The 134,966-nt window shown below is 39.3% G+C and overlaps 2 protein-coding genes across 3 annotated transcripts; one reads left to right on the forward strand and one right to left on the reverse strand.

Moving 5' to 3' along the window:
- Window positions 1-9,081: 9,081 nt before the first annotated feature.
- Window positions 9,082-93,810, forward strand: SPATS2L (spermatogenesis associated serine rich 2 like; the record flags this gene model as incomplete). Of its 2 annotated transcripts, XM_084255333.1 has the most annotated exons (11): window positions 9,082-9,135; window positions 30,508-30,620; window positions 33,819-33,864; window positions 36,834-37,080; window positions 53,992-54,198; window positions 55,518-55,653; window positions 77,292-77,350; window positions 84,481-84,590; window positions 87,687-87,789; window positions 90,483-90,703; window positions 93,415-93,810. In XM_084255333.1, 11 exons carry the CDS (start codon window positions 9,097-9,099, stop codon window positions 93,808-93,810), a joined length of 1,677 nt encoding a protein of 558 aa, XP_084111459.1. The 2 variants fall into 2 exon arrangements, with proteins under 2 accessions (XP_084111459.1, XP_084111458.1); XM_084255332.1 differs by lacking the exon at window positions 53,992-54,198 and having other exon boundaries at window positions 9,097-9,135.
- An 11,215-nt stretch (window positions 93,811-105,025) lies between these two features.
- On the reverse strand, window positions 105,026-117,878 carry KCTD18 (potassium channel tetramerization domain containing 18; the record flags this gene model as incomplete). The annotated part of the gene is made up of 6 exons (XM_084259422.1): window positions 105,026-105,491; window positions 107,125-107,227; window positions 112,613-112,707; window positions 114,177-114,370; window positions 116,073-116,284; window positions 117,719-117,878. 6 exons carry the CDS (start codon window positions 117,876-117,878, stop codon window positions 105,026-105,028), a joined length of 1,230 nt encoding a protein of 409 aa, XP_084115548.1.
- Window positions 117,879-134,966: the final 17,088 nt, after the last annotated feature.

Consider the following 134,966-nt stretch of genomic DNA (forward strand, 5'->3'; position numbering starts at 1 on the left):
TAAGGAGTAGAAGAGTTAATACAAAGCAAGTGCTTGGAGCTGTGCCTGGTATACAGTAAGACTTTATTCAAAGAGTGTTATTTTGTAACCAGTGCTAGCATTCCCCACAGAACTGGGCATATTATAGGTGTTTAATAAATGTTTTCGAATAATAAGAAAAAACATTGCCCTTTCAGTAGAAAATTGCCCATAGCTAGTTGAGGAGCTGAGGAAATGAGAGAGAGAAGGAATGCAGGTTATTTCTTTTTCCACACTGGGGAAGTTTGTGGTAAGGTGTCTGGTGTTCAGGAGAACTGGTGCTTAGTCTTTTGTGTCGACACCTTGGGATTTGGATTTGCTCGCTGGGAGGATGGAGCACCCAGTGTGAGCCATAGGGAGTGGGTCTTTGATGATGTGCTTGGAAAGGGTGGGATTTATTCTTCTGAACCTCCTAATGCAGGCCACTTCACCTTTCCTGAGGCCTTGTTGAGGATGGGTGTGTTTTAAAGGCTCGAGCTGACATCATCGCATCTTAATAGAACTGAGCATAATTGAATTGCTGATACAAGTGGGTACTTGCACCAGGCCTGGGTCACCCCCATCTCTATGGAAACACATGTTTGCTTTAAAGCCCAGCAATCAGAAGCACAACCTTACAGGAGCCAGCATCGGGTCACTTTTGGAAAAAGGCATTTATTTATATCCTCAAGCCGTCAGAGACCTATGAAATGAAATAATTTCAAATTAAATAGAAAAGCATGCCATAGATGAATGCTAATACTGCCTGCCATGTGCCCTCCCCCTGCGCGCACAGTGCCTGAGATCTGCTGCATTTATTTTAGCTGTCCTTTGCTCTTTTGCTTCCATTTGCATTCTGCTGCCATGGGGAGGTGGTTTGGCACTTTATGCAAAAATGGTTAATCTTCATTCATACGCATTTCCCAGTACTAAAATGGAAAATTCAAAGCTGGGCCTGCCATCAAGTGTGCTTTGTGCTCCGCTGCTGTCTCTGTGTGCAGCACACACAAGGGCATACAATTCGGAGCACTCTACCTCCTACACCAGCACCCAGGCTGCTGAGTGAAGACATTCTCCCACAAAGGTCTGAAACTTGCATCAGCACATCTTGCCCTAGATGTGCTCAAGTGATATTCTGAGTGATTGGAAGCTTTTATCTGCCTCTAGAAGCAGGCCTTTTCAAATAAGTATTGACTGTTAATGACCTGTTTAAATAAAACATTCAATTTTCTTTCTTTCTTCCATAAAGAACTTAGTAGGCAGTGACATTTCGAAACCAAAGGCTAACCCTGCTTTTCAAAAGAGGCAGAGCCAGAGCTTTTAAATGTGAATTTTTTCTCTGACATTTGCCCTTAAAATGCTTTTCAGTGAAATTGTTCTAACAGTGGGCTTAGTACACTGAAGTGTCTTTGAATAAAAATGCAACCTTGAGATTTTTTTTTCCCCTCCAATTAAAAAAAAAAAAAAGTCTAGGTAAGTCTCTTTCTATGAAATTCATATTTCAATCACCATTCCTTGTTTCGCTGTTTATGTGTCCTCATTCCTAATAATTAAAGCCCCTTTCCTCTAAGGAACAAGACACTGCACAAGAACTTTTATTAAACTGTGGGAATTAAACCACGGAAGAATGAAAGCACTTGGAATGTAAGAGACCTCAGTAATTACAAGACCAGATAAAGAACAGCAAAAGAATTGAGGGAGAAGGAGGAAGCCATAAACAGAAGGGAGAGCAGTTAGGCAATAGAAAAATTAAACAACAGAAAACCTACAGAATGTTACATTCTGTAGACAAATTTCCAGTTTTATAGAGAGAACACTATTTCCCGCTTCAGCTGCCATGCAAGAGGCACTCCTGGTCTTGCCTCTGAAACTGGACACTTAGTCCTTGACCAGTTTAAAGGTGATCTTTACTGACAAATAGCCTGCTGCATCAGAGCTGGCGCCCCCACCATTTTTTTCTTTTAAGGTGAATTTTCAATTTTCTGCTACTCTGTCACTCCCAGGGCTCTTACAGACTTGAAATACCTGAGAGCCGAAATGACCCACAGAGGTCATGTTCTCTGAAGGGTAGAGACTGTGCATCTAGAAATTTGACTAAGAGTTCAGGTCATCACACCCCCAAAATGCCACTTTGGAATATTGATTTCTGTGAACTGTAAGCACTTGAAAAACAGCAAAAGCAGGAAGAGGCTTTCTCTAAACTTCCCTGTATGTCTAAAGACAGAGGCTCCTAACAGGGCTCAGCTGTCATACATCCCCTCCCCGGAGCTTCATCCACCAGTGAAGACTGGCTCTCCTCACTGAGAGCAGTGGAGAAGGCACCCTACCTGGACACCTTGTCACACACGTCACACCTTCCCTCAGTCATCAGGGATATTCATGTTTTCTAACAATCACTCTCCCCGTATACCCCACCCCAGACCCCTTCCCATTAAAATGGTGTTTAATCCTAAATCTAAGTCACCTGGGAAAGTTCCTCCTTTTCCCTGGCATCACCCATATATACACAAGTGTGCATGCTAATAAGTTACCATTTGCTTTTCTCTTGTGAATCTTTTATTATAGGAGTCTCAAATAAGAACTGGGAAAGGTAGAAGGAAAAGTACATTTCCTCCTCCACAATTCCAGCCTTATATTTGCACATCAAAGGCCTGAGGTCTTCATGCTACACCATGACCATCGAGACCCTTATCCAGTCTCAGAATTACTGCTGCCAGTGTAGATAGCGCATGCCTTTCCAAGCTCTCAAAGTGCCTCTGCCCCCTTCTCATTCTTAGAGCCCTGCTCTCTCCTATGGGCCAGTTGAGGGCAGTAGAGAATGAAATAAATTAATCTGTGATAATTATACCTTATCCAGCTATAAGAGCATACTATAAATTAAGCAAAATGCAGATATCTCTTAAGAAGTTTATCCGGGTTAGATACTGGCATTCTGGGAGACTGTTGGACACGATTCTGACCGAGAGGCGTCTTTGCTGCTTCTCAGCCACATCACATAATTGACTTCCTACCCACAATATCAGTCCTGACTCTTCCTGTTTGTGGCAACCATGAGAAAATGTCTCAGGATCTACGTGATCGCAGGGCTGTCTGGACTATACCAATGTTAGACGCATGCCTCTTTAATTGCTTTGATTTAGAAAGAAGCAGTTAAACATTAGACCTGGAATGTTTTGGACCCTCTAGCTGCTTCTGAGAACCAAAGAAGCAATTTGTTGGCTGAGAGCCCACTAAATGCAGCTTTTACTCTCTCACCTGAGGGAGGAAGCTGCAGAAAAGCAGCCATCTCTTCATAACAAGTACATTCCTGTGTGAGTTAGGTGGTTTGGCTCTGCAGTCTTTGTGTCCTGCATTTGGGGAAGGCACGCATCACATGCCTACCCCTCCTGATGGGGCAGGAGTTCTTGTTGAATTCTTAGTGCAGTTCATATACAGTGAACCCCAAGACATGTTTGTGATACTTTTGAGGTGCTGTAGACATGATGGCTGTGGGCTCCAGTGTCAGACAATTAGGGTGTGAGTCCTGGCCTTGTCACTTACTGTGGGGCCCCAGGTTAGTAACTGAATCTCTGTGTGCTTCCACTTTCATACAAATAAAGTAAGAATAATCAGGATTTCTACTTTATTAGGGGTGTGTGAGGATTAATTCAAAAATTGTGTGTCAAACGCTTAGCAGAATGCCTAGCACATTATAAGCGCTCCATAAGTGTACTAATTATCATTACATAAAATTAATATCAATACTATTAATCATTAGCTAATATTATTGATATTAATAACATGTTGGTGAAAGGACCGTCCCTTAAAAACATAATTATAGAAACTGGCCCCCATTTATATATTTAGGTTTCTATGAGAATCTAGAGAATCTATCTGTTGTGTGTAGTGATGGGGTCAGAGAAAAGGCCCTTTCAATATCCCCAGCTTGAGGCTTTAGATTTAGAACTAAATCTTGGTTCTCAAGATTTAGTTGGTGTATATCTGAATGCCCTGGAGGCACCTGCACACCACTCCCAGAGCTTCTGTTTAGTGAGGGGCAGAGAATTTGCACTAGTGAGGGGCAGGGAATTTGCAATCTGGACGTCAGGTAATGCTAAAACCTCTGGGAGGCACGCTTTGAGAACCCTGCCTCTGGTATAAAATTAATATACCAATCACTACCAATCACTTCATGTGCAAAGTTATATCACGTGCCTCAACCTGGGGATATTATGAAAGGGCCTCTTCTCTGACCCCAATCACTACACACAGCAAATAGATTCTCTAGATTCTCAGAAGCCAAGATAGATAAGTGGGGGCGTGTTTCTACAATTATGTTTTTAAGGAATGGTCTTTTCACCGACATATTATTAAATTTAAATTAAAATTAATTTTACTCTAGTCAAAGCCTAATGTGAATCACATATCAATTTTAAACTTTCTAGTCATCACATTAAAAAAATACAGAGAAAAGTGGGAGCCAGTTTTTAACCATATGTTATTTAAACCAATATGTCAACTATTTCAATGCATACAACACATAATCTATATTAAAAATATTAGGACAGTTCCTTTTTTGTACTAAGGCAGGGTGTATTTTACATTCTCAGTACATTCCAGTTCTTTCTACCCATGTTCACATCTCGCTTTGTATGCAATGACCCGGGAAGTTGCTTTTTTCAGGCCTCCATCCCATATACTATTGGCATGGGGATCCAGAAATCTCTATTTATAAAAGCTCCCAGTTTATTCGGATCATTAACCAGAAAGTCAAGTTGATCCTCAGCCTCTACAGCTTACTTATTTTCCTTCTCTATGACTAATTTCAGGACTTGCCGTTTATTGATCCCTTTCAGAAACATTAAGATAATTTATTAAATACTCTATTAACAACCCCAATTATGCAGTGTGACTTTCACATTTTTTTATAAATCATGGGAGAGTTGCATTAATTACCTTAAAATTGTCAAAAATCTTTATACTAAAATTTTTCTTATTTATTTTCTCTGGCTCTTTAAATCCAATTCAGGAAGAGTGATGTAATACCTGAGAACAGGAAAGTGAATCTGAAATCAGTAATAGGTTTCAGAGAAACAAAAGTGAAATTTTATTACTGCCTTCACAATAAAGCATGAGGGAAACAGGAGATTAAGTCAGAAAGCAATTTGGCATTTCAATACATTGTTTTAACTTTTTATGTTTTATATGATTGCATGAGAAATATATATATATTAAACTTGGAGTTTGGTACTTGATTAGATTGTCATATATATTAAACTTTACTGACTTGTAATAATTGTAAGTGCGTGAAACAAACATATTTGCCAAAATTTTACTATTCATGTTTATTTTTCATAAAATAATTTATGTTTGTTTTCAACTAATAGATTTTCTGACTGGCATAAATGCATATTAAGTAAGATCTTTGCATAATGAGTAGTTCAGTTTGAGCTAACTTTGCACATGAAGTGATTGGTAGTAACTGTGTTTGTGGTTTATTAATTTTGCACTGGAGAAGTGTACAGGTGATATATTGGTGATCTAAATGGTGAAATTCTTTTCTTAGTGTTATCTTTTCCTAATAAATTTTTAATGATGGAAAATAAATACACATCTACAATGAAGTAAGAGATTAATCTGTTATTTCATAAGTAAAATTTCAGTCAACAATTTCCTTGATTTTTATTTTTCTCTAGGTTATATATAAAGCTTAGATGATATCTGTGCATGTTTGAAGTAATATTGCAGAAAGCTAAAGCATAACTTTAAGGAAAAAACGTTCAGGCAATACCTAAGCTATTGAAACATGTCAATCTCAGGACTTGTTTTTCTGGTTATTTTAATTTGTTTTGACTAGTTGTATGTATGGACTATGCATTGGTGGATTTGAAGAGTTCGTTCTCGGTGATTGTTTGGTTCTAAGAACAATCTTAAGTGACACCAGGAATTAGAAACCAGGTTCTTTGCCAAGAATTCAGAGCTCCCTGAACCTTTCTAGTGGACTTAAAACCCTAAGATTCATCTCTGTTGGGATTTATATGGGTATTCACCAGAGGCAGTGGTGATATACTGTCAACTGTGGTGACCACCTGTGACTGTGAGCCAAGTAGGTTACCCCTAGGGTAACCTAGGGATCTACAGCTGTGATGACTGGGGTTTCAGGCTGTCCAGAACACTGGGCAGTCATTTGGGAGGAGATGACAATATGTTTCCTGGAGTTAATTTAACTCTTTAAGTTAAGCAATTAAGGTAAAGATTAAGTTGATCTGAGTGTCCAGCTGCAGGTCATAGTCAAAAACAGAATTCCAAAGAATAGGGACATAGCACAGTTTCATTTTCACAGGGGCAAGGAGTCAGCTCAGGCAGAACAATGAATCTGGGCAACACCACATTGTTGTCAATGCTCAGAATCTTCCAGAGGGGCCAGTCCCGGGCCTGGTGGTGCCAGTCTGTGGAAGCGATGTTCCGTAGAGACCTGGATCCCTCTGTGGATCAACCTGGCCTGTTCTAAGTTTACTTCACATTTACTGATCAATAGAATCTGATTTCACTATCTGGACACCCAAACTCTTAATTAGGGCTAACCAAATTTATGTTCTATTTAGATTAAAATCCTTCATCTACTTTCTGTGACCAGAGCTATCTCTGATTTCCCAATCCCTCCCTTATACACCAGCCAGCAAAAAGCCTTGATGTGGGGAAGGCATTGGAATCTACCTGGAAAGCAGAGCCTGTGGGGGCAGCCCTCCTCCTAGGAAAAAAAAAATAAGAGTAAAATGGGCAAAGAACAACTCCCTGTAATTATTTTTATCTTATATTCCCATCTAAGAAACCTGTAATAGCTCCCATTCTACCATTATAACCTACATTTTCCTTCAACAACAAAAAAACAATGTTGTGATCAATCTCACTGGCATCACGACCAAAGAAGAGGTTTCCTTGAGTTAGACTTTGAGGTCAAAGAGGGTGTGTGTGTGTGTGTATATATATATATTTTTTTTTTAAAAAAAACAAGCAAATGTATGTATATATTTATCGGCCTATAAATATTGTTCACCATTCAGTGCTGTCACTTCCTCAGATCTCAGAAATTTTCTATCCTCGTGGAATTACTCCCTGATTCCTCTGTGGATTATAACCATTATAACCTTCCAGCTTCAGAAAATGCTGCACACCCAAATCCTAAACTTCAAAACAAAACAAAAAACTTTTCTATCAGATTTCATACATCTGTAATGGCAAGATTATGTGTGTCCAGAAGATTTAGCTAATCTAGGTTAATGAAAGGAATTGTGACTCACAGATTCATCCTAACAAATAACAGCAAATCCAGCTGTCACCTTTGGTCCTTCATAGTTTCATAGGTAATCCTGTATCTTTTTTCCTCTCTAGCTCCTGCCCCATCCTTGTTCTCTCACACAAAGATACATACACTGTCACAAATACAAAAATCCATGTCTCTACAGATTATGTTTATAAATGCCAGAACTTCATTTGAATAAGAAAATTAACCATCCAAATATCTTCAAATATCACGGTTGTAGACCACCTTGTAGGCACTGTGATGACTGATGAAAGGTTTCCCTTTTCGTCTATGGTTTGTAAACAAGAATGATTATTTGCCCTTGTACCTCACAAACCATCTCAATTGACTCTTATAGATGATCAGAAAATAAACCTGTTGTCTTTTACTAGTACCTCTCAGAAACAGGAAAAAATGAGAATGAAATTTAGGTGTTAGTTGCCAAGTGCCAAGGCAGAGGATACAGAATTTACCATTCAGAGAGTTGTTAAATGGGAGACAACTTCAATAGGATGGGTGCTCTTTGCAACGCCTGTGGGAAGGAGTGCTGTTGCTGGGGATCGAGAATGCAGGGTCTGGCCTGCCAGTGCACCCAAGTGTCTGTGTCAGTGACTCTATCATCTGGAAACATACGAAAGTAAAATTTTACTGTTCCTAATCTTTGATAGTATATAATAATATATCTATGAGGCTTCCTATTTGAGGAATAATAGGTTTAAGATTACATATTGCCATGCTTTCATCATAAAATCAACAAAAGGTAATGGACCTGATCTTATGCTTCGTTTAAGACCTAGCGAATTCTTGCAAGTTATACCTAAAATGTGTCAATTCTAGATACTCTCTTTATTGCAAGAGTCAAAAAAAATATAAGAAGGTGCTTCTGTGCTTCTTGATGCACAGAAAGTGTTAAACATGCAAATAGTAGGATGTTAATATCTTGGCCTGTCTATTTGCTAAATTCTGACCCAAAATGTTTGTTCATTTTAAGTCATGCTCTATTTCAAAACAAAATTGAAGCTCTGAAAGATTTAAGATCTATCTTCCATAGTCACGTGTGAAAGACTTAGGGCAGATGAGACGAAAGCAAACACCACAGCTTGATATTTAGAATACAGATCTTAGACTGCAAAGGTAGAAAACCTAAAGAATTTTGGGAAATAGGATTATGGGAAGTTTTAAGAGTCCATTTGAAACTGACAGTCATGGATTTATGATCATTAAAAATATAGCGAAGGTATGTATTGATCTGGATGGATGTTCACAATATGTTGGTAAGTTAAAAGCAAGTTTAAAAGTTATTATATACAGTTTGGGTTTTTTCAATGTTTAAATCTGAAAACATTTCTCCTCTTTCTTGCTCTAGCACTTGGTATAATTTTACATGCATGCAGGAAATAATAAATGTTCTATTAACTGAGGCTGATAAAAGGCCTGGAATTATGACAGTGCTAGTTAAAACAGATACGCTTTTCCTCCTTTGAACTATTTTTGACCACCTCTCTTTTACATAATGAGTAAAAACACAATTAAGGTGCATACTCATCTGTCTTTGCCATATTTCATGTCAATATGCTATAAATAAAGAATTTTACATTGTCTCTAGTGTTATTGTAACATGCTTTTAGATCATATATAAGTCAAACGCTCAACTTGAAAGAATTTTTACTTTCTAAAATGGCATTTGTAATCATGGATGAATGAAATTGTTTACTATGTTGGCAGGGAGCATAAAAATAACACATTGAGAAATCAATTTTAAAACTTTAATCTTTTTTTCCCCTCTTCTTTATAGGGTTTACCCCACTAGAAGCAAGATGGCTGAACTCAATACACATGTGAATGTCAAAGAAAAGGTAAGATAAAGTGTATATTGTAGAAATTCCAAATTGGATATTCTAGTCTCACACTACTAAAAACTTAATTGCAGTGAAAGAAAGGGAAATGATTTTAGAGATACATAGTAAGTCTGACACACAAGGAAACTAACAGAATATGAGTGATGATTACTTAATGTGTTAAGCATATTATATTCATTTTCTCATTTAATCTTGATGACCATAACCTCATAAATACAATACTATTGTTATTTTTTTAAAGACAAAGGAATTAAGACACACAGAAGTTAAGTAATTTGCCTAAGTCCACATAACTAATAAGTGACAGAGCTGGGATTTGAAACCCGGCAGTGCTATTCTGCAGTGCGTAACTTTTAACCTCCTTATTAGTTGCATCTAAGAACTGTTAATCACTCTCTCCAGAAATGGCCTTAAATGGAGATATCCAAAATCTCACCTAATAGTCATGCTGGGTAGCCTTAAAGTCCCTTTCAACACTGTCATGACTCTGAAAATCCCCCTTCTCATTATTTGTGGGAGGCCCAGTCATATACTGAAGCCCTTCCAAATATTGTCCTCTTCTGTGAAGTTTACTCCACTTGCCATATAAGCTACTTTGCACTTAGTTCTTAGTGATCATATACCTTAGATCACATGAGACCATGGGGATGAATCTGTCTAACCCATTCATCTGGTACCCTGGGAACTGAGTCCCTGGTAGAGATGTGTCCATGTTGTACTGTGGAGTTGGGTCTCTAAGAGATCTGTGGGTAGAATCCAGGGTTCCATAAACTTGTATGGGGAAAAAATACATTTTCATCTTTGCCAACCTCTAAATGAAATTTAGCATTTCCTTCTATCATGAATGTAGGCAAAGGAAGAAAAAAAAAAAGCACCCCACAGTTGTAACAGGAATAGCTGTGACTTTCACAACTAGAAATCACAGATACCTTCCTATCAAATTACATTTGTTGCAGATATGCTAAAATGTTGTTTTTTCATCACTACTTCAAAATTACTATAGTTGCAGAACCCGCTACTGTATTGTGTTATTTGATGTTGATAAAGAAGCATGTCTATTACTATTGCCTAAATTTGTTTTTTATTACTACGTTAACTTTATTTCAATATGAGTGCTTCCTCTGTAATCACATATAATTTATTTCATGAATATTAAAACATTATTCTGAGAAGGACCCCTAGGCTTCACCAGACTATTAAAGGAGGGTCCATGCCCCAACAGGTTTAGAAATTGAGATCCACGCAGGCCTTAGTCAAAGGACAAAAGTAAACTGTGGAAAGGTTTTAAGCAGGAGCATGACTTGGTGTGATATATTTTTTTAAAGCTCCCCATGATTCTGTCAACCACTGTGCTACGTGTTTTAGAAATCTTCCTATTAGGGCCTCCCTGGTGGCGCAAGGGGTTAAGCACCGCACTGTGAAGCAACCTGTAGCCTCTGCAATACAAGTTCGATCCCCGGCCAGCCCGGGAGCAACCCACATGGTGCCGCAGACCTCTCCTGTCTTGCCCGCTGCTCCCCTCAGCAGTTTATTTCAGTCAATCTGCCTGTTCTGTTCCCCACTCTGTCTCTGGTGAGTCCTCTCACCCCCTGCATCTGTGGCCTATACCCCAGCTCTTGTATGCATAAATCAATCTTAAAAAAAATCTTATAATTAAATAACTTTCCTATTTGATGAGGACATTGAGGCTTGAGATAGAATGACTAGTGGAAGTCAGACTCTTAGGAAATGTGTAGGAGCAGTTCAAACCCCTTTGTGATTGGTTCTAAATGTGCACTCTTCCTACTGCATTGTTGTGCTCCAAAACTTTCCACCAAAATACCTTTGTACAAAAGAACAAACTTGCTAACTCAAATATCTGTGGACATGGTCAAAAACAACTTCTACCAACAAACAGTTTCTTTAGAGTCTTATGTGTTCTCTTACAATTTGATACAAATCTTTTATCCATTGTATTCCATAATTTATTCCATTTAGTATTTTAATACAAAACTCTCTTCACTTATTGATCAGTGCTCAGACAATTGCAGCAAAATGTGCCCCTCTTATAGCATGGCTTCATATTCTCCTGACTCATTGTCATACTCAGATGAAACTTTGAGAAGCTGGGTCCAGCACCGCAGTGTTGACCAAAGATTGGCCCCCATTTTTATGTGTCCTAAGGATGGATTGACAAGCACCTCAAGTTGAACTGTGGGAAGGAAAGGCACATGAAGGAATCAGAGTCATGGCAACTGATTACTTCAAAGCACAGCTAGTGGGCAGACCAAATCAGTATTGTAGGCACTGTAGTCAAAGTTGGTGTCTTATTCAAAGCAGGGGTGGCATGTGGCAGGGAAGGGAGAGGAGGCTGATCCGCTGGCACATGGAGCACAGAGATGTAGTGTGAGCACTCCATGCCTTGGCTTTGGCGCCACTTTCTTTCACTCATGATCAATGTCAATTATACATTTGAAGATTCACAAAAGGTGGTGTTTTTGCCACTGCGCTTCAGTAACATCAAAATGCTGGCATTATTTTGAAAGGGGGTGATGTTTAAGCTGTAAATATTATCAATCTGCATGACAATGAAAGCACTAACTCAATTAGTAAATCCCATCTTCCTATGTCAAAGGTTAATAGACTTCTCAATTCAGTAAAATAAATCATAATAAATAACTGAAAACCTGATCATTTATAACTTCACATTGATTTATTTTAGTGCATTTATTTCCTTTAGTTATTAGCTTTTATGGCCTTTTTATGATTAGTTTGTTTCTCAATCTGTCACACAGAAAATGGCATTTTAGTTCCAAAAATTAATAATAACAACTGTTATGTCTTAAATTCTAAATCATAAGCTTTTAGACATCTGAGAACAGATATATGCAGTGTTCTTATATGATACCTAGTCAAGCTCTGTGGGATTTTAAATAGTAAAAGTAAATGTCTCGTAATGAGGTTTCAGGCATCCACCAGAGCATCTTCGAACCCATTCCCCTTTGGGTAATGGGCACCGCTGTACGTGCTTTGGTGAAGAAGTCATTCCTGTGCTCTAGCAGCTTTAGTTCAAAAGAATAATTAATAATTTAGCTAGTACAATTCAAGGCAACTGAAATATACAGTTGAAACTCCTGGTGATTTTTTAAGGAGATCTTCATTTTATTGGATTATAAGTGTAAGGATTTAAATTGGAAATATTGTTCTTCAATCTCCTTAGAGTGACATGCAGCTCAGTGAGCTGACCCATCTGTTTTCACACCTTATCTGGTGTCACTTCAACAAACTCATTGACTCAGCCATCCTGACCTGACCTTGAATATTTCTGCCTCTGTGCTTTTGCAAAGGCAGTCTCCTCCCTGTGGGGTGTCCTCCTCAGGGACCCTGTTTTCATTCAGCTCCCTTTTAGGAGCTTTCAGATACATCCTTGCTCCTTCCTCCTGCCCCACCTGAATTATTTGAGCTGCTTCTGTTCTGTTTTGAGCCTCTCTACATTCTGTGCTACAGCATTATTCCTACTATTGCGATTCTTAGTCTCTTTTTCTCCCCATGTGTGCTGTGTGCTCCTTGGGGGCAAGGAGCTGGTCTTTCTCATCTTCATGTTCTTGGTTTGACATACAGCTGACCCCCAATTAGAGTTAGATAAATGAATGTATAAATGAATGAATGAACCTGTCTACTTGAATAGTTAAGTTCTGTAGAGACTTTATTTCCCATTCATGATATTTTGCAAAATCTCAAACCTTCTTGAAAACTGAAATGTAGGTTAATGGAAATGTCATCTCATTTTAGTGCTCTCTTTGCTATTAAATAAAGCAGGTTTTAAATTGCTTCTAAAATCAGAAACTAAGGTTACTTAGGTTGACTACCTGTGGTTCTACAGGAAAGCAGCGTCTTTCTGAGAAGGTTATCAAATACAGGTGGTTTCATGATAACAAGTGAAGTCCTTAGGTGAGCAAAGAGTCATCACCTACTGTCCAAAAGAAATGGGAGGAGGGTCCCCATATCTCACCTTATTAAGGAAATATACCAGAACAAAATCTTTGAAATAATCAGGGATATTATATTTAGGGCATACTCACTTATTACAGCTTTTTTCTAAATGACATGATTGTAGAATTTAATACTGAAAGCTTATAGATGAGTTAAGAATAGGGCTCAGTAATGACTTTTATACATTATTTCTTGTGTGAAACACTCGGGTACCAAGCTAAATTGATTTATAACTTTTTAGATGTAATTCTTGACTAAGAAGGAGTTGTTAGAACTGACATAGACAAAAATAAAATTTAGCAGATATTTTCATGCATTATTATAAAACAGCTAAATAGACTATCATTCAGCAATAAAATTTGGAGATGGAAAGTTGAGGGGTTCCTTATTTGTGAAATGGAATATGTGTTTTCTAGGTGTCCAGTTATGACTGGTTACTAATTTCAACAAAAAGTGATCCCAAAACCCAACTTAGGGAACCCAGTATAAGTGGGAAGTGACCTTCAGTGAAGTAAAGTCATAATGGAATTTGAAGACATTGAGATGATTGACTCCCCAGTTATTAGTTGAGCAGCCAGGAGTAAGTCCTTTAACTTTTCTGGTCCTCAGTTTCCTAATATGTAGATTAAACATGATAATAAAATCTACCAAAATCATCAAATACAATAATAAATGCAGCATTGCTTTAACAGCTTCAAACCTTATACTCTAGACAGGATCAAGAAGTTCATATCTTAATTTTACAATTAAAAATGGAAAAGGAACTCTAGTTAATATTTTTGTTTGGAAGTCAAAATATAAATTCACATACAACCAAGATTAGAAAAATAAAAAGCCCAAATGAGGAAATAAAAACAAAAAACATGAAATTGGACTTGAATTTTTCAAACTTTTATGGTTATTGTTGAACCTCCAAAAAAATAAGTGAAACTAGAAGATAGGTCAAGAGCTTAGTCTATATACTATCCTTTCTGAGTTGTGCCAATTCTTGTGAATAACTTTTAAAGCTGGTGAAGTTAGAAAGGTAAATTGGATTGTAAACAGCAATCATATACAGTCCTGAAAATGATGGAGGAGGGGTGGAAAGGGGAGAAGAGCCTCTTGTCACAGTGGCAGCAGAACGGCGTTATCTCAGCATTTCTGCAGATGATCACGATAAGACTGTGTCCTAAGTCTGTCCACAACAGGTGGGAAGATGTATACTGTTTTATTGTTCATTTTTCCTAGAACTGTCTTGATCATTGTTTTACAAAGTACTGAAATATATGTTTTAAGGCAACTTAGCCCAATCCTTGGATTTAAATAGCAAGAACATAAACCACAAATACACATCTTTTAGGTTTCACCATGGACAGGTTCTTGCCTTTCTTTTATCATAGGGAAAGGTCATTAAATTTCCTTTCAAAGAACAGAGAAACATTGACAATAGTTATTGCCTCATGCTTATGTACAGAATTGCTGTTATTGTTGCCTGGCAACTAGAAGAGATTTGACAAGGGGTCTAAAAGAACTGAATGAATAAATGGAAATGTCAGCATCACTTTCAGGGGATAAGAAGAAATTTACTATTGCAGGATTAGCATCACATTGCTTTTTCTGAGCTACATGATTGGAATTCACAGTGTTTCTGTTCTGCTTCTACTGCCCTCTCTCCTTCCAGCCTTTCATCATACCCCTTTTGCAGCATGGCTGAGAGGTACATACAAGATAGATGGTTATTGCCAGAGAATACAAGAGCACATCAAAAATTAAAACCTTTGGCGGCAGGGGAAAAAAAGTTACTTCTACTGGCATTCCCTTGGGATTTACAGGTGTTTTACCACTATCTAGTTATTTCCCACGATGATCCTTCATCTTAAATTATCCATTTTTATTGATTAAAAAAAGTGACAAGACTGCAATTTCTTATCATGAGCACAAAAAATATGTCCAGATAGATTAGTTAGGTAGGTCAGTAGGTAGGTATGTAAGGAAAGATAGGTAGGTAGGTAGGTAGGTAGGTAGGTAGACAGACAGAAGGGCAGACACATAGAGTCAGCACTTAAAAGTATGCTGCTTTTATTATTATTTTTACAACCACTTTTTCTCTGTAAATTATTTCTTCATGACTTAATTACAAGCTCTTTATAAGCACAAATGGACTTTTAATTTATTTGTGTGTTCAGTATCTTCTATAATAGTGGTAGCATAGACTTTATGTCCCGCAAATGTTTATTATTCAATATTTAGTTAAAAAATTGAACCAAGGTTGTATAATGGTGCTTCTCCACTATTAGGAAGAAGGGAGAATGAAATGGAGCATGCCTTCCTGGGTTGGGGCAAGCATTAGAATGGCAGTGGGGAAGAGAGAGTAATAATTAAGCAAAAGCATATTTTGTGTTCACGTAAGTTCCCCAAGAAGCAGATGCCAAGTTGGGAGTAGATGGGGAAGAAATTTCTTGAGGGGATGGGAATGCTTGTAAAAGATAAAGGGAAGGAAACATGAACAGACAGGGAGCGTCTACAGACTTTCAATCGGGTCTGATGTCTTTGAAAGAAGGAGAAGAAAGGAAAATTGGGTGGGAGGAGTCTCAACTTGTAGTGCAGTTCTAAGAGTTTCTTCAGGCTGCTGGGGAGTCCTCAGGCCAACACTGCCTGCTGAATAACTTCCAAATCCTCATCAGTGAGCTTTCACTATCCCCCCACGACCTCAGTCATTGACTAGGAGCATCCTGGGGGACTTGGGAGCAAATAATCAGGGAGATCCAGGGGGATGGCAACTTCCTGGGACAGATTTCTACGGCCGCCACAGTATTCAAGAGCATAATATTTCATATTCAAAAAGGCAATGGAAGATGTATTTTGTAATTCAGTCCTGTAGGAGAAAAAGCCTATTGAAAAGAATTGGTGAATAGTTCAAGAAACACTGTTCTATAGTAATTAATAAATCCAAATGTAGATTCTAAAATTTTCCTTTTCTTGGCAAGCTGGGTCATGCTGCCACTAGAATAGGGAGTTTTCTCAGCTTCTAGGGCTGAGAATGACTTAGAAGTCTTTCCTTTTAAAAATATACTCTGTTTCTAACCATGTTTAAGGAAACAAAGGGACATGTTAATCCTACTGAAGAACAGTGCTCTTCAGTATGTTGTAACCTCTCTGGACGTCAGTACCTTTATCTAGCAAATGTAGTTCATATGCAGAGGATCTCCAGAACTCTTCCAGCTCTGATGTTGGATGAATCCATGACCTTTCCCACCTCATGACCTCAATGCAGGACCAAAAAATAGAGCCTGTGCCACAGATCAGAGAACGAGGAGGCAAGCTTAGTCGTGATAGGAATTTAGCTGACTCCTTTAACTGTGGTACATAAACTCTCTATACTCAGTTTCTTGCAAAATAAAGGAATTTGATTAAACCTTCTTTAAGGTCCATTCACTGGGATGACATTTCCAATGCTGTCCTGTCTTCTGGGCCTTCAGAACGCCTGCTTTTCAGTCCTTAAAAGTAACTGTCAATAAAAATGTATTGAAAGGTCTACTCTGTGTTTACAGTACAGCATTGCTCACAATACACAGCAGATCTCTAGAACTTAATCATCTGGCATAATTGAAACTTTATGCCCATTGAATAGCAACTCCCCATTTCCTTTCTCCCCAGACTCTGGCAACCACCATTCTTGCTCTCTGCTTCTGTGAATTTAACTCCTTCGGATACCTCATAGAAGTGGAGTCATGCGATATATCTTTCTGTCACTGGCTCATTTCACTTTATCATAATGTCCTCCAGGTTCATCCATGTAGTCACATGTGACAGGGTGTCCTTTTTTTAAGGCTGAATAATGTTCTAGTACATGTATCTCCCACATTTTCTTTATCCACTCATCCGTCTGTGGACATTTGTTAATGTTTATTCATTTTTATTGACTCAAATTGTAATTTTAGTTATTCTGTCCAGGCTGAGTGCACAAACTAGTTTTAACTCTTTTTTCTGTCTTTAGAGGAAAAGCAAACAAACTCATAAAGTCACTGGGAAAACAAGATCTGGTCAGTCAGGTGATACTTTTCACTGACGTTTAAACCAGCATGCCTTTTCTAAATTGGTCAAACCTGTTAAAAATAAAAAATAATATGTGGGTGAACAAGTGAACACCCCCAGAGAGGGAGCGTGTTCCTGGTTTCCATGGTTTTCGGTCTCCTTCTTCACACCACAGTAAAGAAATAGCCAAAATTGATATAATTTAGAGATTAACTTAACTCTTTTATTCTGCCATTTATGGAAGGGTAAGAGTGACCCATACTTATGGTACTTTTTACTGAAAACTTCTGTGAATGAGCATGGAAAAAACCCACAGGGGAAGTGAATGTCAGTAATTACCTTGCCCACCACTCCCCCTCATGTGGGGATCTTAAATTCCTAAGAAATGAGAGATTTTTACTGAATAGCCCACGTTAAAGAAGAAGATAAAGATAACAGATGATAAAAGAAAATTATATTACTTTTCTATTCTGATTAAAATACCAAAAATAAAATGCCTTGTAAAAATAGAATCATCTCATATCTTCACTAATAATTCAAATATGGAATTTATTAGAGGAAGTTGCTAGACAGAATATTTACCTAATTCTTAATACGATGTGGGTGTGACAGGCTGGCTAAACACAGACTTACAATGGACTCAGAGACTGACCCTACCCTAAATAAGGCTCAATTTTAACTGGAAATTCTGGGAAAATCTGAGAAAGAATCAAGCACAATTATAGAAAACATTAAGGTATGCACTGAATACATGCTAGCACTGCATGCTAAGAATGCAGTGAGGCTGGTTGTTTGTCTCCATGAAGATTAGAGAGGTAACTGATACTAATAACAACCTTTTGCTGTGTACATATATATATTCTTTTTAATTTACAAGTATCACATTAAAGGTCAAAATTCTAGACTAAAAGCTATAAGACATTTTGTTTATTTCATTTTAATTTTACTATTTCTTTAGCTAGGAGAAAAGTTCATTTGGGTATCTCTGCTCTACAAGTCATCAGGCTTATTTCTGGAAATTAAAGGAGTTATATCTAACCAGAACAGTTCCCCCTCAAATGTTCACTGACATGATAAAATATTGTCCCTGAAATTGATAGAAGGAAATCTGGGTGGTGATGGTTTTTACCTTTTGAAGCTCATTTGGGATGAAATGCACCAATGACTGCAGCAGTAGCTCCCCCATTAAGTGGTGGGGTCTGTGACCCTCCCCCAAAACTCAGCGGATTTTTAGAACTGGTGAGCAGGAGAGTAGGAAGGAGGTAATACCCTGTGACTTCTGAATCTAAGTGATTCAGCATCTTCTCACTAGTTGGCAGGCTTGTGCTGGAGCTCTGAGCTGCCATGCAAACAGTCTGGCTATTCTAGGGCTGCCATGCTGTGAGGAAGCTCAGACTAGCCCAAAGGGGGGTCCACATAGAGAAGACCTGAGACACCTAGAATCCAACCCCAGCTGCACCAACTCCTGCATCTGTCTGCTTGAAAGACCAAATCAGCCCAGCTCCACCCACCTCCCTGATCCCCAGAAATGGGGAAAAGAACATATTGCTTGTTATAAGCCACAGAATTTTGGGGTGGCTTGTTAAGCAGCAGTTAGATTACTGGAATACTCTCTCAAGCTTTGAGGGAATATCCTCTCAATAAGTAAAATGTTTCTTGGGGCCTTCATGGTGGTGCGAGGAGTTAAGAAACAGCACTATGAAGCTATCCACAGCCACTCCAGCACAAGTTTGATCCCCTGCCAGGGAGGTGACCCACATGGTGCAGCAGACAGCTTCTGTCTTGCCCACTGCTCCCTTCACCAGTGTATTATAGTCAATCCATCTGTTCTGCTCCCTACTCTGTCTCTGGTGAATCCTCTTACCCCTTGCATCTCTGGCCTGTACCCCAGTTCTTGTATGCATAAATAAATAAATCTTTACAAAAAAGTAAAATGTTTCTAAATTAGAGCTGGTATTTTCAAAATGATGCATAAATAGGGGAAAGATGTATGGAGACAATGCTCTAGGTAAATTAGTTGATAGATTAGCAGTTAACCTATACAGAGGTCTGCCCTATGCCACTTTCTTTTCTTTTCCTTCCATATGATCCTGTGCTGTCTGTGATTTCTGTTATATCTCTCACTCATGGCTTTCAATTCTGGGTGGACTTTAGAAATTTAATCAGTGTTCAGGCCCAGGTTTAATTGTTCCAGGTGCAACCCAAATGAAGATAGCCTGTTAAAACTTAGTTGGTAATTTCTATTTGCAACCAAGGCTTAGAATGAACCACTGTTTGATGCTGACAATGTCCAAATCTGTGTCCAGGGCTTAGTTCTTTTTAGCTACAGACTCACAGATTCAGCTTATTTCTACATATTGGATGTGGATATTTCACAGACCCCTCAAGCATAGCGTTCCTTGTCTACTTTTCTTGGAAATGGCACCACCATCCATGTAAACACTGGCTAGAAACCTGGGCGTCATCTAGATCCCTTGTCTTCCTCATTCCTCACATCTAGGTAAACACCAATCAGCCACTTCCATGTAATCTGTGCTTTTCTCTACACAGCCCTGTCTTGGCCCATTTTCTCTTCCCTGGCAACTGTGTTAGAGTCCTAGGAGCAGCTTCATGATCCCCTCCAACTCATCCACATAGAAACCACAATGACCATAAATACACAAATACCATTCTTCCCCTCCAAATAAAACCTTTCAATCACTTACCCTTAAAATAAGACTCAAGATTTTAAGATGGCTTGTAGGCTCTTGCACACTTTTCTCCATGTCTTTTGATCAAATTTCTCTAAAATCCCCTTCCTTTTAACATTTGGTGCTCCAGCAGTTATGGGGCCCTTTCTCCTGATGGGCTTCTACTCACTTGTCCTGTGCTTTATATGTTGTATCTCTTCCTGGAATACTGCATCTCTTCTCCTTTTCTCCTCTCCTGTCTTGGTCTTATTCACTCTTCACCCCCCTTTTAACTGAGGCTCAGTCCTAAGAGGGGGCTTACCTGACTCACTAGGTTAGGATAGGTCCCCCTGTTACAGGCATCCAAAGTATCTTTACTTCCCCTTTCTGTAATATTCAACAAGTTCCTCCAAAGCCAGTGAGGCAACACACCTATCATTAGCTGCAGTCTATCTTCTAGTACAGTCTCTACTTTGTGAATGACTGAGTAAATGAAGGAATAGGAAAATGGACACAAATGATGAGATCAGTAGCACCACTGCAGTGAGTTCCTGTGTAATACTCTGACCACCATGCTTCACTCTGCTCCATCCAGCATTCAAATCAACAATTTGAGTAAGCTATAGATGCTGGCAACTAATATTTTAAATGATATGAAATTGGAAGGAATAGATAGCTAATGCATTCCCTGATTTTGATGTCAGAAAAGCAAGGTTCGAAAAGATAACAGTTGACTGGGGTGATGGGTCAGAACTTCAGACTGGAATTTCACAAAGATGGATGCAAAACCCTACCCTGGCATGCTAGTCACCGCGCAAGTGAAACATGGGACACTCACCACAGAAACAATCCAGAGTCTGCTCATAGCAAAGTAGCTCTCTATGAGAGCCTGAAAGTGCCAGTGCCATCTTAGACTCCTTTAATGGCTAAATGGGGTCCAGCCATGGAAGTGTGGGTCACACAGTCCTTGGCTGTGATCCAAACACCACTGAAACAAGGTAGTTTATTTAGAGCATCTTGTTTCAGCAGTATACACTCACATGAACTTCACCAGCATGACAAAAACTTAGAAAGCACAACTTAGGGAACACAGCTAGAGAGTATATGTTTACTCCATAAAAGATAGAATTCTGGGAAACTCTTTATTTCCTTGAAAAAGGCAAAGGATGTGGTCTTTTGAAAAGGGCTTACGCTTACACACCAGAAAGCCTAACTAGGCAAGGACTGCCCATATCTGACCTACCCTGTCTGACCACATCCTTCTTATCATAGACCTCCCTCATCTTGCTCTCTTTATCATCTGCTTTGTATTCTCAATAGGATCTCTCCTCCCTTAGCCTCTGCCTAGTCTTCCAACTCATCATCCACTTTCCTACTTCACGGATGCCTTCATCCACTACCATAATAATTCTCATATCCCTCAAGGTCTACCACTGTGTTGCTTAGAGTTTGTAACCTTGGATCATTCCTTGTCTCTGTTCCTGTGTTTGGCTTGTAGAGAATTGCTAGAGGAAGCCATGCCAGTTGGCTCCATGACAAACCCTGAGCTTTCCAGCTCTATAGAACTTCAGTCCCACTTAGTATCCTTTCATTCACGTTGGCCATTTTCTATCACATTCTCAAAAGGCAGTGCTATACCCCTTTTCATTTTTTAGCCCTAAAGCAAACTAAATCTCTCCCTCAGAGGAAATAGTTTCCTTAAATGTTCCTCTTCACAATTTCAATTTTTATTATACCTTCACTTTTCCTTTCTCTCTTTTCCTGCTTTCTCAGAATCCTGAGAAAGAAAGTGAAGACTCTCCCCTCCTTTCCAGAGTTTGCTTTCCACATGGATTTTGATTCCATTTTCTTTCATTTCCTCAGGGACTATACTTCATAATTTATCTCTTGTGTTTCCTCTCTTCAAATTCTTTCTCATTGCCAGCTCCTTCCCTTAGTGAACATGCTCAGCCACTTTGAGGAGATTAATTGTGCAGTGATTGCTTGAAGATGAATTGGAGAGAGGAGAAACCAAACCAGAGACCCAATTAGAAGGATTTTTCCCAAGTCCGGGTGAAAGGTGAAGCGAATCCATCCAGGGTAGTGAAAGAGAATAGAGAATGGGTGAGATTCAGAAAGGATTTTGTTGTCAGCATGGCTCTTGAGTTAGTTATTATTTATGACTTTGACTTATTTTCCCACTGTTCTGTCAGCTTCTTAGCAGTGGAGACAGTATCACATTCATCTCACTTTGCCTCACAAAATCTGGCTGAATGAATGATTAGAATTCCTCAAGCTGTTTGGAAAGGAGAGGTGAGCTGCCCCCTCCATGGTATTTTTCTTAAAAAGAGGACATTTTGAGAGAAGGGGAAAGACTGAGAAAGGAGTAGACTCTTGTTCCTCAGAGTGTGGTCCTTTGTACTAGCTTCCCAGTGCTATAACAGACGGGCTTTGCCGTAACAAATTGCCAGAAACATAGTGGCTAAAAACAGCACAAATTTATTATCTTACAGTTATGGAGATCCGAAATCTGAAGGGGTCTCATTGAGCTAACCTCACGGTGACAGCAGGGCCGCCTACCTTTCTGGAAGCTCTAGGGGAGGATTTGTTTTCTTGTCTTTTCCTACTTCTAGAAGCTGCCTGCATTCCTAGGCTCATGGCCCCTTTGACCTTCAAACTCATCAGTGGCTGTCAAAGCTTTTTTTTTAAGATTTATTTATTTATGCATACAAGAATTGGGGTACAGGCAGGGGCGGGGGTGGTGAAAGGATTCACCAGAGACAGAGTGGGGAGCAGAACAGGCAGACTGACTGAAATATACTGCTGAGGAGAGCATCAGGCGAGACAGGAGAGGTCTGCTGCGCCACGTGGGTAGCTCCCTGGCCAGGGATCGTACTTGTGCTGCAGTGCCTGCGGACAGCTTCATAGGTTGTGTCTTAACCCCTTGCACCACCAGGGAGGCCGCCATGTAGCTGTCAAGTCTTTCTCACCTTGTATCACTCTCACTCTCCTCTTCTACTTGTAAGGACCCTCATGATTTATATTGTACCCTCTGAGATATTCAAGGATACTCTCCCCATCTAAAAGTCAGCTAATTAGCGACCTTAATTCTATCTGAAACATTAATTTTCCATGTAACCTAGTGTGCATGGATGACTTGGGTGTGGTCGTGGGAAGGGGGGATAATTGTGCCCACACCATCTGGTCCAGCAGCATCTATATCACTTAGGAGCTTATTAGAAGTGCAGAATCTTAGACTCTTTCTGCAAGCTCTGAATTATAATCTGCATTTTATTTTATCTATATACCTATCTATATTTATGAATTTGTCAGTTGTTTACATGTCTGTATAACTTTGGGGTTCTATTGTTACTCCTCCATATGTGCACAAGCTTCACTTGCCTTCCACCAACCAACCAGTGCCCCTTTTCTTCCTTCTCCGGCCCTCGCCGCTGTCCCCTCTGGACATAACCTGCATTCTGATCAGATTCCCACATGACTTGAACTTGCTTTAAAGTTTAAGAAGCCACAACTAGACTATCTCTAAGAGTTTCTCCCCTTTCAACGTCCCATGATTTTTATGAAAACTGCAATTTTTCCCACTTTCAAATCGTCATTATTCTTTCTAATCCTGGTTTCCTGCCCAAAACAAAAGTTAATTTTGATTTGCACTCCTGGTGTTAATTCCCCAAAAGTCAGCCAAATAGAACATGACAACACCTCATACATTTTTTTTTTTTTTTGCTGGCAGAAAGTAGATGTTAGAAAAGGCAATTAAATTATAGAATTATCCATGATGCAAAGGTACTGATCTGCAAAAAGTATTTTTCTTCTCCACGAAGATTCTTAGGAGAACTGTCTTCATTAGTGTGTAGATAATATTAGTGGCCTAGCAAGTGAAGCAAAACCTACACAGATGAGCTGTTTTTAAGGCATCTCTGAACGGCTTAGCATTTGAGAAGTGTGACCAAAGCTGATTATAAAATTCCTTTCAAAGTTGCAGGAATGGCAAACCCATAAATAACTCTGGTTCTCACTGGTGTGAAAAGGAGGTTGCTGGTTGTTTGATAGCTGCCCTTACTGTAGACAATAATATTAAACTCACCTCCCAGTTTATAAGCTCCTCTAGGCTAGGACCAGCCACATGCAGTGTTTGGGCCCTAGAAGACCCGTACTTTGGGGGCTTGACTATCTTTTAATACTGTGTAATGCTTTGTGCTGAATTACAGAGATGTACTGAAAAAAAAATGGATAAATAAAACTGGATATGTCCATGACCATCTCACTAGACTTCCCACCTCCTCAGTCCCAATTCACTCAGTCATTTAGTCATCTATTCAGCGAACATTTATGAATCATCTACCTACCCATTGTTCTCAGCCTTTGTCACTACAAAGATGTGGTCCCTGTCATTCAGGAGCTCCCCTCCCCATGGGACCACAAAAGTAAATAAGGGCTACCAACACGAGTGCTAGCCAAGGTATGTGAGCAAGGCTGTAGGTGACAGTCCCATTTTCACTGGACTTATCTTTCATGGCCCCTTTGCCAACTGGATTAATTATGTGACTCCATTATTTTTTTCCACCCTACTTATTAATGTTGCCTGTAGGCACTCACTGCTTATTCTAGAAAGTGAAACCCTCTCCAATGAGTGCAAGGACAATGGAGGTTTTTATAACTCTGGAAAAAATGAAGAAGTAGCAAAGGCAGGAAGTGAAACAGCCCCTCTTCATCTCCATCAGTTGTCTCCCTTCATATTGGGTAGTCTGGGCTCATGTTGGGTAGTCCAGATTTGCATATTTGCTTCTGTTTCTTGCCTTAGAGACCATATCTGCTTTGTTACTGCTGTATCCAGCCATTAGTTCAGTGTCTGATCATAGAAGGCACTTAGGGAATGCATGCAGGAAAGGATGAGAGGAGGAAAAAGACACATGTTGTTAGTGCCCCTAAACATGGGCTTCCTGACAATGCCAGGCAGGCATCAGAAAAGGGGAAGGTGGAGGAGAACCTGACCACTCAGCAAGGGTGTGTAAGGCGGTTCCTAAGAAGGAAGGGAGGCAGTCTCCTCCAAGTAAGTCTCAGCCACATGTTTTTTCCATTTCAAAGATGTGCCAATGTTTATGCCTAGAGACCCTTCTCTTTTGTGACCCTATGTAAATGCTCCTGCCCTTTCGTTTTTTTATTTTTTTAAGGATTTATTTATTTATGCATACAAGAACTTGGGTACAGGCCAGAGGTACAGGAGGTGAGAGGATTCTCCAGAGACAGAGTGGGAAGCAGAACAGGCAGATCTACTGAAATACACTGCTGAGAGGAGAGGTCTGCTGCACCATGTGTGTAGCTCCCTGACTGGCCAGGGACTGAACTCATGCTGCAGAGGCTGCCGATAGCTTCACAGTGCTGTGCTTAACCCCTTGCACCACAAGGGAGGCATTTCTACCCTTTCTTTTGAAAATTTATTGAGCAGCTAATATATGCCAAATTCTATACCAGAAAATTTACATGCATCCTCTTTTTCTATTCTTACAGAGATCCTAGCAAGTAATATCCTCACTTTACAGCTACAGAACCATGTTTCAAGAAGTTCATCCAAGGTCACAGAGCTAGCATGTAGCAGAGCCAAGATTAAAACATAAGTCTGTTTAATTCCAAAGCTCCTTCCATGATATTTGACTGTCTCCTTTGTAAAGTACTATTCCCTTCTCAGGCAAACTCAAGTGTTCCCTTCTCTGTAGTACCAGTCCCTTGTTCATTGAGACAGGAACTCTTCCACACTTCCAGGGGCAGTGGGTCTGGCTCAGGGCTGGCCCTCTCAGGGCAATGACTGTATCTGGTTTCCCTTTGTGCCTCTGTGCCTGTCACATAGTGAGGACTCAGCCAATATTTGTCTTCTGGGCAACAGTAAGATTGCAACTAGAAGGATAGGCAATCTTAAATTCTAAAAAATACCATGAGCACTTTCTTATAAAGAAAGCAAAGCTATTGAAATTATAAGAACTGTTGCCTCATGAATATTCGTCCTACCTCTGTTATTAAAATGTGAAGAACCTATGTGTATTCTCCCTGCCCAGGTCTACATAGCCCTATTTGCTGAGACCCAGCCCTGTTACTGTGGATGGTAAATGCAGAATGGCCAGTCACAATGGTGAAATGTCCCTTTGACTCAAAACAGCAACCTGTTATAACTTTAAGGTGGCGTTTTCTCACTCAACACATCATTATTAGATACCTAACTGTGCACCATATGTAACTCAGAGGTGAACATGGTGATTAAAGTGTCTGAGTGGGTTCTGTGCTGGTGTCACTTACCCATAGATACATGTTCACACACATTCAGGTTATAGAAGTTTGCTAAGTGTTAGAAGACACTCGCAGATAAGAACTTTGGGAACTGAAAGAGGCAGAGGTGACTTCTGGCAGTAGTGGTTGAGAAGGACTTCACAGAACATGTGGCATTTCAGCTGGAATACAAAATTTGGACCAGCAGATACCTCTCAGGCCAAGGGCAAAACTTACACAGAGGTGGGGGGAGGGCAGCGTGGGGCTTGTACTTGTCTATAAAGTATAGAGCCAGAGGGGCATTTGGAAAACAGATTGGGGCCCAATTGTTAGTGGCCTTGAGTGCCATATACAGACTTAACTTGATTCTTGAAAGGGAGTAAATTGGTCAGGCTTATACTGAAGAGCGGTCTGACAGCAGACTCAGCACTAATTTGCAGGGGAGAGGCTAGAAGCAGAGAAGCAGCCATATTATGTTTATTTGATAATACCAGGTCTTTACTGATCACACAGCTACATAGGTGGATTGAAAACTGGTCAGAACTGTTTTTGAAACTCAGACATAGTCTCAGTGACTCATCAGTAAGCTAAGAAGAATTTCTAAGGAGTCATCACAGACAAGCTCAAAAAATATACCGTGTGAATGAGGAAATCTGCTAACAGCTCTTAAACCAGACAACTCAGGTACAAGGGAGGTAGGTTAACATGGGAGGCTGGAATCAAGCAGCATCGCTTCAAGTCTGTGAACGCTCTACTGCCCGGCTGCTTAGTGCAGGTGAGATGCCAGCGGGGCGGGCCTGAGGCCGAATGGACACAGCCTGCGAAGCCCAATAGGAAAGCCCCAGAGAGATGTGAGAAGGGGAAATTCAGACACTGAAGGTAAAATAAAAACAACTTTTGAGGTGCAAAAGGCTGATATCTCAATAGCAAATTGAATTTGCCAAATCAGATTTAAGTTAGTGGAAACAAAACAGGAGAACCGTAGAGCAGTTGCTAGGTGAACCGCTAACTAGCAGTCTCGATTGTCACCCAACAGCCTGGGCTGCCACCTGGCCGGTCCTCTCGGACCGTGCTGTTTATGGTGTGAGGCCCCTCAAGGGATACAGTCACGTACAGCTTGAAACTGGGCTTCAGTGTGAAGCTGCAGTAGCAGCAGGCACACCAGCTTGGGCTGTGGCGATGAAGTAAAGGCTGTGTATCTGAAGCAGCGCCAAAAACAGCCTCTGCAAAACAGCCACCGCAGGCATGAATTTTATGAGTTCCCCATGTGCAAACTACCATTAGTCACGCATTGATTGATCCATTCCTCCAGGAGCTTCATTTCCAAATGCAAAGGCAGCCTTTCAATGCAACCTCACTGTAACACTGCCTTTGTCATCCAGCCCTTGGCTTTAAAGCTCTTTCACCCGAGATCTTTTTTAGATCTAAATGCTCAGACCTCTTACAATTCTGCTGCATTGTGAATGTTACACTGTGAAGTTCCTGAATCTTTGTGCACATGTAGTTCTCCTTTCTCATTCCATTTTCATAGGTAAATAAATGTAGTGACTTTATAAATAAGACGGTAGAGAAACAATACCGCTCTGTTCACAATAGCCAAGCCCAGAAACAGAACTTTGCCCAGAATTTCACCAAAATCAGCATTACTGTGGAATATCTAAAAATAGTGAAAATTTTTTTCCCTTTTTCTCTCATTTCTTTAAAGGTTGAAATTCTTGTCTTAATTATCTTCCTCTGGGAATTATATGTAATATTCATAGTTAGATTTGCAATGCGAACTCAGTTATTGACAATTTTCTAAAGATCTATTCAGAGCTAGGAGATATAAAATGACATGGGTAGATTTTTTTTTTAATCTCTGACTATGGTTTCTTTGTCTTTTAAGAAGAGACAAGATTTTGCCTTAATGTAATAAAGCATATGTTTTGCTGAGGAGAGATTAGAAGTGAGGAGAACAATTATTTTTTGTTTATTCCATAATTCTGGATCTTTACTGATCACATGTCTGTGCAAGTAGATTGAAAACTTTGGTTTAATGTAGCTATACTGTAGTAAATGTAATCAATAACTACACATTGCATTAATAAGAAGGGCATGGCTGCTGTGGTAGTGATGGTAATTATTAAGAAATTGTACATAGTACTCAGTGGTTTGAAATGCTAGAATTTACTTGAAAGAATGGCCTTAGAAGGTAACATGTCATTTCTGAACATAACTCCATTGCACAGGCGTACATCACCCTAGACCAATAGTGTTTATTGTTGGCCACATCTGATAATAAATATTCAGGGGTGCATGCAGGCATTTTTGTTTTTATACCCACTTTGGTTTATCTTTAAAAAGAGAGAAATGGTAATATATTGGTCAAAGGGTACAAACTTCAGTTATAAGATTAACAAGTTCTAGAAACCCAATGTACAGCATGATGATTGTAGATAAAAATAATACTCTAGTATATACTTGAAAGTTGTTGAAGATATATGTTAAATAGTTTCACCACAAAAAAGAGATAACTGTGTGATGGAAGGAGATGCTGACTATGTGAACATTTTGCAATATATAACTGTATCAAATCAACTAGTTGTGTACCGTAACTTAATGTAATACACACAGAGAGAAAGAGAGAGCAAAAAAGAGAGAGAGAGAGAAGGGGGCACAGAGTGCTAGCTGTCTTTCTGATGTGATGCAGGATAACTTCAGAAAAGGATGGGAGAGGGATACTTACAAAACATAAGTTCTCAGACTTACTTGCATGGCCTTGTAAGCCCTACATGATCTTCCTGCCGACCTCTGACCTCATCTTGTACTCTAGAAACCTCACTCACTGCCTACCTTCTAACTCACCTCCAGTCACTCCCACTTCAGCTGAGCCTTGCTCTACTTTCATGCTGTTCCCTCTGCCTGAAATGCCTTTCCACTTCCCTCCAACTCACGTGCTCTCACTTGAGATCTTCATATCTCAGCATGTCTGTATGAAATCAAGTCTCCCCACCATATGATTTTATAACAGTTATCACAGTATAAAAGTATATAATTTTGCATATGCCTTGTCATATAATAATCTAAAATTATTCACCAAATATATATTTTAAAGAGAAAAAGTGAGAAAGAACTTCTATTTGAAGATGTTAATATTTTTTAATTGGAGGCTAGAAAAACTAGAAACAATAAAATGTGAGAATAGAATAATTGAAGGAATGTTGAATCAATAGATACAAATATATATATATATACACAAATATATATATAGCTATAAAATCCTTGATAAAACCCACACATTTAGCATTTATGAACATCAAGATTGAAAACCAGGTTTCTGTAGTGTCAGAAATTTAACAAGTCATCTACCCATAGTTGTGCTATTTTCTCATTGTAACCTCAGTACTCTCATCTACAGATCTATATGGACTAGGTTACCTATTTTCTAACATAATAGGAAATAGGCTGTACTCCTTATGTTCCTGAGAGTAGAATCACTTTATACATATCATACGCATCTAACATATTTCCTGAATCTGATCACAATAAGCTGCTTGTTACTAAAACTCTACTGGTGATAATTTAACCATTGATTAAAACTTGCAGAGGCTGTGCAGTGCTGTCATCATTGTGGTGGTGGTGCCACTTATACCTGAATTGGCAGTACTTTGCTGTTGTTCAGTAGCAGCTACAGTACTCCTCAATAGAAAGCTGGGTGAACCAGGTTTTTTAAAGTAGCTAAGAACATCTTGTAGTGATTGCAAGTTCTGTGAAATAAAGGTCAATTAATTCTAATAAATAATTAGAAGGAATACATGCTGAGTTTAATGAAGAAATACATCCAGGTCATGAAAAATTGAATATCAGCATAAGCTATTTGAAGTTCCTAGCTCTTATGTATGTATTTACTTCTACTAGTTTTAAAATTTTTTCTTCAGAAGTGTGTTTGGGAACATTTTCTATATTAGAGTTAAGATTGCCATTTCAATAAGTACAGTGGCCCACATTTTTATATCTCTATAAACGTTAATGGAGTTTCACCACACACTTCTGTGAACTTTAAGATGGCTGTTTCCACTTTGCTGATAGAGAAACTAAGGCATGAGGCAATTTCTGAAAGTTTTCCAGAGATTCCCTGAGCTAGTGTAGAGGGGAGCCAGAGAGAGAAAACAATCTGTGTCCTCACTGAAAATATTCCTTGTATGCAAGATAGATGGCAAAACCAGAGTTGGACTTTTATACTGGCTACTGCCGTCCTAACAAAGAGATCTTTGTAGAAATCTGCAGACAAATATAGAGGGTGTCAAGGTGATTACCAGGATGAATTTTTATGGCCCGAAATGCCTTGAGCATGCTTGATAGCAAGATAGATTAGTTGGTTTTTCAAGGCCTTTCTAACAGTTGAAATTCCCTGCAGAGAAATTCATGGATGAACAATATTTAAAGAGTTTACTATTCTTTTCCATTTCCTTTACAGATCTATGCAGTTCGATCAGTTGTTCCCAACAAAAGCAATAATGAAATAGTCCTGGTGCTACAGCAGTTTGATTTTAATGTAGATAAAGCCGTGCAAGCCTTTGTGGATGGTAAGTACAGAAGTACCATGAGCTTGAAGATGCTGGAATGAAATAGTCATGTATTCCTTTTTGTTTTCCCCTTAAATGCGTTAAATGCCAATTAGTTACTTAATTATTAAAATACCTTAGTCTCATAAAAATAGGTTTGGCTTTAAAAATGCACATACATACTTAATAAGAGCAGAATTTGTAAATTCTTTTTCCACCATAAAAAAAGACATACTGTAAATAGTTTCCAAAGGATACTTTCTATAATGCTACTAATTCTACTAGTCATTCCATTTCTTATTAAACATGTCTTATTAAACATGTTTGATGGTGTCCTTGCAAATGGAGGATAATATGTTTCATTCCTGACCTGGAAAGCTTCCTCAGCCAGTGTAGTTCTACTTGACTGGAATCCTGGAACTTGATGTTTACATAGTCTGAGAAGACTGGTTTATTTAATACCCTTAGCTTATGATTTTGAGATTGCCTAATTAGTCACAGTATCAATTCATCTTCTCTACCTCTAAAATGTTTTTTCCTTCTTTAAGAAAATTTGTTTTTTAGACCACCCATTGTCAGTGATGTTATAGAAACTAAAGTCTCGGGAATGTGCTTATTTTATAAATTCATAACTTATTGAATTGGATTTCCTGTAAATTATGGCAAAATTCTCCTCTCCTAATCAAATTAGAGTTCCATTTATGAACAAAGATCCCCTACTTGGCCTTAGTCATCATATATCTTCTGTCCTGGTGTCAGCTTCTGTTTTGTAAATATAGACTAAACATAAACTGACAAACGCCACCAGGGAAGACCAGCATATTCTCTGTCTTATCCAATTAACACTTTATTTGTTAAAGATGGCTTGATTTACTCATTTTCCCAGGAGTTGATCTGAGTAGATCTAAATCTTCCTAAGTTTTCAACAAGTATAATTGCATTTCAGGTCAGGTCTTAGAACCAAGCAACGTAATCACATTCTGATATCTACAGTCAAGGTTTAGGGTCCTAACTAAATTAAAAAATAATTGCTGTTCAAAATAAACCTGCAAGCTCACAATGTGTAACTTTCCCTACTGTTTTTTCCCTTCTTTGTGTATTCGCAGATGTAGACTATTTAGTCATAAGAACAAACGGTAGAGAGTGTAATATTAATCTGACTTTGCAGCTTGTCTCAAGAAAAAAAATTGGAAATAAGCACATCCTGGCTCGGATAAACTGTCTTTTCAGGTTTTACTTGCCAATATCACTTGTATGGAAAACAGCTTTGAAAAAGGGAAAAAGTTATTATCCCCAGTCCTCTCCACCCTCACTTGGATTGAGGCCCCCACATTCCCCATCAGGAAAGTTCTTATTACAGAGTGACCCTGATGAGGTGCACAGATGCTCAGGAATTGGTATACTGTCATCAGAGCCTTTGCATGTACATACCAGACTCATTCTTGCAATTTTCACCTTGTCACTGTTGAGATCTCATTTTAAAAAACCCATTGATCGCTAAGGAGTTTCATGTCATTTTAGTTGGGGACCAGTATAAAAACATGTTTAAAAACCACTGAGAATCACAACTATCTGTTAGGAATCACTTAGGAGGTATATTAAAAGCATTGTTTCTGTGTGGCTTAAAAAAATGCCAAGCAATTTCAGTGTAATTAAAATTTAATAATAACTGTTTCAAAAGCCTCTGTAAACATGGGTAGTTCTTCTTCAGAATTACTCTCTAAAAGCTCATTGTCCAAATTGCAAGTAGAACTTATGTCAAACCATGAAAATTAGAAGAATAATTGAATATTGCTATTGAAGCAGTAAGCAACTCATGTCTCCCTCTGACTAAAAATAAGAGTATTTAACATTTTTTTAAAGATCTGTTTTTATTTAGAAAACTGAAACTTAGTGCTAAGAACTAGCTTGAAGATTATTAGCCACTGGAGTAACTTACCCAAAAAACCTAATGAAAATTACTTCCTAAAGTTTTTTAAAAGAAAAATACTGTGAGGCATTTTTCTTAATTCTCTGGGCAAATTAGAGGAAGACCAGCCCAGTTAATTAAAAAAGTCTGAATTATAGCTTACTTTTAAGTGCAGTCTTATTATTTCAAGCACATGCAACTCAAACAAGCCTAAAAGGAGCATTGAATTGGAAACTTTGAATAGATAGGAATAATTAGCCTGTTTCAACATTAGTCTAAGTAATATGGCCTTCTGCTTATCTAACAGTGACAGCAGACTCAATAATTGGGACCCTACTAATTTGAAATTTGTTATAAATAAAGACCAGCCTGAAGTTTATCTTTGTTTAGCCAACGCACTCATTATAGAGAACTATTCATGTAATAAGGTTGTATGAGAATGCTTGAAATTGTTAAAAGAAAACATTTAAGAGCTACTATTTTAGAATTACCTGTATATATGAAAACAATTGATGTACTCATGACTAATAAGATATTGTTGAAATCACCCCTTCCCACCCCAAACAGTTGGAATGAGTAAAGAATTGTGTTAAACTATGTGGGAACAGTTATTGTAGGTGACCATGTCTCTTAAAGTATTTTATTACTTAATCAGGTTGCATTTTTCCTCTGAGTTCACATAGTTTCACATACATACATGAATGACATTGACAGAACCTGGAATTCAACTTGGCATTTGATGAACTTTTTTTTTCATAGTGCACATCTTGCTAAGGCCACATCACATTACTATTCACACCAACAAAGGTAAAAAGTGTCATCAGATAATCTGTCCTTCTTATCACCCTGCAAGAGGTGAACATAATGAGAGGCAGAAAAAGAGCAGGAATAGCCAAACAAAAAACTATGATTCACATGGTTAATAATATTCAAAATCCTATGTTTGGTCCAGAAGATTATAGGTATTTTGATTCATATATCAACTAGAGCAATTTTAATTCTACCTGTGGCAATGAAGCAATCAGAAAATCTCAAGATACATTTCATTTTCTCCAAGACAACATAATGATAAAAGAAAAATAAGCTTCATGGAGTGGGGCTTAATATTTCGATAAAACCAAGATCATGCAGTGAATTAAATGGAAATCTGGAAATAAAAAATGAAAGTGGCATTTTTATTAAGGTAGGATGTATCAAAACAAATGAAAAAGCCCAAGAAAGGATCGCTACCAAGATGGAAAGACACAGATGAATTTTGTGTGGTGTTTTATAATGCGAATATATGTTGAAGATTCTTTGTCTTTGTCTAGGCAGCGCAATTCAAGTTCTAAAAGAATGGAATATGACAGGAAAAAAGAAGGTAAGATTAATATTGATTGAACATTAACAACATCTTCAATCAAAGCCTTTGTGTTTGTTACCATTTTAACAAGGCTGCCAACTTTATGCTGCTTTAAAATATGCTAATATGTACACCAAGAAAACTTCAAATTCATGGCTCTCTTAAATTACCAGTCACCCTGAATGCCTTTGTTTTCTGTTCAGTGTTTTTAACTACCAGGTGTGCTTAAGAAGTCCCCGGTTTTTCTTTAAGGGGAGCCCAGTCAGAGAATTCAAAGGATTCAAGATGTTAACTTGCCTGAGCATATCCTGTAGCACAAAGGAAAAAATGAGGGAGTGTTTCAAAGATACTTGAAAACCTCTAAATAAATTTTCACATGTTTTTTCCAACTGAAAGAATTTGTCCAAGGCTGCCCTGAGATATATATTTTCTTTTTTTTTTTTTTTTGCTGAGTTCTCAACTAGATCTTTAATAAAAGAAAAAAGAAAATGCCTTAAAGACCATAGTAAATAAGGGACCTTTCTTCCCTTCTCGAGAGTCCTAGCAACCTGCTCTTGGAGAAGAGAGGAGGGAGAGTTTGCTCTGCCTCATTCAAATTATTTTACTTTCTTGTCCAGTCACACAGTCTGACTTCTGTGCACACACTGGGCCTCTCATCCCCATCTCCTGCCACCCTGACCTCAGGGGCCTGCGTCCCCACTCCTAGAACTTTCTTGTTCTTGGACTATAACCTGCTTCACGACTGTCAATAAAAAGTCGACTTCATGTTTCTTTCTTATTTATTTATTTATTGAGGTAACATTGTTTTGCATCATTGTTTGTCTTTTAGAAGTAAAGGGCAGCCCCCTTCCAGTGATGCTGCCATAGTGCCACCCAAGCACCCATTATCCACCATCATATTCAATGGTGCTCCCTCCCCACTTGTGTTCCTCCCTGCCCCCTTCTCTTGCCCCTCTGAATGTCTTAGTTCTATAGTCTGCTGTCAAGGGCTAGTTTCTGAGTTTGCCTTTATCTGACCCTCTGTCTGTTTCTCTATATTCCACATGTGAGTGACAGCATCCAGTATTTGTCTTTTCCTTTTGACTTATTTCTCTTAGCATCATCGCTTCCAGCTCCATCTTTGTTACCACAAATGATTACTGAGTCTTCCATTTTCAAAGTAACTGCCTCTCCCATTCCACTGTCTCCAGCAAGGCCTTGTGTTTTGGGTATCCTGAAATATAATACTCTCCCCCATGATGGAAGGTCGCAGGCCTGAAAAAATAAGTTTTCAGCAAACAAACAAAAAAAAAAAAGCAGTATTACTTTCATAAAATCTTGAGATTACTAGAATTATCATTTCCTCTTTTTTTACTCCTAGTTTCCATAGAATAGAAAGAAATATGAGGATTTTTTTCTACCTTTTGCATGTCACCATCTTTGACAGTCTCTGCTTGTCTTTAATCACAATTTCCCAGGCTTCTGTGTGAAATGAAGATGATTTTCAAGTGATTGAAAGGCAGTATTTACACTTACATGGAAAAATTTCACATGTGTGGCTTGGGTATTAAATTTCCCTGATCTGAAACAAAGAGCAGACAGCCTCTGCGGACTCAGCCAATTCCTGCGCCTCTGCTTAGGAGACCCAGCAGGAGCTGGTCTCCCCAGCCCCATAATGTGAGGATGTGGGTTCGTGGAGTCTGGGGGTGAGCATGTACTGCTAAGCAGCCCTTCAGATAGTGAAGTACTCCTCTCACGTGAAGAAGCATTTACTCAGGAACATGATTGTGGTTTCAAAGGGGAAGAAAGGGAGTGGAAAGCAGAATTAAAAGAAAACAGTTGCTTTTTATTTGTTTTCTAAAAGTGCTGAGAATAAAGCCAAGTGCTGGTCTCTGGTGCTCCCTAATGCAGTAAATGGGGCAGGGTCTGTCCTGATGGGTCAGGCGTCCATTCGCATCGACTGAGACCTGTACCATACTGAATGTTAAGTGTATTGAATATCCCCTGGGTTCAAAACCAAAGTCCAGTAAAGCATTCAGCATAATTAGGAATAACATCTTCTTAATGTTCTATATATTATAGAACATAATGTTCTAATCATAATGTTCTGTATCTCACCATTAGGGCATTTTAGGAAACATGCAGTAAAACCCTGCCCTACTGTGATCATTAAGCTTAAAAAAACTTCATTTGTCTATAATGCAGGGTTGTGCACTTGTTTCTAAGTAAATAGTGAAGCCTTATAATTCTGTTCAGCTAGTAGCCAAGTGGTCAAGGGTCCTGCTACATGATCCAAATCAAGGTGGACCCAAATCAGTTAGCAGTAGTCTGCTCCAACCTAAATATTCATAGGATTACGTATGGGCCTGTGGCTGCCTGGGGCCGTAGGGCAGTGGCAGCAATCCCAGCATCTCCTGATAGGGCAAGGCCTGTTTTATCAACCCAACCTGGACTTGGAGGATCTTTCTTCTACTTCCACATTTTGCAAAGTTGTCTGCCTTTTTCACACCAATCCCTCCCTGATTTCCCCACCTCCCCAGAGGGTCAGGACCTTAGTGTCTTCCTTGTGGCCCCACTCACCATCACTTCTTTAGAAAACAAGGGCTATTCTCCAGTGGCACCCTAACTGAATTCAAGTTCTTTGGGGGCAGTTATCAGAAGATTTTACTAAATTAATATTCTTCAATTTGTTCAAATACCATCTCTTATTTAAGACATTCCTTGCTACTTTTTTTCCCTTTGAAGGAACCTTTTCATCAGTATGTTTGTGAGATAATAGTTTATACAACTTATTGTAAAAAATAAACATTTACATTAAGATAATTACATTCATTTATTGTAGAAAAAGGTAATTGCATTATGGGTGGTTATTAAACATCTGGATGTTTTCTGCATTCTATTAGAGCCAGAAAACAACAACGATGACATATCTTCATCTCTCAGGTTCACCTTATATTTCAAGGGTCTGAGATGAATAATACTATCTTTGTGTTTGTTCCTCATTCTAGAACAATAAAAGAAAAAGAAGCAAGTCCAAGCAGCATCCAGGCAACAAAGATGCTAAAGACAAGGCAGAGAGGCCCGAAGCAGGGCCCTTGCAGCCACCACCCCCACAGATACAAAATGGCCATGTCAACGGCTGTGAGAAGGACAGCTCATCCACTGACTCAGCCAGTGAAAAGCCAGTGCTTGTCCCTCGAGAGAAAAAGATCTCAATACTCGAGGAACCTTCAAAGGCACTTCGTGGGGTCACAGGTCAGTAATTCTTAAGTAATTCAACTTTCAAAATCTTCCTTGATGAGGAAGATGTAGGAGTGAAAGATGCAAAGGGAGCCCAAAGGGCAGTTGCTGCTGCTGTTGATATTGTTGGAAGTGAAGGATTTTGATACGTTGTGTATGCATTCTTCCTGCAGGATTAGTGGGGGCAGAGAGGAACAGGGTCAAAGGACAAATACTCAATCTAGCCCTGCACTAAATCAGGACTTTTTTTTAACTAAAAAATCATAATTCTAATCTGTATTAGAATCATCGAAAAAATGGAAATTCCAGTTTGAAGAAATTTTCTTTGTTGACACCTTTGCTGAGATAAGGAAGAAATAGTTGGTGACGAGATTTTATTCAAGAGCAGGCCAAATTGTTTCCATTCCCAGTGTTTTGTGTTATGTGATAGAACATAATCTTTCAGTATATTAGAATCTGGAATGTTAATTATTTGTGCTATAGATTGATTCATCTAAAAAGGCTGCTTCTTAGTCAACCATAACATCTTGGGTGCATTATTTCTGTAAAATAAGGAAACCGTACTAGAATCTATTACATCAGGTTTTCAACACTACCTGACCCAGTGCTCCACTTTTGTAAAAATCCAAAAATAAATTCATAGATAATATAATCTACCTGGAAATAAAGTAAAAATAGAAGAAACTCAGGGAACAGGTAAAAGAGAAGGCCTAATAAAATAGTGAGATGTTCACACCCACTTATCATGAATCACTTTGCACCTACAAGAAGTAAGACAGTAGTCAACTGTATATCAGACACTGTTCCTTTATATGTGACATGTGAGGTAAGAGCTTAATAAGTTCTATTTTTATGTGACTGCTGGTGTGGTTGGCCATGTGTTTTTCCAAATGCTGAAAAAGTCTTTGTAAAATCCTGAGTCCTATAAAGTGCAATCTTTTTCCTAATTCACTCAGTAGTTGAGTCCTAGCATACAACAAATCCAGGAAATCCGTAGGTACACTGAACAAAAAGCATTTTGTGTTTATATGTAAGGTGTCCGAGAGGATGTGAGAGTTCAGGACACAGGCATCCCCTTGCGTGGAATTTCTGTGATTGTCAGTCATTTCGCAGTCACCTCCCCAAAATCATTTTGATACAATTTTTAAACACCTATCATTTTTTTCAAAGTACCTCCCAAGAGGGTAGATCCCTTAGTGAGAAACACTACACTGAATGATTCCCAAAGTCCTCCTTCTAATTAAAAAATCCAGAGTTTATTGAATCAATGACATTTTAAACTCTTTTGACCTGCAAAGCACTCAGGCCACAATGGATTCAGAGAAGGATGTGGTATGGTCCAGAACCAAGGGAACTCATACTTGGAAATTCTTGAAGAGAAGCCTGTGCATACACCAGGGATGTTTGGAGAAGAGAGCTACCTGTCATGGAGGCTAAGAGATGGGGGAGATGAGGGAGCAGTGGGGCCTGACAGACAGAGAGCCTTGAGGTGGTCGAGAGAACTTAGCAGGTAAGAAAGGAGTAGGGAGACTGGACCAGCACCCTCAGACACTCTGTCCTGCTCTGTGTAAGGCAGTGCTCTGGTCTGATAGTCCATCCAAAGATGAATAAGACAGGGGCCCTGCCTAGAAAGAGTTCAATCTAACAGAATAGATAGGTACATATATAGAAAATTTCATGTGACAGGGACCAAATTAGAGATACAGTGAGGAAGCATTAACTAGCACTAGTATAACATTTAGCTAGACACCTGTATAACACACGAGTAAGTTTCTAAGTAGCTCACTAAGCAGTAATTTTCTTCTGAAAACTCATGACCTAACAAATTTCTGTAGTAAATGCTATAATTCAGATAATCCTTAGTACAAGATGATTTCTTAAAACCAACCAGCCAATAACAAAAATAACATATTTCCCATTTAGAATCTAAAATTTCCAGGAATTTTTAAATCAGTGTTTGCTGTGCCTTTAATTTTGAGAACGTTTTGATTTATAACCAGGGCAGGAGAAAGAAATTAAATAATCCAGTGGCAGATTCCCAACTTTACTTGTTATTGCTTTCACATGAATTACTTTCAAATCTAATTACTCAAGTTGCTGTTTTGATATCAATCATAGACTAAAAGCCTAGCACGAATATTTGTTCATTTACCTTTAATTTATACCTTCTTCCTAAAACAATTTTGGTAACTCTATCAAGGATATAACGTGAGAGCAAATGCAATATTGAAGTGCTTTGCTTCAGGGTGGATAGCTGTCTTGAAAGTTAAGTACCCACCAGGCATGTTCTCTGTACAAGGGGGGTTTGTAAACCCTAAGGTAAAACTTTTAGCAAAGAATCCTTATTACATAGAGACATTCCAGGATTCCTTTGGTTTTGTAAATTTAGCATGAAGATATCGAGGAATGTAAGGATTATTTGTTAATGTCACTGGTTCAATACAAATCTCCTCATCATGTAAATTTTTCCATTAAAGAATAAATTATCGTAGTGGAAGATTATTAGATGTTTTTGCATAAGGAAGGGAATCCTGCTGGTTGACCATTAACTTCATTAAAAGCTCACTTATTATGATCATAAATTTTAAAATGAGTTTGTAACTCGTTTTAGGTTTTCCTTCCCAAAGATGGTAAAGATTAATCAGAATGTTGATACCAAATGATGTCAGATGACTTTTGTTCAATCTATCTGAAATCCCGAGACCTCTAATAGCTATTTCACAGATGACTATTAAGGTCTTGGATATTCTGCACCCCATTTTGAGTAAACAGAATTAAAAAGGATGGAAAAGATCCTTTGATCCCTATCCCTCACTTTGTAGAAGTGGAAGCCAAGGCCGCCCACATTGAGAAGCTGAGGGGATAACCCACACCTCTAGGGTAACTCTCTTTGGTTTGGAAAAGACTAGTAATTTGGAAAAATCCATTTAACTTTATGCATGCATGGGAGAGTTATGGCTAAAACCACTGGCTCCCTAACTCCTAAAAGATGTATAATTGAAACATTAGGGAAAATAATCATGACAAATCCAGATAATGGTATTTTTTTCTCATACTTCCTTTCAAAATACGAGCTTAAAAGAAATCTCTGGTCTGTTAGTCATTGCACATTTATCAAGTTTTTCAATAATGAAACTGGCTCAAGAAAGCTTGCCCTAAATGCCCAGCTGGGTAGCAGGCTGTGCACATGTGGAACGCATGTTTTATCTTTTTATAACACCTTGACATTCAAGATCTCTCTTTTTGAAAGTTTTAAACAGAATCATTTTCTGGTAGGGGAGAAGTTAGCTTTTAAGATACATGCAGGTGGCTCAGGGGTGTTAGTGTGACTTCCTACATGAAACCAAAAGCATCATCCTTTGAGACTGTAAATATAGCTCAGCCGAGTAGGACAGTGCTGCATGTCAGCATATAACTTATATAGCTTAGGAGCTTGGGAGTTTGGTTTAATCTTAGTACAAAATTACTTGTTTAAGCCGTGGAGTAGTTTCTCATTTCAGTATTTTTAATAACGACTCAAATTAGAGCTTTTACATAATCCAATCAAGATCATCCTTGGTCCAGAATACAAAGTTAGGCAAGCAATAGATACACCAAGGTTTATTTTTACCAAAAGAAATGCTAGGATCATTTTTATTTCTAAGGCCCCATCTAAATGTCTAAAGCGGTTAATGACCTCAGGGTTCAATTTTCCCAAATGTTCCTCCTGCTCTCTTGTTCTGAGGGCTTAGATTGCTGAGATGTACCATGTAACTTATATAGCTTTGTTTCTCACCATAGAGGACAAAACAGGAATTCAGATTTCTGTGTTGTCTTTCTCCCACTGAACACAATTCCCAGTGAAGGGGCAAGGATCAGGATATGGGGCACTGCTGACTTCACTGAGATAAACTTGGGGGTGGGATCCTTGTCCTGGGCTCTTCCAACCCCAGCAGACTTCCTTTATATCCCCTCATCTTGTAAAGAAACCTGGAAAGTCAGCTTTTCTGTTACCTGTTACTTGTCTCAAATAGCCAGCTCCCTGCTGTGTTCACCTACCTCTACAAACCTGCTGCAAGTCTGACCTGCATCACAGAACAGGAGCAGCCCTGTCATGCCCCTTTACAATGCAGATTCTGTGTCAATTGGCCTGGAACATAACTGGCTTCTCATTCTCATTTGAGGCGAACCAAATGTGTGGAAAAGGATCTTACTATTTTACAACGTTAGCTTCATTTATACTTCTTGTATAAACCAAACAAACAAAAAACACCAGCCCATCAGACTGTTTCACAATATTTTATAAAGTGAGATTTCTTCTAGTATGTCCATGCACAGTTGTTGATACTGCTGTTGGCCCTAGATTATTTCCCTTGCTTCTCTAAATCCTATATTGGACTAGAGGATTAGAAAAGATCAACAAGAAGAAAGCAGCTCACCTAGAACTTCAATAGTAAAGTCAAATGTATATTCTGGGGTTTTAGCAGTGCCGAGTCTCAAAAGGAAGCCATATAATAAATAGCTAGGAACAAGAGCTTTAGCATTGACATCGTTGGGTTCAGATCTTGGCCTCATCACTTAAACAAGGTGTGGGACACCCTGGCCGAGTTAACCACTCCGTGTCTTAACCTCTTCCCCTACAAAATGGAAAATAAACTCCACTTTACAATATGTGGTGAGCATTGAGTGAGATGCACAAAGAGATGATCAGTTTCAGGCACAATGTAAACCCTCAAATCATTTATTTATCTGTCCAGAAATTTTTTCAGCATCTGATAATGTGCTGGAAGTTTTTCTAGGGGAAATAAACAAGATAACAAAGTTTTTGTCTCATGGAGTTTGCATTCTTTTGGGGGATAGGAAGAAGATATGCATAATAAAGCAGAATACCACTAAGGCACAAGGTCAGGATAACTATAGATTATAGCAAAGGTTGTGAAGGCACAAGGACAGAGACGGAGCAGGGGTCCAAGACGACATGCTTGAGCAGAAAGGAGAAATTTAACGTGAGACCCAGAGGCTTCAATTCAGATTCTCTCACACCAGGCTATGATGGTCTGAACAGCCAATGTGTTATTTAAACCTTAAGTCAGGACCTTTAGCTGAAGCCTCCATAAAGTTATAACCATAGGTTTTTACTAGTTTTAATTAAAGATATAACAATTTATTAATTATATACAATTATATGAACATGCACAAAGTACAATTTATCATTGTGCTCATTCCTCTGTAATTATTATTTTAGTATCTGAAATACTTGGTGTTGCTCAGTCTCAACCTCAGCTTCTACAACTCTGTGTCTGAATTGTTCACATAATATTAGGGAAGACCTCAGGTTGCATTTTAGTGACTCAGACTTATGCTTCTTTCTCCGTATATGACAAAGCAGAAAGGGACAGACACAGACACAGGATGTAGTGACATGAAGACGCAGGAAATATAAATGCCCTTGGATTGTTTTTGGCACTTGGGTGGAGTAAAACCCAGAGTCTTCTCTTTCTCATTTGAAAACTAGTTTTGCTGCAACCTTAGAGCAAAAACACAGAACTATTCATCTCTGAATAGCTGATACCTTGCTAATATCTCCCCTACCTTGTTGAGAGGATTTCAGTTACAAATGGAATGCACTCCTGCAAAAGAACAAAAGGCCCCTCCAAAAGCTTGTTAATGATTTTGAACAAATGACTCTATCAAAATGCAGTGAGAATGAAGCTTGTTTTGCAGGTTCAGTGAGTTGACACACCTACTGGTGTCTTTGGTGTCATGACAGCTTAATTCATTGATTTTATTATCTAATAAATAAATAAACCTGTAAGGTATTAATGACACATGAGACCTTGTTAAAAAAAACCAATGTAAATAAAACTCAAAAATATGTTTCCAAGCAGAGAGTTGCTATCTGTATGCTCAATAAACTGATGAGATTTTATAGGACTTGAATGAAATAGTGAAATATTTGATAAAGAAGTTTTGAAAAGACAGCACTGACTGATATTACATCTAAATAAACCCATTTTGGTCTCTGTTCCCAAGTTATTGCTTCCTCTGAATATCTGTTAATTACTCTGTTAGGTAGCTTTAGAAAGATGATGGAACATGCAAATCCAGGTGCACAGTATGCATAGTAGTTGCAGTGTGCAAAGAGTTTTCTTGGGGCATCATCAATAGACCATTATTCTGTAACATCTCAAGTGAGTTATCTTTACTCAGTTTCCATTTCTTCATCTCTCTCTCTCTCTCACTTACCAACCTATTCTTTATAGCTTGCAGCCCTGTCACTCCAAGGAAATTGCCCCCACTAAGTTCACCGATGGGGTCCTCATAGTGAACTTGGCAGACATTCTTTAATCCTTACTTTACCTTTTCATTTCAACATTCAATGCTATTGACCCATTCTATCCTTGACCACTATGTCTTTTCTCTTTGGCTTCTGAGATGACACTCTCCTGTTTCTTCCCCTCTGTCTTCATTGCTTGTCTGTTTCCCTTGAGGGTCATTTCTTCTCCATGTAGCTGTTAATTGTTGAAGCTATTTAAGGCTTAGTTGTTCCAAGTCCTTTATTATATGAAGCTATCCTCTCTTCATGGATCATTTCAACCATACCCTAGCTTTAATTATGTAAGCTGACTCACAAACTCACCATCTCAGTGCAAAGTCCTCTCTGAGGTCCAGACTTGACATTTTCACTTTGACATTTCAAAGCCCTGTGACAACATGCTCAAAACAAACTCGTGACCCAGTGTTAGTTGCCCTTTAGTGTTCCTGACCTTACTATACCATCTATCCACTGTGCAAGCCGGAAAGCTAGGTGTCAGTCATGACATCTTGCTCTCTGTCACTCCCTCCATCCAAGCCATCACCAAGTACCATTGATTTTTATTTCCAAATATTCCCAGAATCCATTCATCTCTCACTGTGTGTACCTCTGCCTTCCCACCCAAACCATCATCCTCTCTTGCCTATGCAGCTATAATCATTCACTCATGAATTGTGTTCCCATCTTATTCATTCTCTATGCTATAATCTTCTCAGAATACAAATCTGAACTCTTTTTCTAAAAGATTTATTTATTTATGCATACAAGAGCTGGGGTACAGGCCAGAGGTGTGGGGGGTCAGTGAGAGGATTCACCAGAGACAGAGTAGGGAGCAGAACAGGTGGACTGACCAAAATACACTGCTGAGGGGAGCAGCGGGCGAGCCAGGAGAGGTCTGCTGCACCATGGGGGTAGCTCGCTGGCAAGGGATTGAACTCGTGCTGCATTGGCTGTGGACAGCTCCGTAAGGTGTGTCTTAGCCCCTTGTGCCACCATGCAGGCCCAAATCTGAACTTTAAGACAACTCTTAAAACAACTATTACCCTGGCCCACAACTAGTGTAGGCTGACCCCTGTGTCCTGCTTCAGCTTCATTGCCTGGCATTCTTATTCTTGTTCTCTCTGTTGTAGCTATCCTGGTCTCCTGTAGTTCCTCATACTGGCCATGTATATGAGTCAGGTTCAAGTCAGGAGACAGAAGCCACACTGTTTTTGAATGGGCAGAATTACTAACTAAATCAAAAAGAGGTAGTCAACTACTAAAAAGGACAATGAGGACTTGTAGGGATCTAGACATGGCAAGAGAGCATTTATTATCTGTAGGAAGATTGGAGAAAGAGGGCCTCCCTGCTGGCGCAGCGGTTGAGCACTGGGTTGCAAAGCTGCCCGCAGCCTCTGCAGTGCCAGTCTGATCCCCAGCCACCGGGTGAGGGTCCCACATGGCACGCAGACCTCTCCTACCACCCGCTGCTCCCCTCAGCAGTATACTTCGTCAGTCTACCTGCTCTGCTCTCCGCTCTGACTCTGGTGAATTCTCTCGCCCTCCTGTGCTTGTGTAAATAAATAAATAATTCTTTAAAAAAAAAAAAAGATTGGAGAAAGAAGGTATTAGGACTGGGAGAGTCTCCTATTCCAAGACTGAGGTTCTGAACTTACCAGAGAAGCATTTTTGGCCATTAATAATAATGCACCCTTTTGGTGGCAAGAAAAAAAAAAAAAAAACTTGTCACATGGAATGGACCTTGATAATCTGCAGAAGAGACCAGCTATTGCCAGAGGTATAGATAGACTGGAACTGCCAGTGGGGCAGGGAAGGGCAGGAGTATGGCAAGAGAGTGAGTGGAGCACCTCTGGGTGGCTGTTGTTTCCCGTGATGAATAATAATTGTGAAGGGCCAAAGTCTCAAAAAGAAATGTATTCCATCCTTTCCACTTTGCAGGGTCATGTAATATTGCCCATTACTGACAAAGCTAGCATTCTGTTCCTGGGGTCCAGCTCCATTATCGCACAGTAGGGTAAATAAGGTTAGATTTGGAGCCATGGACAAATAACTCAATAACTGGATCATAATGCTTGGTCCTGCCTCAAATATAGTCTCTGTCTGGAAAATACTTTTTCGCCTCTCCACCTGTAACTCCACATTTGTTTGTGTGTTTGATTTATACATCTTCCTGTTAGACTTAAAGTTTTATAAAGATAAGAACATCTTTCTTTGATCACCTAGAACAATTACTGGACATAACAGATACTGAAATAAACCTTCCTTGTGGTCTCTATTGAATTATTAGTGATAAATATGTAAAGTGTAGGCTAATTTAAAAAAATTTAGTTGCTATGTCTGAATTCCAAAACAATTTATATTAATTGAAGAAATTTGAGAAAAAAAAAATGCATTAAGGGTTAAGGGAGAAAAAAACCCGACCTCCCAGAAACAATTATTGTTAAATTTCCTTTAAAAATTTTTACCTTCACAGATAATAGGCTTTTAAATGAAACCTATTCACATATTCACCTATAGTATGTGAATTTTTGTATTCTGCTTTGTACTTAACCTGGCATTATTAATACTACCAATATCATTATATAGTCTTTTTTTTTTTAATAGAGGCATGTTTATTTATTTATTTATTTGTTTGTTTGTTTTGTTTATACATGCACTGGGTACAGTCAGAAGCGCGGGAGGGTGAAAGAATTCACCAGAGCCCGAGTAGGGAGCAGAGCAGGCAGAAGGACTGAAGTACACTGCTGAGGGGAGCAGCGGGCGGCAGGAGAGGTCTGCGCGCCATGTGGGACCCTCCTCCGGTGGCCGGGGAGCAGCCGGGGATCGAACCGGCGCCGCAGAGGCCGCGGGCAGCTTCGCAACCCAGCGCTCAACCGCTGCGCCACCGGGGAGGCCCCATTATATAGTCTTTTAAAGCATGCTTTTCATGGCTGCTTTGTATATTTTTAATGTGTTATGTTTCTTTCATTTATTTCTAAGCTGTTGTCCATGTGTTTTGTTTCCATTTCTTTGGTATTATAAACAATGTTACAGTGAACATTTCTTGTCTATAAAGCTTTGTGAACAACCATTTCCTTAGCATATTTTCTTAGAAGTAGAATTAAAAGTGTATAGATATTTCTAAAGTCAATATATTACTTTTGAAAAATATTGTACTAATCTAATTTTTTACTTATAAAACTGATACTAGGGAGATAGAACATTTTTAAGTTGCTTAATTTGCATGTTTATTTCTTCTATGACTATTTAAGAATACTAATATCAGTAACAAACCACTACCAAATTTATTATTATCAGTTACCATGTTTACATTTAAGAGACTGGTAGCATGCTTTAAGTAATAGAGACATTAGGCATTGTAGACATAATTTATAACAAAATTTGTTCCTTTATCAATTTTTCTATACCTAGTTTTTGTTATCAGATGATGTGCTTTATTGAAATTACATGTGTATAGGAAGAGAAAGAGAGTTTTCAGAAAGTTTCAAATCTTAATAGAAAATGACAGTACATATATTATGAAAATATTTGAATACATGTCTGTATACTTTTCCCAAGGGGAGGATTTCTTTTATCTGATACTATTAAAAAAAAAAGTTCATATTTTACTGTATAAGTCAAGGAAAGTCAAATATATAAGTTGATACCATGATTTGATAGACCTCAGTATTGGCAAGAGTTAATTGTTAAAATAATTGCATGACTGTAGCTGAGTATAGATGGGAACAAATAAACTAGAAAATAATTTGGCAATATATACAAAGAACTTTTTAAGAAGAGGAAAGTAATGAATTTATATCTTTCTAATCACAAACTCTGTTGAATTATAGTAAAGAAATTTTTAAATGTAGAAATCCACAATAATGAAGAAACAGGGAGAGAGGAAATCGATTTCTAGAAGAAGGAAAATAAACAGAAAAGGATAAACTGATGATGCAGAGAATGGGAAGCTGTAGTATAAAGAATTTAGAGGGAGGGAACTTTGGTAGGGAGATGGATAATGCCTGGCAGAAAATGAGTAAGTTCCTAATTCAGAATTAGAGAGGGCAGAGGTCAAACTTAAAAAGAAATATAAAAGAGGGAGATTTAATGAAAATATCTTATGGAAATGCTGTAATCCCCCTATCATCTCTTCTACCCCCAGCTTATTCTATAAGATGATTCATGTTTACTTTTAGGACAAAAAAAGGGAGAGTAGGAATGGAGAGTGATATGCTAATATTTTGATAACCTATTAGAACAAAAGTCAAAACTTTTCAGATTAAAAATAAAATCTAACATTTCTCAATGTGTCATCCACAATGTTCACTTCTGAAGAAGTAAGAAAATGTGACCTATGGTGAAGAAAAAGATTAGTCATTAGGAGCAGACAACCCATAGGCAACCCAGATGTTGAAATTAGCTGCTCAGGGTTATAATATTTTACTATTTTACAGGGAAAATGGATATAATTGGTGAAGAGAAAGGAAATTTCGGGGGGATTAGAAAGAATGAAATGAAAATCTTAAAACTAAGAAGTACAATATCTGCCCTTAACAGCAGTTTGGACAATAAAGAAGAATGACTCAGTGAACCTGGAGACAGGTCAAAAGAAATGATCCAAATTGAAGAACAGAGAGAAAAAGATTAAAAGAAAAAATAAAACAGTACCTCAGTGAACTGAGAACAGTTTCAAACAACCTCATATATACGTAATTGGAATCTCAAAGTGAGGGATAAAGGGGAATTCTATGATGAAATAATACCACAGTTTTTCCAAATTCACTAGAAAACAATAACCTATATTTCCAAAAAGCTCACCAAAATCCAATCAGGGTAAATTATAGAAATATTTATTGGTAAGATATATTACCCAAACAGTAAGTATAATAAAGAGAGTATGACTGTATTAGCACCAAAGATTTCAATACAACAAATATTACTAGAGATGATGAGGATCATTTCATAATAATAAATACATCAGTGTATTAGAATATGTAATAACCCTAAATGTTTATGCTCTTAATAATTGAACTTCAAAATCATGAAGCAGTAGTAAGTGTAGAAAGGAAGAGAAAAATTCAAGTCAGCTGTAGATTTTATCACTATTTTCTTAGCAATTACTAGAACAAGTTGATTAAAAATCAGTAAGAATTTTGAAGATTTGAATAATACTATCAACAACTTGAGCTGATTGACATTTATAGGAATCTGTACCTAACAACTTTAAAAGGACATGACTTTTTCACCAAATAGGCCAATTACTGGACCATAAAATATGGTTCAACAAATTTTTAAACATTAAAATTTTTAGGGAACTCTCTAAATAAAATAGAATTAAATGTGACAGTAAGATATCTAGAAAATTTCCCCAAAATTTGCAATTAATCTTCTAAATCTAGTGCTTAAAAAAATTCAAAGAGATATTAGAAAATATTTATAGTTGCATCCTAATAAAAATACAGTAACCCAATTACTAGTATCTGGAATAAAATTATCCCTAACCCTTCACTCATTTAAAAATTAACAAGGTATTATAACCAATGTTTTGCAAAAAAATTAAATAGGTAAATTAGATGAAATAAATTGCTTCCTTGAAAAACACAACTGCTCAAAATGTGTTTCTGAGAAGAAATAGAAAATTGAATAACACTATGCCTATCAAAGAAATTCATAATTAAAATTTCTAGGCTCAAATGGCTTCACTGATAAATGCTAACAAACATTTGAAGGAGAAATAAAATCTTAAACTGAGTCAGAAAATCAAAAGGGAACACATCTTAATTCATTTTATGTGGTTAGCATAAACTTTATCAAAACCTGACAATGTTGTTACAAGAAAAATTACAGAACAATATTGTTCATGAAAACAGATGCAAAATCCTCAACACAGTATTGACAAATTGAAGCAATATGTAAAAAAGTATAGTGCACCATGACCAAGTGTGCTTTATCTCAGGAATGCAACATTGGTTTAACATTTAAAAACCAATCAACAAAATTTACTATATTAACAGAATAAAAGAGAACAATATAATCATTTCAATTATGAAACAAAAAAATCACTTGATAAAATAAACACTCTCACCAAACTAGAAATGTAAGAGAATTCTTGAGTCTGATAAACAAATGAAAAACCAAATAGCTAACATCATAAGAATAAACCTTGAATGCAATTTTCCTAACTTCAAGAACAATGCAGGTGTTAATTCTGCATTGTACTAGGATTCCCAAGCAGTCCAAAAACTCAAGGGAGGATCAGAAAAGAAAAAGTTAAGCTTCATTTACAGGTGTCACTGATGCCTATGTGGAAAATCTTAAGGAATCTACAAACAAACAAACAAAAACCAAAATTAATGAGAAAATTAACAAGGTTTCTGAGTTTGAGTTCAATATATCATTAAAACACCCATTTTACTTCTGTATTCTGGGAACCAACAATTGGGAATTGGAATTTTTTTAAATATTATATACAATAACATAAAAAGTCTATAATGCCTAGGAATAAATTTAAAGATGCACAAACTTTGAAAACTATAAAGTAATGCCAAAACAAATGCAACAAACAAATTAAAGAGAGATAAAATAGAGAGATACATCATGTTCAAGTGTAATAAGATCCTATATTGTTAAGATACCAATTATCGCTAAGTTGATTTATAGATTCAACACAAAGCCAGTCAAAAATCCCATTAGATATTTTTTAGAAATAGAGAAGCTGACTCTTAAATTTGTATTGAAATGCAAATGAATTAAGATATCGAAAAGAATCTTGAAAAAAAAAGAGACAAAGTTTGAAGACATAAATTACCTGATACTAAAACCTGTTCTATAATTACAGTAAGCAAGACAGTGGGGTATTGAGGTGAGGATAGACAGTTAGTTCACTGGAATAGAGTCCAGAAATTGACTCACAGTCAATTGATTTTCAGCAAAGGTGCAAGACAACTCAATGGATAAAGGCCAACTCAGATGTATTGTGTTGTAGTCTTGTTTTTTTTCACTACTTTTCACATTTTACTTACTAGTTGTTAAAGGAAAAGAGACTGTTCCATTTACCTCTATAAATAAGTCAGAGCTAGCACACAATGGGTGCTCCATATGTATCTGTTGTGTCAAAGAGAATCAGAAACCACAAGATATTCAGGAAGTTACATAGATGGATATGTTAGGATTTAATAAATATTTTAATAAAAGTGATGATCAGATAATAGTTAATTAAAACAACACACACTCATAGGAGACCTTTCTAGACACATGGACAAAGATTCCATTTAAAAACAGGGGTGGGAAGAGCACAAGGGACTATGGTGATGGTGCATGGGTGAACTGGTGGTGGGATTTTCACAGAGACTACACCTGAGAGGAGAAAGCATACATTGTACAAAAATGAAGAATGATGTAAAATATATTTGCAATTTTTACTGAAATCTGAACAGATTGGGTATTTCCAGATCTAACTTTTCTTTCCAAGATGTGGCAACTTTGGTTCAAGAATTTGATGAATTTTAGACTAAGACACCCAGACTCAAATTAAACTAGGTTCCCTGTAATTGGAAGGGCCTCGTTCTTCTGTTCAATATTCATCATGTATCTCCTAGGCACCAAGCATATAATAATGAGTGAGAAGGTCATTACTCGGTCACCACTTTCTTCGCATAGAAATTTCAGATAATATTTAAGATTTCACTAAAATCAATATTCTCTTAGTCTAAAATATAAATTAGTGGCAATTACAGATTGTAGACTACCAATCTCACACTCCTTATAGTTTATATTAGGGCTATCCAGTAGAAATACGATATATAATATGTGAAGTAATAAAATATAATGTAAAATATTTAATTCAAAATTTTCTAGTAATAACAGTAAAACAGTATAAGAAAGTAATGAATTAAATTGGGTAATATAACCTATCTAACAGTATATCCAAAATATCATTTTCACATGTGGTCAGTATTTTTTATATTATCAAAGAAATCTTTTTAATTTTTGTGCTAAGTCTTTCAATTTCAGTATATATTTAATACTTATGGCACATCTCAGTTCAGACAAGCTGCATCTCAGGTGTTTAGTAGCCACATGTGGCTAGTGGCTACCTTATTTTTGGACAGTAGATGGATCAGCTGCAAGTGTGTGCCATCTATTGAAGTTCATAAGTGAATTCTAGAAAGAACTGCTGGTGCTTCTGGAGGAAAGTCAGTGTCCAGGAAAGAACTCCCATTATTTTGTTGCTAGAAATATTTGTGTATTTTACTGTGATACCTGTATAATTCCACCAATTTTCATTTTTGACAAAACCCAGTTTTGTTGTATTTGGAAACAGATCTGTTCAGTCAGTGGGCCGCTATACCAATTGTTTTTTGAAAATTTTAGATCTTCCTGGTATCTTCCATTGTTTCCCACCAATATTGAGACAACTTTTCTGGACCACAGAAAATACTACTATACACGTTTCTCAATAAATGTTCACTGGATGAATGATGAAATGAACCAGTAGTCCACATATCAGTTCTCTGATGTACAACAGAATATTTTTAGCTCTAGGTTAATGAGCCCATGCTCATTTGCATGCTTGTCCTCTGTGTAAAATCCTTTTGCACTGATCAGAAAAAAATGTTTTCCTCTATGCCAGGGTAATGACTTCCATTAGGCTAGAATACTGATCCACATATTTTCAAAAATAAGATTAATTTGCTACACTATATACATATGGTCAGTATTTTAGAGTCACAATACATATTTCAGCAAGGCTGAATCACAACTGTGATTTAGAGAGGGAATGAATTGGGACCAGCCTGTATTTAATCACTGTTTTAACAAAACATTTATAGACACATCAAAAAAGTCATTATCCCTCTTTCACAATAGAGTTTCTCAAGGTGGGTGGTGCTACTCATCTCCACTCCAACAAAATCACCTGGGAAATAAAGTCTGGGCCCACTGTTCAGTGAGAATCTCTGAAAGTGGTATCTGAGAATTTGCATTTGTAATAAGTACCAGGGGAGAACTCATGCACACTGAAATCTGACAACCTCACTGCTCTGCAGTGAGGTTCCACTCAGTGTAACTGAAGATGAAATTGCATACCACTATTTAAATCTGTGTTATTACTGGAGGAAATACTGTTTTCAATTCTCATTCACTTTGTTCACTACATTTGATAAACATCTCATTGTGTACTATAATTTCCCTTTAAATTGTAAAAGGTCTCATTACTCAAGCAGTAGAACGTATGTTACGCTTTCTTGATTATATAGATTATGAATGATGGGATTGACTAAAGTCAAGTTTACAGTTATCATAAATGGGCTAATGTCTAAAATTAAATTGACTAGGACTCAGATCATATTCTTTTGCACTTTACAAATGTAATTTCTGAAATGTTTTTGACAATAACAGAAAAGTTATCCTTTGCTTCTTTTTCAAGGAAGTCATTTTAAGTGTACCTTATTTCAATCACAATTCTACAAATTGCTATTGAGGCAAACATAAGTACTAGGGCTTCAAAATTGAGCTGCATTTTAGTATCTGCCTTAAAGAGAATCAGCTTATCCAACACAGGGGTTAGGGGCAGACATGGAAGCCTTGTGTTAAGTCTGATGCACAGAGCTTTTATGAGACATCATAGGAGTGGAGAGAAGTAAGGTAGAGTGACTATTTGAAAAAAGAAGTCTTCGAGTAGACATATAATGTTGTACTCTGTAAGTATGAGGCATAGTTTGCCAGAGAAAGAAATTCCTGCATGGTCACCCATGACGTAGGGAAGATTAGAACATGGGTTTCCCCAATCCAAGCCTGCATTCTTTCTACTATCTCAAACATCTGCAAGCACCTGGCCTTTAGAAGCACTCTGGCTTCCCTTCCTTCACATCCAGAGTACTCTGGTTTTGAGTGAGATGTTAAGGGTAATATATTTCCTTTTCAGGCCACTAAAGTGCCATTTCATTCACTCCAGCAATAACTAAATAGAAACCTGCCTTTAAAAGATGCTGAAAGAAACATGCTACTAATTTATTGCCACATCTATTAAAGCTCCAGAGAGACTCTTGACTACCTGATTTTAAATATAGTTGAGATAGTATAATGATGTTTCCTGATTTAATCCCTCCATAAATTAGACAAAATGATTATAGTACCTGTTGTCACTTCATTCTTGCCCTATCTCCAGTCACTCCTCTGCCTTCATTAATTCAGAATAAAATACCACAAGACAGTAATATAGCACTTGAAGAGAGAAGATCACAGATTTATAGCGTCAACTTAAAGACATATTTAAACACACCTAAGCCTTTACCAAGTAGGAAAAGAGGCCCTGCTCATTTCATGTAAGGCTGCTAATAACCTTCCTCAATAGTTATGGGTAAAAAAAGCTAAGCCTAAGAGAGGTAAAGTGGCTTGCCCAGGTCACTCTGCATGTAATTATCAGAGTCCAAAAACTCGCCCAGGTATTCTGACTCCAAGTACAAGGCTCTTTCTAGTTGATCCTCTAGTCTTCTGGAATTCTATGAAAACAGTTTCTCAACTGTTTGCAATGAAAGGTGTTAGTGCCCACATTGAAACAAAAACAGAAATCTTGGCATCCCCCATCACTTTATCATCAGTGTTTTTAGTTTATCACTTCACAGTCATTATTTGGTGTTTTCTTACAGAAGGCAACAGACTACTGCAACAGAAACTATCCTTAGATGGGAACCCCAAAGCTTTACATGGAACACCAGAGAGGTCAGATGGCCTACAGTGGTCAGCTGAGCAGCCTTGTAACCCAAGCAAGTCTAAGGCAAAAACATCTCCTGTTAAGTCCAATGCCCCTGCAGCTCATCTTGAAATAAAGCCAGATGAGTTGGCAAAGAAAAGAGGTAAAGTGATTTCTTTTGCACAAATGATTCGACATATTTTGCACACAGAGAAGTGCCAGATGACAGAACTTTCCAAAAGATGCTTTTCAGTGAAGAGAGATATCCACGAAATTGCCTTTCTTTCTGAGACCCACATAGGTGGAAGGGCAGGTGTGATTCCTCCCTGGGTGATCCAAGGGCCTGAATGGTTAATGGAATTACACATGCTTTCTCCTCCTCTTGGTTTCATTCCTTTCTCTGTAGGCATGGATAGATTTTTACCACAAATACTTTCTGTCCTAATATCTTATAAAGCAAATGTTAATGCAGGAGCTCTCTTTAAAAATGTGCATGATGAATGTTTGCCTGATACCCAGCTTCATCACTGCATTGAATGAAGAAGAATCTAGAGGCTGCTATGTCTTCTTTAGATATAATCTTCCTCATATAAATTCAGTTCTGTGTTAGAACTGTCAGGCAATTTAACACTGAAATGTTTCCTACTTGACATACTATCATTTTATTAATTTTAGAGCTTTGATGAACTTTATACAAAATTGGTGTTAAAAATGAAAGGGGCTCAATCACTTCCTCTCTGATTCCCAGATTGAAAATACTTTTCTCATTCAGCCTTAGTTGTATCTGATTTCCTTGGTTTTGCTTGGATATGCTTTCTTGCTTTTCTTGAGGGAGATTTCTTTCTTGTAAGAAACATGTCTAGTTGGGATAAGTACAATTTGCCTATTTTCTCAATACTATCTGTAAACCCTGGTGAGGGTTTCAGGAAATCAGGCAATATTGGCACCCACAGAGTGGCCTTAAGTCTGCTGCTGTCATTACAGGTTGGCTCGGGACCGTTGGGGTCAGAGCCAGCATACCTGGCACCGATGGTCTGTCCAAATCTGGCTCATTTGTACCTCTCCCAATCTCTGTCAGTTTCCTCTTCCAAAAACCCTGCTGGGTTTTAACCACTCTGAGTGGTGTTTATAGAGAAAGCCGGGTGCCAAGAGTCTTTAGGCATATCATATTCTAAGAAGCTGCAGTTTGTGCTAGAACATAATAGCTAGAGCCTCCTTCCAAAGAGCAAAGGAGACACGTGTGCCCAAAATGGCCTGGCCATGGAGCCCACTCCTCTTTGGAGTTGTCCAGTCCATCCATTCTAAATTTTAAAACTCTGGCTTATCCTCTTGACACAACCTTTTTTTTTTTCCATTGAAAAACAAAAGATAAATTTGGGGGGGGATGGAGGAGGCAGGGTGAGTGCTTTACTTGTGGTTATTTAACTCATAAATAAAAAGAAAAAGTGCTCCACCTAACATTTTTCTTGACGTTAATTTTAGGCCCCAATATTGAGAAATCGGTGAAAGATTTGCAGCGCTGCACTGTGTCCCTCACAAGGTACCGCATGATGATCAAGGAAGAAGTGGATAGTTCAGTGAAGAAGATCAAAGCTGCCTTTGCTGAATTACACAACTGGTGAGTAATTCAACCTGAAAACTGGAAACGTGTGGCACTTGAGCTGTTCCTGCAGGTAAAAGCTTCAGATGGAAAACATTGTTTATTTAATATGTAAACATCACAGGATGACTCTTCAGTGGATTTTTTTTTTTAAGCTCTGCAGGTATAGGCATGTATCTTGGGAATAAATAGAACCGTCAGCATTTGAATAAAAAGAAATCTGATAGACATAATTCATTGGAGTTTGAAGTTGGCCCAAAGTGTGTGAATGATCCAGAAAACACACTCAATGGAGAACAAAACCTTCAGAAATGGTATTTTTGACAACCCCCTGGAAGATTAAGAAAAAGTATTTTCTGGTCTTATCATTATAAAAGAAGAAAAGAGTCCTTAACAAAGCTCAGAGACATCATATGTTAAGCCTGTTCTTCAGTATCTGAGGCTGGAGTTAAGAAATGATACACTGGTGTAGTTTGGGGTTTACCCTGTCCCATAGCTGATTTTGAGGGAAGACTTATCTTTGAATATGCACGTTTGCTTGTGCCCACAATTAGAAGGTAAATATCTGTAATTATCAGCAGAAAATGTTCTTAGTATATCAGTCGGCACTTTGTTAGTTTCAAGTGACAAAAATGCAAGTTGCACTAGTTAGTGACAAAAGAGAATGTATTGGCTGATACACAGGAACATTCCAGAGATTCCTTTAGGCAAGTTTGATTCTGAGCCCAAATTGTGTTACCAGGGTTCAGTTTGTCTCTCTTTGCCTCTCTCCCTTTTTCCCATACTCCATCTCTCCCACCTTTCCTCTCCTACAGTCTCCTAGTAATTCTTATTCTTGGCTTTATTCTTAGGCACAGTTTCTCCATATAGCTACAAAGATGACTCCCTGGCAGCTCCAAGCTTACGTAATCCTTAGCCCCGTGATCTGAGGCAGGGCTCTGTCTAGCTTATGCCCAACAAAAGTCCATGGGCTAATTCCCATTGGCTGGGTTGGGCCAGCCCTAAAACAGTCACTGTGGCTAGTAGGACAGAGTCTCCCCACAAGCCAAGCCAGAGTCATGTGTCTGCCACCAAGACAGCAGAGGGTGAACATCACTTGACCCCCACAGAACAAGAGTTGAAGAATCAAGGATCCCTAGAGAAAAATCAGGGTATCGAAGAGGAAAAATATAGACAAAATACATACCCACAATGTAGAGGCTCACATAATGTGTTCCATCAGTTTTACCAGCCTCCCATGATTCTAGAATTTGATTACATTTTCTGCATATCTTTCCTATTCCAAGTTCTTTCTTTGCCACTGCTGTCCTTTCTAGCTGATTATAGTCATAAAACTAGGGATTATGTTTACTACCAACCTAATCTAATATTCTTGAATTTTAAACCATCTGCCGCATGCAGGACCCTAAGGGTGCATAAGTCCCCAGAGACTTGAAAGAAAATGTCTTCTTCAGTTGTCATTCAATGAGGTGTCACTTACCTCCGTCCAGTCACAGAATCTCTACTGATCTCTGCTGTTTGATCAGGTCACAACCTAACTCATTAAAGTTAGCTCACTTTAAGGATATATTTGAAAGTACTGAGAGAAGATAAAGCCACTATCCAAGTTGAAGGCATTATTTTTATTAATACTTTTTCAATTTTTATAGCTAAGTGACTTTTCCAATATATCCTCAAGTCACTCTGGCAGGTATATGCACACTTAACTTGCAGGCCTGTTCTCCAGAGCCAGAGTCAGCAAACTTTATCTGCAAAGAGCCAGCTAGTAAATATCCTACATTTTATAGGCTGTGAGTTCTCTACATGTGGTTCCTCTGCTCTCACTACGCGTAGTCAGTTCAGCTCTGTGGTGGGAGCAGCCAGAGATCATGCAAAGCAACAATAGGCCGGACGTGGCTCCTGGGGGTGTAGTTCACCAGCCTGGGTCTGGAGGCGTTTGTTAGCTGCTCAGAAAGACCACTCGTATCCTTTTGTGTGGCCTTTTAGAATAAACTCTTCCTCTGAGGCCTCTGTATGATACCTTCCATCTGAGTGACTCACACACTACACTAATTGACAAAGGGTAGCAGTGACCTCAAATTACCTCTTTCCTGCAGCTGCTTTGAGTACTTTTATATTTTTATGATATTTCCTTAGTAAAATGAACATCACATGGGTTATGAGACATCTGGAAACTTATAACAAAGTCTTCGAGTGTTTTACTCCTCAGTAACTAAAAGCACGGGGCTAGGGAAGTCAGCACCCTGGGAAGCTGTGTATCAGTTCTCTGCTTGGGGTTCAGTCTGTGTTTTAAACTCGTGGAAAGGATCGCTTGGAAATGAGCTCTGCCAGGTGATAGTGCTGTTTAAGAGTCACCTGCCTGACAAAATGGTGCTTTTCCTCCATGTTGATGAAGAAAAAAATTAGACCAAACAGGTTCAGTATGGTATTGCTACAAAATGACTAAACACCAACACTTGTTTTTTCAGATCTATCCCTTAATAAAAATGATCCCAAAATAATTACATAAATGTTAACTTAAAAATAAAACCAAAGTATTTTTTTACGAACCATTTACATGTGTTTCTGCCAAACAGAAAGACTTTGCCTCTGTTCCAAATAAGCCTGCAGCCCAGCCAGCGTGGTGATATACTTGACTAAAACCTTCCTCTCATTTTCTGAGGGGGAGAAAGAGATGTATTTTAGGGATTGTGCTGCTCTTGAAAAATAATAAGTTTCAAAATTTTAAAAGGCAGCTTCATTTTTTTTTTAAATGGAACTTTTCTACTGGTGCTCAAATGACAAACTCTGGGCCATAGAGAGAATTTTCAATGCAGCGCTATTCATGTAACACAGTGAAACCTTAGGCTTACACCACAAGACATCCAGATTTGAAGGATGTGGACCAAGTTCTCTGCAGGTTTCCAAAAGCAGGACCAAGTCCTCTGCAGGTTTCCAATAGCGGTGTTGGTTCAGAGACACACATTAACTCATCACTGTCAACATGGACACCATAGACGACCCTCTTCCAGGCCTTGTCTTCTTCCTCTCAGTCACCCAGTTCCCTCCCCAAAGCCCTCGGCAGGGATTGTGTGTAGTGAAAAATAAATAGAAACTCTCAAGATAAGAAATTCTTAATGTTCACTTTGTGACCAGAGACCCAGCTTGAGGAGGTGAATCCTGCCTGACTAAATTTACCCGAAATAATGGCCAGAATTGATGAGAAGTGTGGTTTTATGGGGTTGGTTGGTGCCTCCTCAAGACCTGTAAGCACGTAACCAAGTAAAATGAACTAAATGCTGCTGCTTCTCAATCTGGTCTGAGGAAGACTTTGTTCAGTACAGTTATAGAAAAAAACCATGAAGTCACTAAATTGTAAGCGCAAAGTTGGCATTTAATCAGGACACAGTTACATGGGACTAAATGACCATTACATAGATCATTTTCATTTTCCAAGAAAGAATGGGGGGAGGGGGTTGAAGGGAAACAAAGATGACACAATGTTCTCACAATGTGTCTTAACAGAAAATAAATTTTGCAACATGAGCATCTTATGAAAAGTCACATCAGGAACTAACATGAAACAGCTGGTTGCATTTCTATATGATTGGCCCCCTACCACAACTGGAAAATATTCATCCTTTGGAATCTTAGCTGCCAGATTTAATTGCTTTGTGTGCAAAGTAGTCTAGCTTCTCATCACAAATCTGTGTGTGCGTGTCCAAGTTGATGATGAAGACTTAAAATGAGCAATAAAACATTAAATTCAAAAAACATTGAGGAAGGAGAGTAATACTCGATAGTTCTGCCATATGCTAAGGGAGAAAGTATTCCAAAATAGAACTGTAAAGATTGTTAGGTGCTGTTGTCAATTTAGCATCTAATTAAAAGCACTCCTAAAAAAAACAACAACAACAACAACAACAAAAAAAACGGAAGATGGTAATGAGCCAAAGGGTAGAGTGTGTGCTGGGGGCAGTTACAGAGTTGCAGAAAATGGGGCCTAGAAGGTCAATATTTTTAGACTGCTTTGCTTTTATATAGAAAGGGAAATCAGTCAGAGCATGCATTCCACAGAAGCAAACAAAAAAGTTCCTATACCACTTGTTTATTTTTTCCTGAAGCAATGCCAGAAAATTGGAAATGGGTCAAGAGTTTCATCTCTCCTGACCCTCAGCCTTTGCCCACTTCTCTTTTCTGGGCCAGGTTTCTCTCCATTTGAACAGTGCAAACCTCCTGCTGCTCCCCCAGGCCAGGGGCTCCTCAACATGCAGCACCTGCTGCAGGATAGAAACTTATTAGGGGATATCCCTCTCCTTTTCTTCTTTTTAACCATTGGAATTCATTTTTGTGCAATTGATAACCTCATTCCTTAGATGACCATGTATCCTCTCTCCAGATAATATATTTGCATATTGACAAATGTTAACAGAGTCTGTGGAGACTTTCCACCAGCTAAAAGAATAACACCAAAAGCGAGAATTTCAGGCTGAAGAAAAAGCTATTTAGAGATAAGTATATCTTCTTTCAGCATCCCTCAAATCTCACTCCAAAGGGGGTGTCTTGTCTGCTACTGAAACCCTGTTGGGAGCCAAGCAAACCACATACAACCCCCAGGGTGGACAGCAGGGCAGCCCCACACAGACCACACATCATCACTGTGACATTTTTTTTTTTTTCTTTTTTTTAAAGATTTATTTATTATTTATACAAGCACTGGGTACAGTCAGAAGTGCGGGAGGGTGAGAGAATTCACCAGAGCCAGAGAGGGTTGCAGAGCAGGCAGAAGGACTGAAGTACACTGCTGAGGGGAGCAGCGGGCGGCAGGAGAGGTCTGCGCGCCATGTGGGACCCTCCTCTGGTGGCTGGGGAGCAGCCGGGGATCGAACCGGCGCTGCAGAGGCCGCGGGCAGCTTCGAAACCCAGCGCTCAACCGCTGCGCCACTGGGGAGGCCCATCACTGTGACATTTTAAGTAGCATGTCTTTTTTCTGGGGTGCCCCCCTGAGAAGGCCTCCCAAAGGGGAAATTGCTTGTGGGGCTGTTGCATTTCAGAACAACCGAGGCCGCATTCTGGCCTGTTTTCCCAGTTTGCTGCTCCTCAGGTGCTCAATAATATAAAATGGACAGAGTCTTGGAGCTGCTTCAGTTTGAGTCCAAATAAGAGCATTTTTCTTTTGCATTTTGGTTGGTTTTTTTCCTTCCACGTCCCCCAAACTTTTGGTTGCTTTTGTGTAATATCTGGCTCTCCATACAATACTAAAAAGCCTGGTTTCCTGTATTCTTTGGGTTTTTAATTTTTCTTTTCGTGAATAACTTGACTGAAAGATGCTGTAAATTGTTATTTGCTTCTCTTCATACCAAAGTCTACATGGATGCACTGTGATTAAACACTCTTAGAGCTTTGTGGTCCACCTTTGCCAGGGTGCCACTCAGCAATGCTGATGTCATTGGTCTGAAGGGAACTAGAAAATGGTGTTTTGTTTTGTTTCTTTGAAAACTCCAGGTGATTCTTCTGTGCATCTGTGTGAGTAGTGCAAAGGCAGTGCTATATCTGGGGCTAGAGTAATGTTCTCTATGGGATAATTTCCCTGCCCAGGAGACAGTTGCCATGTCTTGAGGTTTGATCAACTGTCAAAGCTGCAGGAAGCAAGTGCTGCTGGCATCTAGTAGTTAGAGGGCAGAGACACTGCTAAATATCCTAGCTACAAAGGCAGCAGCTACCCACCCTACCCATGCCAAAGAATTATTTGGCCCACAATGACAACAGTGATGAGAAAGCCTGAGCCAGAGGAGGATGAGAATATGCATCTGCCCTTCTGCAGATTCTGCTGCAATTTGTGGGGAGGGACAGAAACCCCTCCCTCTGCAGCAACCGGAAATCTCTCAACCCTTTCCCTGGTTACCCTCCTATCCCACCAGTGGGCACAGAGAGAGATTTCCTTTCCAATCATTTACATGCCAAAAGAACAGTCTTCTCTTTTCATATCAGAGCAGTAAGAAAATATTTTTAAACCCCCTAGCTTCACATTGGAGATGACATTTTTGTGTCTTTAAGACCAGAAAAACAATTATATTGAAGTCAAGAAAATTGAGGGCTTTGCTTTTTTTGTCTGGTTTTCCTGGTAGCATTCAACTCAGTCCTTAGGAGGAAATGGAAAAATTAAGAACTGAAGCTTGTAACTAATGATAGGCAGCCGCTTTCATTAGCCATTCTGTCGCTACCTGAATGTTTTTCTCATTTCGCAATAAAACCAAATATCTCAGTGGGGACCAGGATTAGGATGAAGATCCGAGGCATGTGAAGATAAATACAGTAGGGAGTTGTTTTGTTAAATGTCTGTTTAGAGGATTATTATTTTTCTTTGGCTTCAGCCAGGCAGCGATATTACTCGGTGTTCTTAGGCACACATGGCATATGTCCAACTACTGTTAATGCCAGTGACATCCTCTGATGCCAGCCTCGTGCTTTTTAAACTGAATGAAAACACAAGGCCTTTTTTCATTTCTTATGGTACAGTAGTGATTGGACCAATGCTGGCTGGCAGTACTCTGTGTTACTTGGGGGATTCTTTGGCATTGGGGCACTCTATGTACTTTGATAGGCAAGGACAGGAAAAGTATGTATTAGGTGAAACAGGTCCTGGAGCTGGATCTGTGTCACAGACTAGATACAGGAACAACAAGCAAACTTGGTTTTTGAGTTCAGTTTCATGTAAAATGTTGATATAAACACAGGTAAAGCATAGAGGGTCTGTTTTAAAACTGTGTGGCTGAAATGGTAAGAATTCCTGATGTTCCGCTGGCCTTGCCAGTGTCTGGAGTGTTACATTACACAGAAATGAAATGATGCTTTTTTCTATGGTCATGAACAAGGGATTATCATTAAGGAATGACCAGTAGAGGAGCTGACATTAGGGACCATCCCGGCCACTGAGTAGTGTTACATAATCACTGTACAAAGTCTTCCATTCCCTGTTATATCAGCAGTGTATTAAATGACTACTTGAATTTGCCAGGTCCTGACACTAAACGTGTGATGAAGACAAAAATCAAGAGTTGAGTTGTATTGTTTTATGGGTCTTAAAAAAATACATTTTTTTTGTAATAAAAGGTAATTATAATAAAAGGTCTCAATGTCCTTCTGCTGTAGATAGAAATAATGCAATCTTTCCACTAATCAAAACTTGTACAAACAAGACTTTGTGACTTATCCCTTCTCATCAAATGGTTTTTCCCAGGAAGTGCCCACCTGCTTAAGACTTATACAAAGCACTATATACAATGGAAATTCAAGCTTGCTCCTTCTCCCCACACCCAATTTTGGGATTATGCTGGGATATTAAAAACACAAAGAATGGACCTGAAGATCCACCTGCAAAGGCTATCCAGAGACAATAGTAGAAGAGGCTAAAATAAATACTTATGCCTCAAGACAGCCATATGTGGCTGGTTTTTGTTGCTTTCTTAGCTGACAAATTGCTCAAAATGACTCCTTTTCTTTACTCTACAAGAGTCTAATAAACAGAAATAAGCTCCAGAACTGCTTTAAGATCGTGAGAAGGGTAAATACCATATAACATGGAGAAACTCAAGGTCCCTGTGACTTTGTAACTAAGACAAGTCCCCACGGTCCCATGTATTTCAAATCTTGCTTCATTTGTGAATGTGTCATTCTAAATAGCTGTATATAACTCGCTCTTTGGAGGTGAAAGCTTCTCTTCCTATTTTCTTTTCTCCCTGAGGCTTTTCTCTGCGTTAGATGTTTCCCCAGGGCCACTGCAAGGACTGAGTGAATCAGTCGACATGAAGGAAGAGCAGGTTGATAAATACAAAAAGTACAGAACTGGCCTTTTCAGTTTGGGTATAGTCCCCAGGAAACCAGCATAAATAGCGTCTTGTATTAATAGCCCTCCGAGTTCCGTGTGTGATTACCTCCATCCATTATGTCAGCCACACACTTACACTGGAAGTCAGCCTTCCTTTCACTGCAGACTCTTTGTGGAATAATAGGCCCACAATAAGAAAAGGAGGGCAAGAAGTTGATTCTGATTTCAGCTTGAAATCTGAAAAGATTTCTGCATCTTTTCCACAAATGAAGGCTGCCAATCAGCAAGTTTGGTAACATGCTCCTGAATAGGAACTGTTAGATTTTACAAAAATGTAAAAAGAAATTAGGCAAATTGTTTTATCTACACAACCCCAGAGAGAGTGTGTGTATCATTTGTGTTGTTTTTTTTTTTTTAATTTTACAGTATAATCCATTTTCACTGGGAAAATAAGACAAATTTGTTCTTGTAAGTATAAAATATAAAATGTATTTTAGTTTAAAAAGTGAGCTATTCTAGATTACAATTTCAGGATGGATCTTGGAGCTTATATCTATTTATTAGACTGGTACCAAGTGAGACTAAGGAGTCATTTGGGACAATTTGTCAGCTAAGATAGCAACAAATCCTAAAAGCCTGTATCTGACATCAGTATAATGAATTTCTTATATTTAAGTTACATTTTTCTTCCAGTGACTATAAACATTTGATTCTTAGTAGATCATAGCCTGACAAAAGTCACATTTTCCAAGGTTTATTAACTACTTAGTTAGGAAGCTTGGGGTACAGAGGTAAAATAGGATCTAAATTTCATCTCCGTATCTTCAAGCTTTAAAGATGGTTGAGTTTCTTCAGTTGTACTCAGCTACGAAAAGGGTTATTGCTGTCATGTTCTAGGGGTTTTGTGAAGATCCATGTACAAGATAACATTTCCCAGATCATTCCAGAAAGTTTCCAACAGGCCTATGATGGTTCAGTCCTTCTGAGATAAGCATTTGGTATGTATTTCTTTTCCTCTTTACCAAGACATTGAGAGTTCTGACAGTGCCATTCTCCAGCCATTTTCTTTACTGAGCATGCTGTGGGTCCCCGCCAATGAGATAAGGGTATTCATTACCACATTTCCCTTTTCATTGCTGGCGGAGAGAAATGAAGCAGAGGGACTTCTTGCTCTGACAGACACAGTTGCCACAAAACAACTTCCACATAAGACTTCTTGCCAGCCTTCTCCTGACCTCTCTCTGCCCCTTCCTTCCTTCATCCATTCACTAGGTGGATGAATCTGTGACAGGCCAGCACTTCTCAAACTTTGGAATGCCGGGGAGCATCTGACTCTATTCCCAGAGATGCTGAGGGTGTGCATGTGGGTGGAGCCCAGAAGTCAGCATTTATGAGAACAGTGGGTGTTGATGTAAGTGGTCTGAGGATCGCTTTTATAGAAGCACTGCTAACAGAGGCTGGGGGTAAGAGACAACCTCTTTCCAAAGACAGTCCAAAATCTAGTAGGAGTCGACAGAAACAAGATGTGTAATGCAATATGGCAAATACTGTAATGGATCTGTTGGTGGGGGAAGGGAAAAGCAATACTACCAGCTTAGGTAGAAAAGGGTTTATGGCAGGGCCTCCCCGGTGGCGCAGCGGTAGAGCGCTGGGTTGCGAAGCTGCCCGCGGCCTCTGCGGCCGCCGGTTCAATCCCCGGCTGCTCCCCGGCCACCGGAGGAGGGTCCCACATGGTGCGCAGACCTCTCCTGCCGCCCGCTGCTCCCCTCAGCAGTGTCCTTCGGTCCTTCTGCCTGCTCTGCTCCCCGCTCTGGCTCTGGTGAATTCTCTCACCCTCCCGCCCCTCTGACTGTACCCAGTGCATGTATAAACAAAACAAAAAAAACAAGCAAACAAATAAAGAAAAACATGCCTCTATTAAAAAAAAAAAAAAAAATCTTAAAAAAAAAAAAAAAGTTTAAAAAAAAAAAAAAAAAGAAAAGGGTTTATGGCAGAGGTGACATTCGAGCAGGATCTTAAAGGAAGACAAGGAATTTGCCAGACTGAGAAGGGAGAGGATCCCATGCAGGAGAAACAACATGGGGAAGCAGAAGCCAGAAAGACCACGGTGTATTCTGGGAGGAGCATGAGCCCTGGGTCTCACTGCCTCAATCAAGAAATCTAGAGCATTACTCTCAAACCACAAAAGGTGCTTGTATGTCATGTTGTGTACTCATAATCTATAGGCTAAGGACCAGCAAAGTCTACTTTTAGGAATAAAAAGGAAATATGTAGTTTAGTGTTTCATTCGAAAGCCAGTGGGCTGGGGCAGGTCCTGAAGAGGACAGGCCTGGGTGGTGAGCGCCTGTGGCCAACCCAAGAGGCATGCAGAGCCATCCGGCTTCCATGCCCTTGTCACGTGACTGCCAGGGAACTCGGGAGGCCCCGGGGCAGTAGAGGCCAGCCCGGCCTTGGGGTTGGTTGGGGGGCCGCATTTCTGTGACTTTTTTTTTAAGATTTATTTATTTATTTATACAAGCACTGGGTATAGTCAGAAGCACAGGAGGATGAGAGAATTCTCCAGAGCCAAAGGGAGAACAGAACAGGCAGAGCAACGAAATACACTGCTGAGGGGAGCAGCAGACGGCAGGAGAGGTCTGCGCGCCATGTGGGACCCTCGCCCAGCGGCCGGGGATCGAACCAGCGCTGCAGAAGCTGTGGGCAGCTTCGCAACCCAGCACTCATCTGCTGCGCCACCAGGGAGGACCATTTCTGTGACTTCTTGTGCCAGATCCATCTCTTCTAGTTTCTGTTAAGTTATTCACGTTCCACAACCATGAAGTCTTCTGCATAGACAGCCCCTCACTCCCCACCTCCCAGAATGTTGGAAAGAAATGGAGTGTGCAGAGTGGTTAACTCTATTTTGGGTATGAGATAAAGAGAGATTTGCCCTTTTTTTAATTTTGAAATGCCTTTTATTTTATCCTGCTTTCTATATTTTCAGTGTTTTTTAATGAGCATGTATAATGAAGTAAAAATGTAAAGAAGAATGTTAACTCGCTACCTTAAATGATCCCTTGTGCTATGGCAATTAACATCAACAGATAAAATTTTGTTTCCTTTTCCATAGATACAGTTTTTGTTTTTTTTTGGAAGGGGGTGATGGTACATCATATTTTTATATGTATAGAAACTGAAATACGTTACTTCTCTTGAATAGTGGTCTCTATAGAAAGAATTGGCAAAGGTAATAAATTATATTAAGCAAAACCTTATGTAAAATTCTAAATGAAAGTAATACAAGAAACAGATTTTTTGGCTGAATTTGTGGTGTTGTGGGATTCATAGAATTTACAGGATTTAATAACTGTCCTTTTTGAGGAATTCTAGGATTTTGTGTCAGGAATTAGTCCTTATATTCAATCTATACATGTCATTATAGAAATGCACCTCAGACAGAGTGATGAAATATTCATTAACTATGATTTAAATCATTGTGGGGTTCCAATACAAAACAGACTAAGAAATATTAACATTAACAGACGCTGTAACCTCTGATAAAAGAAACTGAAAGAAAAAGGCTCAGCCTGATTGGCAAATTAAGTGCAGTTGTCAAGGTTCACAGACAGTCAGGCATTTTAACTTTGCTTTGCATGTTAAGTTTGATTCATGGCGAGAGGCACCTCTACTTTATTTCTGAGTCACGAATTACTAGGCAGCCTTTCAAAGGTTCTGTCCTACCTCCAGTCTTCATGCAATAGACATATATGTTGGATTTTGTATTTTACCAGATAACCCTGGAATTCAAGAAATCTTTAGAAAGATCAGTTATTACCACTGCTGCATTCACATAAAAGAATTCCATTCCCTCCTCCCGATTATCAAAAGAACACAGGTTGTGGGCCTCCCTGGTGGTGCCAGGGAGTAAGACGCAGCCTGTGAAGCTGTCCACAGCCTCTGCAGCCCGAGTTTGATCCCCGGTCCGGCCAGGGAGCCACCCACATGGCGCAGCAGACCTCTCCTGACTTGCCCACTGCGCCCCTCAACAGAGTACTTCAGTTGATCTGCCTGTTCTGCTCCCTGCTCTGTCTCTGGTGAATCCCTTCACCCACCTCTGGCCTGTATCCCAGCTCTTGTATGCATAAATAAATAAATCTTAAAAAAAAAAGATACAGGTTGTTGTAAAACCTAAATGTAAATATGTATAGTGACACAGATCCAGTAATCTCAACAAATATTAAATAAATGTATATAGCCAGCTCCTTGACAATGAGTGGAGAGTGGAAGTGGAGAGTAGCATGGGAGAGTCATTTGGGGGTAGACTTCAGAGACTTGATCATGTAGGAAGTGAAGGAAGAACAGTTTTGGAAGTTGGGTGAGAGGTGATATAGGGTAAATGCATTAATCAGGCTTTTTGCACCACTAGCCTCTGTGGCTATCACCTGCGGCCTTGATTGTGTTAACGTAGAAGGCACTTGGTAGTGTGGATGCAGGCACAGGTGCCTGATTGTGGACACCTGTACACCTGTACATGTGTGCACACCTGAGCCTATAGGCTGGGCTATAAGGGCGGCATCACTCAGAGTCAAAGGACTGCTGGGAGTCGGGGGACCAGTGACTACAGAAGAGGCGAGGCCATGAGAGAATGCCAGAGAGAGCACAAAGAAAGCTCAAAGACCCTACCCATCCCACTGCCTCCCCTGCGCCTGGTTGCCCCACCAGCATGCAAAAGATAGAGAAGACAGGAGAGGAATGTAAGGAAAGAAAAATTTCTACTCTTCTCTGAGTTCTTAGCTAAAAGGGGTTTGGGCTGCCCCTCTCCCTGTCCTATAACAAAACCACTATAATGAAAGCAGGATAACATAAGCAAAACAAACAGAAGTACCCAGGGAAAAAGCAGAAGCTCTCTGAGGTGGCTTAGAATTCAGGATTAAATGCCATTTAATAGGGCAAGGGGTGTCAGGGGGAGATGTAGGCCTCTTGGGGGAGAGCAAATGATTTTTAAAAAGATAAGCGGGCCCTTAGGAGAATAGAATAGACAGCAGATAAGATAGCTTGACAATGCTTGTCTGGATGTGGTATCACCTTTTTATCTCTTCTCTTGTGACTAGAGTCAACAATTTTCCCTGATTGGTGGAAATCCTGCTTGGGGAAAGTTGAGTTCCTTTTAGAGGATCTCTTTATGCCAGAGAAAGCCTCTCCCTGCATCAGCTGTTTTCCAAGTGCCTCCAGCTCAAAAGCATCACTATGCCGAAGTGCTTTATTTTGAGGTGGCATCTTCTGCTACCCTTCAGAATGCAGAGCAGAGTAGAGAGGAATGGGGAATGGGCAGCATGTGAGAGCCTGGGCACACCATTTGCAGGCCTCTGTCCTGAGTGTTGGGGCTACCTGTCCTCCTACCCTTGCATTAGAGACCCACACAGTTGTCTGTTATTTGTGCCAGTCAAGCCAGGAGAAGCTTTGTTGCCAACTGCAGTAGTTGAGAAATGGGTAAGCTGAAACCTCTAATTAGTTTTGCCCTGGGCTTAAGAATTCCTGGTGATACTTGGGGAGCTGGATTGGCAATGGTCACAACAGAACACCTTAAATATGTAAGGCATTTGTGCTCTCAACCGGTTGAGGAAAGTCCTCCCACACAGGGAAGGAGCCCCGAAGCACTTCTTCTGTCAGTGCCAGGTCCCCAGCAATAGGTGGAGAGGAATTTTTTTACAATTACTTTCTCTTTATTGAAAGAAACAGATTTTTTTTTTTTTTTTACAACTTTGCACTCTTTTGCTGCATTATGCTATTTGGTAGAGATCAGAAAAGCTGAAAAATCACCTTGGCATTCATTAGAATCCTTTCTCCCCAGCAGTTTCTGCTTTCTCTTCTGCTTTCTCTGGTGGGGAGTTCGTTCTTCAGTCTGCTCACCCCAGCCAGCTCCAGCTTCCATCTTCTCGGCTGGAAATAAAGTCTCACTGATATTTACACAGAGTTTATTAGATAATCAAAGTGAGGATTTGAACCAGGGAAGAATCTGACAATGTTCCTCTGCCAGGAATGTTCCTGCAAACGAGAGTTTGAATTTAGTTTATATAGGTAAACTAAATGTAATTTTTCTTGGGGGGCATGGGAAGGGTAGGAAGCTTATAGTTCTAAATTGTCTTGACCTAAAAATACGCTGATGCTAGAGGAAGTTTGCAAAGCAGGACTTAAATCTCTTCCTTTCTAAAGAAAGTGCTGCAGGCTTGCAAAGGCTGGGTTCCCATTCTTAAGTCTTCTTTATAAGCTCCTTGCTCATTACTATGGGTTGAAAAACTGGTTTACCTTAGGCAGGAGATGCCTGTAAAGGCTACAGGGTGGAGCCTGGTCTGGCTTAAGTCTGTGCAGACAGCTTTGATGGGCAGGGGTAAGAGTGGGGGTTGGTCCCAGAAAACAGTTCACAGCCTCCTTCCTTCCCAATTCCCACCTGCCTTGTTCTGCTTGGCAGGTAAGGAGTTACAGGAGCTCCCAATTGAAGCACTTCACCTAAGAGAAGGTCCTGAAGTAAAATTGTCTGGGGTCAGATGGTCCTAGGCAATTTCCCTCCACAGTCTCCCTGAGGCCAACAGGGGAGATGGAATGTAGCCTGGTTTTAACTCTTTAACTTTTAACTCTGGCTGCTGTTACAGATTGATTTCTTTAAATTCCCTTTGAAATTCGGCTTTCATTCTTCAATATCCGCCAGCAGGTTCTGCTGTCCAGCTTATCAGCCCCCGACAGCCCCATGGCTACTCCCCAGCACAGCATCTTTATTTATGAAGGACATTGGGCTTGACTTGGCTCATCACGGTTTCCAAATGAAACAGTTTCCTCACTCAGTGTCTCAGTCTCCAAATACAAAGAAGAGTCTTCCACAGAAGAGAAAATGATAAATCAATTCCTGCTAAAGTACCTTGCTGATTCTTTTTATTATTGTTATCATGAGTCCTCTATAGCAGATTTGAGACAGTGAAAACATTTTTATAAAATGACACTTTATCTCTGTGATTAACTATATAATAAACCATAAAGGCTTTGCCATGGTGATCTCCTTCTTACACCTTATTGCTTTGCTAATAAAAGCTTTTTTATGGCAACAGAGTAAAATTTTACTCTCCTGACAGTTTAGATAAATTGAGAAGATGTGTTTTCGGGAGAATAAAGGACACATCTGAAACATGTGAGGTCACCACCATGGTTTTTTGTGAGCTCTGTTTACATAGAACATGTTTGCTGTGTCTTAAATCTGGTGCCCTCTGGAGGGTGTAACCCAGCCATGTAGAGAACATTTATTTAGTGGCCAGTGAAAAGACAGGCAAGAAGTTTCTGTTTCTGTTAAGTAGAGGATCTGTTGAAATGCAAGAATGTTCAAAACCTAGAATTTCAGCTGAATCACAGTGGAGGGTGGGGGAGCATTAATTCCAGTAATTCATTATCACCCCAATTTGCAAACAGAATCAATTAACTGTTTTGGATCCTGAGCCAAATCCTGTGTTTGGTGAATATTGTATTCACCAAATTCACCAATCAGCATATGTTTCAAGTGATCAGATTCCATCAGTGACAAAGTACATGAAGCACCATGATGTGCCCGCTCAAGTTTCTTTGTTGTTAGACCCTAGAAAAATGAATGTTTCCTCCCTTATGTCCATCACTATCAAATAGATTTTGTTAAGCAACGCACAGTAATGTAAGATCAGAAAACTGAACAGAAGTCTTGAAAAACTCTGTCAGGTCTCCTGAAAACACGATTCTATGTGGAGACCTGAAGGACAACCCAAGGTTAATGAGATGAAGAGGGCTGAGGCTGGAGCTCTGGTCGTCAGCAAAGGGGAGGGCGTGTGCCAGGGCCTCACCTTGAGGCAAGAGCAGGCTCATCCCTCCTGGGGTGCCATGGACTAAGATCATTGCAGTGACACCCTGGCACTTACCCTAATGTGTCTGGCGTACAGTGAGCACCCAGGATGTGTTAGTTGTGATCACTTCTCATTTTCATTTGTCGGAGGGCTGATGTCATTGTAGAGTAAGTGAATTAATCAGGCTTTTTGCTCCACTAGCCTCTGGCTATCGCCTGTGGCCTTGATTGTGTTATCACAGAAGGCATGTGGGTGTGGGGGACACATGTCTTTGTGGACACCTGGAGCACCAGGTGTGTAGGCATGCAGAACTGTGCATACCTGCACCTAGAGGTCAGGGCTGTAAGGGCGGCATCACTCAGAGAGGGAGGGTGGCAATGGGAGTTCAAGCAGTGTGAATACAGATGAGGTGAGACCAGAGAAAACACCAGAGAGAGCTCAGAGAAAGAGGAAAGATTCCTGGGGGGCTGGGAGACTCAGTTGCCTGCCTGCCTTCTAGTGCCCCCCACCCTTGCCCCTGTCTGGCCAGTGCCTGCCTCTTTTCATCCCAGCCCCCCTGCCTTGCCAGCCTGCAGGCTTGGCACAGCAGTCAGCCACACAGGTGTACCGGGAGCAAGTCACGTGGCTTTTCTGCTTCACTAGTGGCACTGTGATCCCTGACACTGATTTTTTTTTTCATCTTTGCTGTGATATCATTCTTCTAAAAGGCTCTCTCACCTGCCTCCAGAACTGGTAACTCCTTGTCAGGGTTCTGCCAAGTACCCTCTGTCCTTATGCAGCCTATAGAGTTGATTTTCATCAGGCAACCCCTCAGTCTTTATCTCTGTCATAGTACCCGTAGGAAGATTCAGTCAGACTTGCAAATGGCACTGATACAATTCACCAGGATGCTGGATGTGGGTGTTTAGAAGCTCTTAATGCCCTCTTTCCTCTTGGACCTTTCCTTGGTCTGCTGGTCCTGTGATTGAGAGGCCGGCTCCTCGCTGGCTGACAGCTTGCAGAGGGCAAGACAGCCTGTACTACTTCAGCCTCTGTATCCACTCCCCACAAGTCTCCTTCCTTGCACAAACCTGCTGCCTCAAAAGCAAAATTCCAAGGAAACCCTCCTGTGTACCTTATTGAGATTCTGGAAGGAGGTTCGGGGGCGCTGCCCCAGACTGGCACCTGATCTTGGTTTGCATTCAGTTCATCCTTTCAGAGCAGGGTCCTGACTCAGCGAAGATTCCTTGGCTGCCTTTCTGCACGTGAGTTCTGAAAGCAGTGCCTGAACTGTTAAGATGCTTGAGGACAATCTTTTGTGGAAATGCCTGGAGGAATGGAAGCATGGTTTGGTGCCAGCTTCACAGGCTTTTTCACATCCTCAAGTGGGCATTAAGCAGATTAACACTTATTAAGTATAACCTTCATCCCTCCTGTTGCTAGCCCAAAAGGCCTGAACTAATAACTACTGTGCGAAGATTTAGCTTTGTTGAATATGTGTTAGACTTGGGGATATGTGTTATACCCAAATGTCCATCTTGTAAAGTCTCAGAGCATGAAATTATGTTAACAAATTAAATCAACAAGACATTTTACCTTGCTCATGTAGCTGGTAATGAAATGAACAAAGGCCACTCTCTATGCCATTCTCCCCACAGGCATATACACACAGGCGATAGGGTGCTCAGCCTCCAAGGTGTGTAACCCTATCTGGGAAGTGAGAAGGTGAGAGATGGCATGGGGCTTTCCTAGCGCTTGCCCTGAAGTCTGCTTCTTTCCTACCCACTGGGAATCTGAAGCTCCCAGTTCATGTGCATGCATTTCCCTTAAGGTGCACAATGCATGATGTCAAAACCTGGCAACTCTCCGCAGAGCCTTTGGTTCATTGAGGATGGGGAAATCCCGATTTCTTTTTTTTTTTTTTAAAGGATTTATTTATTTATTTATACAAGCACTGGGTACAGTCAGAGCATGGGAGGGTGAGAGAGTTCACCAGAGCCAGAGCCAGGAACAGAACAGGCAGACCGATGAAATACACTGCTGAGGGGAGCAGCGGGCGGCAGGAGAGGTCTGTGCGCTATGTAGGACCCTCACCAGCTGCCGGGGATCGAATTGTCGCTGCAGAGGCTGCGGGCAGCCTCACAGCCCAGGACTCAACCGCTGCGCCACCAGGGGAGGCCCCCTGATTTCTTTTTGTTTTCTTTTCTTTGCTATTATTATATTCTTTCCTCTCCATCTGTTTTTCACTATTTTCCCAGTGAATTTAGCACATCTCCTCACCTTCTTCCTGTTCCCAAAAAGAATGTAGGCTCCACAAGGATGATCGGAATGTTTTTAAAATCTGTAGCTATTTTCCCAGCCCTAAACTCTTGTCTGACATATGGCAGGTACTCAGCAAATGATTGTCTAGTGAATGAATGTTTTGTCAATCTCCCCATTTCTAGTGCTCTCTGAGGCATATTCTTGTGCAATCCTGTCCCAAACCTGTGCAACCCTGCTTCACTCCATTGGGGAAAAGAATGGAATACAAGTTACCTTCACTTAACCTATCGCCCTGAAGTCAGCTGGTGTCTCCCAATCCTTCGGGGTCAAATATATTGTCCTGGACTCCTGTTCCATATGGTGTGGAAGTTCCAAAGCCATCTCCAATATTTGTAGCAGTTCCAGGGGTGGGGCAGAGCTTAACACGCTGCACTCACTCTGCCTCTTCCCATCCGTTAAGCTTCTCATTGACCCAAATGAGAAACCCAACTGCTTGCCCAGTGCCAGGTGTGTGCACCGACACATGCGGACCATTCACACCAAGCACAGAGAACTGGCTGTCGTGAGGAGGGCTGACTTCACACACTTCACAGAGACACATTGCTACAGCATCCTGGCTCCTGGAAGTTCTTTTGCCTGCCCTGCTACTGGTGATTTTTTCCAGCATTTCACCCTGCACAGCTCCTAGCCTTCATGCTGGTTCTTCTTTCCTGCTTCTCCCTTACCTTTAATTAAAAAACATTTTCTCAGGCAAAGTAACTTAACTGTATATTTGTAGTGAAGGCTCCTAGCTCCAAATCTCCAGGTTCTCATCTTAACTCCCTAACAGTTTATCCATTAGCCTTCTTTTCCTAAACTAACATGGAACTACTCTCCCTACAAAGGTTGTTAAAAACAAATATTGTTTGACGTCTATTGCAGCTCCATTTGTAAATTTAACAGAGAAGCTAAATATATCTCCTAATCACAGGAGCGCCAAGTCTATTGACTCAACTCAGGATTTCATACAATGAATAAACACATGCTGGTTTCTGCATAGGTGGTCTCTGAAAAGAAACACAAAACACTGATAATCCCCAGAGAGGGGAACTGAGATGGAAGAGAGACTTCCTTCTCATGGGATACACCTTCCTGTATTTAAAACACATTGATATCATACAGTGTAATGTCAATACATAAGGTACAGGTATGCTGGTCACACCAAAGTGACCATATCTACTGACCTTAAGCCATATGCGTCATGGGCATGTCTACACGGGATGGATTAGGCTTGGTTCCCAGTTACAGAGAACTTGCCATTCACCATGCATGTCGGTTTTTTCCGTTAGGATTTCCTGGTTGGAAAGAGTTGAGCTCCTCCGCCCTCACTCTCCAAATGTTTAGTATACACCATCTGGTTGAAGAGCCCCTAAACTTCTATGGATATACCCCAGGAACCACTTCTTACCTTGGAAAATACTTTAAAATATTATCTCTTAAATGGAAATAAATTTTCAATGCATTTTAAAGTTTAAAAGAACATCCAGTGGAGAAAGAAAATGTGTTGACAAAATAATCTAAGTAACAATAAAGTGATAACTGCAGTATTTTGAAGTGCATTAAGTATGAGTTTATCAATTATACGAACAAAAATTTGATCATTGATTACTTGATGTTAAGGAAACAACTATCATTTTGAAAACTGATTGAGAATCAATCATCTATCCTGCCTTTCCTATACAAACTGTATTTCATAACTAAATAGTTGATGAGGAAGTTTTCCATTATGGAAGAAGTACAGTAAGTAAATGAAAAAAGAATGCTGGAATCTAAATATCCCTATTTTGCAAGCCCTGTTGATCTAGGCAGAGATCATCAATGACGACTAATATGATAGAAAGAGAGAGATGCCCCTTGCATTTCCTATAAGCTTGTTATTAGATGAAGAAATTTGAATACATTCAGGTTTGATTTCTTTCAGGAAGAATATTTGTGTGCTGTATCATTATGTGTCTTCTGGTGGAAGTAGACACATAACATAAATAACATAAAGTATTCTTCCTGAGATAAAAACATCTGAATCTAATCAAATGTCTATATCTAATAAGAAATGTATAGGAAACACAAAAGTGGATAAACCAGAGACACACTATAGTGGGGGGAGAAGGGAGTAGGATCAAAGCTAAGGGGGTGAGAATTGTATGGGGACTATAACCAAGGTGAAAATGCATACATTGTGCAAAAATTAAAAAAAATGTATAAAATATATAAAATTAAAAATAAATAAAAAATAAAATAAATAAAATTAGACAAATCAAAAAAAAGTGGATAAATAATACCATGGAGATGCAATCAGCAAAATTCAAATGCTGGAAAACTCTACAGGGCAAACAAACTACTTTCTTCAATAATAAATTATAAAGGGCAAAAGAGAAAAAGAGGGATGAGACGGAATCTATAATTTAAGTATATATTTGAAATATTTTAAATTTTAAATATATTAAAATAAATAAAATATACTTTAAAACAAATTTAAGAGATAACCAACTATGGGCCTCCCCGGTGGTGCAGCGGTTGAGCGCTGGGCTGCGAAGCTGCCCGTAGCATCTACAGCTCTGGTTCAATCCCCGGCCATTGGGTGAGGGTCCCACATGGCGTGCAGACTTCTCCTGCCGCCCATTGCTCCCCTCAGCAGTGTACTTCGTCAGTGTGCCTGCTCTGCTCTCCGCTCTAACTCTGGTGAATTCTCTCACCCTCCCGCGCTTCTGACTGTACCCAGTGCTTGTATAAATAAATAAATAAATATTAAAAAAAAGAGAAATAACCAACTAGTTGTAATGAATAGACAGGCCATATTTAAATCCTGGTTCAAACAGGGTTAAAATGTTTGGGACAATAAGGGAAATTTGAATACTGAGTAGATATTTGATAACATTAAATTATTGTTAATGTGCTTCTATAGTACAGTAATGTGGTTATGTTTTAGAGATAATATATTGAAATAATTATGGTTAAAATGACTTTTTTAAAAATCTGATAACTATACATAAAAGTCTGTGATGGATATATGGAATTTGTGATGATATGTGCTTCTGGGAAGGAAACTAGGAATACGGAGTGGTATGGAAGAGAAACAAACTTTTGGACAGATCATTATTTTATGCATGTAGTATCTTTTCAAAGGACTAACCAAAAAATAAATGAAAAAAAAAAAGGTACAAAAGTTAATTTGAACTTGGAAATGCTTACTGGGAAAATGAGATGGTGTAGGTTTCCATTATAGAGCACGGGGATGAATTAATCCAGACCACATCACAGTAGTTCCCAAGACCGTCTGCATCAGAATTGGGCCCACCTTCCTCCCTCCCAGCCAGAATCCAGGACGGTGAAGAACTACAGACCTGGGTACCAGCTGTTCAGCAAAATTCAAAATACTTCTAACATTGCTTTGGAACTTTGGAATTTATAGGGCAAAAAGACTCCCAAATTTAAACTCAAAGCAGCACAATTTTGAAAGTCTGAAAAGAGGTTTTTTGTTTGTTTGTTTGTTTGTTTTTTGATTTGCTGACAGTGATTGAATCTGCAGATGTCACTGTGTAATACTTGGGAGCATCCTTCCATGTTGCCTTCGTTCTGGAAAGGCAGAGTGTGCTCCTGGCAGTGTAACATAGAAATATTTATGGTGATTTTGTATTTTGTTCAATGAAAATAATAGTTTTTTTCCCCCTTACTTCCACTGCTTATTAGAAGTTTATCTTTGAGTAAGCATTTTTTGTTGTTTTTTTTCCCCCCAGCATCATTGACAAAGAAGTTTCATTAATGGCAGAAATGGATAAAGTTAAAGAAGAAGCCAGTAAGTACACCATGGTTGTGTGATTAGAAACACTCCCACCGCTGACAGTGATGTGGATTTTGAGAGGGAACCCAATTCACAGAAATCCTGGCTCATGTGCTCTGTAACCTTAGGCAAGTCACTGATCCCCTGGAAACCTTAGTCACCTCCTCTGTCACTCAAGAGAGAGTAGTATCATCCATTGAGTGTGGACGGAATAGGCACTCAGCAAATAAAAGGTGTCAGCTAAGTATTTAGAATCCAACAGAACTTTTGTGGATATAAAGGACTACTTATAGTTAATTAGATTTAAAACGATACTGAATTTGGTATTATATTTTAAAACATAATTCTATAAGCTTTCATAGCTTATAGATGTTGCTATGCTCCTTATATAATCACATTTACTTGTTTCTCCTTAGGTTCAATTAATCAAGTTTAACAAATTAAATGCCCTAAAAAATTAGTCCCATTTGAAACTTACTTAAATTCTCCTTTACATTTTTAATTACATTTCTGAATTTAATATATCTGATCCTTTTCTAAGCATTTCAGATACCCAAAAAGGCAAACTCTCAAATCTAACAGGCAAAGTATTTAATCCTTTTGAGCAACTCTTACAAGATTAATCTAACTTTGAGATATGCTAAATGAAGTTTTCTTAAAACACTTTAACTATGTTTACAAACTTAGTCAAATTTGCTGACAACCGCCAACTTTAACATCTCAGAAGAATCAACCGCATGTTTTAAATTAAACCGCAAGTGAGATTGCTTAATGTACCAAATACTCTAATTAATGAACACACTGAAATTATTTTGATCATTGCAAAACATTTCTTAAATTTAACGTAAAATATTAATACTCTGGGTTTGATTTATTGTATTATCTTCATATTTGTTTTGAAGCCTTTCCCCTCTTGTAAAGGTACTGAACAGCTAATTTAGGCTGAGGTTTGCAGACTGGAAGATTATTCTCAGATTCAACAACAAGCAACATGCTGACCCCCCTCTTATAGTTGAATCCAGTCTGCTATGTTAATGGGAACCTGAAAGACATATTTTTCAGCTATGATTTAGTTTTATAATCCTTATCTCTAGGGCATTTTAAGTTTGTCATCTTTTCTCAAATTTTATCTCATGGATTAGATAAATGGTAGTCTGCACCCCCAACCAGAGTTCAGTTACATTCCTTGCCTTTGGCCTTTCTTTTTTACCAGATGGAAGGATCAGACCTGATTCCTTTTTCTTTTTATATTTTTCTACCAGGTCCTTGGCCTTAATTCAGTAGTCATTCTATGGAAAACATAGACAATTTTGTTAGACAAATTTTCTAAATTATTTGAAATACTATCTTAGGATAAAACTAACATACAGCAAGTTTTAATCAATGAAACTAAATGGGATCCAGGATTAAACTATGGACTATTTAGATAGTTACACAATTCCTTTGATTGTGAAATTATTTTATTATTATGAAACTTGTTGACTCCTTCAGTCCAATTAGATTACCACAGAATTTGGAACTTTTTTCTCAGGTATAGCTTTTCTTTCTTATTTTTTTTTTTTTGTTTCATGTCTTCTTTATAAAAATGCTAACAGTCCACACAGACACAAATATTTCTCTAGCCCTATACTAAACAGCTACTAGTTAGTCACTTGGTAAGAGAGTAGCAAAGGCCTCCGATTTCATGTGCTCATTCTTAGAGATGTACTAAATGAAATTTTCTTAAACACTCCAATTCTGTTTTTAGTACATCTCGTTCTTCCTTTTGGGGACAATACTGTTAGGTGCCAAGACCTTTGGAATTAGGAGCATCTCTGGAGAGCATCCCCATTTTTAAAACTTATTCAATCAATAAATACCTACTGCATGTTTCTTTATGTGCTAAGCACTGTTAGAGACTGAAAAAAAAAACAGCAACCAGATAAGTCTGAGACCTGCAGTCAGGGAGCTTTTCGCCTAGCTGAACCGGCTAGCTTGGTTGACAGGGTTCACCTAACTTCAGTGATTGCTACTGTAGGTCCTGATTTTAGAACTGCCAGAGCCCTGGGGAAGCCACTTCTCAGGCCTTGGAGGCAAGCCAAGCTGAGCCCAAGTCCAAGTTCCACCCATGGACTGGCAGCGTGACCTTGGACAATTTTGTTAACTTCTCTCTGAGGTTCCTTTTCAGGGAAGTGGAAATGAAAAAAAATATGACCTCAAATAGTTACTATAAAGAGAAAAGGAGAAAATATATGTCAGGTACTTACCTGACATAATCTGTGTACAAAAAGGGAAAAATTTTTATTAGTAAAGAGGTTCATCCAACCACTCAAATAATAGTCAGAAAATGGAGGTTGGTGGGTATACAGCAGCTCTCAGATTAACATGTGTTGACTGAAATAAAATTCTCAATAACAGACAAAGGGTTTATTAGATAATCAAAATGAGGAGTTGAACCCAGGAAGCAGCCTGACAGACTTTACTCTGTGAGAACAGTTCCAACAGTCACAAGTGTGAGTTGTATATAGATAGGAACAGTGAGTCATTGATGTAAAAAAAAAAAGTAACTATTTTACTTGGAGGGAGGGGGGCTTCTGGTTTTCTCTAGACTTAGTTCTTTCCATTTCCTAAGTTATTTTGACCTAAAGATAAGGTGATATCGGGCCTCCCCGGTGGTACAAGGAGTTAGGACTCAATCTGTGCTGTGCACAGCCAATGCAGCATGAGTTCTATCCCCAGGCTGGCCAGGGAACTATCCACATGGCGCAGCAGACCTCTCCTGTCTCGCCCACTGCTCCCCTCAGCAGTATTTTTGGTCATCTGCCTGTTCTGCTCCCTGCTCTGTCTCTCGCCCTCCTGCGCCTGTGGCCTATACCCCAATTCTTGTATAAATAAATAAATCTTTAAATAAATCTTTAAAAAAAAGATAAGGTGTTATCTGTGTGCTGAGGAGGGCAAATGTTGGGGTTTCTGAAGAATGCACTGTGGAGACACAGGTGCACACACCTCTTTTTTTACATCTTCATTATCTGCCTCTGTGGTCTTTAGTGGGGGTTGAAATGTTGGTTTATCCACAGGCAGCAGATTCTTGCTTAGGTAACTCTGCATAATAGAGTGGAGCCTGTTCTGACTTCATGTGTATGCAGGTGACTTTGCCTTGGAGAGGGGGGAGGCTCCAGAACATTTATGTCAGTCTTCATACATATACAATCCATGCCTCTGACAGCTGTGTCTTCCCCACAGATCGGAAAAAATACTGTGTTTCTCCCCACAAAAAAACTGTCTTTACAACCTCTATCTTGAACTTACTTATCTATGATCTCAATTATTTTCCATATTTTCCATTTTCTGCACATGGTATAAACCACATTCCCTCAATTATAACACAGAATATAAATTATGATGTAAAAGATGTCCCTTGTGGCACCTAACACAATGCTGAAAAGACTGTAGGTACTCCCTAATATTTGTTAAACAAGTTATTATAATTAACTCAGTGTCTATAGGCTGTGGTGAACATAATGTAATTGCAAATGAAGACGTATATTCTAGATGATGTTACCTCATTTTGTCAATAATAATTGTTGATTTCACATAATTATTTCATTTAACTTCACAACAACCCTGCAAGGTGTGTAGGATGATTACATTTTGCAGATGAAGAGACCAAGGGTGTTGTAGTGCTAGGGTCTCAAACTTTGTTATTAGACCCAGGAAATTAAGGGACTAGATACATTCCTGGGCAACCCCAGGGGAAACAGGGTTGTAGCCCTCACCCATACACCCATATACTTAAGAACATGGTACAAAAACTGACATGCAGAGAGAAATAAAAAAAGGTTTATTTATAAGGGAAGTGAAAAAGGGGGAACAGAGAGAAATTGGCCAACATGTCCTACCAGCAACACAATCCGAGCTGAGACCCCAGGTGCAAGTTGAAGCCAGAAAAGCAAGAGCACAGAGAATGCACATGTTTAGTTTAAGCCCAATGTGGCCCCTTACCTCTGCCCCTCATTGCCAGGGGCCCCCTGTTCAGGAAGCCAGGTCCGTGGCAGGCTGGAAGTTGTGGACACCTGAGAGTTCAAGATGATGGCATCCTTCAGGATGCCATTCACTGGGTTGGAGTTTGGTCCTCTCTGTTCCTCCAAAAGATAGGCATATTTTGGGGGTGTCAAATTTACTAGAGATATGGAAAGAAATCATTACTCTGTGTTAGCAGAAACACAGGTATGTGATGAAATAAAATACAAAATTTGCAAGAATTTTTAAGGAATAAAAGGGATTTCTAAGAATTTTTGTGCTTGAAGAGTTACTTCTGCCCTAACTCCCACCTCCTCTTCCAGAATTTTGAGTTATCCTCTGTTGAGGAGTACAGAGAAGCTCTAAAATTTTCCATAGTGAAGTAATATGAGCAGGTTTCTCACGTGTTCCAAAAACTTGAAGGAATTTATAAATCCTTTTGAGAAAATGGATTTCAGCATACCAAATACTGTTTATAAAAGCACATAAATAACATTAATCAAGTCCTGAATGTAGTGAAAATCTAAAACTGTACAGAGCTGTTTCCCTCCACAGATTTCCAAAAGGATGGTGCTTTCAAAACATACTTATTATTCTATTTTAAATTATAGGATCAATGAATCTAAGGATCTAATCTGCTTTTTATAATGTGATTGATGTTTTCAGGTGAAACTGTTAGCTTTCCCCAAAGAATATTGACTTTAGATCTCAAGTTTTAGGACTTTTTCATAATGAAAAGCTTTGAAATGTTAATGAGACTATATGTAAGACTCATCCCAACACTTGCTGATGCTAAGTATTCATTTCCATGCATATTTTGCATGAGTGTAAACTCAGAACTTATTGGTGATCTTGCACCTGCATTCCTATTTTAGGGGCCATTTATATCTATTTCTAAAAAAACTTTTGTTTAGTGTGAATGCCGAAGTTCTACTTAATCAAAAAGAACAATTACCCCTAATTGTCACCAGTCCCCTAAATGATCCTTGAAGAAAAGTCAGATCTGTTTAACTGTGTAGTCACTCAGAGTCTGCCAACCCCTTCACTAGCTGCTTATCATGTATGGGAGTTCAGAATTCATTTTTTTGTCTTTGCAAGAGGAAAGTACCCCATTTCGTTTTCCAGCTTGAGAATTGTTTTCTCATGCTCCAGGTAATTAATCCCATCCTTAGGTTGAATTATAATGGCAATGGAGCAAAAGGCTCCTAGTCATTCTTAAGTGGGCCTTTTAGAAACAGAACTTCCATCCTTCTTTGCATATTCCTCTTAAATAATGGAATGATTCATGCATTGAACCCTCCATTCCTCAAACATACTGAGCACCCACTTTGTACAGGCCCTTGGTGTTGTGAATATAGAGAAGTGTTTGCAGGCAGGTAACATTAGTGATCTGGGAAGGGTAGGAGGACTGTGGAAAGCCGGGCACCATGCTTCATCTAGAAGGGCAATGGCTCCGGAGCTCTAACTAATTATTGCGCAGTGGGAATGTTGGCCAAGAGCGGCCAGAAATTCCAGTATTTTAAGAGAAATCCATCTTTCGAATGGAATCTCCTAGTTTTCATATCGGGTAACTCATATGTGGACCAAACAAAACATGTGTTCTGTGGCTATAAGTGATTAAATCCCATGGTTTTATGATTGCTGATCTATCCGGGTAACCTGGGACATAATTCAATAATACATTGCCTGTGTTCAGATGAAAATTCCATTCACTCCCATCTGAGAGGTGTGTTTTTCATTCGTTCCTCAGTATTCTGAAAGACCACCAGGCACAGATCAACCTCTGTGCAGCTACAGAGTATTGCAAATGAGAGACAGAAGATGTCCTGGTAAATAATCTAAGCATAATTAGACTAGTTGAGCAGATGAGTTGGCTTTCTGAGTTATAAATTAGTTATTTTATTGACATCTCAATATTGGTATTTGCATTAAAAGAGGTTTCTCAGTCTATCTGGAAAGTGGTTTATGGTTTGCAGGAAATCTTAATTCTTGATCAATTGTGAGCTTCTTTTTAGGATTTTGAAATGACTGGGTTTTGACAATATATGTTAAGAACTCTGATACTCATAAACCATATTGCTTGACTTTGTGTGTATGCTACGAATCTGGTCTAATGAAGCAGCTGACTCTTGTTCAGCCAAGAATAGAATGCAAATTTGACATGCACATTGTTCTAGCTAAGTGGACTTCTCATGTCTTGTAACTCAAAATGCTTGTTCAAAAGAAATAAAGGTAATTCATATATGATTTGAATTAGAGAGCTACAAATCTTTCTTTTAGAAGATCATACTTCATATTTAAGGCTCACCTTACGTGTTTATATTCATTGCTTCCAAGCTCTATGATTTGGGGGAAAGCACACAGACACACAAAAGTTACCCCGTGAACTACCACATCTATTTGAGACTTTAGCTCATCTGACAGATGTGTGAAACATGGCACCAGGGGACTCCTGATGTCTTCTCTACATGTGCAGATGCTGAAGATACACATGAATCCAGTTCAATCTGGCTTTGACTCACCCTTGAAATTTTTCCACTGGGGACACTTATAAAAAAGACAAGACTCTCTGGCCTGGAAGTTCTCTCTGGTTGCAAAATGGAAACATATCTGCACAGTATCAAAAGCAGAGGCATTTTTAGCTCACAAAAAGCTAATAAAGTAAAACTTTTATGTCATATTCCCACAGCTAGTCGCCCTAAATGAGTGTATGTTAAAGTTCAGAAGATCTGATGCTGTTAGAATTTAAAAGTACAGCACATACAGAGAAATGGTTTTTGCTTAGTGGACTCCCTACCATTCAGATAGGACTTTAGTATTTTTTGGGGGGAGATAGCCGTTCTGAGTAATGCACAGATTCTAAAGTCCAAATTAAGTAAGTGAGATCAGATGCAGTGTGGTAAATGAAGAAGATTGTGGGTGTGGAGTGAATCAGAAAAGGACTGTGTTTGGTTTGAGGACTGGTGGATCAGAACATAAGGAAATGAGTGGTCGAAATGGGCCACCACCAAAGGCATCCTCCCCTTAGCAACCAACTCAGAAAACATAGTCCAACAGAGCAGTCAGTGGAGGGGAATACTAATTCCAGGAAGTTAGACCGTGTTTAAACCTCTGAAGCTAATGGAGTATTCTTTCTTATTTGGCAGTGGAAATCCTGACTGCTCGACAGAAGAAAGCAGAAGAACTAAAGAGACTTACCGATCTAGCCAGTCAAATGGCAGAGATGCAGCTGGCTGAACTCAGAGCAGAAATTAAGGTCAGTTTCCAAATATCCCAGCCTGAACCCTGAGCCAGAGAGCTGATCCCCATTATATTTGTTCTACATCCACAGAGTGTGCTACTCTCTGAGGATCTGACATCATACAGCCAGCTCTCTTTCACAAGGTTGAAATAGAGGATACAAAAGGGTGAAGAACCACCTAATCACTGTTTTTAAGTACAGTGTGGTTGAAGGGGTTATGTTATTACAGAGGAGAGGTACAAGCTATTTTCTTAGTCAGTGGAGACTGACCTAAATAAAATGTGTTCAGCCATGAATTATAACTGGGATGAGGGATATTATTTTCACTCTCTGTAATTTATGTTTATGTATATAAACACACACATATAGGAACATATAGTAAATATGAGGATTCTGAAGAATGCACAATATATGGAGACTTCTTTCCTATATCCTTTTCTAGCTTATTGCCCTTTTATTAAGAATCCCATCTGTAGGGGCCTCCCTGGTGGCCTAGAGGTTAGGATGTGAGTTTGATCCCTGGCAAGGGAGCTAACCCACATGGCACAGCAGACCTCTCCTGTCTTGCCTGCTGCTCCCCTTAGCAGTACATTTCAGTAAATCCACTGTTGTGCTTCCCACTCTGTCTCTGTCTCTGTCTCTGGTGAGTCCTCTCACTCCTCCATACCTCTAGCCTACACCCCAGTTCTTCTAAAATAAAATAAAATAAAATAAAATAAAATAAAATAAAATAAAATAAAATAAAATAAAATAAAATAAAACAAAAATAAAATAAAATAAAAAGAATCCCATCTACAAATGTATTTAGTAAATTTCTGCTGCAAGCAACAGAAATTTACCCTTGCTAACATCAAAAACAAGTAGAACTTAAGAGAGAAAGAGAGAGAACAAGTAGAAATTGAAAGAGTATGAGTATAGTTCACTAATGCAGAATGTGATCAAAGAATTTGGCTACAATTAGGCAGGAACCCAGGCAGCCAGCAGGGTAATGTAGGTAGAGGTATTTACTGGACATTGTTCAGGGCACCATCAGTGAATGACCTCCAGACATCATCAGCCTTTGTGTCACCCTACTTAAGTCAAATTCCAGAGAACAATTCTTATCAACCTCCACTTAGGTCACATCCATTTGGCCAGGTGGAGTCTTTATTCGCAGACCCACCAAGGCTGTGGATCTTCAGAAATTCATTGGAGTAATTACCAGAAAGGCAAAAACAAGTGTTTACAAAATAGAAAGTTAACAACTTATAAATCTGCCCTTTGTCCCTTTTTCTTGTGCATATACATGTACTCTGTTGCTGACCCACTTCTAGGAAACTAGAGCATTTTCAAGCACAGTTGCTGCTAACTTTATTAGTAGCATTGTCTGCTGATCTGGGCATAAAACTGGTTGGGTGTGATAGAAACTAGCAAGTGACTTTTCAGTCTCCTCCATCCCAGTTAAGAATGAAAGTAGCCTATTGGGAATGAGGGCTTCCAAGGGTCCTGAAATCTTCTTACCTTTTCTCTGTTGCCTCCCACCTAGTTAATTGCAATACTTCCTTACTTGTCTTCTTCCAATCTCTCCCTCCACCCTGATCATCCATTCTAAGACCAGGGTTAAACCCCCAGAGCAGATCTGGTCTCCTCCAATATGGCCTACTCTTCCCCTCAGAATAAAATCCTCAACTGGACTCCAGTAATATACATCAAGGCTACCACATCCAGCCTGTTAGAACATCAAGTGAGGAATGTGATGGTGCCAGCTTCCGGCCTATTGAAATCTACTCATCCTCCAAGTTTTCTTTTCTGCCTATCAAGATTCCACTCATCTTATGATGGTTGACAGCATAGGCTTTGGAATGACACAGTCCATCTTCTGTGTCCTTGGATAAAGTACATATTTTCCTAGATACTTAGAACTTTAATTCTCCCTCTGTAAGATAGAATAATAGTACTGACTTCATAATAATGTGACCAGATGAAAACGAGATTATCTGTGAAGATTTTGATCCTTTTCTGATAGGTGTCTGCTACTTTTCCTTTACTGTTCCAACTCCAATACTTCCTCTTTCATAACCCTTTCCCCATTCTCCTCAGTAGGAAATGATTTCTTCCCTTGGATATTTCTAAAGCATCTACCACATTTTACCTTATATTGTGTTTAGTGGTAACTGTTGTGTAGGCCACATGTAAACTCCCTGGTAAACTCAAGGAGTGACTGAGTCATAGTTATTTCTGTAATTCTCACTCTGTCATCTACACAAAGATCTTAATTTTAAATGAATTAAAAAATCATGTCTTTCCCAATTCTCTTAACAGCACTTGAAATTCCATTATCCAAGATAATATTTTCTGGATACAAAGACTTTTTGGACTCCCTAGTTCCTGTTAAAATGTAGATGGGGGCTTCTCTGGTGGTGCAGGTTGTTGAGTGTTGCACTGTGAAGCTGTCTGCAGCCTCTGCAGCCTCTGCAGCGCAGGTTCCACCCCCAGCCAGCCAGATTGAAACCTACATGGTGCGGCAGACCTCTCTTGTCATGCCCGTTGCTCTCCTCAACAGTGTATTTAGTCAGTCTGCCTGTTCTGGTCCCTGCTCTGTCTCTGGTGAATCCTCTCACTCTCCCATGCATCTGGCCTGTACCCCGGTTCTTGTAAAAATAAAATAAAATTAAATAAAATAATAAAATTAAATAAAATAAAATAGGATGGGTGTCTAGGAAGGATGACATGTTTTCTCATAAGGGTTAATATCTTAGCAGGTCATTGACCAAATTAGAAAGATCCTGAATAGCAACACAGAAAATTGCAGCAGGGTGTGAAGAGTTAGCATGAAGCCAAGGGGTGCAGAAAGGTGAAATAGAGGAGTCCAAATACACATTTGGCCTGTATCACAGTTTTTTCTGAACCCAGGAAAGACAGGACCCGCCGTGGTCCTAGGACAAACAGGCCAAGTCGAACCTGATCTAAGGGAGCCCTCCCTGTAACAACAGCCTGATCCTTCCCTAATCTGCCCCTACCCCACCCCCCATTAGTACCGTCACTAGTAGCTGAGCACATAGTGAATAAATCTACAGCGCCTCAGCCATTTCTGTAATTGTGGGGCTCCTGTTTTACTTCTCTTTCCTCCAGCACTTTGTCAGCGAGCGTAAATATGATGAAGAGCTCGGGAAAGCTGCCCGATTCTCCTGTGACATTGAACAGCTAAAGGCCCAAATCATGCTCTGCGGAGAAAGTGAGTTTTGCATACTTGTTAAATAATTCTGTGTGAGCAAGCTTGGTGCTATTTGGAATGGAGATTGGAAATGTCAGATGTGCAGTCCCCCACGGGGGCTAAAGTGAGGTCTAAAGAGATTTAATGATCTAAGGTCATGACACAAGTCACTTGAAATGTCAAGATTTGAACTTAGAGTCTCCAAATGCCACTGCCCATCAGTAAATCCCCAGGATTTATTAAGTGAAACAGAACAGATTAATAAGTGTGTACCTTTTGCAAACTTTTCTTAAGCACCACCAGATAAACTGCTCTCTGCTTTCAAACATCCTGGTAATACAGAGACCTGTTACACTGAGAATGAGTCTTCCTGATAAATCGAGAAACAATGGACCATTGTGGTGAAGGGCCCAGGGCCCAGCTGTTGTGTGTGCTCTGCAGCGCCCCGGCCTTCTGGGTTCTCTGCACTGAGTGAAGCCTGCAGATAATGAAAGACTTCACTTCAACCCTTGGCTTTACTCTGGTTCCCTATTAAGCCTTAATTAGAACCGCTAATGGGCAACAAAATTGGCTGATACATCTTCCCTCCTCCAGCCCACCCATCAGAGGAGGTGGGAATGAGCTAACTAAGGTGGCTTCAACGGTGACCCCAAGGAGGGAAGAAAGACAAGTGAGGGGCATGGAGTACCCACAGCCTCATAATCAACTGAAAAACTGATTTGACCATACATTTGTTTCCGAAGTGTAAAAAAAAAAAATCTCAAAATTACAGAACTATATTAAATATTTTTATTAGTTATATATTAAATAGAACATACTTCTTTTGTATGTTCCTCACATTTTAATGTACATATCTCCTGTTCACTTATGTTATATGTAATTATGCTATACATTATAATTTACTATACTACAGATATGTATAGAAATATAACTTGCTCTTTATTACTTCACAGTTTATAGTTGACACTCATCCATATCAACATATTTAACTGATTATATATTTAATTGACATACTCAGTCCCCTGATTGTGAACATTTAGGTTGTTTCCAGTTTTTCACCATTAAAAGAACACTGCAGTGAGCGTCCTTGTTCACACATCCTTGGCACTTATCTGATCTTCTGATTTCTTACAAATTATTTTCCTTTTTTCCTATATGCTTTCTCCCATATGAAAGAATCTATTTGCCATTCTCTAGCCTCAAATTTTGTTCCATCTCTAAAGACACATTTAGAGAAATTCACATTGGAAATGTACATTCACAATGGAAATGTAACTGCCTATCCAGTTTCCACTCGGGACTGATGATGAGTGAGACTCCAGTGCACTCCCTGAACTGGGAGGCTGGCGAGGACACCTTTACCTGCTTCCCTCAGGTGCCATCCATCTAGTGGGAAAAACCTTCCCTTAGCCAAATTCCTAGTGTTCACGAGCCTCACATATTTGAGACAATAGTCCTCAAAAGACCTTTTTCTGCTCAGCTTTGTTGAAAGCATTGAGAGCCCACAGTTACTGAAACAGAAATAGTGCACTCTGAGCTGAAAGAAGCAATGACGGCGCCCCCCCCCACCCCAAAAGAAGCTGAATCTAGGAGCACAAGAGCCACAAAAGCCCCCAAGTCATGTTTGGACATCCCCAACATGCTGTCACACCATATCTATACAATAAAGGGACAGGGATGCTTCCTGCTCTTTCCATTTCTAATGTTCTGTGAAACCCACTAGTCATGCCTAATCCTCTGGGAGCACCCTGGGATTAAGTCTCATCCAACACAGGTGGCAGAGAAAATTGCTTTTAAAAATTGGTGACAATTTTAAAATTCAAAGGTCTTACTGTCCTGCCTGGCAGTCCAATTTGGTGAACTGTGAGAGGGAAATGATGACTTTATCCTTGAATGGATACCCCCCATGCCCCAATTCAGCATAATCACACAGAAATCATCCCATCAAAACCCACTCCTTTCAAAACCAGCAGGAATGGGGATAATAAACATTGAACAGGCCTGCCCGAGCCTGCCGGGAATCTGTCTGATTAGCCTGCTTTGACATTAGCATTGGAATTGGTACAGATTTGCAGTGGGGCTGTAGAAAATAGAGTTGATAAAAAGGCAGATAATGGAGCTCTAATGGAATAGAAAGGATGCTTTGGGGGCGGCAGGCCTGACTATCATTGGAGGATACGTATGATTCTGGCTGATAAAGTTCCTAACACCCAGCATTACCCCATTCCCTGTTCTCAGAGCATCATGGCACTGAAGGGCAAAGTAAACAACCACCTCCCAGTCTTCTGTGCCTCTGTTGTATGGACTGGTCCAGGGAACTGCCAAGAATCTCAGGAATGGCCTTGGTGATAGGAAATAGGAGGCAGAATGCATTTTGGACAAGGGGGTGAGGGGATACTTCTGGGTTTCCTTATTCCTTGTCCCTTGGTGATTCTGACCTAAAAGATAATATTAAAGTTGCCCGGATATGCAATATTTCTTGCAAATGTCTCCTAACTTGGATGATTATGCTATAATCACAGTTCAGTGGTTCTCACAGAAGAAATTTGGTGGTCTCTAAGCACCAAAGTGCCCTTTCAAATGACAGCTCTCAAAAATAAAACTTTTCTTAATGTTTTTATGAAGCTCCTGCCAATTTCCACATCTCCTGATGGGTTACTGAGGCTGCAGGGCTCCTGGCCTAGCCCATAACACCTAGCACTTTGTTTTTGCAGTTACACACCCAAAGAACAACTATTCCTCAAGAACTCCCTGCAGCTCCCTGCTGCCTCTGCTGAATGCTCACCCAGCAGCCTCTGGAAAACAGAATAACTTTACCCGAAAATCATCCAGTCACAACAAGCCCTCTGAGGGTAAAGCAGCAAACCCCAAAATGGCGAACAATCTTCCCAGCACTGCCGACACCTCTCACCAGGCCATGCCTGTGAACAAGCAGGTAAGCTGTTCTTCAGGGGTTCCTGTAGACCCTGGTGCATAATGACAGGGAAAAAACTCATTTGCAAAGGAGAAAAACAGCCATTGTTGGATGCAGAGCAAGCTGGGATTGCCTCCACCTGCTCCCCACCCCCCCTCACCCGCTCAGCTTCTCACCCCAAGAGCCCTGAGAGACCACACCTGTGCTCCCTGACCATGCAGCCCACACTCCAGAGGTGTTTTCCATATGGAGAAGTGACCTTTGTACACTGCTGACAGCATTAGCAAAGGGTACATATACCTCAGAGGCCAAGCTTCCCTCATGCCCTCCAGGGCTACTGTCCCACTTGCCTTCATGTGGAAGGGACTTATAGGAACAAGACACAATTAGTAAGAGGAAATTGACTTTTTTTAAGCTCATTTAATTCCCATTTTGTTTATTTTATCAGTAAGAGATCATAGTTCAAACTTTCCTCTCTTCTCTTGGACTTCCAGTAAAGAGAATAAATTTTAAAGTGACATTACTCTTATCTACCCTGACACCTAATAACAAGATTCTGAAGGACTTTCTGTTCTTTTTCTTCTCCACTATATCCTTGAGAAGTGATTTCCCCATCTTTAGAGAATGAATAAGAAATGGAATTTGATGATACAGAGGTTGGACTTGCTGAAAAGTCACCTTTAATGATCTCTAGGACAGAGAGCTCGAATAAAGGGACGTTTTTTCTTAAACATTCCAAATACTAGTTTTCTAACAAGTGCACTGTTGGATTTTGTGGTCTTGGTCTTTTAGAATTCTCATTAATGATGCTGGCAGACATTTTCTCTGGCCCCAGCTGTCTTTGTGAACTTTTAAAATAACATCTTCACAAGGGATATTTTATATATTCATAGGTTGAAGGTCATCATCGTATCTGTTTTACTTGTAGTGTGACTGCATCTCTACAGATTTTGTTCCATGCTCATTATTAAAGACCATACTAATATTAAGTCTAAAATTTAGTCTTGAGATTCACTTTCACAATTTCTTTGAAAATACAGTAGGCCAGATTCAATGTATTTATATTGAGACTTTTTCAGCTCACTGTTTTATCATTTTCAGCAAAGCATGTTTAAGTTGAATTATATGTCCACCTCAAAACCTGTAGACCCAGCAAGAAGGCCTTTGTGCAGGGCCCTATGCTTTAAAAATCCCCTCTAGTTCTCCCCCAGTCATGGCCCACCCTTGCCATGAGACCGAGGAGATATACTACCCAAATCTGTACTCTCCCCTCTGGAAAGTGCTTCAAGGACTCAAGATCCTGGAATTCTATTTCCTTACGATACCAAGGCTACTCTCAGAGTCTGTTAGGGCTGCTTCTAGTATAACTGATGATGTATCTGGCTGGATACACCATCTTGAGGGCAGATAATACTACTGCTTTGTACACCTCTGGTTCCAAAGAGTGATAATTTGTGGGAGTGAGGACAAAGCTTAGGTGTGCAGGCTAGAGCATCCACATTCAGGGTCGCAAACCCCCTTACAGTGTGGGGCAGAGCCAGAAGTAGGAAGAAACAGTATTCAGACCTATGGTTTGTGGGCCTGCATTTGTCCTGTTGCTCGAGACTCTGAATTATTAGGGGTAGGTCTGCCCTAAACCTGTAGCATCCAGTCACAATGATGCACAAATTAAGAACTTTACTTACACATCATCAAAAAAAAAAATTATACATTTTAGTAGAAGAGTTTTGATTTTAAAAAGCGGTTCTTGTAACAACCTACTTAGGAATCTTGTCAGAAGACAGTATGTGAAATGGAAATGGCTCCAAAATTTTTTTAGTTATAGATCTTGGTCAAGTCCCTTAAACTCATTATCCTTAGTATAAAATGAAGCAGGTGATAGCAGCTATCTTAAGGATAACTGTGATGATAAATGAGATAACATGAAGTACATTGCTGAGTGCCTTGCACACTATAAGTGTTCCGTAAATGTTGGCCATTGTTGACCTTAAGGAGTTCAGAAATCTTTCCTTTACACAGGGCTGGTTGCTGTGGTTGTGGTGGCTGATTTGTTAAAGGAATAATTTTTCACTGTGGTGCTTTAAAATTCATGGCTGAAAATAGAAAAAAAGTTTAGAAAAAAACAAACTACCTCTATGAAAATAAATCGCATCTCTATAGTCCATCAAGATCTACCAGATGTACCTCACCTCTGTGCTTGCCCAAGATAATATTTCTGAACTATAAGATACTTGCTTTGAAATAAAATAGAGAAGAAAAATTACAGACAGAATTTTACATTTTTCTTCATTTATGTAGTCAGAGTTCATGTACATAGTCTGTACAGAGTCTCCCAGAAATTTTCATGGTTGAGAATCATCATTGCACTGCCCCTGTGTTACATTTCTTCCTGATGTATTTTAAGCACACTTTGTGGGTTTTATTTGGCCTGGTCTTGAATTGTCTTATACTCATGTGACTTCTCTTTCAACACCAGTAATACTCTTAGCATCCCATGGACAAAACAGCCCACTGTTCTTTTAAGATGTAGGATTTTATCAAGTTAGCTTTATTTGCCTGTTATTATATTCTGGGGTACAAAAAACTTACCTGTGGTTTGGCCATCTGATCTGGTTTCCCTGATGTGTACTGATGTTACCTGTAGCTTGTTAGCATCTAACAACTATCTCTTTTCTGTTTTTGTTTTTTTGTTTGGTTTTGGTTTTGGTTTTGTTTTGTTTCATTTTTGGTAGAATGGGTCTTCTAGCCAAAGACGAAGATTTAATCCACAGTATCATAACAACAGGCTCAATGGCTCTGCCAAGCCGCAGGGTGGTGGTAATGAAGCTGACCCCATGGTGAAGGGCAACAACCGCCATGAACACAGAAGACAGCCTCACAACGGTTTCCGGCCCAAAAACAAAGGGGGTGCCAAAAATCAAGAGGCCTCCTTGGGGACAAAAACCCCCGAGGCCCCCATCCACTCCGAAAAGCCCCGGCGAAGGCAGCACGCTGCAGACAACTCGGAGGCCAGACCTTTCCGGGGTAATGTCTCCAGGGTTTCACAGTGCAATCTCTGCCCCACGAGAATAGAAGTTTCCACAGATGCCACGGTTCTCTCAGTCCCAGCTGTGACATTGGTGGCCTGAGCTAGGAGAGAAAAAGATTCAGTTTTCACTCAGTTTTGGTTCCCTGCCCAAGGTGCTGACCCAATTCGCTGCCAAAAGAGAGTCAATCAGTATATACAAACCCTATATGGTTGTGTCATCCTCTCTTAATCATTTTTACTAATTCTAATAATCAGCTCTAGCTTGCTTCATAACTTTCATGGCTTTGCTTGATCTGTTGATGCTTTTTCTCATCAAGACATTGCAGCATTTTAGCTAGGCAGTATTTACTCATTTGTTAGGAAAAATCAAGAATTGGCTGGAGATCAGAGCCTCAGTAGCGACCTATGTTGTAGCAGTGATGCCAGTCTATTGATTGTCTTTAGAGAGTTAATGTTGAAAAAAATTCTTATTGATCAGACAAACATGATCTGCCGAAGACACATGCGCTTTTGTAGAATTTAACATCTGGTGTTTTTCTGGAAAATATATATATACATATATTGCTTTATTTGAAACAAATTAAAATATGCTGCATTTGACTCCTGGCTTGTTTCTTTTATTTGATGCCCATTTTCTTATTAAATACACCATGTGGCACTTTCAAATGCAGTTAGCAGCTAGAGGTTGTGGCACACAGCTCCGTGCTATACTGCTTCTCTTGAGATAAATATCCTTTCAGAAAAAATAATGCTTACAAATGGCCGCAGCCAGTACATTACCCACGTGTAGGTGGGTACGCAGCCCACTCGTGTAAAACACTGTGTGGGAAGACTTGGTTCCAGGTAACATCAATCTCAGCTCCACATCTCTTAATAAAGAGAATTTATTGGCTCAGTGACTGAAAAGTCCAGTATCAACATATGCCTTGGGCACAAATGAATCAGGTTCTGGCTCTTTCTCCTTGACATCTCAGGTCTCCTGCCTTACGTTGACATTGTGTTCACAATGATGGTAGAGGTGACCTGGCTCCTGAGAGTCAAGACCATCTCCCACACTGTCAGAAGAAAGAAGCTCTCCAGGCACCACCAACGTGGAGCATGTATCTTTCTCAAAAGTCCCAGCAAGTCCTTTGCATGTTATTGACCCAGAATGCTAAACCAGGCATCAAAGCAGGAGAGTACTAATTAGCATAGACTAATCAGAGCCCATCCCTGGCACTGAGGGGTGGCCATCTGCCCAGAAGTACATGGGCTGTGTGGAGAAGGACGGCTGTTAGTTCAGGAGGAGAGAGTGGATACTGAGTGCCCCGACCTCAAATAGCCCCAAGCCCCTCTTTGACTGCCACTCAGGTACGGCTCTGCTTCCATAACGCTTCCATGTGCCCTACAGACTGTTGGCCTCTTTCAAATACAAATGTGTACTTCCAGTTCAACATTACCATTTTTTCTAACAAGCCAGGTTTGGTGGTTTTCTTCCACGGAGCAGATCAGCTGAGCCTGCAGGCCACAGAAGCTTGTGTTTCTTTTGCCGAGCATAGAAGGATGTTTGAGAAAGAGAGCACTTTCTGAGGTCTTTCAGTGTACCCAGAGATTTAACAGGAATTTGAAATGTTGTCACATTCCAGGAAGGAAGGAAGAGTTTGTTCATTCAAATAAGAAAGATAAATGTTCAGGGCTGCAATCCATGTTTACTCTGTCTGAGGCTTTGAATATATATTTTAGAAGACAGAGGACTTGGCACAAATTTTGTGTAGCAAGATTTGGATCACCACTGAAAAATGTCAGTTGGTATGTGACAACGTTAAAGATGACTCAAGTAATTTTTGCAAAAAAAAAACAATGAATTTGCCAGCTCAGGGTTGGACCCGACCCTCTCAACCTTGACTCACTTGCTGTCTGGGTTAAGAAAGTTCAAACACATCCCTAACAAATGCTCCCAGATCACAAAAAAAGAAACAAAGAATGCTAAAAATGTTTATACACCTGATTATATCTTTTTCCAGAACTTTGCCTTTCTTTCAGATTCTGGGCATGTGAGCATTTATTAATTTGAATTTTTGAAACAGTGGTTTCAATATTTTAGTGCCCGTGTCAGGCCATTTAAATACTGCATTATAAATCTTCTGATCTGATGGAACCACTGGCATGATCCTAGAGATTTGGGTAAAATGCTGCTATTCTTTTAAAATATTTTAAACGCCTCTTTAAAAATCCATGGGTTATGAGTGTGCTAATATCTCTACTTAATGCACAAAAGCTAGAAGAATAGAGTCTTCTCTCTTAAACATCTCTCTGACAGAGGCTAAAACATCTTAATATCTGTGAAGATTGGGATTTAAAGAATAACTTCAAAACTCAGCTACATTGTACCACCAAGCCTCCATCTGTGAGATTTAAAACCTCCCTGTTGGGTTGCCAATTACATTCCAAATTTATATTTCATTTGACAATCTCTATATACTGCAGCTCTGTCCTGTTGAGCCTGTCCTATGGGTGCTGAATGCAGCAAGGCTTAAAAAGTTAAACCTAAATTATCACAAAATTCACCCTTTAAGCCCATACATGAGTTTGGGGAGAGTAGGGGAGAAGGGATTTCATTAGGCATCCACCATATCCAATTTTAAGCTCAGTTCACAAGCAGTTCAATTCTGCTGCCCCCAGAAAGTTTCTAATTAAACATTCTAAGGTCGACCAATTGAGGTTAATGGGAAATGTTGCCAGACCAAAAGCAACCTGCAGATTTTTGCCAAGCAAGCAATTTGGGGATTCTCTCAATAGCCCGTGTTTGAGTCTCCACCTCGATTTAACCCTCTAAAGAGGGAAACTAGGGTTGGGACAGTTCTTTTCCTAGGGTAATTCGGTCGGTGGTTAGTAGTCCTGAGATAACAACTAGATAGAAACCTTCATTCAACATCACCCTTTGACTAAACATTCTCCTCTATCCCTTCCTCCCTTTTAACTCTGTATCCAGTGCTGTCTGTGTAGAGTGCCCTCTTGTGTCTAGAGATGGTATGATTTTCATTTCTCAGCATCCAAGAAGCAAGTAATGATACATTTTTTAGATTTTTATTTTTTTAACCACGCCTGTTTCAGAAATCATACCTAAAATTTGGGCACAGGGGACTGGACTCCAGATTGCCCTCAAGTTACCAAAACATAAATCAAAAGAAAAAGAATCTGTCACTTGCTTCCAGATTTCCTAAGCAAACTATAACACAGCAAAAGACCACCACTATCATCATCATCATTAGAATAAGTCAACTGCATAATATATGGCCCCTACATCTTCCTGAAAGTAGTAATCCATCTTAACTGCTCAATTTGGTAAGAAAAATTATGAAGAGTTTCAAAGTCCCAGGAACTCTTTTATTACTTCAGAATTTGACAGCACAATTTTAATACTTTTAAGTATTAAAGCTATTACCAGAACTTTTTTTTTCACCCTTTACTTTTTCCTACCAGCCTTTATAAATTCTAAGGAAACTTTCTATCTATTCTTAGTTACCAAGAAGCAGGTTCCCAATCCTTGGAGCCAGATCAGCCAAAACCAGTATTTGTTACAACAGCCCCTCAGACAAAGGCACTCTGGTCTGGACCCAGTTGTACTGTCCAAAAACTCATAGTGTTGGTCTCTCATACACAAGGTTTTTATAAATTATTTTCTTGACTCATTTTCAAAAGGCCCCTTGTTTATGAACTTGCTTCTTTCACAGCTCAGAACAGCTTCCGGTGCTACCACTAAGTTTCAAATTTCATAGCAGATTACCATATACAATTTTTTGAAAATAAACACTAAAGCAAAGTTGTTTATTTACCTGAGAAAGTATGTAGATTTCTGACCAAAAATAAAAATGTATTTCAGAACCGCTACTAGAGGGACCAAAGAATTTCTGCAGAAAATAAATGTAATAAGCACTTCTTTTTCACAACAGAAAATATCCTATTTTTTAACTTCAGATACATAAGTTTGAATTAGATTTACCTATTCCTAGTCTTTTGAGAGAAAATGCATTTTCTGTAAATTACTAGCATTATGTGGCAAGTCAGTCACTATCATTTTCCTTCTACCAATGCCTGACACACAGTAGGGTCTTAATAGACTGAGAACGGAAGAGGCAGCAGATGTGGATGACTGTTTAACTCCAATACCCTCCAGATATCCTGGGGTCTATTCTTGCACAGAGTAATTCAGCAAGTTTCCAGAGCAGCTCACGCGCTCAGGTAGCCATGGTGGCAGCTGCCTGGATTCCAGTCCAGGCCCCACCAGTTCCTAGCCATGTGAACATGGGCACATTTCTAACCACCTCACTGCCCCAGTTTCTCCACAGGTCAATGGTGTGAGTAACCATACCCATCTTGAAGGGTTGGGATAAGGATTGAGTAAATATTTGCAAAGCACTTGGAGTAACTGTGTGTGGGTCAGATTCCAGTCAGGAGACAGAGTAATGTGAATAAGTAAAAAATATATACATACACACATATATACAATATATACACACACACACATACACATGTATGCAAATATATAATACATACACAAATATACACACATACAATAGATACATATGCACATACATTGAATTTATAGAGAGGTACAGAAAGGATCTAACTGCCTGTCTATCTGACCTAGCACATTTGCTACTAGAGCTAAAGCAGAGGAACCAAGGAAATAACATGTTTGGGAGAACATCCCACCCCCCATACCTCACTTCACTCCTGCCCCGCCCCCCCCCCCCCCACACACCCCAAGGTTGAAATTCAGACCTTGTTGGGGAAGGTGTGGCTGTGGCCCACTGGAGGACCAAGAAGCCGAGTTGCTGGCAGGCAAGAAGTCAATGTCAGAGTTGGGGAACTTCCAGTGCAGGAGCTGGCTAGCCAACTGGGGCAACAGCAAACCTCACCAGGAAGCAGGGGTGCTGTTGCATTTTTTGGGGTGCCAGAAGGGGGACCACAGAAATGGAAGCTGGCTGGGAGTGAGAACCTCCGGCACTTTCTCTCCCTGACCAAGCATCATACAAGCAACAACACGGGGGCACACTTTGAACCAGGAAAATGTCCCTTGCTCCTGCAGTATCTCCCATGTGACAATGCAGCTGGCTAAAGAGAAGTGCTCACAGGGTCCAGTCTCATGTTACAAGCAAGGCAACAGATTTGGAAACAAGAGGCAAAGAGTTGATAACTGGCATACCCTTAGAAAGCTCTGCAAGAGTATTTAACAAGATACTAGCTCTGCAGCACACAGAGGATGCCAAGCCCTACCTGACCCTTTCCTGGGAATGGAGCACAAGCTATCTCTGGACTTACAGGCCTGGGATCGAGTAAGATGGCCTGCGTGTGAATCCTGCCTTTGCCTGTCCTTGCCACTCAACACCTTACGAAACCCCTCTGCACTTTCTCCAGATAACTGTAAAATGGGGTGACAATAGTACACCTACATCATAGATTAGATGTAGTAAACAAGTTAACATATAAAGGACTTAGAGGAGAACATCTTAGTTTTTATTAGGTGGTTGCTTGGTCAGAACAGCAAACAAAGATGTTTCTAATCTTATACCAAAACCAGAAATGTAAGTGGGAGTTAATAGGGCAGATTTTGTTAATTGGCAGGCCTGAGACATCCTTTCTTTGGTATCATCCTCCCCCTCAATTCCCAGAGCTCCACTCCTGCCTGTGATTGATCGCTCCAATGTTCTCTTACTCATTCATAGCCCCCATCAGAGAAGCAGTTATTTTGCTAAAGTTAAGTCACCAACTAAAGCAGTGGTTCTCAACTCAGATAATCGATTTTGTGGCCATCCCCACCCCCATGAGCTATTTGGAAAAGTCTGGAGACAATTTGTTATACCTGGGGTTGGGGGTGGGGAGGTAGAGAGGATATTTTCCAACCCTGAGGATACTTCTCAGCTAGTGGTGAAAACACATTAACATCTGACAGATTAGTAGAAGAAAAAGAACTAATTTGGGGGTTATTTTCTATTTTTGTTTATATTTTTTTTTATTAAGGAAACATTGGTCTACAACAGCATGGTTCAGAAATACAGGATCCCACCTCTTCAGGAATAAAAAAAAAAATTTAATCACATACTTATTGAGAATCTGCATGGCTGTAAATTCCAGAGTAAACAGAACAAACCAAGGGTTTTTATCCTGAGTAAAAGAATGGGACAGAGACCTGAGGAGAGAGGGGACTCGCGACAAAAATCACACTAACTAGATGTTTGCCACCATATAGATAAATTTCTCTGATAAAGAGGTAATCTGAAGATAATTTTTAATTTGGGCACCATTCCGAGTCTTCATTCTTCTATGCCTTTAAAGGATGGTAATAGTTTCTCTTGAAACCCACAGGGCCTCCACTGACCTTAGTTCAAAATAATCCACCTGCCAATGTGACACATCTGGGAAGGCTTGAAGCTTCTTGGGAAGGCCAATCCTTCAGGTACAAGGGGTTTGGAGAAAGGGAACAGAGATAAAGTAGACATTGACTTGCTCTCCTGAAATACTGGGATGATTGGTTCAGCCAAGGCTACCAAATCCAGACTGTCTGCCCCATAGTGAGGGTCTAAATGTGCAATTCTGATGTCCTTGGGCTCATCATTTATCTAGAAATTGAGTTTCCAGTTCTTTCCACCCAAGAAATCAGGGGATGATTTCTCCAGAGAACTGCTATTGCAGCAGAATATCCAAAATTTAAAAAAATCTTGTTAGAAGGTAATGTTTGCCTTTTCCCAACTTTAGGAAATATATTACTTTTTTCTTTCCATAAGGCGCCCTTCTGTTTAAGACAAATTTCTTTCCAAGCCTTAGGCCCCCAGCCTGAGAGCTCTGTAGCACAGCAAAATCTTACTAAGGTAATGAAGGCTCTCAGGTAAAAAAAAAAATATATATATATATACATAATAAAGGAAATGAAAAGTATGAGATGGAACATTGTAAAATGAAAAGTCATTAAATAAGCAAGAAGGGCAGAATACTGAGTTACTGTAAAATCCTATTTGTCTCAGGCACAGCCTACTCCAGGAATCACCTAGCCAGCAAAGATGAAGTGTGTATGCGCAGTCTGAGGCAACACATGTGAACAAAGAAAAGTTAGCTTTTCTGTAACAATATCAGCCATGTGTGTTATGAGACTTAAAGGACTGCAAGTGAAAAAGACCCCTCTGAGGCCAAACCACCAACCAAATTCCATGCATATGAAATTCTGAAAACAGCTGGAAACCAAATCTATTTTTCTGTTAGCTATTTATGATGCTTCCCTTTTTGGCTGTATTACATGCTTGAAATCCTTCATGCTAGCGGTAGCCCTTAGCAAAAAGAGTCACTACTCTGTTCTCCATAAACTAGGATAATTGATAGTTTTTAAGGGAACTTATAATAATAGTCTTTCCCATTACTAAAAAGTTCCTAGTTAACTTAGGAATACACATATGTAAATCATTTGAAAAAACTTTTAATTTGCTTTAAAAGTTCTTTCCCTTCATTTTATCAAATTCATACTTATTAGTTAGTATCTAACAATCCTCCTACCAAATGTAGATTGAAATTACTCAAAGGTATTGCAGGTATCAGGCAATTTATAAGGAAATCTCATATTCATATAAATGTTGGCATCCTTCTTTTTACAGAACAATTTACTACCACATCTTCATGCAATTCAAAATGCTACTTAAATAAATAAATAAATCTCTAAAAAAAAATGCTACTTAAAAATTTTTCTAAGAACAAATTCGCGGGTAAAGCCAAATATATTTGTGTGATAATTCTAGCTTTAAAAATCAAGATATAGCTGCATAATGATTATACTGTATTTAATCATAGAATGGGAAATCAAGTTTTTTCAATGTTAGCACTTGCAAAGCAGGTAACAGGAGTCAGTCTGTGAAAGAAAAAGAAATTACATCAGCAATTTTAACAGCAGCAGGAATGGAAGGGAGGCCAATCTGCTTTTTTCCTTTCTCTAGTCAGAAAGAATCCAGAGACCTCTCTGGAAGCTCACGTTCCAGCCATTACTTTAAACAACTTGACAAGTTACATAATCGCTATGGTCATTACTAATAGTAATTGTAGTCATTGTTAATAATACCACACTAAGGAACATCCACAAGCACTTCCTTTGTTTTCTGGACAGAATAATTCTGCAAGGTTGGACATTTGTTTCTTTATCCCCTGAAGATTGTTACCAGATACATTTTCTAAGGTAATTGGGGGTAGGAGTTGCCTCAACTGACCAAAAATTTATGGATATGTAATCCAATAGAATTCCCAGCTATCCAAAAAAGTAGTGCACACCTGTGAAAGCTTTATAAAATGAAATGACATAAAGCAAAGAAATAATTACCATTAGTTACATGGTGTTTTTTTTGAGGATTTCAACACCTCCCCAAAATCTAACAAATCATACCAAAATACACATTAAACCTAAAATAATATTAAAATGTAGTAAAAGCAGGAATATCATAAACACACGCCTGCATAAAGCAGTTTTCATGAACGAGGTTGGAGGTAATGCTCTGGCTTCTGGGGTACACAGCACGTCCAGAATGACAGCTGCAAGACAAATTCTGAATGCTATTTCCAATGCTTGCCTTTCTTCATAAAAGTGAACTACTTCTGGGGTGTTGTTATTGTATAGCCTTTACTTTGCTTAATTTCATTTTCTTGATCTTTATGAATTGGGAAAGATTACCTCATTATGGTGTAAAACTAAAAAACAAATTCAACACAATGAAGCTATAAAATACATGAAATACATTATGAACTGTAATGTAAGGTAATATTGTAAAAAAATTATTATTTAAAAATATAAACAAATAAATGCTTTAGTAGATCCCCATTATTAGCCTTAAGTTTTCTACAATAGAACTAACCAGTTTTAATCAGGGTAAACCAGTTTTTAACACACACATTATCTGGAAAGGTAGTCAATTACTTTTTATTATTATTATTTTTTAGAAGATTGATTTATTTATTTATACAAGCACTGAGTACAGTCAGAAGCGCAGGAGGATGAGAGAATTCACTGAGCCAGAGCAGGGAGCAGAACAGGCAGAAGGACCAAAGTACACTGCTGAGGGGAGCAGCGGGTGGCAGGAAAGGTCTGCGCGCCATGTGGGACCCTCCTCTGGTGGCCGGGGAGCAGCCAGGGATCAAACCGGTGCTGCAGAGACTGCGGGCAGCTTCGCAACCCAGTGCTCAACCGCTGCGCCAGCCACCGGGGAGGCCCCAATTACTTTTTAAATATGCTAAGAGTTTCTATTGTGTCCCTTGAATTGCATAGACCTACTTTTAGGTTTATGCAATTGCATAACAATTGCATAAACTTACTTCTCCAGAGTAAGGATACTGAGTCATATTTATAAATGACTCAGAAAATTATTTGTCTAGGAAGAGCAAAAGGTTATGATGAGTTACCATGAAAACTCTTCCCTGTTTTCAAGAGTTTGGTATTAGAAAAAAATGTGTTTTGACGTTAAATTAACCATCAAGGAACCACACCCAAATAATGTTGAAGTCATTGGAGCGTTATATTTGTCTTTTGACTCCTAATATCCATAAAGGACCATGTGACCCTTCCCACCTTAGTTGTGCCAGTTTTCAAGGGTTATTATGAAAACTCTTCTTACAAAGGTTAAACATACTAGATAGAGTCCCCTTAAACTACCCTACACAAAGAGTTAAACTGTTGACTGAATCACCCATGATTAATCTTTAACATAATGTTTCCTTTCCAATTAAATGTTTATTATGTCTAAAATACACGTGCTATATTTATTAGTATAAAATTATATTATGTGCATCAGCAATTCAAGATGTCCTAGATGAAGCAATACAATGTCCTGATTGGAAGTTCTCCAATATTTACTATGTTCTTTACTATGTTATTTAATATGAGTTTCAGAATGCCTGAATTTGCTATAATAGTATTTTTCAAAGGTGACTAAATATTTTATATACTACACAGGGAATTTAATTCACAAATCTTCAGTTAAATATTCACTTTTTCTAACTAAATAAACCACCTATTTTAAAAGGCTACTGGTACATGGATAGCTATCAAAAATTGGTTTGTTTCATACGTGATATGAACAAGAAAGCAATTTTGTAAGCAGAAAAACTACTCACGGGCTCCAAAGTTTAAAAATAATTACAGTCACAGAAAAGGTCACTTTTTATGGAAAAGCTTTTATTTTATTTTGTAAAAAGTAGTGTGTTGAGCATATTTACTTTACTCTTTCAAAGCAACGCAAGTACAATGATGAGCATTGAGTAAAAAGTACCCTGCTTTATGAACTTACTTTTACACACTGAAGGCATACAGCTCACTAATGGTAGAAATTATGTGACCCAATTATAAAACATAACATGTGAGAGTAAACATACACAACTGAATAGTTGTGAAAAAATAGAGGATTAATCAAAATATTCTGTTTAAAAATATTAAATTCAAGTTTCATGGAAATTTTATGCATAAAAAATCAGATTATATAACCAGAAGACTCTTCAATGGTCATTTCTGACAAACAAATATTAACTTTAGTCAAAAAGTCAAACTTTTAACTTCTCTTTTTTCAAAATTTCACTATTCAAATTAAAATAAAATACTTAAAACATTATATAATTCTTATGCCAAGAAATCTCCTTGTGATGTCCAAATAAATCTGCTAATGGAAAAAGAGTAAGAAAAGCCAATCTAGGAAAGAAAATATTTCAATTATGTGAGAGTTAAAATGTGATAAATTATTGACTTTTTCCCCCTCCCCATCATTTCTTTTCATGTTGCCTTTGGAAACTAAGAGTAACTTATAGAGCGTTCACCTTGATCTACACTTTCTCGTAAGCCTCTCATGGCTATGACACAGCACAGGGAAGTACTAACCTCACCCTCTCTTTCACGCAGGAATATGTAAGCCCAAACCTCACTCCTATGCCTGGGCTGCAGGAAGTAATATTACAAAAGTGCCTAGAGCCTATAAATTCTTTCAGCAACAAAATGGACTTCTCTAGTGAGGATTCTGCAATACTACTTTGTTGCAGTAATGCCAATTAACCACTTTTAAAAATTCAAAACCTGAAATTCAAACTGTCCATAGACAAATAATCACTTAAAAGTAAGGGAAAATGAGAAGTAAATACAACCCCAACCACTTTAAAGTCTCCCTCCTCCCATCCTACATCACGCAATTCATTTTTCCCATAATTATCCTACTTAGAAACATAAGTTTTCACCTCAAATGCATCAATGCATCAGTGCTGCTTAACGCATGGAACATCTGGAGGCACTGGGAGGCAAACTGAAGTCTGGAGTCCGGTTACTGTCAATCAGTCTGGCCCTGCCCATTTTCAGTCTGGTTCAAGGCACCGGTGGCATCTAGAGGTGATTCTGGGGCTCCTGTGGAACTGGTGGCTGTGCAGGCAGAAGGGGAAGGCCCAGCAGCGCACAGTGGAGTTCGTTTCAGCTTTATCACCCGGTGAGAGGTGGCCTTCTTTTCAGAGAGCAGAACCTTAGCTGGAGGTGGGAATGTAGCTCCATTTTCAGCACTGCCACGCCCAGGTATACCTGGGCCCACAAGGGACTGGGCTTTCAGAGCTCCCTTGGCACCTGGAGATGGGTTTGCGGCCCGCGAACTGGCCTGGAGGGCACTGACTGGAGACACCCTGACTGAAGCTGAGTTCTTGACTTTAATTTGGGTGCTGGTAGAAGGTCCCAAAAACCTGACTGGTTTAGGACCAGTCTTAGAGTTCATACTTTCTTCTTCCTCTTCATTGAATGCTATCAGTCGCCTGTAAATACAAAAGTATGTCACAGTCAGCATTTACAGGTTCAGTAACTACTGAAAACTGACCAAACTTTACCGTCAGAGTGAACTAAAAGGTTTTAAGAAGGGAGTACTTAGCAATACAGGGCCATATCAATAAACAAGAAAAAGCTCAAATAAACAATCTAACTTTACCTGGAAGAACTAGAAAAAGAATAAACAAAACCAAAAAAGAAGAGAAAATAATAAAAAATAGAGTGGAAATAAATGAAATAGAAAACAAAAAGATAGCTCAAAAGGTCAATGAAATCAAGAGTTGGTTCTTTGAACAGATAAACAAGAATGAGGACCCTTAGGTAGATTCACTAAGAAAAGTGAAAAATACAAATAAAAACAGTGAATTCTGATGCTTGGAAACAGGAACATGATAATAGCATGTGATTTGAAAATTGCCATATGTAGTAAAGAATATATCTAGTACATCAACCCTAAAACTACTGAACAGAACTAATTTTCTAAGGTTAGTCACATGATTCATGGGGATCTCACAAGTGCTCCAAGTTATTGTTGATGCATCAAAAATGATGCCTAAAAAATTCCGTGAGGAAAGACAACTAACAAAGAAGTCTCCATTAAACCATTACTGCTTGCTGTGTTTTTCAGTTCTTATCTTTTATTAGACCTAGACCAACGTTTCCTGACATTGGCACTATTGCCATTTGGGGTTGGATAATTCTTTGTGGGGCTGCTCTGTGCATTCAAGATGGCTAGCAGCATCCCTGGCCACTACCCAGTAGTATCCTCCACCAGGAATGTGACAACCAAAAATGTCTCCAAACATTGCCAATATTCCCTTGGGGGAAATTATTCCCAGCTGAGAACCATTACTCTAAACCTAAATTATATTTGCTAACTTTAGGATCAAAAGGAAAAATAAATGGTGACAATAAAGTAAGAAGAAAAAAACTGTTTTAATAAGAGATAATTAACTGCTTGATAAATTTCTCTGAATTTTTGTGCAAGATTCAGAGGGCAAAAGTAAGAAAGTAAGAAATTCCACAGGGACATTGATCCATATTCTAGAACAGGTGATTAAGAAATCACAATATCTGAAAGCCACAAATAGTATCCAGACACTAAAAAAGAAATACAATATTAAATGTATTTTATGCACAATGAAAGGCATAGATGTAGAGTAAGTTTAATATTAATAATTTCATGGGATACAAGAAAATAACATTAAATAGATAATGCTATTTGTAGCAACAAGGAAAAGGGAATTTGGGATAAGTCACGGCAGATTTCAACTATTAAATCTAATTAACTCATATTTTTACAATTGCCACAAGTCTGGGATTTCACTTTTGTAAGAAAAAATTGCTTACCACAGCATTCCCACTGTGTCCAGTGGTATTTTTAAACTCACTCTCCCAAAAAGAACATACCATACACTCAGTTTTAGAGAATTATTTGCATTTTCACATAGTTTAGGTTAACTCAGCATTTATTGAAACTTATGTTTTGATGTTAAGGTAGAATATTCACCGGGGTAGTTAATAAGTTTAGTAAGGGCAAGAATCATCATTTTCCCTTCAAAAAGGCAGCAAAAATATAGGTCACAGATTAAAACAACAAATAACAAACTGAATACAGATAACCTCTTTCGAATTGGAGCCATATGACGCATGCTTCCAAGCAAAGGCCTTTCTTCCAGAGTCCAACATTCTATCAGCTCATGAGGCACCCGCCAGTAGCTAACACCTACAAGATAAAAAAAAAAAAAAAAAAAAAAAAGTTGCACTGTCTTCTGCAAAATGTTTAGCAACACTGTTTCATACAGACCAGCCAGAAAGAGTCTGAGGCTCCTGCCTTCCATGTGACTAACAGAGGGACACCCAAGAACAGGAAATGCCCCCACAAAGAGCCTGGATAGCAGTGGGACAACTCATGACCTGAGGCTACAAAAAGCTGGCTGCAAGCCCACGCCCTGTCACTGATTCCCTGAGAAAACTCAGCAGGCCATAAACAGGCCCTGGGCAGTATGAGAACAGGCTCTAGAGCCAAGACTGCTTGGGTCTGAATCCCACTTCTGTTATTCACAAACCACGTGATCTTGGGAAAGTTACTGAACTTTTACTTTCCTCAATTTTTCATTTGTGACATGTGACAATAATAGCACATACCTCGTAGGATCATTGTGCTGACTAAATGTGTAAACAAATGTAAAATGCTTAGAACATTAGGGCCTGGCAGAGACTAGCACTCAAGAGATGTCAGGTACCTTTATTATAATTTATAGGAGTGGAACGACCTGCCTGAATTGCTGTAACCATGAAATCAGGTAAATTTTGTGATCTACTCTATAAGAAGCAACCACAATATGAATTTGAGATACCACTCTTCTGTAAAAATCTTTTCAAACAAGAGTAATCTGAATTAATATGGTAGGCCAAGATTCCAGCTAGATTCATTTTAATCTTAAAATCTGGTGTTTCTGATTGAATGTGAAAAAAATATATTTTTATGAACCTGAAAACATTATGCTAAGAGAAAGAAGATGGTCACAGTCATGTATTGTATGATTTCAATTATATGAAATATCCAGAAAAGGCAAATAATATATTGAGATAGAAAGCAGGTTGGTAACAGCAAGGGGTGAGGGGGTAAGGGGAGGGAGAGTAACTGCTTGATTGGTACTGCGTTTCCCTTTGGGATGATGAAAATATTATAGAATTAGATAGCGGTGGTGATTATACAACAATGTAAATGTAGTAAATGTCTAAATTCTATGTAATGTAATTTTTCCTCAATTTTTTAAAACAAGAACCATAAAAAATTACATAGAGACACATTAAAAAAGGTTTAAAGAATAATGTTGCAAAAATGGACTTGGTATCTTCTTTTGTATCATTAAAGGTCTGGCAATAACAAGTAACTTAGCAAATCAGGCGTGTAAATTATTATATAAATATGTAAATTATTATATAAATATGTCTAATACTCAAAGAATACTATGAACCCTATTTTAAGACCATAACTTTCTGGAACTGCCAGATAATACAGTTCCAAAACCTACTGATATTGTAAAAATAATCCCATATCTCAACCATTAACATTTTAAAGTCATATTTACTGAAATATAATTTTATAAAATAAAATTCGCCCTGTTAAAGGACACTGCTCAATGGGTTTTGACAAATACATAGTCGTGTACCCACAACCGTGATCATATGTAGAATATTTCTATGCCCCATGAAGCTCCCTCACCCCCCTTTGTAGACTATGCCACCCCCTTCCATTCCCTAGTTTTGCCTTTTTCCAGAATGGCATATAAATGGGGTTATACAGCACATGGCCTTCTGTGTCTGACTTCTTTAGCATGCATTGAAGAGTCATCCATGTAGATCTATGTGTCAATGACAATTTCCTTTTATTGCTGAGTAGTAGTCTACTGCTATTTGTTTAAAAATCTTCTATTTATCTCCCACCTATTAAGTAATTCACACTTAATGTACAAGATTTGGGAGCTATAGAAAAGTACATATAAAATCAAAATCACTTTCTAATCCTAAAACTGGGAATCACAGTTCATGACATATCAGTGTATTTCATTACGGTCTTTTTTCTGCTCAGATAATTAAAATAATTATTATTTATTATTAAAAATTATTTTTTATTATTAAAAATTATTTTTTATTATTAAAATTATTGTTTATTATTAAAAATATTAAAAATTAAATAATTAAAATATTTTACATTTCCTGCTTTTGATCACTTCCTATTTTATCATGGGCACTCATCTATGCCAAAAGTTATTCAAAATAATTTTAATAGCTATATTATCCCATGGATCTGCCAAAAATATATTTAACTCTATTATAGACATTTAAATTGTTTATTTAAATCTGTTTTAAATAATGCGTAATTGAACATTTCTGTTCATAAGTCATTGTCTGCTTTTGATTATGTCCTTAAGGTGGATGCCAGAAGTAGAATTACTAGATCAACGAATATAAACAATTTTGATATAAATTATTTTACAAAGAAGTAATATTAATTTTTACTCCTGCCAAAAATGTGTGAGCAATCTTTCCTAATCTGGTATATAAAAATAAGTTCTAACTTAATGTATTTTCATGAGTAAATGAGTTTGAATCTCCTGACACACTCTTATTTCTTTTCTGGGAATTTTATGGTCATGAATCCCACACATTTATTTATTGGAGGGGTTGAGTTGATTCTCTAATCATTTGAAATAAACCTTCTCTCTCTTAAGGATATCCTTTTTCCAGCTAATGCAACATTATTATTCTAGTTCTTTAGTAGTCTTTTAATTTCATGTTTCAAAGTCCTTAAGATTTTCAATAATGTGTAATCAAGTTTATTAATCTTTGTGATTTCTTTTTATATATATATTTTTTTTATAGAGGCATTTTTATTTATTTATTTGGTTGTTTGTTTTGTTTATACATGCACTGGGTACAGTCAGAAGCGCGGGAGGGTGAGAGAATTCACCAGAGCCAGAGCGGGGAGCAGAGCAGGCAGAAGGACCGAAGTACACTGCTGAGGGGAGCAGCGGGCGGCAGGAGAGGTCTGCTCCTCCGGCGGCCGGGGAGCAGCCCGGGATGGAACCGGCGCCGCAGAGGCCGCGGGCATCTTCGCAACCCGGCGCTCAACTGCTGCGCCACCGGGGAGGCCCAATCTTTGTGATTTCTTAAAGCTCTTTATTTCTTTTCCTACTAACAAATAAATTACTTGCTTCAATTTACACTTGGTTTATTATAGTATTTTTCATTCAAAAATCTACCAGGAATTATTTTGATAAATGATGTGAGGTTAAAATTCTGCTTTTCTCTAAGCATATTTCTCACACATTAAATAATCTATCCTTTCTTCACTGCTATTTAAAATTTTCTTATGCCATAGTATTTTTATCTGTATAACTTTATGGGGATTTCCTCTTCTGTGAACCTATTCTTTTAACAGAAACCCTGGTTTTTGTCATTGTAGATCTATGCAGAATGTTTTACAATCAAATCCAGTTACACTATGTTTGCTGGGATGACAAGTAGTCTGACTTCTACTTCTCCAAATGTTCTTGGCCATTTTATCTATTTATTCTTTCAAAGGAATTTTAGAATCATTTTAAGATTCCCACAGAGTTCTACTGATATTTTGGTAAGAAATGTGTTGAACCTATGAATTAACCTGAGAACGGATGTCTATAATATTCAGATTTCCCATTCAGGATCATGTTATGTCTCACCATAGTCTTTATGTCTTCTTTTATTTTTTAATGGATAAATACATCCTAGCAGTTTTCGTCATAAAAGACCCAAGAATTTCTTAGTAGGGTAAGTCCTGTTTATTTTATTTATTTATTTATTAAAGATTTATTTATTTATTTATACAAGCACTGGGTACAGTCAGAAGCGCGGGAGGGTGAGAGAATCCACCAGAGCCAGAGCAGGGAGCAGAACTGGCAGAAGGAACGAAGTACACTGCTGAGGGGAAGAGCGGGCTCGGCAGGAGAGGTCTGCGCATCATGTGGGACCCTTGCCAGTGTCCGGGGATCGAACCGGCACTGTAGAGGCTGCGGCCAGCTTCGCAGCCCAGCGCTCAACCGCTGCGCCACCGGGGAGGCCCCCTGTTTATTTTATATTTTGTTTATCACTGTTGTGGATGGATTTCTGCCTATAATTTCTAAACAATTTATCTTAAGTAAACTGTTAATATTGTATCCAGCTAATTTAGTCTACTAAATTCATCATTTAAAATATTATGAGTTGATACTTGGGGTTTCCTAAGAAGACTATTGTCCATAAATAGCACTGACTATTTTCCTTCCAATAGCACCTTCTCTTACATCTGTTTCTAATGTTATATCTTTCCACAGGCCTTCTAGAAATTCGCTAAGTAACAATGATGTTCCATATATATACTTTCTCAAAAAAAAAAAAAAAAGATAAAATCAGTTGCAAGTTCTGTAAAAGCTGGTAATCCCAGCTCTCCACTCTGGCTTCCTGAGTCAGTGGAAAAGCAACCCAGCCAGTCCCGCCAGAAGCCTCCTTGGCAGCCTGCCAGGCTATGGGCCAAAAGAGACATGGAGAAATAACATGGGGTTTATTACTCAACTTTAGCCTAAGTCTCAAAGTTAGTTAAATCCAAAATAATAAGCTTAAAAAGAATAGCACATCTTTCATTACGTTTTATCCTGTCATCTTTTGAGGGGTATGAAAAGAAAAGGGAGAAATACTGAAGGGGGTAAAGTTGAGAAAAGGAAGACAGGTTGGTGTTAACACCCCGCCTGAGGAGGAACAGCCAATGTAGAGTTGTTAAGTCTCTTCTCTCCTTTTATTCTGTCCTATGGGACTCGCAACGTCTGTCTCTACCAGCTTTTAAGGTTTTTTGAGGACTAAGACATATCTTATTTATCTTCAGCCTCAATTCTAGTACTTATCATAGTGCCTGCACTCAATAGACAATCAACGCAAGCTCGTTAATTATGACAAAAAATATTTAAACACAGAACCATTAAACCTCTCTGATCCTTAAGCGAGTGGCATGGTGGCTCTGAGACTCAGTTTCCTTATCAATAAAATGGTAAATAGCATACAGATTTGTTTCAGGACTAAGAGATATTGACAAACTATTTGACACACTGGATATTAACAGCATTAATATAGCCCACTCTCACGTAAGCAGTTAGGTAAAAATGATCAGATTTCAAAGTATGCACTTAAAAATGACTTTGTTTTGTAAGGGTTCTGTAGACATTATTTTTTATTTCTCTCTCTCTTTCTCTTTTTGATTATGCATTTTATGCTTAATTTAGAAGTATACTCCCTACGACAATATTAAGTACATACTGGGTGCTAAATAAATTCACATCAAATTTAACTAATAAGCATAACTAACAGAAGCATAGTTCAGGTTTCTGAATTATAAACTATTACTAATATCTAACAACTCATGGGGTTAAAGATCTTTAAGTAAGTAAACTGTCTCAATGTTAGCATGAGGTGACAAATTCCTTAACACGCACAAAATTACTGCTTCAGAAAAAGAAATGCAGTATTTGAGCATACTTTGTCTTATTAAGGAAAAATCTACCTGCTGCCATGAAATAAAAGAATTGTACTATACCTTTTCCCTCCCAGGCATCAAAGGCATCCATCATTTCCTTCAATTCTGCTACTGAATAATAGCTCCAAATGTACTGAACATTATTTCCAGCCTCTCTAAAAATATGCAAAAAGTAATGAAAATATATTACCTAGGTATTAATATAATAAAAACATATAATAAAATAATAAAAACATATTACCTAGGAATATATACAAACATACACAGCTAACAGACATAAATGCTTGTTAATTAACAAAAAATATATAAAAGCAGTAAGTGTTCTTCTGTGACCCCGAAGCATACATGTGTGTACATGTATGTACATACATATAAACATATATATTACTTATAATCTATGCTATATTACTTATACGCTATTATTAGTATACTAAAAATATACTATACTCATCTACCGAACTATCTCCATCTGATCTCATTTTCCTGTAATAAAGTATTTACTAATTCCTTCATACACAGACCATGCAAACAAATCAACAAAGTTTTCTATGAAATCACCAAACCCTAATAAAGCTAGAAAAAATTCAAACTTTGACTAAAACTTTCCTCGGACTGCATCAGGCACTTACATAGGTGTATATTTACCTATGAAGAATTCAGAAACTGATGATATATTTAATCATCTAAAAGGCCAGCTTATATGGTCATGCATTAGCCACTTATATTGAAGCCAGAGGTTGCTCAGTCTATGCTTGGAGTCTGCTGCTTGGATTCTGCAGCTTGCTGGGGTGGAAAGTTGCTGGGTGTGCTTCTTGAACACAGTAGTAGCCGCAGCTACCTTGACCCCCCCATTCCAAACAATAAAGAGAGTAAATGATGGATGGGGTGACAAGCTTCTTCAAACAACCTATATAAAGTCCTGCCATTTCTGCTCTTTGGGGCTCAGACTTTTGGGGAGCTATCCCACTGAGCCCACCGCTCTGACAATTAAATCTCTCTCTCCACCTCTCTGAGTGCCGCCTGATTTCTCTGGGTAATAGCCATAACAGTATGTGACCCAATCCAATTTCCCAGGGAATTAAAAAAATTTGCTAAGTCAATTAATTAATGTAAGTAAGATTATAGGGAAAATACTAAGAGAATAACCGTTAGGAACTTAACATATTTGAGTTAAAGCATTTTAAAGCATTTTAAAGCTAAGAGGGACCATAGAAGTTTTTCATGCTTTCTCAAAATAGGACACCAACATACTAGCTGGTCCTGAGTACCTCAGCAGGTCTGCTGACTTCTAGATCAGTGCCTCAGCTCTAGACCGTGGTGGAGGGGAGAAACCCAAGCATGTGACTGGGCTTTTCTTTCTTTTTCTTTTTCAATAAGCCCTCTCAGGGGATTCTGAAGCCCACCCCCAGTTGAGAACCACTGTATTAGGCCAAGAAAATATCCTGTATCTTATATCTATTATAATGGTCTTAATTATAATCTCCATTGCTGCAAGGGCTCACATTGATAAGCTGACAGACATTGATGGTATTTTCCAGTCAAGAATATAATTCATTGAACAACACCTCTGAGAAGAGACCAAGACTTTATTTGTGTTCCTTTTCATATTTAAATATGGACATACCTTTTAAAAATGCTTTTACTGTGAATTCTTCCTCCCAGCTGCTTATCAATAGCATCTGTTCCATCAGATTTTGTAGCATATACACCAATAATTCTACTCTCACAGCTTGCACCAGATGTGTTAAGATAGTGGAGAACCCAAACTGTTGGTTTATTGCAAACTAAACCATACGAATCACAGAAGTCTGTTAAAGCCTGAAGCAAAAATATATATACAGAATTTGAATTTAATTCTGGAGTAAAGTAAAATGAATTTACTCTATTACATTCATGTAAAGCTGCACTTTCAGTTGGTCATAAGGGAAATAAAATGATTATAAACTTAATAATAGTCATTATGCCTTTAAAAATCAATCAAGCATTTATTGAATTTATTGTGGGAGGGCAATCACCCTCCCAAAGCAACACCCAAAACACCACCCAAATGTATCTATATGAAATGTCTAGAGAATCATTCTTCACATGGAAATAACATTTCATTTCAAAATTTGCATGTAATAAAGAAAAGTCAGGCATTTTCCCCCTTTATTTTCCGAAAATTTCCCATTTGACTCACTCTTCCTTTCACCTTCTACTGAATACTCCAGTGGTTGCAGTTAACTTTTAACTCCATATCCAATAATGGATTGATCAGATTAACTTGCTCTTTTACACGGAAAATGCGAAGATATGAGCTCAATATATACACTCTGAACTCATTTGGCATTTAACCACCCATTCATTCTTTCACTTGAATACTGAGTGCCTACTATGTGCTGACCACTATCTAAGGCCCCAGAGATATGATGGTGAGCAAGAGCCCTTCTATAGTTTACAGTGAATGCAGAAGACAGACACTACATAAGTCATCAGTACACAGGGTTACAAATGCTACAGGTGAGCCTACGAGGTGCTATGGGAAAAAGCAGGAGGGAGGGGCAGGGGCCTTCTCTGGGAGAAATGCCTTATCCCTATAACACATACTTTTGTCTGTCTGCTCACTGCTATCCCCCAAGTATAACAGTTCCTGACACAAAGGAGATGTTAACTATTTACTGACTCAGTGGAAGAAAATATGGCCCTGAGGTATTGTGCATCTTTACTTATTATTGCTATCTGACTCTTGCATTGCTTTTAATTTTACTTGAACATCTGAGAATCCCCAACGATTTACAAGCTATTTATAAAAGGGCAAGAAGTGTATGTCGCATTTCTTCGTGCCCCCAATCCCTAGTATAGTGCTCTATATGCCACAAATCATAAAGATCTTTAAAATATGATTTAAATAGGTGCATCACATGCTACAGTACTGCTCTTAATTTAAAAAGAATTTCAAGAGTGGAATAGTTCTATAAAAAAAAAAATCCATCAGAAAGTGTCATCTTCAGTGAGGAATAAAAACTCCATACACTGGGCCTCCCCAGTGGCGCAGCATCTGAGCACTGGGCTACGAAGCTGCCTGCAGCCTCTGCAGCGCCAGTTCGATCCCTGGCTGCCGGCAAGGGTTCCACATGGCGCGCAGACCTCTCCTGCCACACCAGCTGCTCCCCTCAGCAGTGTACTTCGTGAGTCTGCCTGTTCTGCTCCCCGCTCTGGCTCTGGTGAATTCTCTCACCCTCCCACGCTTCTGACTGTACCCAGTGCTTGTATAAATAAATAAATAAATCTTTAAAAAAAAAAAAAAAAAAAACTCCATACACCATTGACTGTCAACGTAACACATTTTCCTAGAATAGAACATTGGCCTTAAACAAATACGTAGTAATTAAGAAATGTGTCTTCAAAAATAGAAAGTCTCTCATGTTGGATTTCATGACAACACAGACTAAGCAAAATAACACACATTACTTTGTGCATAATAAGTGTGTGTGTGTGTATGCATACATGTATATTTTAAAACTTAAGAAAATGCCAAGACCTTTTTAAGTTCTATATTTGACCTTAAAGAATATGTCTCCATTTCATTGGCCAAGTGGTCAGACAGGCTGTAGGGATAAGGGATGCCAAAGTAATCAGCCTCTTCCTGCAGAGCAACCCGAGTCTGCTCATCTGTGGGAATGTGAACTTCTCCATGAAGATAATCCAAAAGGTATTTAAACAGATGGCCATCACGGTCAATAACACAAGCCCCTAAAAAACATTAAATTCAAAATGAATGCACAGATATATATGGCCATAATAAAATTTCAATGTGTCAAACTAAAATCAGACTGAAGGCTCATACAATTAGATATGTTCCTTTCCTACAAGAAAGTTAACATCAAGTGTTCAAAATAGGTGTAGTCAAATTGGTTACCAGACTCTGTATTCTCACCAACCATGTATGAAAAGATATTCTGAGCACCATCTGGAATTTTGGAGGCAATGACCATATTGCCACCACAGTCACTACAAAAGCCATGGCTATCTTACACTGCTGCTAGAAAGGGAAGCTTGGCCCTAGCCTCAGCCCAGCTAGGCCAGGAAAGAAGCATGGAGTCCTCCTTAATTAGGGCATGTGAGGTTACTATGTCCAGCATTTGTCCCAGGGTTCCTAGCTCTAGGAATGCCATATGTTTGGACTTACTAGGTTAGTTCCTTTGTACAATGAGATCCTAAACTTTAAAAAAGAATTGCTATGTGGTATCACTTATGAAACATGACGTTTATTAGACAATTTAGCAGAATTCCTTCTATGATTAGTTTTAAAAAGAAGGAATTAAAAAAATAAAACTCGGGGACTGAGGAAAAAAAAAATCCCTGCATACCATCTTTTCTCCAGAAACCTTTCTGCCCAGATGAACACCAAGCTCTGGGCACCAGCCAATTGGTGTTTTCCATTCAGCTGGCAAAGCAATCTGTCAAGACCCAACATTACTAGCAGCCCTTTACACTCAAAACTCCTCAATCCCTCTCTATGAGTTCCCATACCCTTAAGACATGCAAAAAGTCACACTTGCATTACTGAATTAAAGTCATCTCCAGAGCACTTAAGAAGAGAGAGCAAACTTGGAACCCTACCCTATGTTTGTTTTTTCTGAAAAACCAATTGTCATTCCTTTGCCAGTGGGTGACTAATGGTATCGCTGCACTAACATTTCTGACATTTTTCTCAGGCACACATATCAACCCACACAGGGCTACCCAGCTAGATGAGGTGGCTATTTGATCACTAATTCTACACTGACAGTGACCACCCTGTCAGCTACAAGGGGAGATGCTTTGTCCAGAGAAAGACTTTTTTTTTCATTTGAAAAAGACAGAATTTGAAATATTTATTCAACCTCAATACCTTTACCCATGAAGTTGTATGAATATAACTTTCAAAATAAAATTAATCCCCTAATTATATCATGATTGGCCTTTGCGCTCTCATTTTTGTCAACTTCGTGCAACGGCATCAGATTCCAGAAACTGGTATTTAATTTCTCCATGTACTGAATGAATCTCCATATAATTCTAACGATCTCAGTAATTAACACACTAATGTAATACATTCAGCTGCAATTAGGAAACTCAAAGAGAATTTAAAGGAGACTCCTATTTTAATGAATATTCATGATCATGCTTACAGACTTTATTTACCTGATTCATCTGTTTTTAGAGGAAAACGACCACTGAACATGGATGCCAGCATTGAGTCCTTAAAGCGGCACAAGGACTCACGTCTGGCTGTATAATGGCAGCCACCCACGTTCAGTCGCAGAACATCTAACACCTCTTCTTCTGTCTTGGGACCATCCATTGCTCCCACTGACACCTGAATTTTTACCTCAAAACACTTTCAGAAACTGCAAAACAATGGTGGTCCTGTCCCCTCTGTAAAAACAAAAGACAGTCACCACTGACATTCCCAACAATACACTGAATAGATAATAAATATACTTTAATGTGATTTAAAATAAATTCCATGGCATTGGCAATTTTGATGAAAGATTTTACATATTATGAAAAAAGTTTGAGATATGCTAAGCAGCTGGAAAACTTTGGCTCACAGGATTTGTAAATGATAATAACTATTACCAAACAAATTATAGCTGTTGAAGTGATTGTGTAAAGAATTAAACAAGACAATACACAGTCTGTCACACAAAAAGCATACATGAGATGTGCCTGTGATCTTTGATATCACATAGATTTTTAAACTACATTAAGTTGGAGAGAGCTGTGGAGACTGCCCTTCCACTTACTAACTGTGGGACCGTGGGCAAATATTTATCTTCCTCTGCTTGTTTCCACATCTATAAAACATAAGTAGCAACTATGCCTGTCTCAAAAAAACTATCAGAGGAACAACTGACAAACAAACAAAAAAACATGTAAAACAAATCTCTGTCTCAGATTAAATACTCAATAAATGATAAATATTATCCATCGTGATATAAATTTACCATATATATATATGGACTTGATATTAGCCCTGGAGATTTAAATAATTCAGGATTTTTGTAATGGAAACTATAATTCTTAAGCTAGGTAACTAAGTAATATATTTTATTTACTGAGTTCAGAATTCTATGTATACTAGTAGACTGTTCAGAAAAACAAAAAAAGCATCTCTAAATCACCTGCTTTTTTCACTCTAAAATGGCTAAAGTTTTAGGGGAAGTTTGAAGATTTGATTTAACACATTCTGGAGATGGATAGACCACAGATGACTTACGGTATTTATATGGAACCTCAAACAGTTTACTCCCAATTTTGAGATCCACTGTATCTGTACATTTCATAGCAAGCCTAAAATGGCTGCTAAGAGGCTCAACTACAGCCTTGGCAATTCACTTTTTTTTTTTTAAAGATCTACTTATTTATGCATACAAGAATGGGGATACAGGCCAGAGGTGCCGGCAGTGAGAGGATCCACCAGAGACAGAGTGGGGAACAGAATAGGCAGACTGACTGAAACACACTGCTGAGGGGAGCAGCAGGTGAGTCAAGAGAGGTCTGCTGCGCCATGTGGGTAGCTCCCTGGCCAGGGATCGAACTCATGCTGCAGTGGCTGCGGAGAGCTTCAAAGGCTGTTATCTTAACCCCTTGTGCCACCAGGGAGGCCCCGGCAATTCACTTTTGACTATGCAATCAACTGAATACATTTGCAGGTGCTTCAATTTGGCCAGTCTCCAGGGTTATGGAATAATGAGACCATTAGAGAGTCTGAGAAAGATCACAGGTACCAAAGGTGCTCAGCAGAAGGAGATCATTGGTCCAGCTTTCAAAATGGTCCAGCTTTCAAAAACCACTTATTAAGATGACTTCTTAAGCTGCCTGGAATTTCTGGTTCTGTGGAATCCTACCTGTTCTTCAAACGTGGGGGGTGGTGGGAAAATTTCATTATTTGCAGGATTTTCCCAAATGCCCTCAGCCCCTAGTTAGAATCCTTGCACAGCTTTACAAATATATTTTGTACCTCTGTCCACATTTGCCTCATTGATTGAATCCCCAATGTTGAGAACTACAAATCCAAGAAAGTCAGGGCTACGTGGCTCTCAGTAATACCTGTTAACTGAATGCTTACTATGTACCAGTAACTACAGGAGACACTTGACAGGACCTAATTTCCACACGAGCCCTATTGGGTAGTAATTACTGTCCCTTTTGATGGATGAGGACAGTGGGGAAAGAATGAAGTGTGCAGGGCTGGTCAGCACGACGAATCCCAAATTCTCCCTGCTGTAGGCCACACTGCCTCTGTCAGCAGCACTGTTTCACCCCTAAGGCCCCTGATCAGTGCACTTCATTCACTCAGCGCCTGTCTGAAGACTCCTTTGGGCGGCAAGAGGAGCACAGCAGCGCCCTGAGTGCAAGGACTTAAGAGACACCCCACCTGAGTCGGTGTCTCCTGACAGAGGACGATCACCTTTTCAAGGCAGGTCGGCGGGCCCCATTCTCAAATGCCCCCAGTTAGGCTCCCTGTTCGTAAATGCCTCACAGTGCGGCCCTGTGACCACCTGCATCAAAACAATGTGGGGCGACGGATGAAATGCAGATCCCCAGGCCACGGCAGACAGTTCGGTTCAAAAAGTCTGAGGAAGGGTCCGAGTCCGCTGCGGATCCCACCGTGAGAAACGCCCTTAAGGATCCACTTCTCCCGGAAGAGGGACAAAAGGGGAGGAGCGGGAACCCCGCGGCCCAGGGACCCCAAATCAGCCCGGAGCCCAAGCCTGCAGTCCCGGACGCCCGAGTTATCAGCGCAGCCCGGGCCCTTCTTCGGGGCGCCCCGCCGCCTCCCGGGCCCGCGCGGCCCACCCGGCGCCCCTTTCCTCCGCAGGGCCGGGCCGTGTAGGCTGCCTCCCCGACTGACCTGCAGCCCGCCGGGCAATCGGCGCAGCCGCCGGACGCCGCGGGGCCGACGCGGAAGTGAGCGCCTCCGCCGCTGCTCGGCAACTCGCGGGACAGCGCCGCCCCACCGGGGCCCCCGCGCGGCCAGACCCGGAACTGGCGACCGGAGAAGACGCGAGCGAAAGAGGCTCCGCCCCCGCCCCGCCCCGCCCCGCCCCGCCTTTCGGCTGGCCCCGCCCCTCGGCCTCTGTTGTGGGTGGAGAAGGGCGCTAGAGTTTGGGGTCTCAATACTCCGCAGAAAACAGGAGGTAGAAAGACTTAGGCTGTTTTAACACAAGAAAGAAAGAAAAGAATCATAGAAGTTGCAATTGTCCAGGGTCGGTAAGCAGCGAGAGTTAGGATGAATTAAGTCTTTCGCCCCCACCGCCAAGTGAGGGCTCTTGCCTCCAAACTGGGCTGCTCGTTACCAAGGTTTATTAATATATTGCGCTTAGATAAGTCCATTTGGATAGCGTTTGCAATCTCCAAAGCTGTTTCACAGAGAACATTTTTGTTTAATTTAGTCTGTGACAAGCGTATATTTTATTCCCATTACAATAAGGAAAATTGAAGTTGGAGCAGACACTGAACACATGAACACCTGGCATCCTGCTAAATCTTTTGCATGCACTATTTAATCTCCTTTTAATAATCCCCAAAGAGTTCTTTCAGTTTCCAGCTGCATCCTAGCTTGTTCAAGAGACTGTGCTAAGTATTTCAAGATGAATAAAATAGTCCTATTTTCAAAATGTTTCCCCAGAGCCAACAATAATTGGCTTCTAATTCCACTGGCTGGGTGTTAAGAGGGAATAAGTCAATCAGGGGAGAGCCCACCTATTCCAGTCAGATGTTAATAGACTTGTTCTACCTAAAATTCTGGAGCACCAGCTGCAGACCAGGCACTGGGAGTAAAGAAGAGAATGAACTCATCAATCAATTCCCTTGACTCATGTCCCTTACATTCTAGAGCAGAGGTAAAAACAAAACAAAACACTTTTTTGTGAATATCTTAGGCTTTGAGGATCATACATAACAACTCAACTTTGCTGCTGCAGTGTCAAAGCAGTCATAGCAACAAATGAAAGCCTGTTCCAAAGTGTGTTCCAACTTTGCAGTCATGAGTCACTTAACTAAGGGAACAGTTTCTGAGAAATGCATTGTTAGGTGATTTCATTGTTCTACAATGTCAAACGGTGTAATTACACAAATCTAAATGGCATAGCCTATTATACAAGGAGGCTATAGACCCAACTATAGCCTGTTGGGGCTACCATCATATAGGCAGCCCAGTGTTGACCAAATCATAGTTAAGTGACACATGACCGTATTATGGTCACCAAAATTTGAATTACACATAATTTTCACGTGTTGTAAAACATTCTTCTAAAAAAATTGTTTTAAACGTAAATATATGAAAACCATTCTTGTTAGATTATGGACTATAGAAAAACAATTGGCCATCCATGGATAGTAGTTTGCCTGCTCCTACTCAGGTGGGAAAAACAGACACTAAGCAACATAGTTACAGGTCGAATAACTAGTTGGGAGGAAATAGTGAGGGTAATGTCAGGTGGTGATGACAACTGGGGTGGAAAAGGCCTCATTGATGAAGCAATATTTAAATTGAGTACTAGGGATGAGAATGAGTCCACCCTCTGAAGGGATGAGGGGAGAGTATTTTAAGGAAGAAGGGAGGGCAAGTATAAAGACCTGGAAGCAGGAAAAGACTTCACAATTTGTAGGAAGAGGATGCACTTAGTGAGCATGGAGGCAGGGGGGAGATGATAGGGATAAAGTGGAAAGGAGAGGCACAACCAGGTTTTAGTGCATCTTGTGGCTGTAATAAGAGTATAAACTTTAAACATAACATGAAGCCATTGAAAAGTTTTAAGCACGGAAGTGTCATGATTGATTTACTATAAAAAAATCACGCTGTCTACTATAATGAGAATGGATTGAAGGGGCATAAAACGAAAGTAGGCTACTGTTGCGGAAATGCAGGGGCTAAATGGCATAGCTTCTACTGCAGAGCTGATAGCCACTGAGAAAAGTGGGTGGATGCAAGAGTTATATGTAGGAAATAGAAATAATATAAAACTTGCTGACATATCAGCTATGACATGTTAGTTCAGACTCTGAGAAACAAGTAGTAAGTTCAGATTTACAGAGGGAGACATCTATGAGGGATATGAGGAATCTGAGGAGGACTGGGAAAGCCCTTAGACTGGAGGCAGATTCAACTCCTGTGGACAGAAAAGGAAAACTCATAGATATGATGTAATTCTAAGAATGTTTCAGGAAGCTAGTAGGGAGTCTTCAAGTCCGTGTTCCCCATTCAAGGGATCTTCTGTCTCCCCGGAATGGACTTGCCTTGATATCTCTGCCACACTGAGTCACAAGCCTGAAGTAGTTAGTGAAAAGTGCAGCCTGAAACATGATAGATTTTAGGGCACAGAAGCTGGAGCCATCCGTCAATAATGTTCCCTGTAATTGGAGATCTGAGGGGAGAATTTTAATGACTGCCACATACGGGAAATGAGATTAAAGGTGGCCGGGAAATTCAGGATTACTTCTAAATTGTTGCCTTGAACAACTGGATCATGGCATTGTTTAACGAAATGGTGAAATTATGGGAGAGATCAGAAACTGTGTTTTGGATCATTAAGATTAGATATTCAGTAGACATCCATGTGCAGATCAAATAGCAACTGAATGAAGCTAGAGTACAGGAATAAAATTCTGGGCTAAGGGGTGAATTTGAAAGGTATCAGCATTTAAAGCCAGAGGATTAGATGAAATCATCAGTGTAAAGAGCAGGTAAGTAAGAAGAAATAAGATGAAGCACAAGTCCAAACACTTACAAGTCAAGTTTAGAAAAATGAGGCAGAAAGGAAGGAGCATGGAATGCTACAGGAATCAATTGAAGAAAGTGTAATTAATTTACATCAAATGCTGCTAAAAAAAAGTGGAGAGTTCGCCAAGGATATAACCCCAGATAAATTGGGTTGGAGAGTAAACAGGAGCTGGAAACTTGGATACAATTCTGCAGAAAAAAAATTGTAAAGAGAAGTAGAAGGGCGGGGCTATAGTAGAGGTGGAAGGAGGGGTCAAGGAAAGGGATTTTAAAATGAGAGTCACTAGACAGCATTCAAAAAAGATAAACACATGCAATTTGCAGCAACATGGATGGCGCTGGAAGGGATCATGCTCAGCGAAATAAGCCAGAAAGAAAAAGAAAAATACCGGATGGTCTCACTCGTAGCAGGAATCTAGAAAACTTAAATAAGGGACCAGGAAAAAGAATAACTATAAGAAAGAAAATATCAAAATCAACAAATAACTATGAACAAGAGACACTCTATGGGGGGTGGGGGGCAGGGAAAGGAGGACTTGGGGTAAAAATAGGGGGGTTGTAATTGTATGGGGAATATAAAAATAAAATTTAAATTTTAAATAAATAAATAAATGAAAAATAAAATGAGAGTCACTAGAGCAGGTTATGCTGATAGAAATATCTAATATCAATAGATAGGTAGAGACTGGTGATGCAGGAGAGAGGGAACAATTGAAGGAATAAAATCCTTGAGAAAGCAAAAGGGTGCCAGAGGGCAATGCACAAAAAGAGGAATTTCTGTCAGAAGAAAGGATAGGAAGTAAAATAGAAAAGATAGATTTCTTTTTTTAAAGATTTATTTAGTTATGCATACAAGAGCTGGGGTGCAGGCCAGAAGTACGGCGGGGGGGGGGGGGGTGTAGGATTCACCAGAGACAAAATGGGGAACAGAACAGGCAGATCTACTGAAATACACTGTTGAGGGGAGCAGCAGGTGAGACAGACAGGAGAGGTCTGCTGTGCCATGTGGGTCATCTCCCTGGCTGGGGATCAAGCTCCTGCTACAGTGGCTGCAGATAGTTTCATAGTCTGACACTTAACCCCTTACCACCAAGGAGGCCCTGAAAAGATAGATTTAAATTCAAAGAAGTTGGTAGACTTCACAGTGAAGAAAATAGGAATAATTATTGTAGTAAAATAGCACTGAAATAAACCTTTGTCAGTCTTTTGGCTGTCAGCTCAAAATGCCCTTCCTGAGTCGAGGTGGGAGGCAGAGATGGACTCTCACTGAGATGCAGCAACAATCAGATACTGGCTAAAAGTTCAGGCCTCCTTTGCAGCCTCCTTTGCAGGTGCTTGTAGCCTATGCTTGACATATCAGACACACTGAACCCCACTAAAATCAGGGCTAGCAACAAGATGTAGTGATGCAAAAGTGGGGAACTACAGCACAGTTATGCTCACTTTCCCAGTAGCAGTTTGGGGGGTGGGGGGAAGGGCTGGGAGGCATGTAGGGTTACTGTGCAGCCAGATTCCCCCCAACCTGTAGCTTCAACTTTTAGAAAGATTAAACTAAGCAGAATCAAATGCCAAGCACCCTTTGTTCTCCCTTTACCCTCCCACTGCCCCCCTTGTGATTTATTCTCTACCTACATTCTCAGGAAGCTTGAGAACTGATGGTGCTACATCTTCAACAAAAATTCTCTGTGCCCCTCTGAGGTTAATAACATCAGGGCAAGCATCCGCTGGACTGTTAAGCCCCAAAGGAACACTATCTGCTGAAGAAGATAAACACTGCATCTCAGGAGCCCACACTGCTGAGCATCTCCTTCATCTGGGAATGCCAAGCCCCTTATTCACCTTAAGTCCTGCACCTCTTCACTTTCCTAAGCTAATCACAGCATCCTCATCGGTTGGGGGAACCAGATACTTTTAAGGTACTAACCCTGCCGAATTTCTTGTTGGCTACCTTGTATAATAAACTCCTTAATGCAAAGACACTCTCTTGGTTCAGAATTTGGCTTTCTGGGCAGTGAGCAAAATACCTAGTTTGGTCTGTTACAACTGAGGCCTATGCAAGATCAGTAGCACCCTCACAGGCTGAATGGGTAGTGTGACTATGGCTGCGACTTTTTCTATTGCCAAGACCCCATTGTTTTCGCCTGTTTTCCAAGCCCAAATCTCTATCCTCTCCAGAAAAGCTTTAAATCATCCAAAGTCCTTTTCTGCTTCTATCAGCCTGTTTTTTTCTTGGTGAAATTCAACCTGCCAGGCTGATACAAATTATCAGATCAAATGTATGCTAGCATATAAGTACACTATTTCTACTTTTATTTATTGATTTGCAGTGTTTCTTTTACTTGGCTCCTTTTCAGGGACTATTTTTCTTGGATGAGTTTGTTTTGAGTTTTGTTTTAGAAATGAGGATCTGTCAAAGAGGATTTTTGTTGCTGCTTGGCAATTTGTTTTCTTCTCCCTCTCCCTCCATTTGTGGGTCCAGTCAATCAAATTTTAATTGACTGGAATCTACCCTTAGATAGAGAAAATCAGGCAACAAATGCATGTAACGATAAAGAAAAATGGAGGAAGAGGTGCAAAATTCAGTGCCTCATGCAGGAGACTATCATAATAGAGCTCATTTAATTTAACTGATTTATTTTATAGATAAGGAACTTGCAGCAAAGAACAGCTCAGGATATAACTAACTGTATTTTCACACTGCTAGTCCAGGGTTTCTGCCTCTATCCATCATACCAAGAAGCAAATGCCCAGAAAGCAAACTCAGATCAGGTTACATTTAGCTCAATTACTTACACTTTTTAGGTTTATGGTTGTGTATAACAAGAACTTACATTTTGAAAAATCTAAGAACTGACATTTTGAAAGATTTACAAAGCTCTTGGTTCATTAAATTCTCTCTACTACTCTGAGATAAGATAATCAGTATTTTTTTTTAAGTGTTGGTATTCATGTCTTGATAAATTTTTAAACAACTCTCCCTCCTCTGACCTCACTATTTCCTTCACTGTTTTGGTTTTGAAATTGTAGTTGCAATATGAGTCAGGAAGAAAGCATTATTAATATATTGAACAATGAGTCTGTTGATTGGAACTATCATAAAAAATATATTGGGTATTGTTATTAACCTTTATTTCACAAATGAGAAAGGATAAGCTGAGAGAGATTATGTGACTTGAAAACATTAAATTGCCACTAAATCACAAAACCATGACGTGGTTTGTTAAAAAAAAAAAACATATATTGAGAATATAATGTGTCAAGCTGGGTAAACAAGATATATTGTTAGTTAATCCCTCCATAACCAGAAATTTTTATAACCCATGTATTTTAAATTACCATTATTGAAGTTTTTACTGTAATTTTAATAGTTGGCTAATCTATACTTTTCTACTTAAACAAGATTCATGTAACCAGCTTTCTTTGGATACTTATCTTGAAGTACATTAGGCTAAAAGGTCTAACTCAAAACAAATTTTTGTATTATTTTGCCTAGATTTTCTAAAGTAAAATGGAGAGTCATGATTTTTGACTCTTCCCAAATGAAGAAGAAATTGACAAAAATAGGAAACTGATGGAATCACTGTATAATCAACTATTAAAATCTAGATTTAACAAATTCTTTTCATTTTTAGATTAATTAAATACAAATTCTTTATGTAGATTACTAAAGTCACTTGTGAAAGGACACTAAGCTCATTGACTTGGAACACTAAGTGAATTGTGTGAGTGTGTGTGAGTTTGTGTGTATGTGTGTGGTGTTAATGTGTAACAGAAATGGCATTCTTGAATACCTTTTGAAAACAGACAATAAAAAACCTAAATAATAATGAGATCCAGGGGGTTTTTTTGATAGTAGATTTTAGTTAGTGTCGGGTCAGTTTATGGCGCCAAGGATGTATTTCCTTCTTTACAGATTTAAAATAATGAACTCTAGCATTTGAAGGAAAATGTTACTAGTTTTAAGATCAAATATAAACTGTTAAAACTTTATTAACCATTATTTGATTTTAATTTGCTTTGTAGTTAAACCATGTCTTTCTTGTTTTTATTTTTATTTTTCCTGATTCCAACTGCTCTTTATTTGAGGTAACATTGGTTTACAACATTGCATATAATTTAGGGAAGAGGTCCAGTATATTTAAGGAAAAGAGGGGAGGCTTTTAAGTGAAAACTAAATAGTGCTGGTATAATAATGCAAAGATGAAAAGAAACGGAAAGATGCAGAAATAATAATAAGATGTGGGCAGGTAGTCTCACTGTAATATCATTAACAACAAAAACTTTCCAAGACTTCAGCTTAAGTTTTTTAGCTATCTGATTGACATAAGGTAGTTTTTTTTTTTTTTTAAAGATTTATTTATTTATGCATACAAGAGCTGGGGTTTAGGCCAGAGGTGCGGGGGGGGGGGGGGGGGCAGGGTTTGGGGTGGGGAGGGAATGGGGTGAGAAGATTCACCAGAGACAGAGTGGGGAGCAGAACAGACTGACTGACGTACACTGCTGAGGGGAGCAGCAGGAGACAGGAGAGGTCTGCTGTGCCATCTGGGTTGCTCCCTGACCGGCCGGGGAATCGAACTCGTGCTGCAGAGTCTGCGGATTGCTACATAGTGCTTTGCTTAACACCTTGCGCCACCAGGGATGCCCAAAAGGTAGTTGTTTTAAAGGAACACTTACTTCTCAACACCACAGCAGAGAGTGCAAAACCACTACCTGCTCAAAAATCGCAGGGCACCCAGGGCTCAACTGACCACGCCCCCTCCAAACACTCGCGACGAGACCCCGCCCCTTCCGTCTTCCACTTCCTGATGCCCGCGCTTGCGCCGCCTTCTCGGGACGTGATTGGTTGGTATGGCAACCGCCAACGGCTGCTGAGTTTAAACCCGCGCTCTAGCCGCAGGCGCCGAGCTCCGGGAGCTGGGTGCTGGCCCCCCCCACGCTGAAAAAGCGGTAAGTCTGTGAAATTTGCCGTGGCATGCCCCTCCCTGGCGGGCTCCGTGTCTTAACCTGCCGAACCTCTGGTACCCCGAGTACCCCTGTCAGCCCAGCCCCGCGCGGCGGCCAACTCGCCCCCACCTTTGCCCCCACCTTTGCCCTCCGCCCTCCGCCCTCCGCCCTCCGCCCTCCAGAATCCCGAGCCGCGGCGCCCCTGCGAGGTGGTGGAGGGGCTTGAGGGGCGGAGGCCCGGGTTTGGATCTCAGTCGCTGCCTCTTTTCCCTGGGATTTGGGCCCGAGAAGGAGAGAACCGCTATTTAGACGGTCAGCTTCCTGAAGGAAGGGGTTTCTGCCTTGGTGGCTGCTGTGTCCCCCTCTTTGAGAGCAGTCTCTGGCTCACTGAGTGCTCAGGAAATGTCTGCTGAAGGAATGGTAGAAACCAAGGCTTGTCCAAGTTCTCGGAGGAGCCCTTTCCTGTGGGGCTCTCCTTTAGAAGGGCGGCCGGCTGAAGGCGAAGGGGGCATGGAAGATCGGCAAGAACTTGCACTTGAACTGGGTCTTCGTGTACTCGTAGGACTAAGGGAGGAAATAGGGACAGTGATATTTCTTTTTTTTTTAACTGAGGAATCCAGTTCAGGTGAATTGGTGGTGGAACTGAGTATTCTGATTTAGATATACCCAAGATGCTGGCCAGACAAGAGCTCCAGAGTCATAATAAATAGATAATACTAGTTACTACAGACTAGATACCGGCTCCAATTCTGGGCTCATGTTGTCCCTACAACGCGATGCCTTTATTTTCTATAATTTTATCTATCTGGAAATTGAGACTTAGAGGTGTTAAGATCATATGCTATTAAATGTTGAAACTGGACTCTCACACAGTGCACCCACTATTTATAATACTCAAGTGTCCATTTGGTATCGCCTTGGGACAGTTTTCCAAGGGCCTGGTTTGGGCTTCCCAGTTCTTATGCAGTGAGGTCATTAATATGGAGGATGACAGAGCAGTGTTAAGGAAGACTGTGATATCTGACATGAGTATTTGGGTGGGGACTTGGTAATGTAATTAAGTTAGGTAACTAATAACCAACTTTTTGGGGAAAACAGTTCAGCTGTAGTTTTGTAAAATATTTGATCATCCTGACTGGATGTTTTTTTGGAGATGAACTGGGTTTCTATGTTAGGATCTCTATCAGGTGTGGGATGTGCAAGTGTGCATGGAGTTTCTGTGTGTGCCAGCCTCTGTTCTATCTATGGAATATATGGTGATCTACTTTGAGTTACTTTTCTTTTTGGCAAAACTTTTAGAAGAAATAATAATTCTTAGTGTTGAAAGTTTCCTAGTTTAAGTTCTTCTCCATTGCAGAAATGTACTAACATCTTCATAATGTAGTCAAAGGAGAGTTATATTGAGTAGTTTTTGCTCTTTGAAATTTCTTCCATTTATCCATAGTTGTTTCTTCAACAAATGTGTATCCATTAGCTGCCATGCATCATGCAGCAAGGGCACAAACATAAAAAAAAAAAGTTGACACAAATCTATGCCTTCTGTGGAACTCATGTTTTAAATAGTAGAAGACAGATAATATGTTTTTTTTTAAGTATAATTTATGTTAGACATTGATATGTCATTGTCTTTGAAATGAGATGAAAAGTGAATTGGATCCAGGTATGCAGTTTTAAATTGTTTGGTCTAGAAAGGCTAATTAATAGTGACATTTGAACAAATATTTGACAGAAATGAACAACTCTACATTTATTTTAAGGAAAAGTTGATACACGTGAGGAAAAGGAATACAAATATTCTGCCAATGGAAGCTTGCCAAGATGGCCAACTCTACTGGCCTTTAGTGAAGAAAAGTAGTGAAGAAGTCAGAGGGACACTGATGGGAAGTTGGGGAAGGGAAGACATACCAAATTGTATAGTACTTTATAGGCCATTATAAGGATCATGACATTACTGTTAGGTGAGATGGAAAACTGGAGGGTTTTTTAACAGAATTGAAATGAATTTACTTAAGTTCTAAAGGAATTATTTTGGCTACTGGGTTGAAAACAGGGGAGAGAAGATGGCAGCAGGGACACCACTTATGTAGCTGTAGCAATGTACATGAGAGAAGGGCAACCTGAAATGGAGTAGTTGCAATAGAAATGATGGGAAGTGGTCCTTGTGACTGTAGTGTGAAAGTTGGGCCAGCATGACTGATCAGAGAGTGGATATGAGATGTGAAAGCACTTTCTGACCTGAACAACTGGAGGGTTAAATTTGCCATTAAGTGAGATAGAGAGGACATGGTAGAGCAGGTCTGGGTGGGGGGCGGTTAGGGCTGGTTAAAATGTAGATGCATATTGGACTTCCTTGTTAGAGATAAATAGACAATTGGATGAAAACCTCTGGAATTAATTAGGGATTTAAATTTGTAAATCCATCTGCATTTAAATGTATAAATCAATGCACTGGATCACATCTTCAAGGGAGTATGAGTAGATAGAAAACAGATAAGAACTAAAGTATGTGCAAGTACTAAAATATGGTGCACTTCGATGGTACAGGATTAGGTTGCTTACAGAACCAGCAGAAGAGACTTAAAAGAAGAAGTCAGTGGACAGGAGAAAACCCAAAAGAATATGATGCTTTGGAAAACAGTTGAAGAAAGTCTTTTGAGGAGAGAATGATCTGATATTCATAGAGCAAGTAAAATGGGAACAGGGTCTTGATTACTGTATTTGATATAGTAACATGGCATTTTAGTGACCTTAGTGATCAATGTCCATACAGTAGCATTGAAAGCAAAAACGAAATTGAACCGGATCAAAAGAGAATGAGAGGGCCTCCCTGGTGGCACAAGGGGTTAAGCACCACTCTATGAAGCAATCCGCAGCCTCTGCAGCAAGAGTTTGATCCCCAGCCCGCCAGGGAGCAACCCACATGGCGAAGCATACCTCTCCTGTCTTGCCCGCTGCTCCCCTCAGCAGTGTATTTCAGTCAGTCTGCCTGTTCTGCTCCCCACTCTGTCTTTGGTGAATCCTCTCACCCCCTGCATCTCTGGTCTGTACCCCAGCTCTTGTATGCATAAATAAATAAATCTTAAAAAAAGAGAGAGAGGATGAGGATGAACTGGAAACAGCAAGTAAAGATAACTCATTAAAGGAGTTTTACTGTGAAGGGAAACAAAAAGAATAATAGCATTTCAAAATCAAGAGGCAGATAAAAATTCATGACATTGTGAACGTTAGATACTCAGTTGGGGAAGGCAGACAATTTGTAAATTAAATAGTGATTTAAATGCTATGGGAAAAAAGGGTTAGAACCATCAGATATGCTGGGGGAAGGATCTACAGTTTTAACTCGCTTCATTGAGAAAGTGATATTTGAACAAACACTTGAAGGAGAAAAGTGAATAAACCATTTCTGTATAAAGGAAGAGCTTTCTTTGTAGAGGGAATAACCAACACCAAGGACCTGAGACTGAAGATTGTCTGCCATGACACGAGCAGTTTGATGTTGATGGCTAGTGGGACTTGAGATATAGGAACTAGAGGGAGAAGGAGAGGAAATGGAGCGATGGTGGATATTTCTAGAAAGACCATTTTAAGGACTTAGGCAATTCTATAAAAGAAATGGGAACCATAGGGGAGTTTTAAATTTTATAAATTAGAAAATATACCATATTGAAGGTAGGAGTTGCAGTGGGAAATAAGAGGCTATAGAAATAATTCAGGTGTGGGCCTCCCTGGTTGTGCAAGGGTTAAGATGCAACCTATAAAGCTATCTGCAGCTACTGCAGCATGACTTCTATTCCTGGCCAGCCAGGGAGCAACCTCTCCTGTCTTGCCCGCTGCTCCCCTCAGCAGTGTACTTCGGTCAGTCTGCCTGTTCTGTTACCCACTCTGTCTCTGGAGAATCCTCTCACCCCCTACCCCCTACACCTCTGGCCTGTACCCCAGCTCTTGTATGCATAAATAAATAAATCTTTAAAAAAAAAAAAGAAATAATTCAGAGGAGACATGTAGTGCCTTCATCTAGGTTAGTAGCAGTGGAAATACAGCGAAATAGTCAGATTCTAAGTGTTTCGTGAATATAAATTGGGTTGTGAGAGCGATTTTTGGCCAAAGCAGAAAACTCTATCTATTAGGATATTGTTGCCATTGGTTGGAATGGAAATGGCTATGAGAAAGCCGTTTTGGGCGACTAAGTTATATGCCTATTTTTCTTAGTCGAGTAGAATTGTGAGTGGACAGCTGTATGAATCCAGGGAAACTGAGACGAGTGATCCAGACTGAGGACTTAAATTTTGGAATCCCTTGCAATAGGTGGTATTTGAGGCCTCGGTTATGAAGTCACGAAAGAAGTGAATGTAGGTTAAGAGATCCAAGGGAAGAACCTATTAGAGGTTGGCAGGATGTGTGAAAGAGACTGAGAAGAAGCAGTTAATTTTAATTAATTTTTAAAAAGTCAAGGAGTTTGATATTTTGGAAAACCCAAAAATAATTTGTGAGGAAGATGAAAAAATAAACGCCAAATGTTGCTGATAGACCGAATTAGATAAGGACTTGGAATTCATTATTAGATTTAGCGGTATGGAGCTCATTAGAGAACTTGACAAAAGCAGTTTTGTGGAGTGGAGTGAAAGCCTGACTGAAGAGGTGTATGAGAGAATTGGAAACTGAGTAGACAATTCTTTCAAGTTTTGCTATCACCTTTCTAGAGAAATGGAATGGTAGTCTGAGGGTGAAGTGGGAATAAGAGAGTATTTTTTAAGATAAATAACAGTGTCTTTATAAGCAGAAGAGTATGATCCAGTGGAGAAGGAAAAAGAGAATGATGATGTAGAGGAGAAAATTGTTGGAGAGGTGCCTCTGAGGAGGCAGGGAGGCATGGGATCCAGCGGGTGAATCCCTATCTAAATAAGGCAAACTTGGCATTCGAAACACAAAGACAAATACAGCATGATTGTAGGTTGAAAACTGTAATGGGAGTTTAAGAATGTTCTTTACAGGCTGCTTCAGAAGTATTCTCAGGGAGAGTAGAAGTGAGCCAGGATATGAAATTATTGTCCAGTAAGAGAGAATAGCACAGGGATTGGCAGTTGACAGTAGCTCAAAGGGGTGAGAGGTAGTGGAGTCTAATGATATTATAATTTTAGGGATTTTAGGAAGGATGAAAGAAATATGTATGCAATCATGAATGTAGTGCATCCTCCAGTGGGCCTATAGGAGAAAAAACAGCCACCGCATGACAGAAGTATAGGCAAACTCACATCCTTCTGGAAGAAGCTGGTTCAAGAATATAAAGGGGGCATTCAGAGAAGAGATTGAGGCTAGAAATTCTGATGATGGATTGTGAGTTTCAAGGGATTTGGAGTTGAATATGGGTGAGATACAGATCTTAGATTCATTTCCTATAGCTACTATATCAAATTACCACAAATTGATGGCTTAAAAACAATAGCAATTTGTTCTCTTATAATTTTAGAGACCAAAAGTCCAAACTCAGTATCACTGAACTGAAATCAAGGTGTCTGCAGGGCTCTCCTCCTGCTAGAGGACCTGGGGAGGATCTATTCCGGACCTCTTGTGTTGTCACTTCTGGTGGCTCTCTGTAATCCTTGACTTCTGGCTTCATCACTCCAATCTTTGCCTCTCCCTTAGAAGGACACTAGTATTGTCATTTTGGTGCCTACCTAGACAATCCAGGATAATTTTCCTACCACAAGATCCTCAATTTAATCACTTTTGTAAAACACTCCCCCCTTTCTTTTCCTGCATAAGATTTAGAATGACAAGTATTAGGACCTGATGTCTCTGAGGGATCAATTTCAGCACACTGCAGGACCAAATAAGAAATGTGTGCAGAGTTGGAGGGAGGTTAGAGTAAGGGAAGTGGGGGTCTTTTGGGTCTGGGAGTGCTTGTGCTGACTGACCTTAAGAACAGTGAGATTAGTTCTGTGGACTCTAGGCAAGTAGTGGTGGAGAGATTGAGTATTAGAGGTTAGGCAGATGCAGATGACAGGATTTCTATCTTTTTAGTTTTTAAAAAATGAATTTTATTTTGTAAAAGAGTTTGGGTTTTTGGTTTTGTTTTGTTTTTGAGGTAACATTGATTTACAACATTGTATATGATCAAAGGAGTATAGGCTCTCTCCCTTCCGGTGTTCTTACCATACAGCACCCGTAATCAAAATACCCATCGCCCACCACCATAGTCCTTCGTGCTCCTTCCTCACTTTGTTCTCTTCTCTTCTCTGGTAGCCTCACTTCTATAGTCAGATTTCTAGATTTTGTTATTGATTTGGCTTTCAGATATCTGCAGATGGAAGCAATAAGCTTGGGAGGGGATGGGGGCTTTGGGAGTGTCCAAGTACATGGTTCAACATCTACTATTCCATCTCAGTATAAGCTTTTCTGTTCCTACTCTGCCCAGGCACTTAATCACCTCTATTCATTGCATATTATATCCATTATTCTTGTCATATTATTCTCCTCTTATTATTGCTATTAGATTTTAAGGTCTAATAGACCTAAATCTAATAGACAAATAGAAAATTTTTTAATTTTCTACTCTTCCAATATCACCCTCATAGCCCATTCATCCCATATGATTAGGTGCATCTCTTCTGTGCCCATCTCTAATGTCACACTTCTTATATTGCATCAAAATAGTATCTATACCCACACAGGACTATGAAGCCATATCCTGTTTTCTGTCTCCAGTGCCTAGCCTAG

The sequence above is a fragment of the Talpa europaea genome (assembly GCF_964194135.1).
Source record: "Talpa europaea genome assembly, chromosome: 1".
In the NCBI taxonomy this organism is placed as follows: domain Eukaryota; kingdom Metazoa; phylum Chordata; class Mammalia; order Eulipotyphla; family Talpidae; genus Talpa; species Talpa europaea.